This window comes from Lissotriton vulgaris, chromosome 1_1 (assembly GCF_964263255.1).
Source record: "Lissotriton vulgaris chromosome 1_1, aLisVul1.2, whole genome shotgun sequence".
NCBI lineage: Eukaryota > Metazoa > Chordata > Amphibia > Caudata > Salamandridae > Lissotriton > Lissotriton vulgaris.
Window position 1 is genome coordinate 918,571,748 of NC_141685.1, and position 140,037 is coordinate 918,711,784.

At 46.0% G+C, this 140,037-nt stretch overlaps 1 protein-coding gene across 1 annotated transcript; it reads left to right on the top strand.

Annotated features, from left to right (window-relative positions):
* Positions 1-43,622: 43,622 nt before the first annotated feature.
* On the top strand, positions 43,623-120,710 carry SPC24 (SPC24 component of NDC80 kinetochore complex). The gene is made up of 6 exons (XM_086936388.1): positions 43,623-44,019; positions 104,685-104,876; positions 105,876-106,020; positions 109,613-109,717; positions 116,571-116,647; positions 119,899-120,710. Exons 2-6 carry the CDS (start codon positions 104,717-104,719, stop codon positions 120,003-120,005), a joined length of 594 nt encoding a protein of 197 aa, XP_086792514.1. The 5' UTR covers positions 43,623-44,019; positions 104,685-104,716; the 3' UTR covers positions 120,006-120,710.
* Positions 120,711-140,037: the final 19,327 nt, after the last annotated feature.

Sequence of the window (140,037 nt, forward strand, 5' to 3'; positions counted from 1 at the left end):
TGTGTGGTTGTGGTTGTATGTGTGGTTGTGTGTGTGGTTGTGTGGTTGGGTGTAGTTGGGTGTGGTTGTATGTGTGGTTGGGTGTGGTTGTGTGTAGTTGTGTGTGTTTTTGTGGTTGTGAGTGGTTGTGTGTGTGTGGTTGTGTGTGTGGTTGTATGCATGGTTGTGTGTGTGGTTGTGTGCTTGGTTTTATGTATGTGTGGTTGTGGGTGTGGGTGTGTGTGTGGTTGTGTGTGGTTGTGCTTGTGTGAGTGTGGTTGTGTGTGGTTGTGTGTGTGTGGTTGTGTGTGTGTGGTTTTATGTGTGGTTGTGTGTGTACATGGGGGTTGTGTGTGTGGTTGTGTGTGTGGCTGTGTGTGTGGTTGTGTGTGTGGTTGTGTGTGTGGCTGTGTGTTTGGTTGTGTGTGTGGTTGTGTGTGTGTGTGATTGTGTGTGTGGTTGTGTGTGTGTGGTTGTGTCTGTGGTTGTGTGTGTGTGTGGGGTGTGTGTGGTTGTGTGTGGTTGTGGGTTTGGTTGTGGTTGTGCTGTGGTTGTGTGTGTGTGGCTGTGTGTGTGGTTGTGTGGTTGTGTGTGTGTATGTTTGTGTGTGTGTGTGGTTTTGTGTGTGTGGTTGTCTGTGTGTGTGGTTGTGTGTGGTTGTTTGTGTGTGGTTGTGGTTTTGTGTGTGTGGTTGTGTGTGGGTGTGGTTGTGTGGGTGGTTGTGTGTGTGTGGTTGTGTGTGTGGTTGTGTGTGTGGTTGTGGTTGTGTGTGTGGTTATGTGTGTGGTTGTGCGTGTGGTTGTGTGTGTGGTTGTGTGTTTGTGTGTGTGGTTGTGTGTGTGTAGTTGTGTGTGTGGTTTTGTGTGTGTGGTTGTGTGTGTGGTTGTCTGTGTGTGTGGTTGTGTGTGTGTGGTTGTGGTTTTGTGTGTGTGGTTGTGGTTGTATGTGTGGTTATGTGTGTGGTTGTGCGTGTGGTTGTATGTGTGGTTGTGTGTTTGTGTGTGTGGTTGTGTGTGTGGTTGTGGTGTGGTTTTGTGGGTGTGTGGTTTTGTGTGTGTGTGGTTTTGTGTGGTTGTGTGTGTGTGTGGTTGTGTGTGTGTGCGTACTGTAATCCATGCAAGTTGCGTGTTGAGAGCAATTAAATTAGGCCCAATACCAATTTGTATAGTTGGTAGGCATTGACGAGCAGAGTAAATACATGGTCGTGCACGGAAGAGACTACAAAGTTTGAGACCAATACGTTTACTCATAAGACTAATAATAATAAGACAAGTGTTTCCTTCAATGCTGATGATTATATTTGGGACACAGATAAAAATTTCAGGTCTGGCCAGTGCGGGTATTCCACCTTTAAAGAAGCATGGAACATCGCCACCGAACAAGTCAATCCTGTAAAAGTAGGTCCTCAATTTTTCCTGAATGAAGGGTTGCTATATCGTAAGGGCTTGAAAGCTGATCCTCCCCAGCTATTGGTACCAACTCCTTTACGGGAAATAAAGGTGTTATTCTTGGCCCACAATCACCTACTAGAGGGCCACTATAGTACAGGAAAAACAGAAAAGTCCATATTAGAGCAATTCTATTAGCCCGGGATCTACCCGCAGGTAAAGGGAGACTGTAGGAATGTCCTAACTGCCGGAAAAACAGTAAGTATCGGCCTGTCAAAGTTCCCTTAACGTCTTTACCTATAATCAAGGAACCCTTCACCTGGGTGGGTATGAATATCATATCGCACCTTCTTCCCTCCCGTACGGGGTGTTGCTGCGTACTGGTCCTTGTAAATTATGCCACGGGATTTCCAGAGGCTGTGGCCTTATGGCATCGTGATACATCCAACATAGCCAAAGCAATGATTAACATATTCACGACTGTGGGATTTTCCAAAGAAATTTTGACGGACCAAGGGACTCCCTTTGTTTCCAAGCTTATGCAACAGGTATGTTTGCAATTGGGGATTAAGCAAATCCGCACCGCAATTTACCACCCGCAAACTGGTGGTATGGTAGAAAGGTAGAATGTCACCCTAACAACTGCACAGCAGGAATTGCTTGACCTAGAGACGCGAATTGGGAAGATAGGTTACCCCTTTCCTTATTCGCTATCTGATGCATGGTACCAAGAAGCAAAGGGTGTTTCCCCTTTGAAATTCTTTACGGAAGACAACCCAGTTTCCTCTTAGACATGGCGAGGGAAGGATGGGAACAGGAAAAGGATGGAGCCAAACCTTGGTTGGACAATCTGACAAATCTAAATACCCATCTAGGGCAGAACAGGGAGATAGTTGAGAACAATCTGGAACAGGCACAGATGATGCAGAAAATCTGGTACGATAAAAAGGTGTAAGAGAGGCCCTTCCAAATAGGAGACTATGTACTCTTACTGATGGCTTCATCAGACCATAAACTCCTGGGGCAGTGGCAGGGACCCTATCTAGTACTAGAGAAGGTCACACCAGTTACCTATCGTATTGAATTGGACTCAGACAAAAAAACAAATCAGATATACCATAACAATGTCCTAAAGAAATGGGAAGGCCCGGTGCCTGTCCTAGTGGGAACCCCTAGAGAGGAGACTCCTCTGTGCCTACAAAGTATATATCCTGATCTCCCAGACAACTTAAAACAGGGATTGATACAACATCTCCTCTCCTGTCAGGAGGTGTTCTTTCTTTTACCAGGTAGAACAGTTTGATAGAACATCCCAACAATACAATATCAGGACAGAAAGTATGATTGCAACCTTCTTTTATACCCAAAGCCAGGAGAGACATTATAGCCACAGCAGTGAACCAAATGCAACAAATGGGCATTATTAAGCCATCTTGCAGCGAATGGAGCTCCCCGATCTTGTTGGTGCCAGAACCAGACGGATCCGTCTGGTTCTGTATCAATTTCCGGGAGGTTAACATTATATCACAGTTTAATGCCTACCACCTCCGTGAGTGGATGAAATGGCGGGACAATTAGGCGAGGCCCAGTTTATTAGTACCCTCGATCTATGCAAGGGGTACTGACATGTACCCCTCCAAGAACGAGACTGGGGGGAAAAAGGCCTTCTCAACCAAGAGAGAATTATATCAGTTTACAGTCCTACTTTTTGGGATTCATGTGGCACTTGCTACTTTCTAGCGCATGATGAACACAACACTCCAACCCCATTAAAAGTATGCAGTGGCGTACATAGACATCATCATCTTTAGATCCTCATGTACAAAATATTCACAACATTTACAAGTAGTCATACAGGCCTTATGCGAGTGTGGACTGAAGATCATCCTTCAAAGAGACATTTAGCGGCACAACAAGTGAAATACTTAGGATTCCTCTTGGGAGCAGGGTACATCAGACCCCAAGTTGAGAAAATGGCCGCTATTTCCCGACTACCTGTACCTAAAACAAGAAAGAGCTCCGGGCCTTCCTAGGACTCCTAGGTTATTACCGACGTTTTATACCTCGGTTTTCTCAGAAGAGGTCCTACAAAACATTGCCCCAGAAATCCTAAAAGTATTTTATCAATGAAAAGAGTTCTGTATCTCTGAGCCTTTTCTAAGCAGCCCTGATTACATAAAGCCCTTCATTGTTCAGAAGGATGCATCAGATGTAAGGCTAGGGGCCATTCTATCAAAAATGAACAATGAGGGTGCAGCAGAACAACCTATTGTGTTCATTAGCAGGAAGCTATTCCCTTGAGAGAAAAATCATGTAGTTGTTGAAAAGGAGTCCCTAGCCATCAAATGGGCCATCAACTCCCTTCGTTATTATCTGGGAAGGAGGGAATTTGCCCTTTTTACTGATCACACTCCCTTAGAGTGAATGACCCGTAACAAGGGCAACAATGAACGCATGCTAAGGTGGTTTCTGGCTTTGCAACGTTTTCGGTTTTGGACCCTGCACCACAAAGGTATAGAACAAGGAAATGCAGATTATTTGTCTAGGTATCCCCAAAACGGTATTCTTACTGGTAAGAATGTAAGGGAAGAGGGATGCGAGGATTCCCGGGGACGGCCTGGCACTTCCTTGATATCCACTCCTGTGACCGCCACCCCAGACGATGATACACCTGTAAAAAGGGAGTAATGCAAACCCAGAAGAACAAATCACCTATGAAACTAAAGTCCTGTTTCTTTAAACAGGAAGGTGGAACAACTATGGAAAAAGACCAATCTTAGATGCTGGTGGGAGGAGAAAAGGACCCTTCAGCAGAGTGGAAGGGTGCCCACCAGTAACCGAGACGCCTGAAGAGGAGAGAAGCCAGTCTTGCTTGGAGGAGCGTGGTGAGACCAAGGACGCCAGTGAGGATGCCACGGGCCAGGAGGACAGTGCGGTGGTCTGGAGTGAGGGGTGGTGGTTACCCCTGGAGGACGCTGGTAGTCCGCCACAACTCAGGAGAGTTGCAGCGTAGCGGGTTAGTCCTGGTAACGGGGGTAGGGTGTTTTAGAGTGGGCGAAGGGAGGAGATTACTCGGGGAGGTCTGTGCATCTATTTGAGGACTGGACTCTTCTCTGTCTACTTTTTGTTTTTTTCTCTACACTCCACCCCCGTGACACGAAGGGAGGGCTTCCAGTACAATAACATGTGACCGCTTCCTAAACAAAGTAAGAGTGCAGCCCTAGCAAGGGGAATTTCAAACCATATTTGTAAAGATAAAAACATAGGGATACAACTCCTAAACAATTGGTATTGTTGTGTTTTTTTGTCTAACCACAAACCCCCCTTGTTTGTTTATAAATGGACCATCCTTAACCAGGGAGGGAATGAAAATGACCTACTGTCAGGGTAAGTCATCCCTGCGTTTGCAGGGGTACGCATTATAAAATTGAGACATACTTTTTGCATTTTTTTGATACATTTGTGCACACTTGAGCACGGTGACTGGGCAAATTAGTAAGAGTCGGACTTGTTGGTATTCTCATGATTATAAAGAAACTCTACCAACTTTAAAGACATATCCCGGTGGTTCGTATTTAACAACAGCAAAGATTAATGGCCTTGATGGTTATCAAACACACGGAAAGCAGTCTCTAGGAAGGGTATAGTCTGTGTGTACAGATAATCCATTTTCTCATTTGATACAGCTAGAGTCCACCACCGAACTCTTATTCCCCCTTCTGCTACAATTAGATTTGGTGGAGGTTGTGTTGGTAGACCCTGATCAAACTTAAGTTGGGAATAAACTATCTCAAGTATCAATGGATTGTGGGCGCTTTCGCATCGAGATTGGACCACAAAATCCAAAATCCTAAACCAATTCTCTAAGTCTACCAGAAAATAATCAATTGTGGTGGCCTGTCCCAATTTATTAAAAGTCAGGTTTCCCGGGCTATCTGAAGGGAATCGAACGTTACAAGCTCTAAGCGAATGGGTGAGTGTAAGTGAGGTCATCTGAAGGACAAGGGGGGACCACCCCCTGGTAGGGTAAATATTACAATCCGAAATTGACCAAACAGAATCTTCCTCGCTTGTAATGTTAGAGCTAATACCATTGAGGGGTTCATAGTGACAGTTGAAATCCCCCCCAACAATTACATGGGCAGACTCTTGTAGAGTAGGAAGGAAAGAAGCCAAAAAATCTAGGGTCTGTGAAGTTTGCCCCAACTTCACTGGGCGGGAATATACATTTATAACAACCATCTTAAATTTATCATCAAATAAGAGGAGAATACCCAGCATGTCCAGAGATCCAGTATCTAGCACTTTGATTGTACAACCCAAATGGGTAGCAACCCAAGTGCAGAGCCCCCCACCCCCAAAGGTCTTCCCCTGGGCTCCTGCAGTGCTGGAATTGAATATACTGCATATCCTGATCTAAACAATGGTACAGTGGACCACGTCTCTTGAAAGAGACAAAACTCGTGTGTGTCAATGTATGCACCCCAGTCAGGATGATCCAGCTTGGAGGCAAGACCTGCAAAATTCCATGACTGGACCCTTGTATTGTACGAGTCTTTAATCTTAAATCCTTGGGGTGCAAGCTCTGAGGTGATAATGTTGCAAAGCACAAACATGATGTCTCCGCAGTGATGTTATCAAGGAAGATATACGAGTTAAGATTTTGGATTAATATTAATAACCAGGTTACAAAGAATTGATTATCAAGGAAGATTTTCACTAAGGAATGATTTCCCCAATCGCAGTGCGACAGACGGGCGCAGGAGTAAAGGGCCCTATTTGACTCATTTCTAACTTAGCCGTGATGAGGTTTGACACGGCTTCTGCTCGCACGCACCTCATCGTATAAGTTGGAACACAAGATCAATTGTTTAAGGGAAGGAGTGCAGCCGCTCAATCTTGAAATTTGAGTCAAATAGAAAGTCAGGATATCAGTTTCACATGTGGTTGGGTGCTCCGAGCAGGGGTACACACCCGTTTACCGTGTAGGACGCATTTCTGTCCCAAAAAACTTCAAACTGATTTTCTTTCAGATGTTTGATTTGATGAAATAAGAGTTTAAGCCCTGGTTAGAGGTGTTTCTATTGCTCCTCGCGATTGCAAAAACCACAGTTGATGGACAGAATGCAGAACAATGTCATACATTCACCCCAGTACAGAGATCTGGGTCTAAATCCATCGTTTTTTGCACCCCACACCACCCCAGTTCAGACATGGCCATATGCAAATCAGTCTGACCCTTGCCTCATGGGAACAGTCCAGCCCGAACTGCCAAGCCATGCCTTCCCTGGACCGGAAACAAGCTTCCGAGGACCGGTTTCTGGCATTCCAACCGTCTTCAGCCCGGCTTGCTTGAATCCAGTGGTGTGGAGAGCATGGGACTCACGTCTGAGCATACCCATCCCACTCAAGGTGACAATTGCAAAAACCACAGTTGATGGACAGAATGCAGAACAATGTCATACATTCACACCAGTACAGAGATCTGGGCCTAAATCCATCGTTTTTTTGCACTCCACACCACCCCAGTTCAGACATGGCCATATGCAAATCAGTCTGACCCTGTGCCTCATGGGAACAGTCCAGCCCGAACTGCCAAGCCATGCCTTCCCCGGACCGGAAACAAGCTTCCGAGGACCGGTTTCTGGCATTCCAGCCGTCTTCAGCCATATTGCTCCTCAGCACAATTTCCTTTTCAAATATTGAAACACTGATGCATCCCAAACTCCAGTGCCTTCTACATGCCATTGAGAGAACCTTCTTGGTCCTGAACCTGAAAAAAAGATGCACCAAAAAATGTATTGTGAAAAAATGCTCTTGCTCTTTTAGGCCTCATCATTCTAAGCCTGCAAAATACTTGAAAGGATCATCTTTTTAGCAGCTATCTAGAAGGCAACAACCTTCGGAGTACTTCAGTAAAAATTCATATGAACAGTTTATCTGGCAAATTCACTTGTAATCAGAAGCAAAGTTCTCCAGGAAAGAATCCTCATTTCTGACTATGCCAGGCTTCCAATAGAAATTGGCTCCATGTTTCCACTAAGCAGATGCATTCAACACTCCTGGAAGAATGGGATCTACTTCAGATGCCTGGATGATGAAAGCTGTAAAAAGAGGCTACTATATTGAGTTTTCCTCCCCATTTCCAGATTTGATAACCATATCTACGCCGAGGCCGAAATGTTACATCAAGAAAGAGGCCATTCAAAAGGGTTTATCTGCTCCGGTTGAGAAACAAACAGTGATTCAATTTTTTTGTTGGAAGAGGGTTAAAAGATTTTATTCAAATATCTTCCTTGTTCCAAACTAACAGGAGTAATTTGTGCTGTCATAAATCTAAAAAACAAATCTATAAATGGATAAAGAATATTCCCTTCAAAATGAAGAAGTCACAAAGGATCATTCCTATGGTCTCAGCAGGTCACTCCCCAGCAACAATAGACATGATGGACACATATTTTTATATTCCCTAGACAGGCCTCTACTTGTGGCAGACAAAGAGACTTATCATCTCGACAAATCTCAGACTCCAGAGACAAAAGGACCCTGGTGCTAATTGCAGGTGGCATATCTGTCAGGAAGCAGGCATGGAGTGTGACTTCTTTAGGTCTCTGCCTGCCAATGCGCTTGCGCATTGCTGGCGAGACATATAGCGGGCCACCAGCAAATCCTACCAAGAGGGTTTTGGAGTGCGGATTACGCCCAGTGCATGTGAGGCATTCAAGCGCGAAGCTTCACCAGCGCGCGCTCGGCCTCACTTCCTGCTCCCCCTCTTACTTTCGTTATCGTTCACACCCCATATGCTCGTTCCCTCCCCGACTCCAAAGGAATGCCGCTCCCCTGCTCCCCTGCCCCCGCAACGCATCCCTTCCTGCTCCCCTCTTTCTTTCGTTATTGCTCACCCCCCATATGCTCGTTCCCTCCCACCCTTCTGACTTCAAAGGAACGCCGCTCCCCTGCTCCCCGTCCCCCGCCACGCAATGCAGAGATGCTCGCGCTTCTCTCATACTTCTTGTTTTATTTCTCTCTGGCCACACAAACCACCCACCTCTCTCGCTTTGCACTTTCTATTCCGGCCTTCCTTTTCGCATTCGTTTCTTCATCTAATTAAATTTGCTTCTTTTTCCAATCACCTATCTCTCTCTCTCTGTCTTTTTCTTTCTCTCTCATGCACACTATCTGTGCTACCTCCCCTAGCTCGTTCCTCGCTAACGCTCTCTGTTTCCACCTGCTTGCCTCTCTTCTTCCTCGTTCACCTCTTTCTCGCTTTCTCCTCGCCCTTCTCTCACGCTCCCTGTCTGTTCTCTTTTCACTCCACACTCTTCTTTTCTCTCTCGCTTAGCCGCTCCCCTGTCGCTCTCTGTCGCCCTCTTTCAGGTCTCTTAGTTTCAGCCCCTCACTCACTCTTTCTCCCCTCACGCTCCTGTTTACCCCTCATACGCCATCATGTCCCTTCACCTTCTACCTCCTTCCTTGTCCCGACAACCTCTCACTTGAAAGACCTTTATGGAAGTGCATTTGATTGAGAAGCCCCATCGCCCCCCTCCCCTCGGTTCTCGCTGGGTCTCAATCTGGAGCGTAGGGAGTGCGAGGAGGCCAGGCAGTCTCTAAGAGTGGGACTCTCTGCCAGTCTCTTTAACCCTTGACTAGCGGGACACTTTCTCCCCTGCACCTCTCACAACTGAACATGTCCTTGTCTAGAAGGCAGGCGCTGGCCTCAGAAACAGTATCACTCAAAACACAATTAAAAGTGTTTCTTATTATCATAATATTCAGAAATTGGCGTGTTTTTGAATGAACTTCTGCTCTTCCACCTTGCTGGCGTCTCTGTTTCTTTCTTACAGTCTCTTTTGCTGGTTATCTATCTATCTCTCTCTCTATCTATCTATCTATCTATATATCTATCTCTCTATCTATCTCTCTATCTATCTATCTATCTATCTATCTATCTATCTATCTATCTATCTATCTATCTGCCTGGTTGTCTAACATACACTACTCCCTTAGTCTCTGTCTTTCCTCTCCCACACACCTAAATATCTGTATTTCTTCGCTGTCTCTCTCACCCCGCTATCCATTTGTATCTCTGGGTTTGTCTCAACCCTCTCCATGAACACGCCAGTCCCAGCCCCCAATCCCTGTCTCCGTGTTCTCTCTCCTCTCAAGAAAATCTTTCTTTCTCTTTCCATAGTTTACCTTTCCCTCCCCATTTCTGACCCATCACCTCTCGGACCTTTGTCTCTATATCTGTTCCCCCACACACATCTCACTCTTTCTGTCCACTTTCTTCTCCCCCACTCCTCAATGTCCTTCTCTCGAACTCCATCTATCGGACTATCTTTCAATTCCGGTCTCACTTCCACCATCTTCACTGACTCCCTGTTTCGACTCTGAACGCGCTGTCTCTCCCCCTCGCTCTCTGTCTCTCCCCACACGCCTCCCACTCCTGCTGTTCTGTTTCTCATCCCGACTCTTCTCTCTTCCTTATTTCTCTATTCTCCTCACTCTGTCTACCACGCTCTCTCCCACCTTCTTCTCCTGTCGTCATCTCTCTCCTGCTCTCTCACGCTCTCTCTCTCTCTCTCTCTCTCTCCATCTCCCAGTGGTGTAACGAAACTTGAGGGGGCCCCTCTGCAAGGTTCGTGGAGGGGGCCCCTCCGAACTCAATCAGGAGCTCTCCGGCCGGGGTACTGTGCTGAGGGAGGGCCTCTCACAGTGAGGGCTGCGGGGTCCTATGTTACGCCACTGGACGGGCCCTTCAAGGGTTTGGGGCCACCCATGCCGCAGGGGCCTGCATTAAGTCCTATTTTGGGGGTCGTGAATTCCACTGCTTTATAATCTTGATTCCAACCCCATGCCTCTTTCATTCACCCCCAGAAACTCCCTACCCATGTATCTCACTCTTTCAGGTTCTTTGTCCGTATCAGCTTTCTTTTTTGTCACTTTTTTTTTGTCTTTTTCCTTTCTCCTTCTTTCCCCCTTTTGTGGTTTTCTCTCTTTTGCTCTGGATCAAAGACTGATGGAGAAAAATAAGTGCTGGTCCCCAAAAATTAATACCTGTGGGCCCCATTGGTGCACATTAAGAACTAGAAATATACTTCTATTTTTCTATCCCTTTTAGGTGACATTTAGGCACCAATATGTCTCATATTTGTACCTAAAATTAGCATTTAGCACGTGTACACTTGCATTTAATTTTTTTATGTATCTTGTAAAATCCTTTCATAGGTTTTTGTTCTCCGGGGTTGATTTTTATCTCAGCCTACGAGAATATAGCAAAGCTGCTATCCAGAATAAGTACCTCTTTCAAATAAGATTTTGTTTTTAATATAATTTGGAGAGATCTGATAATTTGTATCAAGAGATAATATTACATTTATCTTAAAATGTACCTGATGGCTTTATGGACATTTTATTGTTAATATCCAAAATAAAACTTTCTGAACAAACCTTTGTTGCCTTTCAGCTAGGTTAGTACTATGAAAACAGCAAATACATACATATATACTAGGCCATCCATAAGGGGGCTGTAGGGATCCTCATCCATTAGGCCACAATTTAGGGCCCCATGATCTTTTGCAACAATTAATTATAAAGTTTAAAGCTAGCCTGCCCTATTTAATGTTGAGGGCGCTAACATGTCTAACACCACAGGATGGCTCCATGTCTATCATTACAGGATGGCGCCATGTGTAACACCATAGGATGGCGCCATGTCTATCACCACAGGATGGCGCCATGTCTATCACCACAGGATGGCGCCATGTCTATCACCACAGGATGGCACCATGTGTAACACCACGGGATGGCGCCATGTGTAACACCACAGGATGGCACCCAGTGCTGGATCTGTTGTGCTTTATCTTTCCCTGCAGAACATTTTGTTTTAAAGATTGAAACAGATCTTCATGCCGCTAGGGCCCCAATCCAGGGAGAGGTGTGGCGCAGCGACAAGAGTGGCGGACTCCGGAGCAAGGGGATCACCGGCGCAACCTCAGCATCATGTGACTCTGGGCAATAGCTCACTTAGGGCCAGATGTAGGTAATTCTGTTTTACCGATTCATAAATACCGAATTTTACCGATTCGGTATTTATGAATCGGTAAAATAGAAGGGGGGAGAATTAGGTAGAATCGGTAATTGAATTTACTGAATCGGTAAATACCGATTCGGTAATGCCCATTGATTCCTATGGGCATTGAAGCCCATAGGAATCAATGGGCATTACCGAATCGGTATTTACTGATTCGGTAAATACCGAATGTTGCAAGGGTGCAGGGGGTGTCACTTTGACACCCTCTAGCACCCCGAAATCAGGCACGTGTGCCATGTGGCACACAGACATGCCCTAAGGGCATGTCTGTCTGTCACATGGCATAGGTGTGCATGCACACATGTGCATGCACACCTGGTTTCGGTATTTTACCACCCAATTGGATTGGGTGGTAAAATACTGATTCTGTAAGGCCTGTGGGACTCAGAAGAGTCCCACCTACATCTGCAAGTTACCGAATCGGTAAAAATACCGATTCGGTAAATTTACCGAATCGGTAAAATAGGGCCCCTACATCACAAATGACCATTTACCGGTCGGTAACGGCCGAAATCGGCCGTTACCGGTCGGTAAATGCCACCTACATCTGGCCCTTAATCTCCCCGGTGCCCCCCAGTACCTTGAAACCCTTAAGGAGGCGATATGTTTGCGCTTTACAAATATGGATTATCTTCATTGTCCCAGGTCCCGCAGTAACTCCTGACATGCCTGATTATATACATGCAAGACATTTTCCATTAAAGCGCACTGTGCCAGAAAGGTACTATTAAGATAAATTGCATGTGATGTCATGAGGAGTATTTTATTTACATGTGTCCATAACAGGCCAACATTCTGCCAAGATCCACCTGAGTGAAAGGGAGGAACCGGCCCCAACAGAACCTAGGCAAGTTTCAATATTCCCCTCTCCAGTTTTAGAACCCTTTCACATTATTTCTGTGATGCGACCAGGCAGGCAGGCACACATTACAGCCAAAGCTTTGGGAGGAGGGTACAGGGTAGCCTACCCAACAGGTCTTCACTAGATCATTGACAGGAGGGAGACTATCTGCTTGAGCTATCTGCTAGTGCTGGTGGAATAAATTGCCTTTTCGAGCGGTCAGGTAAAACCTTCCATTTTTAATCTCGCCTGGTTCAGCCAATTGTGGTGAGACGCACATGGAAGGTTAGTTTAGTGCTTTCAGGTGTCAAGGGGTGAAGCTGGTGATCAGGGCCAGCCCAAGGACCTTTGCTGCACTAAATGACGTACTGCTTCCGGTCGTTACCCACAGTGGTGGTCCTTTTAGCTGACAGCTCTTTGGTGAGGGTGACCTGGGTTGTTAACTTGTCATAGTTTATCAGTGGACCAACCCTGGCTTTCAAGTGTCTTGAAACGTACCCGCAGATCGGGGGCTGCAGTCTAGATCACTCACGGTTTGTCACTGAAAAAACGAAAATGCAATCAGTTTTCAATTTTTTAAACTGTTATCAGACCCTTACTGGCCCTATTGGGCACTGGGCATTTTCCAGAGAGGCAGGAAAGGTGGGGGCTCCTGTTGATGCTGGGGAGCAGGACAGCTTCTGCCATGACTACAGCAAGCCCCCCATCCTCTCAGCATCCCCCAGGTGCATGTGTCGACTTGGAACTGGGGTGGCCTGGTGGTGTCCGTCCCCTCCTTACAGAAGCCTGCATGCTTCAGTTAGGCCTGCTGGCTATTGTCAGGGGAAGAGTAGGGCACTCTGAAGCCCGTCAGCACTGCACTACATCACCAGGCAGAGTCCTTGCTGAAGAGGCTTTCGGGTGGTGGCCAGGGTGTGGGACTACCCGTGCTGCAGAGGACGGTGTACCAGTGACCGGCTCCAACTGCAACTACTGCATTTCTTGCCTCCCGTGCAGTTAAACACATGCTTTTAAAGCTTGCACAGTCAGATCGTCAGAACTCTCGCGCTCTCTCTCTCTCTCCATCTCCCTCTCTTCGGTCTTCATGTGATTTTCTGGACTCACTGAAACAATATCGACGGACCAAATATCAAGTACAAAAATTATCAACGTAATTATATCGAATACAAAAATTTCGACTCCCAATACTTAAACATAAAAATACACAAATATTGACTACACAATATCGCAAATAAAAAACACACATAAAGACAAAATCAAAAATATCGAAAACAAAAATATAGACCACTAAATGTCGCTAAATCAAATTATCGACTTCACTATACATAACAAATAAACGAATATATCTGATAAAAAACACAGTAAATCGTAACATAAAACAGCATACTTATATAAAATATAACATACTACAAACAAACAATAAATAAACAACAACATTTATAACATATAAAACATTTTTACAATACAATAGGTTCACATAACATAATCATAAAAAACATTATACAGCTCACATTACAAAAGAATATTGAATAGAAAGAATGAAAAATAAATACATCACAATATAAAACCATTACCGAGCATCTACAAAACGAATCACATAACTATCAAAAAAATTCAAAATATCTCTAACAACCAATAAAAAACACTAAACAATACATAATTCAAACACTATATAAAGAAAGAAAACACACAATTAGATACCACTTGGTGCTATAAAATGTGAAGAAGGGGAAACTCTGCCAAATTTTCACCAGAACAGAATGCTGCTACCATCAAACAAACGATAAAGAAAACAAAAGTAAGTACCTAACATTAACTACTAGGCTTTGCACTACAAGCTACAAATAATAAATTAAACAATAAACTAATCATTTTCTTTCAATTTTACCATTTTTTGCAGATATACCACATTTAAAGAAAAAAAGGCCAACATTTACAAACCTATCAACTCTAAAAACAAAGTAAGTATACAAACTAAAATAACAGAGACAACTTATAAAACGACACTTAGAAAGAAAACTTCCAAATGAAAAGGAATCCAATAATTGTAACAAAACATATACAATAAATGATTTTACTTTTACCAACAGAGCCATCAACAAAAGAAACAGAGAATAAAACCATCAAAAAACAAAGCACAGCCCTCCAAACAACTGAAAAACTGGTAAATATACTGTGAAACTGTGATAAATGTAATGATAAACGTAAAACAAATCTAAATTTCTCTATGTAACATTTATTTACTGTAGAAAGAAACCAGAACAATGACAGAAGAGGCTAAATTTGTAACTTCACAGAAAGGCAAAATGCTTCTTTGTTATATGGGCTATACATATACCCAAGAAAAACAACATCAATGGAAAGTGTTTTGGAAATGCAGCAAATATTACAGTAATAAATGTTATGGTCGTGCTATAACTCATGAAACAACTGTAACTAACACGACTGAACATAACCACCCTCCCAACGTGACAGAAATTGAAATTAGACAAATGCTTGACTCACTAAACGAAGCAAGCACTAACACAGACCGCCCATCTACAACTATTCTTAAAGACCATCTAAGAACTCTCCCCAACATGCAGCTAGCCAACTCCCTTCTATAGATCTCTAAAAAGGACAATAGCTAGGCAAAAAAGAACAACTACAGCTACACCACCGACCCCAAAAACATTTGAGCAAGTCCAAATTCCCCCTCAACTAACAATAACCCATAATAACGAACCTTTCATCATATATGACAATGCAGCTAAAGAAAAAAGAATTATAATGTTTGCTACAGCAGACAATATGGTGAAATTACACCAATGTGAAACATGGATGATGGACGGCACATTCTCAGTGTGCCCAAAACCATTCTTCCAATTATACACCATCCATGGACACTATCAAAACTGCAATATCCCCTTCATATATGCCCTACTACCCAACAAACAGCAAACAACCTATACTGAGGTACTAAATAAAATAAAAAACCTAACAAATAATTACTTTCCCCAAAAAAATATCATTGACTTTGAGAAGGCAATGATAAATACAATTCTAAAGACCTACCCTCACACAGCAATCCAAGGTTGCTACTACCACTTTAACAAATGTATATGGAAACACATAAAAAAATCTGCCCTAAGCACCCACTACTGCACTGACAGTAGTTTTGCCTACCAGGTAAAAAAATTAATTGCACTGGCCTACGTTCCAGTTACAGGCGTAGCGGAACATTACAATCTACTAATAGACAGCCCCTATTATAAAAAAAATGAAACAAAACTAAGCCCTCTCTTAGATTATTTCGAAGATACATGGGTAGGGAGACTACACAGATCAGGACACAGAAGGCAACCTAAATTCCAAATCCTACGTACACTAAATAAACAAGCTAAAAGCAACAACGCTGTCGAAGGATGGCACAATGCTTTCCAAGCAGGTACAGGCAGAGGTTCCCTAACCCTACATAAACTCCTTCAAGCATTACAAAAGGAGCAAAGCTACCAAGAACTCAGAATGGAGCAATCTATAACACAAATAGGCCCTAAACTAACTACAGAAACGAAAAAAATGTACAACACCTTACAAAGCCAAGTAACCCTATACCCAACTACCAGAGACCTACCATACCTATCTACCATAGCTAAAACAATTCTTTAAACATAACTCACATACATACACTATTCAAATAGTAAACATGAAATATACATATTAAACACGTTAGAAACTGTAAAAAAAGTATTCAAATATATTTAATATATTTATTTAAATATATCTAAATAATTTTCTTACAATTTCTAACATATACCTTAAAATTACATACAAAATAAAATGACAATCCCACCCAAAAAATAATTGAAAAATACTTACTCACTTTGTTGCTGAAGAGAAACCTTTGTAACAAAATAAATCATTCCTTAGAAGTAATACACCCAAACAATCCAAACGAGATCATCCAAAAATAACACGAAATCCCAAAAACTTCTTCTCCAGCGCAATCCACTCGAAAACCCTTAAAAACCCGAAAATAGTTTACAAAAGCAGAAAAAACGCTCCATGGAAATGTAATGTAAATAAAATTAAAAAAACACATTCATAACGATTCTTCTCCATAATAGATCCAACAATAACCCATTAAAAACCCGAAAAAAGTGTAAAATATAAAAAACGCTCCAGGAAAAACCGAAAATGTTAGAAAGTGTGTCTCTTATATATTACAAAATAATAGAGACCCTTCTTAGGAAACAAAACGCTATCTTCTTACAAAAACGACATCCACATGAAGTACCTGTAAAATAGAAAAAAAACATAACCACCCGCACACAATGCACCCCAACATACAATATAAAACCTTTTTAAACATAATACAAAACATTAAGTTACATTTCTAATCCTAATCCTACCTCATCAACAAAATAACCCAAAACTAGTAAACCGGAACCAAAACGATAACCGTAACTACTGCCTAAAACACACACATCCTACATCTACCAAACAATAAAAAACCTACACACACTCCACAAACACTCAAACTAAACATATAACTTAAATAAAGTACTTAAAACTAAACTTACCCTTCCACACGTGAAGCAGCCTCCAACCGCGAGCTCTTCCAAGTCGAAATGATCCAAAATAACATGGCGCGGTTACAAAATAGTTCCAAACAAACAAATAGTTCCATTTATATTAACATTAAATAACATTCTAAAATTATTTTACACATGTTACAATATACATTATGTAACTATTGTATTTTTTGTAATGAAACAAATATGTTACATTGTTATAAAAATTATTCAAATGTACTATATGTTATTTTCAATGACTGTACATTAAATAAACAAACATTTACCTTATAAAAAATTACTTACCTAACTGTATGAATATACAATACTGTTATTAAAAGTACTATTAAGTAGTGTTTGTATAAACCTATATTTTACCTAAAAACATTAGCAATGTATCTGTAAAAATTATTATTAATATATATATTATTTTTTTTGTCCTCATTTGCCATAACCTCCATCCACAAAGGCACGCCAACCACCGAACGTGTCTGCCTTAAGGTACTTTAGCGCTCTATCCTCCTTTATGACCTTTTCCAGGCACGATTTTTGTAGTAGGCGGGAGACCAGCCTCTTAGGTGGAAAACGGAGAGACTCCAACCAACGGTGTTCAACCTGACAGACCCAGGATTTACGTACGAGAGATGCCACTTCCCAAGGTCTCTGGAGACTAGTCGGCATAATCATAGGACCCGTGGGAAAAAAAAACCCGGTACTCCTATCTCCAGTTTATTAGCAAATCCCAAAAGGACAGATTTCTTTTGCTACATGATCTAGCCAAGTCAGTCTTTGAGGTTTCCTACAATGACATTAACCAAGCTGCATGTGATGGAGCTTTATCTTCTACTCAAAATTTACATATTTGTCTCCTTGCCAGAATAATAGAATAGAAAAGAAAGGACTTTGCCTGGCCGGTTAAATTTTCCTCCAATCCAAAAATTATTAGCGGAAGAGTAATACTCAATGATATACTTAAAATTGATTCCAAGGTAACCTTTACTTCTTCCCAGAACAACATGATGGCAGGACAATCCATGAACATGTGTGTGTCTGAAGCTGCAACCAGATTGCACTTGTTAAATTTCTTCCCTGGGAGAAACTTGGAAAGCCTTAGGGGTGAGAGGTAAACCCGATGGAGAGTGCACAAATGGTTACGTCTTAACCAGGCTGGCTTCACTATTTTATAGAGGAAAATAAAAGATCTCATCCTTAGGTCCTCACACTGGAGGGCCAACTCATTTCCCCATAGCTTATCTGGCAAGACGAAATCCCCATCGGCCTCCTCCACCATGTACCGATACCACATTGCCACCTCTTTACCCCCTTCTCGCTTTTCTACCAATTGTTGTTCAAGCTGGCTGTGTTTCCCCAGTTGTGGGCCCCTCCTGCTTACTGCTCGTGCAGTAAGCAGGAGTGGCAGCTCAGGAGAATCCCACACCAGGGCAAAATTGGAGTAATAGTGTAACCCAACTTTCTTTTTAATCTGGACCCAATTTGTTATGGCGGACTGTAGAGTCTTTAATCTGACTTTTTTAAAGTATTTCATGTCTCCAAACTTAAATAGAAATCCATTCAGTGGGATATCTACTCCCCCTAACATAGCCCCCAGAGATGATATTACGGGAGTTTTTAGGAGCATCCTGGAATAGGTCAACTGAAATGCCCATGCGTAATATATCAAATCTGGCAGTGCCATCCCTCACTTTTCCCTCCTCCTTCTCAGCTTCTTCCAATTTAGCCTAGCTGTTTTGTAGTTCCAAATAAACAAATTTATCTCTCGCTGGCTTTTTTCCAATTTTTTTCGCTCAAAGTTCAAGGGGATAGAGTTAAAAATAAAGGTAAACTTTGGGAGAATGGACATTTTAACTAAATTTGTTCTCCCAAAAATGGAGAGTGGCAGAAACGACCAAGATTTCAGGAGTTTCCTGTACTCCGTGGCAACCCGATCTAAGTTGAACTGTGCCAAGTTTCCTATTTCTTGAGTAATACGTATTCCCAAGTATCTCATGGATGTTGCAACTGTTAGTTGTACTTTAGGGACGTTCCAACACATAATCTCTGTTTTGCTGGCGTTGATGTCATAGCCAGAGATTTGCCCAAACTCCCCTGCCTTTTTGATTACTGTCGGGAAAGCTCTCTGCGGATCTGAAGTGTAGATCAAAATATCGTCCGCGTAAAGAGCTATCCACTTCTCCCACTCACCAAATTCAAAAGGGGGGATATCTGCTTCCTCTCTCAAAACTTGAGCAAACGTCTCTATATAAAGATTAAATAAGAGAGGGGAGAGCGGCCAGCCCTGTCTGGTGCCTCTGGTGATTTTTATCGGGTCTGTTAAAGTGCCATTAACTAGCAATCTAGCTGTAGGGGCCCTGTACAGTTTCTCAACAGCCCGACAAAAGACCTCCCCCAACCCAAACCTTCTCATCACCTCCACCAGATAGGGGTAGTTGACCCTATCGAAGGCTTTGGTGGCGTCTAAAGTAAAGGTAGCCAGTGGAAGGGAAAATGTGGTTGCAATATCGATCGCCCCTACCAAATCTCAAGTGTGATCAGCCAGCTGGAACCCCCTTATAAAGCCCTTTTGTTCTGGGTGGATTATTGAACCGATTACCTCCCCCAATCTAGATGCCAAAATGGACGTAAAAACTTTGTAATCATGGTTTAAAAGGAAAATCGGCCTATAGGATCCACACTCCAAAGGGTTTTTACCTGGTTTTGGAATAAGAACGATCGTGGCTTCGTTCCAAGAGTCAGGGGGTTCTCCCCTCTCAAAGAATACCATTAAGAACGGTTGTCAGAACTGGAGCTATGGCAGGACATAGCCCTCGATATAGCTCTCCGGGTAGCCCGTCCGGACCCGACGAGTTCCCCTTCTTCAGATGACCGATCACTTTTCCCACCTCCTCCACTGAAATCTCTCTCTCTAAATAGACCCTTTGTTATGTTTGCAGAGACGGTAAGGCAATGTTGTTTAGCCACCTATCTCTGGCCTCCGGGTCATCCCTGACCTCTTCCTTGTATATTTCTTGAAAAAATTCTTGAAAGGCGGTCCCTTATCTCCCGACCGAGGTCCTAATAATGGTCTCTCCTTCTCGTTTGATCTCTTTGATATACTTTCTTGCCTGTTCTACTTTAACTTTCCATGCAAGAACTTTTCCCGCAGCAGGGGGCGTGGCTAGCCAGCCATCATGGCGGACACACTTGTGTAGAGCTCCGCACTACAGCCCCTGATTATCCTGTAATCGTACCTGCCGGAGGTGTTCCCCAAGCCCGTGCTGGCTGGGACCGGTGCGGGGAAGCGGTGAGGAGCCTCGGTGGCCTGGCAGACCTGGGGCCGGGACCGTGAGACAGCAAGAGGCCGGTGGCCGATGGTGGCGGGGTCTGAGGCGGAGTGGCCCCCTGGACGCTGGTGGCTGGCGTGCGGCGGCCGCGAGTAACTGGACATCGAGCTGGCGCCCCAGCTGACCTGAGGTGTGGGGGTGTCAGCGCTGTGGCCGCGACCTGCAACGATCAGCGAGATGCTCAGGGCGGGCGCGGCGGACCTTGCGGCCGAGGGCAGGAACTGATGCCGTCATTTGCTGCCCAGACCTGGGTGGAGCTTTGTTGCACACGCCCGCTGCGGGAAGGCAGATCCTGGTGATAGCCCGGTGCGGAGCGAGCACTGGAGGCGGAGAGGGACCCTGAGAGAAGCCCTGCTCGGGGGAATAGACGGCCGCCTGCAGGCCCCCCCCGCGAGGGCCTTCGACAAGTGCAACCCGGGCGGAGGAGGCAGCCCCGGAGGTCCGACGTGCTGCGCTGCTGCTGGGAGCTGGGGGAGAGCAGCCCCTGGGACTGGCCTGACGCAGGCTGTGACGGACCCGGGGAGAGGCGGTGAAGAGAGCTGTGGAGTGGGCCCTGAGGTGCCCGTGAGTGCCGAGCCGGCTGGGCTGGACACGGACATTGAGCTGGACTGTGTGCCTGACGACCAGCGCGGTGGGCCCCGGGCGCAATTTTAGAGTGGACGTTGGTGTCATCACTGAAGTCGCCACTGCCACGGCGGCCACCGCTAGATGCGCGCTGGCCTGAGGGCAACGACTGCGGACGGGGCTCCCAGAGGTGAGCCAGGAGGGTCTGGCAGGGGCACCGGGCGTCAGGCATGGGCAAGCTGGGATCGGGGCGACCATTGGGACTGACCCCCTAAGGACAGTGTACTGAAACCTGCGGTGGCGGCCAGGTGACCTGTGGATCCCCTGTGTTGCTGCCCGTTGTGGCGAGAGGGAGCGCCGTCGGAGAATACCCGGGTGGGCCGCCATCGGCGAGGGGATTTTGGCTGCTAGAGGTGCCCGGAGGAAGAAGCTTGACCGCTGGAAGGCCGGACAGGTACCCCCACTGAACTGTGGGGCGAACTGCTGCTCGGTGGACCCGCCTTGCGCCGACCTGAACCAGGAGATCTCTTGGTGGGGGCGAGAGGCGGGGAGCCGGTGAGGCGCATTCCCCACAGAGGTCCTTGTGGGGACAGAGCACCCGGGGATGGAAGATCGTGGGCTGGAGTGAATGCCTTCCACACAGCAGCTGGCGATGGGCAGGTTGCGAGACAGGTCCCAGCAGTGGCAGCAGGTTGCGGCAGGTCTGGGCTCGCCACATGGACCCCAAGGAGGAGGACAAGGGCTGGCGACGGCCCCGGAGGCTAAGATGGACACGGTGCTGGCGGCGGTGGAGCGCATAGGCACCACGCTGGAGCAGACAAAGACCTCCCTCGAGGCCCGCATAGACAAGGTGACGTCTGACTTCACACTGCTCCACGCTGATCATCGAAAGTTGGCAGAGTCGGTAGCCGAGCAGCGCCAGTCGTTCCAGGAGCTACGGCTGGTGGTGCAGCAACACACTGCGGCACTCCAAGACGTTCTTGACAGGGTCCAGGTATTGGAAGACCGCGTGGAGGACGCGGAAGGGCGCTCTCGGCGCAACAACGTTCGCGTCGTTGGACTGCCGGAGGGGGAAGAGGGGAAAGACCCGGAGCGCTACACGGAATCCTGGCTGAGAACTCTCTTGCATCTGGAGGTGCTGTCCCCCCATTTCGTTGTGGAGCGGGCCCATAGCAGAAGCCCCGATCGGGAGCCCTCCCTCACCCGTTCCTCTTCAAGCTGCTCAACTACCGGGACAGGGACATGGTGCTGCGGGAAACCAGGAAATTGGAAAACCTGACGGTAGGGAACATCCGGGTGATGTTCTTCCCTTATTATACGGCCATGGTGCGGCGGAGAAGCACATACCTGGAGGTTAAGAAACACCTGCGGGAGTTGGGCCTGTCGTACTCCTTGCTGTTCTCTGCCCGGCTCCGCGTAATTACAAAGGAAGGAGCTCGCTTCTTTGATGCGGCGTCGGATGTATGGGACTGATTGGAGGACACGGGGCAGTGGAAGGGCACCCGGCCCGACGATGCAGAGGGAGGAGGTGGATGGCACCGGCAACGATTGAGGAAGCGCAGGAGGAGAGGAGCCAAGCGCGGCCCGGCAGCACCCAGCCCGGAGAACATGAGGCGCGAGAGGCAAGAAGCGCTCGAAGCAGTTGTCAACTTGGGGACGTCGCAGGGGTTGGGCCGACCGCACTCACAAACAGGCAGCGAACCTGACATAAGCAACCCGTCGTCACCACTAACTGTGACCTCTGACGATGTGCATCTGCCTGTTGTAACTCCACACTGCTGATCTCCTTATGTAATGTATGTTGCAGCGACCGTCCTAGGGTGGGCGCCGGGGGGAGGGCGCCAGATGAGATGGCACTGACCGTTTTCCCTCCTACACGGGGTGCTGCGACAGGTAGCGTTTCTCCCACACACACCATCCACGCTGCTCGGCGCTAACTGATGGCAGTGCATCTTACGGACTGTGCCTTGCGGGTGCCATGCGATCTCCTCCCTGGCAGGCCCCCTGTGAGTGTCCCGCGCTGGCCCGCGCGGCAGTGGGCTCCGGTCATTGGCATCACCTACCGCGCAGTCAGGACTAACATGCTAAAGGGGCCGGTCTATGACTATTCGGCAGCGCACACACCCAGACAGCGACCACGCTGAGTTAAGCTCACCCTTGTTAGGTGGATCTAGTTGCAGTTTGGATGTATGCCCCAGTTGGGACGCGCCCTTCATGTTCTAATGTTTGTATTAATTCACAGGTTCTCAATGCGGCGGACTGACCTCCTCCTACTCGCTCGCACCCGTGAGGCCCTCCCCTGTGGCCCACCCCTGCCCCCGCGCGTGACCGCATTAGGCTCATGACACACACTGCTATAGTGAAATGGAATATTAGAGGTATGCACACCCCGTCCCGCCGTTACGCAGTCTTCTCCTTCCTCCAGCGGCACGGGGTAAGCATTGCCCTACTCCAGGAGACACACATGACCTTGGCTAAGCTGGACAAACTGCGCAGGCGCTGGAGGGGACAGTTATTCGGGATCACCTTCTCTGCTCACTCGCGCGGTACACTAATCTGGGTACGGGCGGGTGTCCCTTTCCACTGCACGGAAACGCTGGTAGATCCTGCGGGCAGGTACACTCTGGCGCGGGGGCGGTTGAATGGGCAGGAACTATTGCTGGGCTCTCTCTAGGCACCGAACACAGACCAGCCTGCTTACCTGGAGAGCCTCAATCACGTGCTGCACCCATATGCTGGACTCCCCTGGCTAGTTGGTGGGGATTTCAATATGGTGCTGGACCCCCACCTGGACCGGTCCTTCCCCCCCACTCAGAGCTACAACAGTAGCATCCACAGCGCATGCGTTCAGGGATTGGCTCACGCACTGGGGGGTGTGTGACCTATGGCGAGTGCAACATCCAGCTGACAGGATCTATTCCTTCTATTCCCCGGTCCACGCTTTGCATGTCCGCTTAGACCGCATAATAGGTACCCAGTCATTGCTCCCACTCCTGGCGCAGTCGGACTACCTTGGGCGGACACATTCCAACCACAATCCCCTGAGACTTGTGATCAGCTGGGTAGCGGACAGGCCTCCGGTGCACACGTGGAGGCTGCAGCCTGCTGCGCTAGAGGATGTCGAGTTTCGGTCCTCGCTCAGCACAGCCATCCTAGCCTATTTCGAGGCCAATGAAGGTACTGCGAGCAACACACTGGTGCAGTGGGAGGCACACAAGGCACCTATACGGGGACACTGTATGGGGACCACGCGGAGCATACGTAAAACCTTGGCGGCTTCCTTGACAAGGCTAGAATTGGAGCTTCTTTGTCATGAAAAGGAGGGGGAGGGAATGGGGGAGCAAGATAACACACTACATGCCTTGAGGGATAGACATGCTGCGCTCATGGAACAATTGCGATGCCACAATTACGCGGCGCACACGGCCAGAACGCATGCACGGGCAGATAGAGCGGGCCGACTGCTCGCCTGGCTGATACAGAGGGAAGGGCGCAGAACCCCCATAGGAGCGCTGCAGACACTGGAAGGGGTCGTGGTATATGCACAGCGCGAAATCCATTGCGCCCTCACAGACCATTACAGACAACTCTACAGATCTTGCGGTACAGACACAAGGCAAGCGCTCGCTGCGTTCCTAGATGCAGTTACTCTGCCTGTGGTCACTGAGGAACACGCAGGTGCATTGAACGCCCCGCTCACAGTAGACGAGGTAAGGGATGCAATCAGGGACATGGCGGCTGGGAAGACGCCTGGGCCGGATGGTCTGCCCACCGAATACTACAAGGCACACCGAGATATACTGGCTCCCTTTCTTCTCCAGCTGTACAATGCCGCCATCTACGCCGGCTCGTTCCCCCCTTCCTTGCGAGAGGCGTTACTGGTCTCCTTCCCCAAACCAGGCAGAGACCCTACGGCCCTGGGTTCCTACAGGCCGCTAGCAATGCTCAATACAGACTACAAAATCTTTGCGAAAATCCTCGCGGAGCGTCTTGCGGCGGTGGTCCCCCATCTGGTACACTCTGACCAAAATGGGTTTGTGCCGGCAAGATCCACGTCCTTAAACGTTAGGAGTTTCTTTAGAGTGGCGGCTGGAGCGGTAGCGGAGTGGCCCAGGGCGGGATGTCTGATTATAGACCTAGAGAAGGCCTTCGATTGCCTGGAGTGGGGATACTTAGCGGAGGTGCTCTCGCGATACGACCTCGGCGAGGGGTTTCTGCAAATGGTGCAGCTCCTATACACAAACCCCGTGGTCAGGGTACGGCTAGGCCCGTACATTTCTGAGTCGGTGGCGGTGGGCCGGGGCACTCGCCAGGGTTGCCCCTTGTCCCCGTTATTGTTCGCGCTGGCGGCGGCCATGCGGCAGACGCTGGGGACGGGCATACCCCTGGGGGACGCGACACATCAGGTCTCGCCCTACGCGGACAACCTGCTGGTGTTCGTCCGGGACGTGGCGTGCATTCCGGAGCGCCTGGCACAATTGCTGGAGCAATTCGCCGTTGTTTCGGGGCTCCGGGCGAATGCAAGCAAATCCGGCCTCTATGCGTTCAACGTGGCCGTCGACGACCCAGGGTACTGCCTGGGTAAGACGAGGGTCCAATGGCACGCTAACACCTTCAAATACCTGGGCATTCAAATCTACCGACAGCCAGCAGATCTTCTGGATGGCAACTTGGGCAAGGCGGTGACGGCCCTCAGGTCCCAGATACGCTTCTGGACCTCTCTCCCATTGACCACAACAGGTCGTGTGGCCCTCGCCAAAATGATCATGCTTCCCGACTCCTGTACTTCTTTGTTAATCTGCCTCTCTATGTGCCGCCTACATTCTTCTCGCCGTTACACGCGATGCTACGGGACTTCGTCTGGGGTGGGTCCCGGCATCGACTGGCGCTTGCAAAGTTGTACCTGCCGACGGACGGTGGCGGACTGTCCGCCCCATGCTTCGAGCACTATTACCTAGCAGCGCAACTGCAATTGATTGCTTGCTGGTTGGCGGAAAAGGGCAGAGAAGACACCGCCACGGCGGAGCCCCCGTACTCTCTGGAAAGGGTCACTAAGCTCTTTCATCCCCTGGAAGTGCCCGCAAGACCTGCCCCGCTGCTGCTGGCAGTAGCGTACAAATGATATCGCAGGGCCTTGTTCCTCACCCGGCGGGTTCCCACATATGCGCCTGCGGTGCCCCTGGAGGCTTTCATGGGCGGAGACGGAGTCCTCACGCGGCCGATGCTGGAGCGTTGGAAGGAGGCGGATGTCCAGACACTGGGGGGCCTCTTCAGGGATGGGGCACTGGTGTCGTACGAGACACTGGTCACTGGGGATGGACTCCCGCCCGGGGGGTTCCTTCTACACCGCGCCATAGTGGCTAAAATGACAGCCCGATGGGGGGGACGTGTCGTCAGAACCCACACAACACTTAACCATGCAATACCTACACGTCATGGCGAAGGGCAAACACCTGGTACGCTGGTTTGCGGGGTCGTTGAGGGTGCATACAGCGATCAGCCTGGTTCCGTCTCGCGGTAAATGGGAGCACGACCTGGGCAGGCAGTTGTCTGATAAGGAATGGGACAGGGTCCTCCGGAGTCCGGTGCGAATCCCCAGAAATCTGCGTTTCCGACAAATACAACTTTATGTTGTTCACAGGGCCTACCTCACGCCAGCGCTCATCAACAGATATTTCCAGCGCGCAGATGCGTCCTGTCCCAGGTGCGACGAACTGGACGTGGGGGTCCTTCACATGCTGGGGAGTTGCCCCGGGTTAGGCTCCTACTGAAGTGCGATCGGTGAGCGGCTGCGCGGCTGTACCGGGCGCGTCATACCCCTGGATTGGCCGGAGTATATTCTACATTTATTTCGCAGGCTGCCTCGGAATAAAGTGACGTCTAGATTCCTGGACCTGGGGCTGGTGGTGGCCGTTCGCCTGCTCACGAGGTGCTGGAAGGCGCGCGACCTGCCACATATACAGGCATGGACCTCCTTTCTGGCGTGGGCCCGAGCGGAGTGGACGGCCCTACGCCGGGAGGAAACAGTGGGGCTCCGTCTGACACCGATGGCTGACAGTTGGGAAGTCATGCTTAGTGCCTTGCGGCAGGCCGGCGAGGCTGGGGACACGGGAGGGGATGGCAACTAGCCAGTGCCCGAGGAAGGCGGGGTGCGCACAGGAGCATGTTGCTACCTAGTAGTTCTACAGAATGCCATCACACTACAGCAGTGGTACGCAAGTCCACGGAGCGGACCTAGCAATGTCAAGCGGGAGGTTGTGCGCAAGGGGGGGTGGAGCTGAGGGTGGGGGCGGGGAGATATAGGAATGTAACTGTATATTATCATTATAAGTGCTTATGCCGCTACTGTTCTTTACATGTTTCTTTTCCGTTATTGTTGATTTGTAGTTCTTGTATGTCACTGTTGTGCGCAACACAGGTACAGGGAAGATCAACCCTGAACATTTTGGTAACACACATTCGCTTGGCGGGTGGGCGGTCACGGACTTATCTCGTGGCAGATGCCCGGCAACCTCCTGATCAGGCAACAGTATGCGGGATAATCCTCTCCCATTCCGAACAGGGACTTGCATGCCTGCATGGGAAGTGTATGGGACTTATTGACTGATGCCTGGCATACTTGCTTACTGTTTACTTCTTGTTGCCCTGTTTCATGCAATGTATTGTCTTTCTACGAAAAATGCCAATAAACAGATTTGACAAAAAAAAAAGAACTTTCCCCGCAGCTTCCCCAAATTCAAAATGCAAAATTTTGCTCGCCTCCCATCTTTTGGTTAGCTGTTCATGTAGTATGGTTTCAAGCTGACCTCTTAGGTTGGCCTGTTTTTCTACCACACCCGAGGGTGTCATAAGGGAATCCAACTGCAGATCTATTTTAGCCAACTCCTGCTCAATATTTTGGATTTTCTCCCGGTACACTTTCTTTCTGTAAGTAGCTCTGTTGGTTATACAGCCCCTCATAAAGGACTTCATGGCATCCCAGACTATGTTAATGTCTGCTGAATCCAAGTTTGATTCTAAAAAAAACTATACCTCCGATAGTAGAAAATGTATCTCCTCTTCCTCTATTAAAATCGTACGGTCAAAAGACCAGGAGGATTCTTTCTTATAAGTAGCCTTTTGGAGATAAAATGTAATAGCCATATGATCTGACATATGTGAGGGAAGGTAAGCCAACCCCTTGAGGGAATCTTTTAAGGAATAGCTAAAAAGAGCATAACCAATTCTTGATTTGTGTTTATACTTAAGATTTTGGAAAGATACCCCCAGTTTGTTTCCTGCCCTTTCCCTCCATACGTCAGCCAAACCGAGATTTTCCATTATATCCAGCAAAGCAGACCTTGATTTAGATGGGATAACTGCTCTTGACTTGGTAGATTTATCTAACAAAGGGTTAAGCACGATGTTAAAGTCGCCAACCCAGATAACTGGATCCCGAGAAAGTGCGAGATGATTCTGAATTGCTTTCAGATGGGAGGGGTCGTCTTGGTTCGGCCCATAATATCCCACCAGCGCTAAAGGTGTGCCTTCCATTACAATTCTCGAAATTAGCCATCTCCCGCTATGGTCTTCCTTGCAGTCAAAAACTTGAACTTTTACAGTTTTTTAAAAAATTATTAGTATCCCTCTTATATTCGCGATTTGATCCGCACATAGAAATGAATCTACCCATCTTTGTTTCCTTAAAATCTCACAGACCTCTGCTTTGAGTAAATGCGTCTCCTGAATGACGATGGCCTGCGCAGGAGACTCTCTTAAATATTGTAGAATTTTATGCCTTCGACTCTTTACACGCAGGCCATTGACATTCCAGGATAGAAACTTAATAGATGTCATCTATATGAAAAGTTTTTTTTTTTTCCTTTTGACCGTCTTCCTACACTATTTTCCTCTACCACGGGGACAATTTTACCATGAGCTAGAATATACCAATTCTCTGATGATAGAAAACTTATAAGACAGACTAAATTTCTAACCTTTGTAAGGTCTGACTCCTGAGGAATTTTATTGCTTTCCCCCCTCACCCCCTGTGCCCCCCTACTGCTTCCCCCCTCCCCTGGAAAACCCCTCCTTCCTTACTCTTGCCAGGTGTATGACAAGGTTTACGTCTCCCCCCATACCGCTCCCTTCTACCCCACTGCACCCTGCCTTCCTTAGAGTATAAAGAATGGTGAATTGTGAAAAATAATTTATGCCGGTCCGATCTCTTCTCCCTTGGACCCGCCTCTTACTACAGAGACTACAGAAACAAAAATAGGAAGTTAGTAAAGGGATACCCCCACAAAAAGAAAACAATGAACTAATAGCATATAAAATATGCAGATTCTTTTGTGTGTTATAACCTCTATTTAAAGTCTTCTAATTGACCTGTGTCTAAAGACCGTAGTTTTATATATATGTGATTTTATTTTATTTTATTTTTTTTCTTGATTTCTCCCGTTTTATTTATTTATTTATTCCCTTTTTTTCCCTTTCCCTTTCTCTCTTTTCCTCTCTTTCCAGGAAGAAAAAATGTATAAAGATCCAGCTGGCCCGATCTTTTTAGCTCCCCCCCTTGAACTCTCACCCATTTTCCCTAAAAATTCATCCACTTCAAAGGGGGATCGAAAGTTGTACAGCTTATTATAATACATTACCCGCAAAAAAGCGGGAAATCTCATTTGAACCGTGGCCCCAGCTGCCATGAGCATTTCCATTCTCTGCCCCAGCTCCCATTGCCGGTCTAATGTAACTTTAGAGAGATCTGACCTAATTTCACACAAAAAGTCGGGACCCTTGAGTGTCTTTGACTTTAAAGCCAGGTTCAATATTTTTTCTTTTAGAGTATAGGTTTGAAAGTTTACCAAGATCTTTGTTGGTTTGGTTCTTCCGGGGTTGAGGCGAAAGGGGTCATGGTGGATCGGCTGGATGTCTCTATCCAGTAACTCGGCTGTTTCATCTAGATTTAGAGAGTCCTTCAAGAGTGAGACTACAAACGCTTTTAAGTCCTGCCCCTCTCTTCCCTCGGGGACTTTCAGTATCCGCAGGTTGTTCCTGCTTGAAAAGTTCTCGAGCGACTCAACCCTCTCCTTCATGGCTTCTCCTTCCCTTCATAATGTTTGAATCTTACACTCAGCTACCTCCAAATTCGCTTTTATGGCTCCCACCTCTCCCTCCAAACTCTCTGTTCTCTCGAACAATCCATCCACTTTTCTTTCCAGTATTTCGCAAGCCGCTCTTATTTCATTTTGATTTGCCTTAGATATTGCGAAATCCCTCCTTATCTCCTCCCTCATGGCTGACATAGTGATCAAGATAGTTTCAATGGAGTTATTTGACTACCTCCCCCCTCCCCACACCGCCCTCCATGCAGATATCTGGCGAAGAATTAGTAGCCCCCTTGTCCTGAGCATGTGCATAATTTGCATCGATTGTACCGTCGATGACACAGGGAGGGACAGAGGAAAAAGAAGAGGTAGAATTAGAGGTAGGGATGGAGGTAGGATGAGCAGGGAGAGAGGGGCGAGCGGGGAGGGGTGGTGAACCCTCCAAAGCGAGAGCCTGTAAAGGCGAGGGCAGTGCTGGGGTAGGAGGCTTACTTATAAGACCCTCTTTATTTAAACCTACAATTAGATTGGGCTGCTTAGCTTCAGCCATACTTGATCGCTTTATTGGGTTAATAGGTTTTTCTGGGTTGATAGCCAGGACCTGGGGGAGCACTTTGAAGAAAGAGCGAAGTGAAGGGGTAACCCTCACTGCACTGTTCAATATAGTCTTGTCCTTGCCTTTTCTTTTCTTTCCAGTCTCCTTGCTCACATGTCCCCCTTGTCCCTCTTGCTGGAATTATCTGAACCCCACCCTCCTTCAGCCTTATCTTTAAATAAAGTACTTACAATTAAACTTACCCTTCCACACGCGAAGCAGCCTCCAACCGCGAGCTCTTCCAAGTCGAAATGACCCAAAATAACATGGCGCGGTTGCAAAATAGTTCCAAACAAACAAATAGTTCCATTTATATTAACATTAAATAACATTCTAAAATTATTTTACACATGTTACAATATACATTATGTAACTATTGCATTTTTTGTAATGAAACGAAAATGTTACATTGTTATAAAAATTATTCAAATGTACTATATGTTATTTTCAATGACTGTACATTAAATAAACAAACATTTACCTTATAAAAAATTACTTACCTAACTGTATGAATATACAATACTGTTATTAAAAGTACTATTATTTACTGTTTGTATAAACCTATATTTTACCTAAAAACATTAGCAATGTATCTGTAAAACATATTATTATTAATATTTTATATATTAATAATAATAACTTATTTCAAAAATGTAAATATTATATTAATGTTAACAAAACCTACCTTTTTGTGTTAATGTTTATAAATATGTGTACTACAAAAAAAGTTTAAAAATACTACCACAGTGTAAAAAAATTATAAAAATAATTGTTGTATATGACTTTTCTAATTAATCTTTATTTTTACATTAAAAACTGTGAAATAAACAAAAAAATGTACACTTAATACATATTATTTTACTTAAAAATAATTGTACTAAATTATGTTTGCAATAATAATTTTTGGAAACAAATGTACAACTGTGATGAAAATGTCAATATTTTTAATATATTTCATGAAAATAAAAATGTACAGATAACATTTAAAAATTTCAATAAAATTATTTTCTGATTTCTTATTTTATTACCTACTTTTTGAAAATAATAAAATATTTAAAACATGTTGTGACTCTGAATAATTAATTTGTAATTACTAACAATTACAATAATTAATTTATATTATATTAATTTCAGCATACAACATGAGTTAAACATACTCAATATCATTACATATACTCTCACAAAATACTAAACATTCATATATTAAAATTTACTATTCCCACTCCATCAACTATATATTCCACCAAAATGCTGAACAGTCAACTCAAATAATGTATCATTCCCACTCCACAAAGTATAAAGTCAGAGAAGGTGCTAAACCCTTAACCCAAAAAAATTACTATTCCCACTCCACCAAGTATAAACTTAAGGAAGGTGCTGGACACAAAACCCGTATAATTTACTATTCCAACTCCATAAACTATAAACTCAGGGAAGGTGCTGGACAGTCAAACAATATAATTTACTATTCCCACTCCACCAAGTACTAACTCAAGGAAGGCGCTGAACACAAAACCCATATAATGTATTATTCCAACTCCACCAACTATAAACTCAGGGAAGGTGCTGGACACTAAACCCATATAATTTACTATTCCAACTCCACCAAGTAAAAAACTCAGGGAAGGTGCTGGACACTAACCCCATATAATTTACTATTCCCACTCCACCAAGTAAAAAGTCAGGGAAGGTGCGGGACACAAAACCCATATAATTTACTATTCCAACTCCACCAACTATAAACTCATGGAAGGTGCTGGACACTCAAACAATATAATTTACTATTCCCACTCCACCAAGTACTAACTCAGGGAAGGTGCTGGACACAAAACCCATATAATTTACTATTCCCACTCCACCAAGTACAAATTTAGGGAAGGTGCTGGGCACAAAACCCATATAATTTACTATTCCAACTCCACCAACTATAAACTCAGGAAAAGTGTTGGACACTCAAACAATATAATTTACTATTCCCAATTTACCAAGTACTAACTCAGGGAAGGTGCTGGACACAAAGCCCATATAATTTACTATTCCCACTCCACCAAGTACAAATTCAGGGAAAGTGCTGGACACTAAACCCATATAATTTACTATTCCAACTCCACCAAGTACAAACTCATGGAAGGTGCTGAACACTAAACCCATATAATTTACTATTCCGACTCCACCAAGTACTAACTCAGGGTAGGTGCTGGACACAAAACCCATATAATTTGCTATTCCCACTCCACCAAGTACAAAATCAGGGAAGATGCTGGACATAAAGCCCATATAATTTACTATTCCCACTCCACCAAGTACTAACTCAGGGAAGGTGCTGGACAATTAAACAATATACTTAACTAATCCCACTCCACCAACTACAAAGTCAGGGAATGTACTATACCCAAAACCAATATAATTTTCAATTTTTTTAATGTATATATATATATTTTTTATTTTAATTTTTTTTTAATCAAATTTACAAATTCAAGTTTTTTAAAACACTCCCCACCCTATCCCCCTAAAAAGCCACATCCCATTCCTAAATTTAAGTATAAATTATTTAAAATGTAAATTATTTTTTTAAAATTTTAAATTTAGAAAAAAAAAATTAATTTACATTTTTTTCAAAATCACAACCCAATTCCCCTAAAAACCCACATCCCATTTCTAAATTTTAGTAGAAATAATTTTTTTAATAAAAATGTAAAATAAATATTACAAATTTCAAATTTTATAACAATCCGCACCCTATTCCTCTTAAAAACCCACTCCTAAATTTTATTACAAATTTTTAAAAAATTCAAAATCTTTTTTTTTATAAAATACATTTTTTTTTAAAACAAATTTGTAAAACACTCCCCACACATTTCCCTAAAAACACACATACCACTCCTAAATTTCTTTATACATTTATTTAATTTTTTTTTAAATTTGTAAAAAAAATTTGAATTTACATTTTCACTTTTTAAAAACAATCCCCACCCTATTCCCCTAAATACCCACATCCCGCTCATAAATTTTCTTATACTTTTATTGAAATATTTTTAAAATTTTATTTTTTACAAAACAACCCCTCAAATTTCACTTTTTTAAAACACTCCCCACCCTATTCCCCTAAGAACCCACATCCCGCTCCTAAATTTTATTATACTTGTATTTAAATATTTTTTTAAATATTATTTTTTAAAAAAAATCACTTTTTTAAAGCACTCCCCACCATATTTCCCTAAAAACCCACATCCCGCTCCTAATTTTTATTATACTTTTATTTAAATCTTTTTTTAATTTTTTTTTTTATAAAAAATAAAAAAAATCCAAATTACCTTTTTTAAAATACTCCCCACCCTATTCCCCTAAAAACCCACATCCCGCTCCTAAATTTTATTATACATTTTTTAAAATATTTTTTTGATTATTTATTAAAAATGATATAAAAATATATATTTTTTAATAACTTAAATAACATATTTTACTATCTAAAATACTATTATAAATATTCTTACACGCTATATTAATAATTTCGATATTCTAACTTTCTATATTTTTACATTCGATATTCTAACACTATATTTTTACATTCGATATTCTGACACTATATTTTTACATTCGATATTCTGACACTCTATATTTTTCCTTTCGATATTAATTACTTACAAACATAATCGATATTTTACACACTCGATATTAAGAACTCGATATTACTACCTTCGATATTTTTTTTTACTATAAAAATCGATATTACATACCTCGATATTACTTACCTCGATATTATTGCAGACTCCATATTCCTCACTCGATATTATGTCCACTCGATAAAAAAACTCGATATTTAGACTGCATACCGATTTTCTCTCGTTTTCTATTGCTCTATCTCTATATATTTATATCTCTCCATCTCCGTTGCTTTCTCTTCCAGTCTCTCACGCTCTTTCTTTCTATAGCGCTCTCTCTGTGTAGTCTCAGCACTCCTTGTCTCGGTGGTGAATTCATACCATGAACTCATCTGGCTGAGAGACAGGTGGTGCTTGCCTAGAATGATCCAGGCAGGCACGAGTGGCCACTGTCCTGGAGCGGAAATCAACTTCGGCTGCCTTGTGGACTCTCACAACCCGGCGACTCGGAAGCGAGAAGCGGCAGCGCTCACTTTCACCTCCTGACTGTGCCTCATTAAAGTGAACCACCATTTGGTTGGGCGCGGGGGGGGCACCTTCGTTGTTTCCCGAGTATTATCTTGTTTTTTAGGGGACTTGTTTGCATGTTTTGACGTGGCGCTGAGTGAGAAACAAATTGTTTCTCTTATTGCAGAAGCAACCTTTCAAATATGTGTTCCTGCTATCCACGTGAGTTGGAAATTACGTAAAACATGCTATTTCTGTGAGAAGGGCAGTGGTTAGGCTTCGACTCTAAATTTCTTCTCCATGGTTTCTTACAACATTTAACAGTAGCACTCTACCGCCCTCACTCTACCGCCCTCACTCTACCACTCTACTGCCCTCACTCTACCACCCTCACTCTACCGCCCTCACTCTACTGCCTTCACTCTATCGTCCTCACTCTACCACTCTACTGCCCTCACTCTACCGCCCTCACTCTACCACTACCACTCTACCGCCCTCACTCTACCGCCCTTACTCTACCACTCTACCGCCCTCCCTCTACCGCTACCACTCTACCGCTACCACTCTACTGCCCTCACTCTACCACTCTACCGCCCTCACTCTACCACTCTACCACCCTCAATCTACCACTCTACCGCCCTCACTCTACCACTCTACCGCCCTCACTCTACCACTCTACTGCCCTCACTCTACCGGTACCACTCTACCGCCCTCACTCTACCGCCGTCACTCTACCGCTACCAGTATACCGCCCTCACTCTACTGCCCTCACTCTACCACTCTACCGCCCTCACTCTACCGCCCTCACTCTACCACCCACACTCTACCACCCTCACTCTACCGCTAACACTCTACCCCTTCCTCTACCGCCCTCACTCTACCACTCTACCGCCCTCACTCTATCACTCTACCGCCCTCACTCTACCGCCCTTACTCTACCGCCCTCACTCACTCTATCGCCCTCACTCACTCTATCGCCCTCACTCACTCTATCGCCCTCCCTCTCTCTATCTATCAACCTCCCTCACTCTATCTATCCCCCTCCCTCACTTTATCTATCGCCCTCCCTCACTCTATCTATCTTTCGCCCCCCATTCTATCTATCGCCCTCCCTCTATCTATATATCGCACTCACTCTATCGCATCACCACAGCATCACTCAGCACCACCACAGCATCACTCAGGGGCACAACAACATCACTATGCGTTACCACAGCATCACTGAACGCCACAGCATCACTCGTCGCCACCACAACATCACTCAGTGCCACCACAGCATCAATCTGTGCAACCATTCAACAACAACTGGTTCAAATATGTTCTCTCAATGTTTCAAGCTTTAGTACAAATGTCACAAAAAGATGTTAATATTTCACTTCTGTTCTTGGATTTTCGTCACAATAAAATACATTGAACATAATCTTCAAAAACGTTATTTACAAAAGTTTAAGCTATTGCCATTATAAATTATAAAAACTTTTATTTAAGTATTAATTATTTAAAAAAATTAAAAGCCATTGTTATTTGTAATATCAATACATCTAAGTCACGTAAATACAACACATATTGCATTACAAATGTTATAGGTGTCACATTTGCGAAAGTTAAAACTACTGGAATTGTAAATGACAAAGCTATTAATTTAGCTATTTTCAAAACCAACACATACATACAAAATGTGTAATTTACAATACCAATAGCTCAAACTTTCCAAATGCGAGACCTATTGCATTGCAAATGCTTGTTTTAGGTTTGATTCCCGAGCAGAGTGGGTTGAGGGTCCATTTGAAATGTTCACAGGGGATTGACAGGCTTGGAAAGATTTTGGTAAAGTAGTCACCGAGCTCGTATGAAATAGTGTGTGCTGCAGCAGGATGTCACTGCCTTACTCAGTCATATAATATACTGTTTTTTAGGTCGAGCTCGACCTGCATTCAATGCGAAGCATTGATTGCTGTCTGCTCGACAACTATTGTCAGCCGTTTTTGGGAATGTGGACACGAGAGTGGCACGAGCGCAGATTTGACCTCGTGGGCGCGCACGGCGCCGTGCCCATCTCCAGCCTCGGAAGCTCCAACACCACACACGCATGCGCATATACAGAGACACACACACGAACGCCCATGCACGCACGCACCCATATATACAGAGAACCTACCCCCGCCGTCGCATACACACACACACTGCATACACACACACTCCCCCCCTCGGAAGCTCCAACACCACACATGCATGCGCATACACAGAGACACACACACGAGCGCCCTGCACCCACGCACCCATACATACAGAGAACCTAACCCCGCCATCGCATACACACTCACACACTGCATACACACACGCTCCCCCCCCCTCGGAAGCTCCAACCCCACACATGCATGCGCATACAGAGAGACACACACACGAGCGCCCATGCACGCACGCACCCATACATACAGAGAACCCACCCCCGCCGTCGCATACACACACTCGCACACACACGCACACACACACTGCATACACACACGCTCCCCCCCTTACCTCACCGGGCTCTTTTCTTGATGAAATCCCTGTTTTCTTGTGGGCTCCTTTTGCCCGGCTCCCAATGGATGGGCGGGGGCGATGCGGCCAGGGTCTCCAGTGCTGCTACGGCGGGCGGGCGCGACGCGGCCAGGGGCTCTAGTGCTGCTACGGCGGGCAGGCGGGGGCGACGCGGCCAGGGCTCCAGTGCCGTCCATCGCCTCTTGTACGCCATCAGCAAGCGGACCCGGAGAAGCGGCGAAGAACACTCTGCGCCTGCGCGGAAGTGCGTGCGCCCGCCTGACGTCAATTAGAGGCTGAACCTTACGGTAGGCAGGCGGGGGCCGCAGGATCCCTCTGACTCATGTACGGCGCTCCAATACTTTCAGGCCAACTTCGCGCTATATAAAGGTACATAAAAAACTGTTTTTATATTGCTGCTTTTTGTCCTTTTTCTCAGTTCCCCCTCTCCTCGATCGTCTCGCCCCTGTGTGGCTTCGTCCCATGGTTGTAACTCCTCCCTCGCGCCTTGAGGCCTGGCGCTGATCGCTCGGGTTGCTGTTCTTATTTTAATGGAACAGAGGAAAGGGGCAATAGCTCTTCGGTGGTTCCCCGTTTTCTGTCTGTGACTGCTTGTCATGTAGCGACCTCCGCGCTGAGAGTCTCCTCACTCCGGCCGGGGGAAGGTTTCTCGCTGGTACCGCCATTTGTGAGTGGCAAGCAAACACTGGGGAAGGCTTGGGCCCTGTCCCTGACCGGCCTGGGCCACTCTAATACAATAAACAAAACAAGAGCCGGGCAGATACCGTTTTATGAGGTAATGCACAACCTAGTATAAACAATTGCTAGGCTGGACAACGATAAGTGTTGAGTCACTTTTTGTATTTTATAAAAGATTATGAGCAGAATTTTTTAAGCATCAAAAGATACACCACAACATTTGCAAAGATTCACAAATACATTGAATACACCAAAAACGATGAATCAAATCAAATATACAACACATAGACAATTGTGATAAACATTAAGTGTGGATAACTATACAATGCCTCAACTAAATCTATCATTGGGGCACCAATCCTGAATGAAAATTGTACAAGTGGACTAACATGTGAAATACTAGCCTACTTGTTTCAACCACCACAGAATACACAGAGAATTTTGTCGCACGGTGCTGTAAATAGGAGACACACAAAGACTAAACAGCAGTGTAGAAGTGTGTGAAATTTATTCCTATTACGCCCTAGTTATTTGGTATCTTGGTGGTGCTTGACGTCGACGCGTTTCGAACCCAGTGATGATTAACGGGTTCTCCTCAGGACATGGACTGGGGGGTCGTTGTCACTTCTTTCCGGGGGGTTGGGTCACTCCCTCAATGTTGGAAAACACTCGTAAATGATGGGGGTGCCGGCGCACCTAAGTTATACTGTTTGTAAGTTAGACCACCTTCGTTTAGCGGCTTGTGTGTCTTTTACTGCACGCGTAGGGAAAGCGGCAGCCGCCGCGCTGCTTGGACAGTTCTCTAGAGATGAACTGGAGCGCTGCGACCGGCACCCAAACGATTCTAAGAAACAACCGAGTTGTTGCACTTCGAAGCTGGCCAGTCAGTGTCAACAACCCAACTGCCCGCGCGCACTCCCTTCAAACCAACGTCGCGGCCATCGCGCTGACATGTGAATGACACTACGTGCGTTCCGAGCTTGGCGAGCCGACATCAACCTAACAACCACTCGCACGCACATTTTGGCAATTGAACTTTGGGACATCGTCCACTCTTGTGAATATTTCCCTTTGAGGATAATACTGGAGAAGTAAAAAGCACCGTCAGATGCCAGGACGAAGCTATATTCTTCGTTACTCTGCGGTGATATCGATACATGAACACTTGCAGTAATAGACGAGTCCGTGCATGAGAACAGTATCAACACTGTTGAATTACACAACCGAATTTCTGTGTTGACGGTCTACAACCAATAGATTGGAGTGTGATTGTGGCCATTCCCTTCACGTCCTTCGAGAAACATGAGGATTGTGAACTTCCCATTAAAGCAAATTGGGCAGACAGCGTTTTAGCTACGGTACGAAGGCTTTGCCTTTTACGTCCTGAGGAAGACCCGCAGGTCGAGGTTCCCAGTTACCCTTGCACCCCAAGACGGGTCGAAACGTCGACGCCCCCCTTCCAATAACCAGGACCACTACTCCCCTGAACATTATACATGCTAGTCAAGACTGTATGATTGTTTAAAAATTTGAACAATACCAATAGTGGCCTGTTTACCTAATACGTTGGATAAATACCAGCTTTTGCCTTAAGTTAACTAAAATCCTATGTCACTTTTTCGTTGAGGCTTACACCCCCTTTTTCTTTAAACCACTACTTTCTTCTTTTTCCGGCACCCTTATAGAAGCACTAGCTCTTTCCTTTACCGTTCGCTGTGAATACTGTACAAATGTATATAAATAAATGTTTCGCTGTGTTTGGAGTTCTCGATTAAAACTCCTTATTGTAAATAAATGAGTTGTGATAGGTGGTTGTTTTTCTAATGGAATGAATATTCTATGATTTAATCATTTTAGAGGTAAATAGCTTTAATCCTCGTTTAATCTCAGAAGTGATCAACTGTGAGCATATGATTGATTGATCCAGCCAATAACCACGGGTTGGGCCATTGTTTTTGATAATATGCTCCTTAATCGAGAGCGCTTAATTTACCTCAGATTTTTCTCTCACTTGCCCTTTCTCTCTCTCTGTCCCTCTTCAAAGCCCTCTCATTAATCTTCTGCTGTCTCTGTCTTGTTAATAAGACATGCTGCTGTTTCCTTTCTTTCTACCCTCCTTTTCTAGTCTCTCATTTTCTTCTCCCCTTCTATGTTTTCTCTCCCTCGCTAGTCGCTACACCCTTCACCACCTTTCTTTTTTCTTTCATCTCATCTTTCATTCTCTGTCTCGTTATCTTTCCCTCGTCTCTCTTTCCTTCCCCTTCCCTTTGTGTAATTTCCCCCGGTTTCTTTTGGTCTTCTTTGTGTTTGTTTTTTAGACATTTGAAAAATGAAGTGATTTGCCCAGAATCACAGGGTGCTGCTCAGTTTCAAAATCCGCGGCTCTGGCGTAAGACATCCTACGCTTTTATGCAAAAGAGCAGAATCTACTACAGATTAGACAGGCACTCTTTCCACTTGGCTATGATTTCTGTCGCTCGCTTTCCATTTTTTTCTCTCATGCAATTCAATTTGAGAATGCTGTATTGACAATGCCAGAGCGTTTAAAATTCACAAATAAGGGTATACTTCGCATCCGATTTTAACAGCCCTTTGATGGTGCTTCAAACTGGAAGGTATTTCACCTCTTCCTGCCTCCCTTGAGTTATTATCAAGAAGTAGACTGCTTTGGATTTACGAAAGTGAAGGCTGGTGTCCCCGTTCTGCTTGTACTCGGACAGGATGTTGAGACGCCTTCCGGGCTGCCTGGCTTCTTGTTATTCACCCCCTCTCTCTCTCTCTCACACACACACACACACTCTCTCTCACACACACACACTCTCTCTCTCAAACACACTCTCTCACACACACACTCTCTCTCACACACACACACACACTCTCTCTCTCACACACACACACACACACACTCTCTCTCTCTCACACACACTCATTCTCACACACAACTCTCTCTCACACACACACTCTCTCTCACACACACACTCTCTCACACACAACTCTCTCACACACACACTCTCTCACACACACACACACACACTCTCTCTCACACACACTCTCTCTCTCACACACAGTACAGCCTTCTACCGCCACCACTACCACTCTCTCCATCAACACTCTACCACTCTATGCGCCACCACTCTATGCGCCACCACCCTATCTACCACCACCCTATCCACCACTCTAGCGCCCACACTCTAGCACCACCACTCTACCCGCCCACCACTCCACCCTCCAACTCCACCCTCAAAATCCACCATCCAAGCACTACTACACCCTCCAAATACACCCTCCGACTACACCATCCAACTCCACCATCCAACTCCACCATCCAACTCCACCATCCAACTCCACCATCCAACTCCACCCTCCAACTACACCCTCCAACTACACCCTCCAACTCAACACTCCAAATCCATACTCCAACTCCTTCCTCCAACTACAAATCCACCCTCCAAAAACACCATTCAAATCCACCCTTCAACTCCAACATCCAAATACACCCTACAAATCCACCCTCCAACTACAACTCCATCCTCCAAATCCACCTGTAAACTACAACTATGGACTCCAACTCCACCCTCAAAATTCAACTCCACCATCCAACTCCACCCTCCAATTCCACCATCAAACTACACCATCCTAATGAAAATCCACCCTCCAACTCCAACCTCCAACTCCACCCTCCAACACAACCACTTAATGCCACAGCACCACTCAATGCCACAGCACCACTCAATGCCACAGCATCACTCAACGCCACAGCATCACTCAACGCCACAGCATCACTCAACGCCACAGCATCACTCAACGCCACAGCACCCCTCAACGCCACAGCACCACTCAGCCCCACAGAATCACTCAGCACCACTGAATGCCACAGCACCACCCAACGCCTCAGCACCCCACAACGCCACAGAACCACTCCACGCCACAGCATCCTTCCACGCCACACATCACTCAACGCCACAGCATCAATCAACACCACGGCATCACTCAACGCCACAGCATCTCTCAGCACCACTCAACGCCACAGCACCACTGAATGCCGCAGCATCACTCAGCACCACTGAATGCTACAGCATCACTCAGCACCACTGAATGCCACAGCATCTCTCAGCACCACTGAATGCAACAGTATTTCTCAGCACCACTGAATGCCACAGCATCACTGAATGCACATCATCACTGAATGCCACAGCATCACTCTGGACCACTGAATGCCACATCATCACTCGGCACCACTGAAGGCCACAGCATCACTCGGCAAAACTGAAGGCCACAGCATCACTCAGCACCACTGAAGGCCACAGCATCACTCAGCACCACTGAACGCCACAGCATCACTCTGTGCAACCATTCAACAACAACTGGTTCTAATATGTTGTAAAAAAAAATAAAAGCCATTGTTATTTGTAATATTAATACATCTAAGTCATGTAAATACAACACATATTGCATTACAAATGCTATAGGTGTTACGTTTGCGAAAGTTAAAACTATTGGCATTGTAAATGACAAAGCTATTAATTTCGCTATTTTCAAAACCAACACATAAATAAAAAATTTGTCATTTACAATACCAATACCTTAAACTTTCCTAATGCGAGACCTATTGCATTGCAAATGCTTGTCACTTACTGCTGGCAGGAGCACGGACAGTGCTGTGACAAAGAGTAGTCACAGTGCACTGGAATGCAGCAGTTAAGTCAGTAGGCTACAGCAGCAGGACACTGTGATGCATTAGAACAGTACCCATCACCTGAAGCAGTGCATCAGACAGGGTGTGGGCAAACTATGAATGCCTTTCCAGTGGTCGACCCTGGGCCAAGTCAACCCTCATATTTAAGCCTACAGTAGACTTGCATCTGACTTTAGAGCTGTCTCAAAATACAGCTCTGACAACTACTGGGCAAAGACTAACCATACAGTTCTGACAACTACTGGGCAGAGACTAGCCATCATTTTTTAGCTTCCTTCCCTGTCACCAGCAGAATCGTAGACATCGGAATTTGGCATGCATTAATCAGGAGGCGGGAAATAAGGACTGAAATTTGTAGTCGTACACTTAAATCAGAGATGCAATTCATTGCCCCTCCACCCCCCCCCCCTCCTCCACATCTACTGCCATCCCTGTTACATCCATAGAACATCTGTATGGATTGCAGTAACCAACTTAGTTTTCCCACCAGCGAAATGCATTTCGAACCGATCAGTTTAACTTGCATTTTTTTTTATATATATGTGTGCTTTACATTTAAATAAAAATCCAACTAAGTTGTTAAGACTACTTTGTTCTTTGCAGCCACTTCTCTCACCTGACCCCATACACATTGACGCAACACCTATTGTTGTAACAGTCACAATTCTCAAACTTTTTCAAGTTGTATGCAGCAGGAGCTTTGCCCGGTGGCATTAGATGTAGAGATCTATTCTATTATTCCTTTTGACCAATCAAATGACGTCAATGAAGTGAAACTACAGAATAGCCGAAGCTGATGACTTTGGACCTGTTGAACTAGGTGCGAGTCACAGCGTCAGCTCAACATCCTGTTATTTTCAGCAAATCGTTTAATTTCCCCGTGCTTTACATGAGCACCAGTTACGTTTCACAAGGACACATTCATTTTTGGAAGGCACGGGAAGATTACATGATTTGTCCAGAATCACAGGATGTTGAGTCGACGCCGAGACTCGAGCCTGGTTCCGTGGCTTCAAATTAGGCAACTCTAGCCGTAAGGGCGGCAAGGCTGCATCCTCGGCCAAGTTTGCCTTTTTTACAATTTAAAAAAAGTCCCCAAACCCATCTCACCAACCCACAATAATCTGAACCGTTGCACTATAGCTCGTCTGCAGCTGCTCCCAAAAATTGACAACCACGTCGAACAAGGGGATTTTGAAGTACGAACTACGAAACTCTATGGTCACAGACTCATTACGCCTGCGCCGAGTCCAATCATAGCGAGATTTGTGATTGGACGATGAGGAATACGGCTCTTTGGAAGGCCGCCTTACTACTGGCTGCGCTTTTGAACGTGGTAGAAGCGCGAGCGGGAAGCCGGAAGCCACTGTTTTGATCTCGCACCCTGGGTGCGTTATTGGGCTCTCGTCCCCCAAGGGTCATAGTTAGCGGCTCAATGCAAGTACCATGGGAAGACCTAAAAAATAAAGGATACACACGGCGAGAACTAGCCAGGGGTCCTGTTTACCCCCCACGATTCTAAGCTTTTGAAGCTGTTGCTGCAACTTTCTGCCAGGTGAGAGAGCGTTGTAACAAAGCAAACCTGACCTCCATCTCACTCTGTGAAAGCACTTTTTTGCCATAATCCGGACACATTTAGTTTGCGATTTGCAAGTTAGTGGAGGGGTTGTTTGTATCCTGGAATGAGGGGAGAGTTCAGGTTCGCAAGGAAGCCGATTTTGAGTTAAAACCGGTGCTGGAAGTGGGGATTATTTATTAAAGGATGCTATAGAATAGGGTTCCAAGCGTGGTAGCAAAAAAGGCGGAGGAGCATGATACTCATCTTATTTTTTAAAACATGGCCGCCAAAAAACATTAGAAACGAGGACATATGTGGCATTAAATCTGGTATGTCTTACTTAATTGGTTACAAACTGGCCACATTTTATATATTGCCCAGTTAAGGCATCTTTTGCAGAGAATTGTGCGTGCTCAGCAATTTTCAGGGGATGATAAAGTAGGATCTCTATGGAGGCAGGGCTTTTAAAAGGGATGAAAAAAGTGGATGGGGTTCCAAATGGGATGTGGCCTATTTAATTAGACTGTGGCTTAAACTTGTATTCTAAATTTCTGTGATTTCCATAGAGTGCCAAGGGACTGGAATTTGGTTCCCCTGAGCTTTCTGTTACTCTATACTGATATATAACACAATAACTGACAGTCATGAAACCAGCCAGTTATATATTGAATTTGTCAATGGTTGTTAGCTGTTTTAAGATGAACGAGTAACCACCGTGATTTGTTGCTAGTAATTAATATTGAAAATGTTTCAATTCTGAAATCCTAAGACTGAATTAAAACATTACTGAGGCCTGTGGAAGGGGCAGAGGTCTTCAGTATCTCAATCACTCCCTCCCTTTATATTCATATTATGTAGACATGTTTACCCTTTTTTAGGTCGAGCCTAGGTGCATTCGCTGTCTCTCAAAACATGCTGTAATTTCTCTGTTCTTTCAGCAGGCTCATCTCTTTTGATTGGTTCCTTCCTCTGTCTTTCGAAGTTCCTTTGGTTTCTTTGGTAGAGATCTTACGTTTGTCCAGCCTTTTGGCTGTTTTGTTCCGAACTGAAGACTGGCCCTGGTTACATAGATCAGTTTACTTCTGGCCATTTATACTAGTTCGGGCAAACAACTTTTTTTTTTCCTTGCTTCTGCTCCTGTTTTAGAATGGTTGGTTGTGTTTATTAGCTTTCCAAATGCGATCACCCACTTCTCTTTCCGCTCTCCCCTTGCCTCAGCACCATTTACTTGTGACAGCTGTTCCAGTGAAATTGATATCTGCTGCTGCGCGATCGTTTTATCATCCCTTTAAAAAACAGGGTTACAAAACCTGCCGGCGGGCTTTTTTAAGTAAAAAGTGCTAAACAGGTGATATCCAAGATAGAGTCAGGACAAGCCAGAAAGTTGTTGTTTCGCACAGAGAAAAATTCCGATACAGGTATGCAGGGTAGTGATATTTATTTTTAGTGTTTATGACTCGCTTCACGGATTCCGAGTCAAGTTGGAAGCGAGGAGTAACAGCCAACACGTTTCGCCCTCTTTACAAGGCCATCCGACCTGGGGATTTTTCCTCAGGGCTGTACGCATCAACATTACAGTGGACCAAATGGCCCACAAAAACAAACAATAAACGGACCATACAAAGAAAGCAAAAACGTGCAGTTTGTGGTGTGCTGAGTGGTCCACAAACACTTGTACACCATTTATAAAATGATATGGCATAAACAATCATTTGAGAACGATCAAGAAACAGATATGCAATGCTAAAAGGACAACCAATTAGGAAAACACAGAGTGAGAAAAAGGAGAGGGTAGGGTAGGTAATGGTGGAGCCAAGACATTGCAAAGATATCAACAGACACGGATGTAGAGTTACGGTAAGATTGGTCATTTGCAGTCATATTAAAGATTTGCATGTATTGTATTTGTAGTATAGCGAAAAACAATGAAGTATAATATGGAAATATGGCTTTGATATACAATCGTAGACCTAAAGAATTCTGCAAATAATTCATACAGGTTTTGATAGTCAGAAGGTGCACACAAAGTGTTATTTGAATGTTCCGATAAAAGAAGAGTGGTAGGGAGGAAAACGGGAGGGAGAGGTAAATACAAGAAACAAAAAAGGAGAAGTCAAAAGAGGGGGGAATGGACGTCATAGGTTAGTGTAGAGAGCACGGAGTATATATAAAAGAAAACATTTGTGGGAGACATAATTTGTTTCAAAATAAGTCATTTGTCAAGACACATGTTCAGTCAGTTAATATAAAAAATTGTTGGTATGTAGGTAGAGTCAAAAATATCTTTACATGGAAAGGTGGATAATCTGGTCCCATGCTCAAGTTCCAAGAACACGGTGGGGAGAAAGCAAAGAGGCACTGGGATTAATTTAAGAATTGACGTTCAAAATAATAATCTAACAGTGAACTCTTGTGAACTGTGAAATCAGTCTGGGTCTATTGGTCCCGTGAACTTGGTGGGTTTGCGAACCTTACGTTTCTAAGGCTATGCGTGGTGCCTTGATGAGTTTTCTAAGGAAAAAACATGTGTGTGTGTATTTAATGTGGGTGGGTTGTGCGGTATTATTTCGTGAGGGTAGGGGAAGTGCCATGGAAAAGTTTGCATGCGTTTTAATTATGTGTTCGTAATCTAACTCAAAGCCTGGTGGCGTGCAGCATTGCCACGCTTACCGTAAAATATTCTGAACAGGACTGGCGTAGACCTGGGACATCGGCTCAATATATGTTTTTCTGTGGGGGGAAAACACAGGTAAAGGTTAGCGGTTGCAGGCATCGGAAACGGGGTCGGGACACGTAGGACTCGTTTTTTTACACCGGGTCCATTGTCCTGCCTCTCTCTTGGAACTCTTTTGGCTAGGGGGTGAGGGATCTCCCTCTGTCTAGGATAAGCACCCTCTCCAGATTTTGATTAACTAAATACGGGCAGTAAGGGTTCGGGACCTAATACTCCTACTTGCTAAACAGGAGAAATGACTCCAGATGCCACTGGCACAACTCCTTACATGTAATGGGGTGACCCTGTAACCCTCAGAACCTGGGTGGGTAATAGACAAAATAATAATGGTTCTGTCGGACAAAAATACACACTGCTTTAGTATTTCAATGTTTCCTTTTACAATTCTCGTTCCTAACCAGGATATCAAGACAGGTGTACTAATACATTCACAAACAAACACACTGACCACAAAGTAAAAAATGAAAGCAAATTTTTACTCATATACTTTCACATGTGAAAACAAATTACTTCAATCGCTGTCCCTAACCAATATTTAAAACATAAACGGCACGAAAACTTTGTGCTAAAGCACCCTCTCCAGATTTTGCTCAAATAAATACGGGCAGTAAGGGTTTGGGACCTAATACTCCTACTTGCTAAACAGGAGAAATAACTCCAGATGCCACTGGCACAACTCCAGCCACCCACGTCTTAACATTTCAAGCTTGCGGGAATCTGGAAAAAAACACCACAGAATGAAATGGGAATGCAAATCTGTGGTGCTCCGGAGGAAATCAACAACATGACTAGCATTGCATCTTTAACGGGTCCCTAAAACGGAACCTAGCTGGAAGCCGTGAAGTTTGCTTGGGGCGTGGTCTCATTTCTTTCAGCGAATGTATGTAGGGGGAGGAGGAAGAGCAGACGCTTTGAAAGAGTTTTCTACTCAGCCCAAGAGTTTCCCTTAATGCCACCCCCTCCCATCAGTGCTGTAACTGCTCACGACCATCAGTCTCTAGTTTTCTGCACCATATGGAAAATGTTTGCTGGTTGTGGTACGCTTTCCTCCCCTTCTTGCTGTTGATAACTTCAAATTCCTTTTTTCCTGCCTGGGCGACCTTCCGATCGCACTAATCCGAACAAGCTTTTCGGTGTTGTCGCAGGCAACTTATTATCAAAAGTCAAGGGCTCAGTTGGACACTTAATAAAGTAATCTCAATGTATATGAGCACAATGGCAATATATTGGGTTATAGTGATATTGGAAAGAAAAGGAAGCAAATGCACCTCTGATTGGTTTTTTAATCAAATGTTTATATAATCCTTGAAATGAAATACTGTTACAAAGTAATACATTTGAACATATTTCCTTTGTGCGGAAAGCTGCTTTGGCATGGAATGCTCTTCCCTTAGTGCTGCGTGGCATCCAAGACTATAGACCTTTCTCTTCTAGTAGTCCTGGTTTATGTCTCCTTTTTTTATTTTTTTCAAGTACAGGCCGGGACACTTTGTTTGAGTATCCGCACGCGATATACATTTATTTAACATAACATAACAGTTCTGAGTGAAAGGCGTCCCTGTGAAAAACGGAACCTAGAAAATTAGTGACATATATGTGAAATATATGCAAGGTTTCCAATGCTTCATATAAACGACCATTTACATATATATGTACAGTATACAGTGATCAGTGCTGGTGAACAATGGTTTGTTTATGCAACTTGTCGACGGCGTTTCGACCCTTTGTGCAGTGTAGGGTCTCTTCAGGACCTATGATCATAGGGACACCTGTGAGAAGATGAGGGACAATGTCAGTGTGTGGCTCATTTTAAGCAACTGGTATTATGTGGTGGAACTAAGGTTTCGTTTGTATAGTACCTGAAGGGTAAGGGACCGGCTCGTGTGGAGGGTGTGGCAACGTGCAAAGGATAAGAAAGGGATACTCACATGGGTCCCAGCTGGGAGCTACACACGTGAGAAAACCGAGCAATTAGCATTCAAAAAGTGGAGGTTGGTGGCATGACATTGTATTGCATCTTGGAACAGACCTGGAACTTACCCCAAGTGGGTGGTGAACAGGCTTTTATGTGAATGCGCACAATGTAAGGATCAACGTGTGTGGAAGATTGCATGATCAAAGCGCTGTCAAGACGGGTCTGTAGAGAGGGGGACTGAGCATGTGCATTGGTAATAGTATGGGGACACTTGTAATGGGGTGAACATATATTTAGTAAAGGCTCAACACTTACCGAGTTCTGATTCTGAGCACATGCATGGAAGCAGGCTACACTTCCTTCTGTCGTCAATCACGACAAAGCCATTCTTTTTTCATATGGAGGGTAAGAATATTCTCAAGTCTAAAGTTAGGAAACTGCAACACACCAAAGGTGGTTTCAGGCTATTGAAAGACTGCTGGCAAAATCAAGCTACGTTTGGAGAATGCCACCCCACATCAATATGTAATTCCAAAACTAACGCATGCCATTCGGAAGTTATGAATTCTTTAAAACAAACTGAAAAGTCGTATGGTAGTAAAGCTACCTGTAGTGTTTTTGTTGGTAATTGTATTATATTGGAATTATATACCGCTTACTACCCTGACAAGGTGTTGACACGCTGTCTTTCTTGCTCCCTAGCAATGGTGAACACAAGCATTGCCTCATCGCTGCCAATGCCTAGATGGTTGTGAAATTGCTCTTCAATCCCTGGCAGCACAGCACCCTGGATAATGTGCTGCATGGCTAAACACTTATAAGGTCACAAAAGCAAGACTTGCTGGCTGTGTCAATGCTTATTTCTCTTCTTATCTTGCCCATCTGTCTATTTCACACCACATCTTTCCTCGTGAGCACCCTCTTTTCACTTTCACCTGAATGTACTTCCTTGCATCTCCTTCACTTTACAGCACCCAAAAATGCAATGCACTCACTCAGCCATAAGCACTGCATTTTCTTTTACTTTTGTCTTGTCTGTATCCTGACAGATGTACGCCTCCTTCATCCACATTTACACAGTCACAATTGCAAGTGGAATATGTGACCTCTGTGCTCTGAAGAGAGCCCAAGGATTAGATGGTTGTGTACTCTGAACACATTTTTGACCCAGTGACGGGCACCGAGAGAAACTCGCACTACCTTAAGCCTCAACTCCAGAACTCTCAATTGTGGTCTGTGTTAAACACCTGGAGATTACTCCGTTCAGAGTATACGCTATACAAGAGTTATGTGCTACGCAAAAAAATATATGCAAAAACAACATTCTGAAAAGAGTTAACACTCTTAAGGTATGCAAGATTAAGTAACGCATGTGAAGCATAAACAAGAGATAAATTGCTATAATGGGTTACCTTAACATGTCGTACATTCATTGTTCAGAAATCGTTCGGTGTTTATCCCTCTAAAGTTCAGGACATAAATATAGGGACCCGTTTCGATGTCCGTTTGCATTTACTTTCAGATCTGAGACCCAGAGGGACCCAGTCCTCTTAAAGCCCTTTATGGCGGTTAACATACTTGCTGGAGAAATGTTTTGTCTAGTCATCATTTTGACTTCTCATAAAGTAGCATAGAGGGTAATAGTGTCTTCTGCAAAGCACAACAGATTATATGCAGATCACAAATTCATTTTTTAGGTCTTGCACATGGCAACGCAGTCGCCATCGAGAGCTATTGTTACCGTCTTGCCTGCCAAGTGATACAGACCGGGGCACACGCCGATTTGGGGTCTGTGTACGCGCCCGTGAACACGCGCATGTGCACATCTCCCTTCCGTCATCGCAAGCTCCACTTTCTTTTTTGTAATGCGCACGTGCGCTCCTAGCGCAGCACGCTCGGTCTTGTTTCTATAGCACATACACATCTCCGGTGTATCCTGCTTGCATCATACACACATTCTCAGCGCTCACATCAGACAGCAGCAGCACAGGAGCACACGCAGCGGCAGACAGTTCAAATAGCGCAGCGGCCCCGGTAGAGCACAGTGTACTCGCCGTGAGTTGTACCTGCCTGGGCGAGCACTTCCTCTTACTGCCACATAACGTCCTGCGTATCTCACCAGGTCGCTCCTCTCCAATCCCCAGCTGTCCCTGCACTATCTCCATGTCAGTCAGCCCTGCGCCATCTGCCGACCCCCACCATATTCTTCCACAACTACAGACTACGTTTCCTTCCACCGCCAGCAAGAGGATTTTCCAGCAGAACCTTTCAGCCCCTAACGCCCCCTCTATACAGCTACTCTTGCATTCCTTACCGTTACGCCATACTTCCACGCGATGCCCGGCAGTGTGTCCTCAGCGCTCACAGGGTGCTCAGTGTACATCTCTACCTAGGTGGCCGCTCAAGGACAGTTCGGCCTCAGACTCGGAGCCTCGGCACGGATCGACAGCCAGGGGTGTGGAAATTTTCAAATCTACTTGTCCATGGGACAAAATGCAAAATAAATCTACATGTCCTGTAAGACAGTCCACTTGTCCCACCTATTCGCAAATCAATATTGTGGGATGACATAAAGCCATTGATGACATTTTGTTTTAATAAAACTGAACAGTGAAAACCTGACTATTGCTGAGAAGTGAAATTCTCCTTACGTACTGAAACGCAACATATCTTCAATAAATAAATCAAATGACACTTGTTAAAGCGCACAGCTGCTTCGAAGGTAGCGTCCCATCACTCTAGCAGACAGTAAAGGCAGGCCAAAGTAACAAGAAACTAAACTGAGTCAAATAGCCAGGTTTTAAGTTGTCTTATGAAGGCTGACCGTGTCAATTAACCGTAACAGAAAAGGAAGACTGTCCATAATTTTGCAGAGCGCACAGTAAAGGGGTTGCCACCACGACGAGACTTCAGAAATTTTGGAATCCGTAGAAGATGACTATTGTTGGATCTAAGTGCCCTTTTTGGATTATACCAAGACAGTCTATTCAGCAGATAACAGTGGACCTCACCATGATAAGCTCTGAAAGACCACGTTAGAGCTTTGAAGTTGATATGCTATTCTATAGGAAGCAAGTGCTGATGTCTCAAATGTGAAGAGATATGATGCCGCCTCGGAACGCTCCTGATTAGTTGTGCCACTGCATTTTGAATTAGCTAAAGTCTGTATCAAATATGCAGGAAGACCAAGGTAGAGACTGTTAAAGTAGTCCCGATGGGACGTAATTAAAGAATGAGCTGTTTTCCTAGTCTCTTCAGGAACCAGATCAAGAAACTTCTTTATCAGTTTCATCTTCAAAAGACAGACGGACGAAATCTGTTTAATTTGCGATGTAAAAGAGGGGGTAGAGTAGAAGATCATGCACAAATTTCTAGCATCCCTGGTATGATTAGGATAGGCTCTGCATGCCACCACATAGAAGTTGGTGGGGGGCATTTTGGTAAAAACCAAAATTCTGTTCATGTCAGAATTTAGTTTTAATCAATTTTTACCCATCCAAGTTACGACTGCTCTAAAACATTCTTTAAAATTGTGAAAAGCTGCACGGACTTCAGGTATGCCAGTTTGGATGTACTGGCCCAAAACGCAAGCTGAACCATATTTGCATATCCATCCATGTTGGTTGTATGTGGAAATATCTACTGCAGAAACATCAGGCTGCCAAAATATTGAGGACCAAAATATAGTGTCGTGAGTTAAGAATAGTAATCTTTACTTACCAATTATCTTCTCAATTTTGACCCTCAATATTTGGTATATAATAATCTGGTAGCACGATATTCTGAAGTCAAAATTAAGGTGGAATACCTCAGTGTTGCTGTAAAAAAGAAATTGATGAGAAATTCTGTGCAGTTGGGGAGGTGTTGTCTGTCACGAGACGTCTGGCCTGTTTCCAGTCTAATTGGTTTATCCTCTTTCATCTTGCCTCACTGACATTCTCACTGCACATACACACAACCCAACTGCTGAGACACACACTTCTGGACAGACAAACACACCCACTGCACAGAAACATAGCTACACTACAGATGCATAGGCTCATACGTCACTTAAAGTATAGACTTGCAATCCCATGCAGGACCACACCCCGAAGACCTACCCCTGCGAAGACAAAGACGCCCACTATAGAAAGACCCAAGCACTTCCTATTGACAAGCAGTTCCCAACAAGAAAGGTTTGCATAACGTGTCTAACTTGATCCTGACTGTAGCAGAGATACTGCCTGCAAAGATATCCACGGATTTCCAAAAAGGTTAGAAGAAGCCACTCCTTTTCTATTCTAAGGAAGGACATTCTACAAATGTACATGAAATACAAATGTGTGTTGCAGAAGGAGAAGGATTCTAAGGAAGTTTTGGATAGGGGCAATGATGTCCAGCACAGGTCAGTGAGGGGAGGCCAGAATCCATGGTCAGACTCAACATTTCCACTGACTATTCAAATTAGTTCCCAGGAGAGTAAATTAATATTTGGTTATTTTATGATAATTCTGAAAATCTAGCATGGGTTTGGTCCTCCTTGGTACACGGTGGGCACCCCTAGTCTCTGGCTGTTTAGGATCTCTAGTTTGCCAATGCTTATTTTAACTGTGCTTTACAAATAGCACAGCTTTTCAGTTTGTTAGGCCCAAAGTGTAGATGTGCACTTGTAAAAAGATTCACTTACACCTACCTTTTCTTATGAATGAATATTTTCTGAGAAGTGGGTGTTTTAGGGTCGGAATGCCCTCGGAAGTTTGTGTACACGCACAAAATAATGCATTTAAGAGTATTCACAAATTTTTCCACAGCCCATTCTCATCATGGACTTAGCCAAATATTTGCTAATATCAAAGATCGGACAAAAACTGTGTCCAGGGTGAAAGTGGAAAGAAAACACCACCTAATTTTAGGTGGGATTGTAGGAAAAGGTCTTACTGCTTCCTTTGTAACTCATTTCCCAGAGAGCATGGAGAAAAATGGAGCGCAAACCTTGTGATCATAACAAAACCAAAAAGAAAAGTTTTCTCCAAAATTTTATAATAGTTTTTGTACTTAGTTTTATAATTATTTTACTATAAAATGTGAAATATAAATGAGGGAAAAATAATATGTAAATATTTATTATAAAAAAGAAAAATTTGTATAAAAAAGAAATGTAATAATTAATACATTTAAAAATTATATTTTACAAAACCTTTGAAAATCACTTAAAAAACCATAGGTTTTAAATGTTATAGTGAGGTATTAGCATTTAAAAAACCGTACAAATTCACTAAAAAACCATAGGTTTCCCACACGTTATAGTTGGGAATTAGCATTTAAAAAACATTGCAAATTCACTGAAAAAACCAGAGGTTTCACACACGTTATAGTTAGGAATTAGCATTTAAAAAACATTGCAAATTAACTGAAAAAACCATAGGTTTCACACACGTCATAGTTAGCTGGACATTTCACTCATACAAAACCATTGAAATTCCCCCGTTATAGTTAGTTCAGCTAACTATAACTCGCGTGACCGCAATGCACTGCTGATGACGTCACATATTGCATCACTCATGACATGGTCAGTGACATCACTACCCTGTACACCCTAAAAAAAATCCCACTCTGGTCCCTTTAAATACACCTGCACCCCATAATCGTAACCCACCCTTACTCCGTAAAATACCCCAGCACCCTTAAACAGTAACCCATCCTGACCCTAAAAATGCACCCTGCACCCCAAACCCCAAACCTATCCCTGAACCCTAAAAATACCCCTGTACTCAAATCCCAAACCTAGCCCTGGGCCCTAAAATTACCCCTGTACCCCAAAACCCAGACCTAGCCATGAACCCTAAAAATATCCCTGTACCCCAAAACCCATACCTAGCCCTGAACCCTAAAAATACCCCATACCCCAAACATAGCCCTTGACCCTAAAAAATATCCCTGTACCCCTGTACCCCAAAACCCAAACATAGCCCTGAACCCTAAAAATACCCCTGTACCCCAAAACCCAAACCTAGCCCTGAACCCTAAAAGTACCCCAAATCCCAAACCTAGCTCTGAGCCCTAAACATACCCCTGTACCCCAAAACCCATACCTAGCCCTGAACCCTAAAAATACCCCTATGCCCCTGAACCCAAAAAATATCCCTGTACCCCAAAACCCATACCTAGCCCTGAACCCTAAAAATACCCCTATGCCCCTGAACCCTAAAAATACCCCTGTACCCCTAACATAGCCCTTCACCCTAAAAAATACCCCTGTACCCCAAACCCATACCTAGCCCTGAACCCTAAAAATACCCCTGCACCCCAAAACCCAAACCTAGCCCTGAACCCTAAAAGTATCCTAAACCTAGCCCTGGCCCTAAAAATACACCTGTAACCCAAACCTAGCCCTGAACCCTAAAAATACCCCTGTACCCCAAAACCCATACCTAGCCCTGAACCCTAAAAATACCCCTAAGCCCCTGAACCCAAAAAAAACCCTGTACCCCAAAACCCATACCTAGCCCTGAACCCTAAAAATACCTCTGTACCCCAAAACCCATACCTAGCCCTGAACCCTAAAAATACCCCTATGCCCCTGAACCCCAAAAAAACCCTGTACCCCAAAACCCATACCTAGCCCTGAACCCTAAAAATACCCCTGTACCCCAAAACCCATACCTAGCCCTGAACCCTAAAAATACCCCTATACCCCTGAACCCTAAATAGATCCCTGTACCCCAAATCCCATACCTAGCCCTGAACCCTAAAAATACCCCTGTATCCCAAAACCCAAACCTAGCCCTGAACCCTAAAAATACTCCTGTACCCCAAACCTAGCCCTAAAGCCTAAAAATACCCCTGTACCCCAAAACCCACCCTTAACCCTAAAAAAATAATCTAAGAAATAATGAGAAAATAAAAATAAAATACCTCTGAACCCCTAAAACATATACCCCACCCTTAAAATACCCCATAACCCCTAAAACATATACACCAACACCCCCAAACTAAAACCATACACTTACCTTAAACTTAAATATTAAAAACATATGCTATTACCATTCATGCTTTTACAACGAATTTCGTTGTAAAAGCAAGTGAGGTAAAAGTATATAAGATATGCCATGCGTTATAATTGCATTGCGGAGTGATGGTAGGTTTGTTGTAAAAGTATGCGGAGTGATAGTATGCGGGATGAAAGATTCGTTGTAAAGGTGTTTTACCAGTGTTTTGAGGCCATAATTTCGATTCGGGGCCTCCAACTCAATAATTTTGCTAATGCGACTCCTAGATAACTAAATGTGTCTGTCTATTTTCAAGGACTCGCCTTCGAGTTTAATAGTGCCCCTGATTGAGCAATGCTGATTAAAAGCCATACATTTTGTTTTAGCAGTATTGATTACTAGCCCTTGTGTGCCGCATAAGTCCTCGATTCAAGAAAGTGCATGTTGCAAACCCAGACTCATTTAAAGAAAATAATTCTGAGAGCCATGACACACCCCTGGTGTACCCTCTTTGCCACTGTGAATCGATCGGTGACATTACCAGGGGCACCTGACAGACTTGTGCAAAGTTGTCCTCATGAAGCCGGATGATTAAAGACAACAGATCTGTGGGCATTCCCAGATCCTGTAGTACCATCCATAGCTTTTTGCGTGAAACTTAAGTCAAAAGCTGACTTAAGGTCTGGTCAACAAAGGCAGCATACATGCTGCCCTTTCCTATTACAACTGTCCGCCAGTATATTAGCAAGAAATAGAATACTTGATCAATGGTGCTGACATGCGATTTGAAACCTGTCTGTAGAGGGGACAGACTGTCATTGGCAGTTATCCATTCCTGTACCTTTGCCAGTACTGAACGAGACATCACCTTTTGAATTCAATCTATTACGCTTATTTACCTGTAGTTTCCTGGCGAGGATCTATCACTTTTTTTGAAGATGGCTATTATCTCAGCATCCCATCCCACCAGGAATCTGTTATGGGGGCACCACGGGCTATAGCATTAGCTAATAATATATACCTTACAAGACGGGTCTTCGTCTCGCTCTCCCCACCCCCCCCACCCACCCAAATTTAAGGTCCTGCCATTAATTTTCATCCCAATCTTTTTTTGGCTGTGCGCTGGGCAGACTTATACGATTTCCTCGCTTGTTGGATACAAATTGGGTGTTAAGTTTTATAACCTCGACAAGGAGCTTCTGTGCTTTTCTGCATTCTTTATGGCAGGTTTCCCTTTTAAGATAAAAAGGTCTGAGGACATAGGTTCCCAATTTGTTTAATAGTTTATTATGGACACCTGTTGTGGCTCCATATGTCGCTGCATTAGACAGGTACACCTCTAGCTCCACTGACGCGGATTACGTCTCTACTTATGGAGGACAATATATCTGGCTTTTCTACAACCTTAGTTCACATGACACATCTCATGTTTAGAAATCAGCAAGTCTCTGGTTGAAGTCTAAGTAGGAGGGGTTGTTAGCTTACTGGTTTTTAAAGATTCAATTGCAAAACTCAGTGGGTTGTGGTCACTTTCCACTCTCTCAATTATTACTATATCGATGAGAGCAGACCACGGTTTCAAATCAATGAAAAGATAGTCAATACGACTAGCATGATGACCATTATTATAGGTGGTGGACACCTGCCTATCGGATTTAGATTGGATCTCCCATTTGCTGCCCCTTTCTAGGCAGAAAGCTTTGAATTGTAGGGCTGCTTCTGTCCATCTTTTGATGGGTGCTAGTTCTAAGCTTGGGATACCCCAAAGCGCATCTTCCTCTTCATTTACATTGTAGTCATCTGAGTCAAGAGGCTCGAAGATAGTTTTAAAATCCCCGGCTATTACTAAAGAAGATGTATCAAGAGAATGTCCTAATAGTTTGAGAGCCCATCACAGTTCTGGACGTCTGTCCCACTCTTAATCCTCTTGTATATGCATTGTAGATGTCAATGTTAACACGTGGGCTGATCTGCAGGAAAATGCCAAGAATATCGATGAGCATACAACATGAGAATTGCCTCAACCACTCTTACTTGAACAAAAAAATGTTTTCAGGTTAATAAATATTTTTCTACATCCCAACCAGGCATGCTTATTCAATGCCAATTATTTTTAAATCTTAGAAATATATTTTAACATCAATAGACAGAAATAAGGAGTGTACATTCAATTTATATACAAATGGTTTGATACACATAGAAACAAACAGTGTCACAATGATATTTAAACATCCAACATCCTACAAAGAAATTAATACATAACAGAAAACAAATATCACATACATATAGAATCAATGAATGAAAAAAATCAATGAATTAAAAAATAAAAGAATGGGGAATAAAGAACAACTGAATGACTCAAAACTGATAATATCTGGACTGGCCAAGCCTAATGTTGTTTGTTGATAATGCTCTATTCCACCAAAGCTGCCGACGCGTTTCGAGACCAGGACAAGTGTCCCTGGGTTCTCATCAGGGCTTTTATTCTTTGTGTCTGAAAGATGCAAAGAAAAAAAGCGTTTCACCATTTTGTTCAAATGAAAGCCTCAACGTAAAAATGCATTCACTAGTAGTATGTACATAAGGAGAGTCTACATACCAGGCTCTTTTATAGGCAGGAGAAGGCTTGTGGGACTTGTAGTCAGGGAAAAAGGGGGACCAAGGGAATCATTTGTTTTCAATGGGCAGACAATTCAATCTGAAAAATCAGGGCATGATTTATTAAGGTAAACTGAGCGTTTGTATTAATGCCATATCAATATATAAATCGACTACGTCGACTGCATAGCTCTCACCTAGCTCTAACCTTATATGTGCCGCCAAATTGCGAGATGGCTTGTAAAATATGACCATCCGTGTATTTTCCTGCCAGAGATAAAGTAAGCGCGCATAAATCGATTTGGAAAAATCAGAAAGGACTGGGCTATGCCGTTCTCTACATATTTAAAGGGCGCTGTGATGTAACAACAAGAGCCTACCTTGTGCAGGCTTCGTTATTCTTAAATTGAAAATAGTCCAAACGCCTGTGTTCCTGTCAAGTAAAAGGAACACTTGTAAATGATTCAAATAAAAATAAGTTCTTAGCTCAGAGGAATAGCCCTGGGATTAAAAAGTTACCTTCTCCAAAAGTGCTTCTGCAGCAACTGGGTTCCTCGAGGTATGATTCAAAATGGCCAGGTTGTTTGTGGGCTGGATTTATATGAATGGGGCCCAAGTGCATTATGGGTCTAGTAGTTTCAACGAGTCGAAATTCAAAAATAAACAAGTAGAATGAGTGTGGAAGGCCACGTTTTGCTAAATTATGATGTGGGCGCTGCATTATTTAAAAAGTTAATCTCAAGGTGAGAGCATATGCTTAATAGATTACAAGGAATATGCATTCTAATGCAGTTCCCTTTAAGAGCAACATGTTTACAAGCTGTGAATAAATCAATGCTGGTGGAGTATGAGGGTCCCCTTGGACTCCATGGAAGTTATGTTTATGCAAAGAATAAAAGAGTTGGGCCCACTGGCCAAGCCCGGCAAGTCAAGCCTGACGGAAAAGTCACTCACGAAAAAACTAATACACTTGCATATCTGGACTAGCACAGGGGGCGCAGAGGAAGCCGTGAACAAGCACTACCTCGCACCATTTCCGTCAACCCCAGACACCTTAATCCTGCTAGGCACTGGGGAGAATGCGTCATTAGCCCCGAAATATAAATAATGCGAAGTTTAAAACGCTCGCATACCCGAAGGAGTAACGTAGAAGAGGCCCCGGGGCGCGAACGCTGATCTCCCGCGCCGAAGTCGGCAGACCCCTCCCTATACTTGGGGCCAGCGCAGGGTACCAATCTAATCGTGCGCCAGGAATGTCAAGTATACCTGCGTGCAGGCAATCACTGGACAGATCGGGTGACGCTTCACCCGGTTCGATACTTCCCGGGAACCGTGTGTGATGCAGACGCTCGGATCCCAACGATGCCCCCCTGCTGGTGCTCGACTTATACCTCGGAGAGGCCCGTGACACCAAAGGCCGAAGCCCTTGCCTTTGAGCCACAACTCAGGTATGCAGGGAGATTCGAGGGCATGGCGGGCCACTACTGCCGTGGGGAAGAGGCTGTAAGGCCCTGCGTAAGCCGTTTATTTCTCAAAGGTGCTCCGCCCATAAACTGCCCAAAAAAGAAGCTTCGTAGCATTGAAAGGCGAGGTTGAGTGTCGGTGGAAAGAGCGGCACAGCAATGGGAGACAGCCTCTGTCTTAACTGTGTGATTACAGTGGGCTGAGATCCCCCACCTACCCACCCATAGCCACGAGCTGAAATTGTTTAACCGGTGAAAAGCATCCGCGGGCAGGGTTGCTTGGAGCAACACGCACTTGGGCTCCACCCAGTACCTCACACCCTATTGTTGTGGAATCTGCATGGAGGGGGTTGTGAGGCAGTTGGCTGCCCTGAAGAGACCGGGATCGTAGTGTGTGCACAGAATAAAAGCCTAAAAAAAGCAAGATGCTTAAGGCGTCCTGCATTGCAAATATATATATGTATATATGTATGTGTGTGTGTGTGTGTGTGTGTGTGTGTGTGTGTGTGTGTGTGTATATGTATGTATGTGTATATATGTATGTATGTATGTGTATATGTATGTATGTGTATATATGTATGTATGTGTATATATGTATGTATGTGTATATATGTATGTATGTGTATATATATGTATGTATGTGTGTATATATGTATGTATGTATGTGTATATATATATATATGTATGTATGTGTATATATGTATGTATGTATGTGTATATATATGTATGTATGTGTATATATATATATATATATATATATGTATATGTATGTATGTGTATATATATATATGTATGTATGTGTATATATATATATGTATGTATGTGTATATGTATGTATGTATGTGTGTATATATATGTATGTATGTATGTGTGTATATATATGTATGTATGTATGTGTGTATATATATATGTATGTGTATGGGTGCCTGCTTCTCCCCCAGCTACGCGTGTTTACACGTGGGCTGGTGGGAGGAGCAGGTACTCAATGTCACCTACAGTGACATTATGGTCAACAATGTATTGCATTGGATGCGTTTCATTGATGATGTTTTTGTAATTTGGAGGGGGGACCAGATAAGTGCAGAAAATTTTATACAATCACTCAATGTCAATAATGAGAATCTGCATTTCACATCACATATTAATAAATTGGAGGCAGATTTTCTTGATAAGATTTTTGTGAAAAATTCCAAGTTATGCACCAAACTGCACCGCAAGAGTACTGCTGGAAACAGCACACTCCATGCCAGCAGTTCCCACCCCCGTCACATCATTGACAATATCCCCTTTGGGGAGCTATTGAGACTTAAACGTATTTGCAGCACCGATGAGGACTATGAACTCTGTGCTGCTGAAGCCCTCAATAGATTCAGAGAGAGGGGATATAAGGAATCTGTTTTGAAGCAATCCGTTGCTAAAGCCAAGAGCAGACCCAGGGAGTCTCTTTTATCTAGCTCAGATTCTAGCTCTGAGGTAACCACAGAATCAAGTAGCAGTCCACCCAGATTGATTCTGACTTTCAATAGACAGGAACGCAAAATACGGTCTATCATTAACCAAAGATGGCCAGCCTTAAAAACTGATTTGGTGCTGGCCCCTAGAATAGCAGATAGACCGAACATCACCTATAGGAAAGGCTTGAGCATGAGAACCCAACTTAGCCGAGATTTTCCAGAATTGATCAAACAAGATAATTGGATGGCTAGGCCGGGCTTTACTCGTTGTTGTAGAGCTTGTAAATACCACCAAATACTCCACACCCTTCAAACCCGATCTTGTGGAAATTAGGGGGAAACATAACTGCAAAACTGAATTTGCAGTTTATGTTCTGACATGCACCTGTGGCCTAAGATATGTGGGCAGTACCGGCAAACAGGTGCATGTCAGAATTCTACAACATCTGCGAGCCATCGTGAACAACGACAGCACATATCCTGTGGCTCGTCATTTCAAAGCCATCCATCAGAATAATCTTGAATGCTTAACATACTTTGTCATAGCCTCCGTACCCAAACCCATCAGGGGGGGAGACAGGGATCTCATGCTTAGGAGATTGGAATCTCAGTTCATCCTAGAATTGGACAGTCGTTTCCCGAACGGTCTTAATACTACTGAAGACCTTCATGTATTCCTGTAATGACCCTTTGTTGACTAGCATATATTTACTTAAAGTATCCCTGCCAGTGCCTGCCTCTCTTGCTCTTTTCAAAGTCTCGTTTTGAATTATATTCACTGAATCAATCTTTTACATTTTGGCACATATGTTTGATAGTGGTAAGGAGTTTTTCTCCCATCGACTATCTACATTGTAAGATAGAAAAAAAGAAAACAAAACTTTCTTTCTTTTTCCCTTTTTTTCCCTTTTTTTGGGGGCACGCACACATTTTAAAACCTACAAAGCACTTTTATTCTGACACAGACAAAGGGGGCATGATAATAGGCAGTTATTAAACTCTTTCGTACTGCACGATCTATTCCAGTGACCATATTAAAATATATCATAATCATAATGATTACACTAAGCATTTATGCTGATATCATATTGGATAAGTTTCTTATCTAATAAATCTGAGACAGTACATTGTCATATATTTATATCAGGTTCTAGTTAATCAATATAAATAACTTTTTGTACATAGTGTGCTGTTTATTTATTAGTGACTATTTATTATCACTACAAATTGCGATATTTGCACATTGTCTCAGTTACATGTTTTTTATAAAAATGTATATATATTTTTATAAACTACAATATATTTATTTTTTTAATTATAAAATAAATTGTATTATTGTGATTTTAACAACGCATTTATGCTGTTATAACTATACAACTATTTTTTATGGCACTGGCTCAGACGAAAGACTGCTTTAGCCTAAGTTATGTAGTGTGTCTTCTATGTTCATTGACACATGGTTGTGAAAAAAATGCCCGGGAAAAACTATTTGTATTTAAGCCATTGTGAGTTTACTGACTAACGATCTGTGAACAAGGGCGGACGCCCGAAACGCGTAAGATCTGGTGGCTTGAACGCTAAATAAATTGTTTTAGCCCATGACGAACGTTGGAGTGGCGTGGTTTCTTTCCAACATTGCTGTGGCGGCGGCTGCGATAAATTGGAGAAAGAGCCTCACTTTGTGCATATATATATATATGTATATGTATATGTATATGTATATGTATGTATATGTGTATATATATGTGTATATGTGTATATGTATATATATGTATATGTATGTATGTATATATATGTGTATATATGTATATGTATGTATATGTGTATATATATATATATATATATGTATATGTATGTATATGTATATATATATATATATGTATGTATGTATGTGTTAATTTAACCCGCATTTTAGTATTAAATCTGTTTGACAAATAAAGGTACTCTCTAGCACAGCACATTGCAATAAGGGTCCAGAACAGTAGAATGCCAGAAGCCAACATAGGGAATAATTGACTATGATGTACGTTAGACATAACATGACGGTAATGCCACTGCCGTGGCTGAAGAACCTGCCTGGATAAGCAGACTAGTACAAAAACACGAAAGCAACTTCCAAACACCCACTCCCCGACACCCGCCTCCCCCCAACTACCCGCCCACCACCCACGTTTCAGTTCCAATATCCCCTTGCCCAACCATTACCATCCAACGAAATGTTCCCTAACCCTCTCCCTGCGACAGCCTCAGTAAACGCATATATCTGGGACAAGTCACTTCCCTAAATTCAGTTGCAAGCATCGACAAGAAGGGCTGCCACAGGTCCGAATACTTGTCACCCTCCCCCTTCACAATGAGGGACAGCTTTTCCATACCCAATACATGCCAGAGGTGGTGTAACTAACCTTGAAATGTGGGGATGTGTGTGGTACGCCAATAGGATCAAATGTTCTGTAACTCTGAACCCAGTGCTATGGCAATTAGTCGGCCCGGTGCGAGTGCAGCGGGTAGGTAATAGGATTGGGCAGCCCTAGCAGAACATAGGCGGGGAATCGTTGGATGGACGTATCAAAGTGTGAGTCCACCTCGTCTAGGACCAGCCTCCAATCCTGCAGCTGGCCACAATCCCACAGTAGGTGGACCAGAGTGCCCCTCTCTCCACACACGCACCAGCAAGATGCCTCCCGTCTGTGGTCGATCTCATAGAGCTTCTCAGGGGTGTAATACCAATACTAAGTGATCTTGGTGAGGGTGTCAGTCAGGCCCATATGGTAGGCGGAATGTCGTGCACGATAATAAACGCCCTCCCAGTCCTTCTCGCTAAGCGTACGCCCCAAATCTTTTGCCCAGCGTGCTTTCCCCCGAGTTGTAGATGTGTGTATAGCAGCCAAGGAGCATGCGGTATAGATCTGATATGAGCTTTTTGTCCGTCTTTCTTGTGATCAGCCAGTACTCATACGGACTGAGTCGCCGGTCTGCCCCTTCCCTGATCTGACCATTGAGCGCCCAGTGCCGCTCCTTGAAGTACCTGTGCCGTTCCAGTTCCGGCAGGCCATACTCTTGCCGAAAGGCGTCAAATGGAAGGACCCCCTCTGCTGAGTACATATGGGATGAAACCCTGCAGCCCGCCGGGCGCCATCGCGCAAAGGCAAGTGTATCTTGGCCGGTCCCGAAGTCGGGGTTATCTAACAGGGGCGTGAGCAGAGACGGGAAGGTCGTGAGATCATGCTTAGTATTGACAAGATCCCACACCTCTAGCGGGACCTGAGTGATGTATGAGGCGTAGAGATTAGGGGGGGCGGTACTGTTTTCGAAGGAAGGGAACCTCCTCGTGCGGGTGACCCGCTACCGCCTGGTCCTGAAAGATTACGATTCAGAAAAGGGGGTGGTGATGAACAGAGTGTCTGAATTAAGCAGACCACTCTTACCCAGTCCAAAGATCAGGGCTTGATCCATCACCGTTATTTAGCTCACTGCACCATCCCAGCTCAGAACCTGGCTATGTGCAAATTAGTCTGTCCCTGGCCCAGTGCATCATGGGAACAGGGCAGACCAAACTACCAAGCCAATTCTTCACCAGAAAGGTGACAAGCTACCGGCTCCTGAAAGAGCCAGTGCTTCTCGGATTCCCACCTGCTCCATTCCACTAGTGTCCGCAGCTGGGCTGCCTGATAGTATAGCAGCAAGTCTGGGAGCCCCAGTCCACCCCTCCTAGGGGGCAGTGTCGCTAACAGAGTTTCATTCTCGGCCGTTTGCCGTTCCAGATAAACTGAGCAAGCTCAGATTGAGTCCGGCGAATCCAACCCTCCGGAGGCCGCAAAGGTATGGCGCGAAACAGGTAGAGGATTTGAGGGAGGATCGTCATTTTAATGGCCGCCACTTTGCCTAACAAGCATGGAGGAAGGTGTCTCCATCTACCCAGCTCCATTCGAACAGTTTGGCGAATTCGAGCATAGTTAAGACGGACTGTGTCCTGCAGCGTGGCCGCCAACTGAATCCCCAGATAGGGTATAGCATTGGGCGCCCAGCGAAAGGGGAAGAGGTCCTGCAAATGGGCCAGAGTATGGCCCTCCAACGAGAGGTCCAACGCCACCGATTTACTCATGTAAACTTTAAAGCCCGCTGCTGTCTGGAACGAGTCCAGAATATCGAGGCCGGCAGTGACTCTCTCGGAGAAGACCTGGATAAAAGGACATCATCAGCATATAAGCTAATTGTATGCACGTATGCCCCAAACTTAATCCCCTGGACTGTCGGGGCGCATCTCATTGCCTGAGCCAATGGCTCCATGTAGAGTGCGGAGAGCAGGGGCGACAGGGGGCACCCCTGTCTTGTTCCCCGTTCTCTGGGAAAGCGCGGCGAAGAGCAACCATTAACCGAACCGTCGCTGTGGTCCACATATAAAAATTTAGTTTGAGCCTTGAGATGGCCGCAATAACTTCCTCCGGCCTAATGCTACGCTCCAGAAGCTCAACCTGCTCCTGAGTGAGGGCAGGGAGAGAAACAGAGGCCAAGAAGGATTCACAGTCAGCTAGATCAAGCGAGGATCCGGTGTACAGAGATGTATAGAAGTCAAAAAACGCCGCTGCAATCTCTGCATCCTCCGTCCTACGTTCTAATCTCCTTCACCATGTGGGCTGCCGGGTTTCTCGGAGTGCGCGACCCAATAGCCGCCCGCATCTATCCCCCCAGTATAGTACATGTGTCGTACCCTTAAGGCCGCGTATTCCGCCCTATCTTGATCGAGCGCACTTAACTGTTGCTGCACTAATTTTAGTTGCTTCCAAACCCTGGGCGCGCCCGTCCTTTGATGCATGTGCTCTAACTCCTTCACCTTCTGCGTAAGCTCGTCCCTTTTGCCCGCCCTCTCTACATTCTCGGCCTCGGAAACGGCTATGAACTCGCCACGCAGTACTGCCTTAAGCACTGCCCAATGTGTGGCCGGTGAGGTATCAGAAGTGTTATTATGGAGTAAGTAGTCTGTAATAACCCCTTTAATTTTCTCTACTATGTCTTTGCGGTGCAGAAGCGTATCACGCAGTATCCAGCAGCGCGTGGGTCGCGACACCGGAGGGAAAGAAAACACCACTGTTATTGGTGCGTGATCTGATAGTGACGCGGTGTCAATGTCCACTGCGGAAGTCAATGCCTGGAGGGAGGTGGAGGCTAAAAAATAGTCTAATTGCGCTTATATGTGTGATGTGCATTCGAGTAGTATGAGTATTCCCTAGTGCCAGGGTGAAAGCTGCGCCAGAGGTTCACCATTCCCAACTCCTCCAACCTAGCCAACCCCCCGCTAGAAAGGGTCCCCGCCTGTGTGGAGCGCTGAGCCGACCTGTCAAGGAGATTATCAAGCACTAGATTAAGGTCCCCACCCACCAAAACGTGTTGGTCGGTAGAAGTAGCCACTTAGCTAAGCGCCAGATGAAAAAACCTTTCCTGACCCTCGTTAGGAGCGTAAACAGAGCAAACGGTGAACTCGGACCCACCCAGGGAGAATCGGTAGGAAAGCAGCCTCCCTTGTATCTCCGCCCCCTTCTGTAACACTTTCCCCTTGAGGCGCTGGGGGATATCGCAACCCCTGCTGTTTTAGTAGAAGCAGATGAGAAGAACTGATATGGGAAACAACGCGCCTTCATTCTTGGGCAATCCTTTTGCAATAGGTGTGTCTCTTGCAGGAGGCATATATCTGCCTTCGAGTGTTCTAAACAGGAGAGAACTGCATTACGTTTGACTGGGTTGTTTAGACCCCGGACATTCAGGGAAAGAATTCTCAATTCAGTAGCAGGCATGACTCACCGCCAACCCTAACCGCACAATGCTCAGGAGATCTGCCATGTTCGCTGCAGGCCCCCACCTGAGGCGCCAATCATCTTGCCCATGGTACAGCCTACTGTGCCTCCCGATAGCTATCCAGGCACCCATTCCATAGACCATCAAAGGAGAGCCATGGACCTGAACCCCCCCCCCCCGCATCCCCCTCCCCAAAAGTCCTACCCCAACCAAACCTCAAACAGGAAAAAAAAAATGTCAAACAGTACATTATGTCCTTCATCCATAGATGAATGGTAGAGGGTAACATCGGGAACACAAATCAGCGCATAAGGATACTCCCTCCTGCCGACAGCGTAAGCAGGAGCAAACGCACGGGCAACACCATGCCGTGAGTCAGTGCAAAGTTCAGCCAGGATGGGATGTGCTTGACCCAGACGAGACAGCCTCTACTGCGGCGAGCTGACCCTCCTTAATCTCTGCCACTGGGGGCTTGCGGGCACGACGCCGTCTGCTCTGCTGTCGCCATCTCAGTCTACCATCTTCCGGGTCTCCAGTGGGACCGCCATCATCTATCTCGGACGGCAGCTCCAGGCCCAGTAGGTTGCAAGCTTCCTTCAGAGACCGGAGTTGGTATAGTACATTGTCCCTTTTAAAGATCTGGCGGAACGGGTTGCCCCAACTAGAAGAGATATTATGCTGCTGAAGGAAAGCCGTGACCGGACAAACTCCTTCATTTCTGTAGTGTTAGCGCGGAGAGGTCTTGATATAGGACTGGGGACTGGTCCCTAAAGGACAGAGGGTGCATCTAACGTGCCTTCTGCAGGATCTCTTCATTCGTGAGGAAGTCCTGCACACAAGTCAGTATATGTGGAGGAGGGGCGGTGGACCAACTCTGTGAACTCTATCAATTCAGAGCTCCGACTCCGCTGGACGACCCAGGATGTGATTAAAGAGGTCTCTGGTGAAACTGAACAAATCCTTGGTATCCTCGGACATCGCTACTCCCCTAATATGGACGTTATGTCTACTGGAGCGATTTTCTAGGTCTTCCACGTGTGACTGGAGATCCACCTGCTGCTCATGAATCCTCAATGTTTCCTGTTGCAGTGCTTCCACTTAAGTTTTGCGATTGTCGCTCGTGGACTCCAGGGAGGACGCCCGCTCCCCAATCCCATTGACATCCCCGTGCAATTCCCTGATCTCCTTGGTAAACTCCTTTTTCAGAGTGTGGATGTCCTCTCTTAGGGTAGTGAAAAGCGCTTCAAGAAATGCTTTGGTGATAGGTTTGGCACCCCCTGCCTGCTCCGCTACCGCTCCAGGCGCCATATCTTTAGGTGGATTGGGCCCTGACAAATAAATCTGTGACTGTTCTGTCTTTGCGAACCCTCGCCGTGGACATAACTGCCCAGAAGGCCTATGGGGGTCAGGCACCAGGCTCACCAGGGCCCCCTGCCTCCAACCAGTTCCCGCTGACAGCCTCCAGAAAGCAAATGGCCGTACCCGGCAGCCAGTAGTTCCCAGCCAGGCGCCAGAAAGTCTCAGCAAGGGAATCGCAATGGGCCAGCCCCTCCCGACTGCCAAGCCGCCAACTCTGCTAACGTGTAGGTCCCCACAGCTCAGTCTGCACCTAGGTCAATCGCCAACCTATGCTGTCCAATGGCCCACCCTGGACCAAGGGTGCCCCCCCAACTCCACCACTGGAATCCAGGCCTCCGCCGCTCCCCACCTTACCTCCTGCTCCTTCTCTCCGCCTCTGCGCAAGGCCACCGCTTCTTCGTACCACGCCTCCAGGCCCAAGTTCCGAAGGGGCAAGAGGCTCTCCAGCCACAACTCTAGGGCCAGCTCCAGATGTTAGTGCTTCGGCTCCGACCAGGGCGTAGGCCCAGCGCCAGCTGCTAGCCCAAGTCCCCGGCAGCGCAGGAGGGCCAATTGGGCCGTCCGCCCCCCCTCCTGAAGACACGATGCCGCCGCTCACCCCCAATAGCCGCCGAGTCCACACACCACTGCTCGAGGGACAGCGGGGGGACACCACGCAGTCCAGAAGCGTAACACTATCCACCAGGTCCAGGTCCTGAGCTCCGCTCCAGTCAAGTAGGCTGCCGCTCGATAGGTCGTAGCTCTGGGGCCTGTGCACCAGACTGCAAGATGGTGGCCCGTCCCCTCCTCCGCCGGGATAGCTACCCAGCCTGGCACCAACTCGATGGCCTGGGTCCTCAGCGCTGTCCATGCTCTGCCGCGCTGTCTCTGCCAGCCCCTGGTGCCGCACCTTTCCGGCCACTACCACCGGGCGCCAAGAGACTCCGGGCTGCAGTTCTCCCGGTCCGATCCGCTCCCCTATGCTTTCGGGAGCTCGGCCCACCGACGGTATATGCCGACTGTGGCTATTTCGGCTCAGTGGCCCTTGCTGTAGAGTGCTGCCGGCGGGGGCTCCGGAGCCAGACGTCCGATCACGCCGCCATCTTGGCCATGCCCCATTAACCCACATTTTAAAAAGATGCGCTGGCGCTATTACGGATGTGCCGCGCTATAACATAATAAACACATACAATGTTAAAAGAAACAGTACGTTGTGCGATCTAAACACATATGTTTTGCTAACTTAACCCGCATTTAAAGCACATCGTGCTTCTGGAGCTTAACAAGCAAGAAACCTGGTAGGAAAGAAGGAGTGAGGGAGAAGGCAAAGATTGACGGTGAAAGTCCAGAGGGAAAGAAGTAGAGAGAAACAAAAGTAACGGGGTTAATCTTATAAAAGACGCTCTCGGCATTGCTGGGGGGGGGAGCAGCAGCCTTTGATGTCTGGTGGTGTGAGAGACAAATGTTGGTGTGCGAGGCTTCCTTTCAAGTCGGGTGGGGGGGGCGGGGGAGCAGGGGAGCAAGCGAGTGCTAGGGAAAGAGCTTATGGGGTGTGAGTGAGGCCAAGCGCGCGCCTGGCGAAGCGTCACCCTTCAGTAGACAATATGCGTTGGGAGGAATCTGCTTGTTCAAGAGCGTTTCCCCTACAATAGTTCAGAACTATAAATAGCTCGACCTAAAAACAATTGCTTACTGTTAGACCTGGCATCCTTGGCGTGGTTTCCCCAGTCTTTTTGCTTCTACATCCTGTATTTTCGACTGTTATTCTGGACTTCATTTTTGCTGGTTTAGATACTCTGAGTAACTTTACCACTGCTGATCAATGCTAAAGTGCAAGTATCCCTGAGTAAATTGAAATTCTGATTGGTTATTCAGGATTGGCATATTTGATTTACGGATAAGTCCCTAGTAAAGTGCACTTGGTGTGCCCAGGGCCTGTAATTCAAATGCTACCAGTGGGCCTACAGCACTGGTTGTGCCACCCACAAGAGTTGTCCTGTTAACGTATCTCAGGCTTCCCATTGCAGTGTCTGAGAGTGCAGTTTTAAACTGCCATATCGGCCTGGCAAGTGCACACACTTCCCAGGCCATAACTTTCCCTGTTGCTACATGTAAGCCCCCCCTAATGTAGGCTGAAGGTATCCCCATGAGCAGGGTGCTGTGTATTTGAAAGGAACCGCATGTACTGGTGTGTTTTACATGTCCTGATAGTGAAATACTGCCAAATTCGATTTTCACTACTGTAAGGACTAGCTCTCCCATAGGTTATCATCGGAGCTTCCTTGTAACATTTTAGAAGTGTAACTTTCTATTGGAAAGCGATGGAAATTGTGCATTTTCTTGTTTACCCATTCTGTGCCTCTCCCTGCCTGTGGAATCAACGTCTGGGTTGGCTGACATTTGTGCTCTTGTGCATTCGCTCTAGACAGTCGCACACAGGGAGCTGAGGTGTGCCTTGAATATTCAGGTGGCCCACCACAAGGCTGATGGAAGGGTAGAGTGGTGATACCTTAATAGGGCTGCAACTCTCCTCTCTAAGTGCTGTCTCCACCCCCTGTAGTTTGTCTGAAGCCAGGTCAGAGCAAAGCAAGATCAGTGCTCTACAAAGACTGTCCTTTGAAGTATGCCTAAATCAAAGGCAAAAAGAGGTATACATATTGGACCTAAAATCCCAGACTTTTAGAACACTTCTGGATCAAGAGGACCCTGCTAAGAAGAGCTGTCAGGGGTACTGCCCCTTTGCTGTGTGTTGCTTTGGTGGGTTGGCCTGAAGTTTCTGCTTTCGTATTGGGCTGTGAAAATGAATGGATTTTTCACTTTGCTGTATTCTGCTTGATAAGACTCTGCAAGGACTTGAAGTACAGCTTGCCTCCTGTTAAGAAGTCTCAGGGATACAAAGACTTTACCTCCAGCATCCCTGAACTCCACTGCTGGGAGTTCTTGCGTGCCTTGTGGTGCCAATTCCAGTTCTGGGCCCTTGGAGAGTGCTCCTGCTGCAAAAAGCATCAAGAAGACATCAAAGCGACGTATCGCCCTTCCAGCGCCTGGTTTCTCGATGCAGCAGAAATGTCCACACACTACCGCCGTGTGGCTGAAGAAATCGATGCAGCGCTGGTCAGCGGCCGGAGAAACTGCCACAGCTTGAGTTCAGAACACCTATTCTCCGAGGTTTGAGACCCCTGCACTGACTCAGACGCAGGCCCTGCTGTGCAGCTGAAAGACTCGTCACATTGTGGGACCGGGGTTGAAGAAATCACTGCAGCGCCTGTTTATCTCCGACGCATCACCGCAGACCAGAACCGTCTTAGATTTTGACGCATCGTCTGCCCGTGGACTCCTGGACCGACTCATCTTTGTGTTTTGTCGTAAATATTTAATTTACCATCTTAATTTCTATGCAGGTAAGTACTTAATCAATAATAACTCAATCGGAAAGAAAAAACAGAGTCCGTGGTGTTAGAGTTCTTAGGGGTTTTATTCCTTAAAAAGGAATGGTCATGACTGGATATCGGATTCTTACCACCACAGGGGTGTAAGAAGGGATAGAGCAATATTTTATTGACATTACATTACTTTTATACTTAATATACACAATAGAAGTCAATGCAGAAGGCGTAACAGCTGAGAGAAACAAGATAAAACACACACGTGGTCATGATACGTAATTAGGAGGCGTGAACTAGGCGTGAACATAGAAGTGTGTGCGAGAAACGTCACAGGTAGGTGTCATAAGTGGGTGGCAACAAGAGCAGAATCTTGCAATGTCAGCAGAAATCTGAGGCCTGGATGCACGCGCAGCTGCATGACGTGTGATTGACGTGAAGCTGGGGGGTGCTGGGGACTTGACATTTAAACTGACGGAAAGAGACAGAAGTCTGGCATGTCAGATCAACTTGTGCTTCTATCATATCTGATATCTGATGTTTAGGAACTGAACTATCTGGGCGGAAAGGTCTCTGGGGCAGAAGCTATTCTATACTGACTGTGAGTGCGTGTATAAGCGCCTAAGTGTCTGCATGAGAAGCGTGGGGGCATGGGCCTTCCATGGTAGCGTGGTAACAGAGGCTATGAATTACTTGCACAGAAACAGTAAGGCCAGGCCCTTTTGCTCTGCAGCTGGGGGAATGTTTACTTAAACTAGTAGGCAGGAATGCATCTTCGGAGAGGGAAACAGATAACTCGAAGGTTGGGTTCATTCTTGGCAGGCAGCAGGCTGAGCTGAGCGCGGTGGGCCGCGCTGGAAGTAAGGCAGAGTTCACAGGTATGGGGGCAGCCTGGGCAGCCTGGGCTGAGGCTTTCAGAGTCAGAAGGCAGACAAAAGGCTCGATGGCAGAATTCCGGGCCTACTTTGCCAGAGCTGAAAAACGTGTAAAGTACACTACAAAAAGACGTTGGCATAGCATACTTAGGAACGGACTATTCAACCCATTCAGGGTGGGTCTGAAAGAGGACATGTTAACGTTGGACGCAAATGTATTTGCGTCTTCATAGCTGGCACAGGAGGGAAGTTACATGCACTTTAAACTCGTACATGGAGAAGGTGGGGTACACGATAGGGAACATAACTTGACCAAAAATTTTTATTTCCTCATTCCCTCCTTGTTCCCTACGGACCCTTCATGATATCTCGATCATCATGAATCGATCAGTCTGTTCTTGTAACATAATTTGCTCGTCTCTCTTCCGTTGTCGGTTTGAGAGAAAACTGGAATGTTCAATGCACGATGTGGCGCACAGTCCACATATCGCCGGCCCACACTGTAGGCACAGGCAGCAACTGAATACTATGACAAGGCCAATGCCTAGGAAGGATAGGATCTTCCATCCCCAAGCGGTCAACGTTGTCCAGAACCAACCGGACCAAGACCAGGTGCCTGGATTCTGATGTATTAAACTTGCAATTTTGTGAAGACGTGTAATAGCTTTGTATACAGATGGCGCGTTTTCTGGAATGAAAACACAGCAACTTGACCCGATGACCTTACAAGCTCCACCTCTATCTGCCAAGATGACGTCAATAACGAGACGATTTTGAAGGACAACAATCCGCATAGCAGACTGCTCCTCTGTTAAGTTACCTAGGGCGGAGGCAGTTTCATGTACTACTGCTTCAAGTGTTCTAGTTAATCTACGTATTAATTTGCTGTTTTGGACGGGACCTGTGAAGAAAAAGAATCCTTTATTAAAATCTGTGTATTGCTCCCATGCCGTTTCAGTATAGTCGACAATCGGGAGATCTCTTCGGAATCTATCTTTTACTAGATTTGTATTTCTATGATAATCAGGAGGAGCTAGGAAAACAGGGGGCAGAAGGAAAGCAATGTAACAGGTACCATCCCAATCTGGAGGTAAACGTATGTATGCGGTATGGCCACAAACAAAGTAGGAATGACGTGTAGCTCGAAATGAGGACCTACCCTCATCAGTGAATTCGACCACAGTAGTACATTTACTATGACCTAAGTGTACTGAACCTTTCTTTCTAACACAAAGATGACCTGTGACTGGTAATACTGACATAGCGGGGAGAATGGGTGTAGCTTCGGACTCAATAGTAAGGATCATAAGGTTAACTGTGTAATTACCTAATCCATATACTTCGTTTTCTAGATCAGTTCCTATTCTAACGGATCGTCCACTTTTATCAGGGTAACAGACGTCGAACAGAACTGAATTCAGGTTTCCCCAAACCCAGCCCCCTTCGCGGGTAACAGCAATATCAGAATCTAAAGAATTAATCAATCTACTCCATGCACCACAGGAGCCGTTGTGAGTGAAGGGATACGGAAAGAGGGGCAGAACTCCCTTGTATTTCTGGTGGGGAGGGAGTCGGCCACATATCCAACAGTTTGTAGCATTGCTCGTCTGATGGGAGTGATGTAACATGCTAATGAATGTGTTGTTGCGCAGCGCAAGTCTGTAAGATAATTCGTGAGGGGGTAATGTACTAAAAGAATGTTCAGCAGAAACATTGTAAGCAGATTGTTCACGCTTGAAAATAGGGTAATAGATGGGAAGCAGTATACTTGCAACAATAATCAGAAGACTTAGAAAAAACATAATTAATAATGTCACTATACAGTGACTACGCAGTGATTTGCAATAGGTACGTTTCTTGAATTGTCTCTCTCTCTCTATCTCGATCTAGGGGATACATGTCAGAAACTATTTAACCGATTCACCTAGGGGAGGACTTAAACAATTAAACTGTCGGACTTGCTAGATCGGAGTTTTTGTTTATACTCCTCTTGGGGAGTTTTCTCGTTCGGGTACTTTAAAGTCACTAGGTTTAATACAGTCTTTGGTGGGGGTGGACGAGTCTGGGTCTGGTTTCAGTTCGTTGCATTGTTTAATATGACTCGTATGGACCCACCCCTTTCTGCCCTCCACCTTCACTGCGGTCCTCGTAGTAAGAAGGACGGTCTTCGGCGCTTTCCAGCGGGGCTCCAACGGACTTTTCCTGTCGAAGTTCCTAATTAAGACCAGATCGCCAGGACGGACATCATGCAGCTTTACATCAGTGTTGTCAGGAAAGGCTGCGGCAACCTGTGAACGACATGATTGGAGTGCAGACATCAAGGAGGCAAGGTAATCTGTCAACATGTTACAATCAACATCAGTAATTTTCTTAGGAATGGGCGTCCCCCACATATTCGGTGGTCTACCAAAGACCACTTCGTACGGGGATAGTCCTGATCTCGAGTGGGCAACCATTCTAATATAGAACAGTGCAACTGGCAGGGCGACTATCCAGTCGACCCCTTTCTCCTGGCATATTTTGGCAAGGCGGGTCTTAAGTGTCTGGTTATGCCTCTCTACAAGGCCTGCGGCTTCGGGATGTCGGACACAATGGAATCTCCACTGATATCCTAGCAAAAGGGAGACATGCTTCATGAGTTCGGATGAGAACGGCTGTCCGTTATCTGAGTACACGACACGAGGCAGGCCGTATCGTGGGAAGAATTCTCGAACCAGCTGCCTGGCAGTGGTCGGAGCAGTATAGTCTGGGACTGGATATGCTTCGGTCCAACGAGAAAGTGCACAAACAACTACAAGGACATATTTGAATCCTCGACAACGGTCCATCTGGATATAATCCATCTGGAGGACTTCAAAAGGGTGATCGGGAGGATGAAATCCACCTTGCTCTACAGGGACGCTTTTACCTGGATTGAACTGACAACAGATCATGCAAGTACGCACTTTCTGTTTTGCTGCTGCTCGTAAGTGTCTGTTGTACCAGAGATTCTGTAAACTGTCTAACATAGCTTTCTCTCCTAGATGTGCCGGACTATGTGCTGTATTTATCATGCTTTGGACCATTGAGTCGGGGAGGAACCATGTAGATTTTCCCTTTGTGACCCATCCTTGATCTGTCTGGATCCCTCCTAGTTCAGTCCATTTCTTTATTTCATCTGCAGTAGCATGTGTCTGAATATCGATTACATCTAGGGTGGGATCCCTGACTGACATACACTGAGTTGGTACTATTGTCTTTGTCACATCAGTAGTCTGGGTGTGAGTCAATGCTGTATGTTTTGCTGTCTGGTCTGCCAGGTCGTTACCCTGGGAAACAGAATCTGTAACTTTAGTATGTGCTTTACACTTCATAACGGATATGCCTGAAGGCAGATGTATTGCTTCTAACAGTGCTTGAATGAGGGGACCGTGTTGGATCTTGGCACCATGAGAGGTCAAGAAACCTCTTTCTTGCCATAACATTCCGAAGTCGTGTACGACTCCGAACGCATAGCGGGAATCAGTGTATATGTTAACATTTCTGTTCTTGGCTAGAATACAAGCTCGGGTCAGAGCGATGAGCTCCGCTGCTTGAGCAGACAGTGTGTCAATACGATGTGTTTCTTTAACTTCAGTTTCAGTGGTCACTGCATACGCGGCCACTAATTCTCCTGTACTTGTTCTCATGCATGAACCGTCCACATAAAGTGTCAGGTCTGGATTTTCCAGTGGAACATCTGTTAGGTCTCGTCGAGGTTTTGTTACTGTATTAATGATCTCTATGCAATCATGCGGGGTTGGATCTGTCATAATTGTAGGTAACAATGTTGCGGGGTTCAGAATGCTACAGCGTCTGATTTCTATGTGTGGCTGGAATAGTGTTAATTCATAACCTGTCAGTCGTGCTATAGTCAAGTGCTGAGTCTGGGTTCTGTTTAAAAGAACCTCTACAGAATGTGGAACTTGAACTGTTAATGGATGTCCTAAAACAATTGAGTCACTCTGTCTGATTGCTAATGCTGTTGCTGCTACTGACTTCAAGCACGCAGGGAGTGCCTGAGCTACTGAATCCAATGTACTTGAAAAATAAGCGCAAGGCTTATGTGAACCTGCTTGATCTTGAGTGAGAACAGACAATGCTGTACCCTCACGTTCTGTAACAAAAAGTGTAAAAGGTTTGCTGTAACATGGTGTCGCTAGAACTGGTGCTTGGCATAAAGCTTTCTTTAATTCTTCAAAAGCCTGTGTATGTTCCTGAGTCCAAGGGAGGACAGTCGAAGTCGCTGCCTCCTGTGTTGTTAACTGAATGAGTGGTTTGGCTAGAAATGCATACTGGGGAATCCATTGTCTGCAGTACGAGGTGAGGCCTATAAAGGCCCGCACTTCCTTTTGTGTCTGTGGTTGTGGCATATTTACGATTAACTGAATGCGATCGGGAGTGAGCTGTCTCCCCACTTTGGACAGCAAGTGACCCAAGTACACAACTTGCTGAACACAGAATTGTAGCTTCGACGGAGACACCTTGTGTCCCTTGTCAGCCAGAAAATGTAAAACTGTCAGTGATGCTTGTTCACATTCGGGCTCACTTCGTGCGGTGATCAGCAGATCATCGACGTATTGCAGTAAAGCGGTGTTAACTGGCATTGTGATACAATCAAGTTGTCTTTTCAGTGCTTGGCTATAGATGCTGGGGCTTTCTGTGAATCCTTGAGGGGCGCGTGAAAATTTGAAACTTCGTCCATTTAAACTGAATCCGAAGAGATATTGGCTCTCTGGATCAATAGGTACACTGAAGAAGGCGTTCTTGAGGTCAATTACAGTAAAGAACGTTGCTTCTGAATCAATAGCAGTCAATAGAGATGATATGTCGGGAACCACAGGGTACTGTGGAATAATGCATTTATTCAGTTCTCTTAAATCAATCACCAGCCGATATACTGGCGGTGCATTGGGATCAGTACGTTTAAGGATCGGAATGATGGGTGAATTACAGATATTGGAGTCGGTTTCTACAACCACTCCTTGGGCAATGAGCTCTTCAATGATTTCCAGTAAAGCCACTACAGCATCGGGTGGTAACTTGTATTGTCTGATTCTGGGTAAAACTACACCTTGTTTGAGTGTAACACGGTATGGTGTAATGTGCATACAACCTACATCAGTTGGGCCTTTTGCCCACAGGTGATCTGGTACATTTTTCAATCTGACATCAAACTCACGTAACACATAATGACCCTTGAAATCCCGCAGAAAGAGTCTAACTCCCTCCGGGGAGCAACAGATCACGGCTCCTAGAGCCTTCAATGTTTTTATTCCTAACAGATTTTCTGGACATGATTTCGTGAGTAACAGGTCTGTAACACGTGATAATGGACCCACAGCCAGGGGAACTGGTTTCGATACCTCATTTACAATAGGCTGTCCTGAAAAACCAAGGGAAACATTCTGTGAGCCTGAGAGGGGTGCCCCTGGAACTTCATCATGACTGATTGTGGTACGACTTGCCCCTGTGTCAATTAAAAACTTTCTGTCTTTTCCCAATACTTGACTATGTACATAAGGACCCTCTTGATCTACAGGAATCTCAATAAGAGGCAAGCCACCTTCCCTCTCTAGGCTGTTTCATGTATATCGTGGATAATCGGGATAAGCGGACTGGGCATACTGGTACATCTGTTGTGAAACTTGCTGAGTTGCGGCAATGGGCTGTGGCGGTGATACCGCTACTGTCTGTGCTGTATGCGATGGAGCATGCGTAGGCTGTGTATTCTGCATGGGCTGTATATTCTGTGAAGACTGATGCTGGTTATGGTCTTGTCTAGGCGGATGCGGTCTTTCTTTAGTTTTACCTGTCGCTATATTATGTTTCAGAACTGGGCATTCGTGTACGTAGTGACCTGGCTGCTTGCAATAATTGCATGTCCCTTTAACGGGAGCTGCGGAATGACCTGTCTGGGTCGCACCCTTTCTCTGACCGTCGGCTGGAACCGACTGGGCTACTAACATTTTCATTTTTGTATCTTTCATGCGTTTCTGTTCCTGATCTTGTTCTTCTCTAATTCTGTTCTGATGGTATTGTAACATCTGTAACATCTAGGATGGCGTATTTGCCTGCCAAGTACTTTCAACTTTGTACACGCGGTTCTTGACTAATGGCAGGGAATTCTCGACTAATTTTGATACAAAAAGATGCGGGTATGACTCACTACTTGGTTTAAGGCCACTATTAATAATGAAACATTTCTCGAATCTTGAATAGAAGTCACTAGTATCTTCATCGTGTTTCTGTTTACAGGACGAGATGGCGTCCCAATCTTCCTTTCTAGTTGTCAATAATCTTGGCAGAACCTGTACTATCAAACCTGGTAATGCTTTAGTTTTCTCCCCAAGGCCTACCCCTGGGACACGTTTGTTCTCTTCGTCTTCTATTTCTGCCCATACAATCTTTTTCTCTCCCACCTCCCATTCTTTCTCCTTGAGTTTCTCGTAGATGCCCGTGGGCAACAGTACCTTTAACATTTTCATGATATCTTCATATGTGTAATCCCCCATCAGTAACATGTCTTTAAGTTCTCTGTGAAAACCTGCAGGGTCTTTATCATGACACGGTACTAGTTTCTGCATTTCTAACAGTTCTAACTTAGTCAGAGGCGTGTGTACATATACACGTTTCAAGTTATGATCCTCACCCATAACTGGATGCACTTCTCGTAAGGGGTTCTGACTTTCAATGCCATGCAGACGTTCCATATGGTACATTTTTCTTTCTGGGGGCGGAGCGGGAACATATTCGGAGCTTATGAAAGTGTTATATCTGTGGCGTTGTTCTAGAATTATTTGAATTAATTTGGTGCTTAAACCTCTCCATCTATCCATGAGTAGTTCTTCTAATGTATTGTGTAAGGGACCTGGATCAGAATGTTGGTTTCTGTATAACGTGAGGAGGTGCTGAATCATGTAAACACCTGCTAATTTCTGTTCGTCTGGGGAAAGGTTCAGGAATGTCTGCGCTACTGTGTCATCATTATATATATATCCGGGTTGTTAGCCCATAATACTGCTGACCGAGCTAGTTCTTGTTCATCCATAGAATTGAGTACATGGTACCCCATTCGGTCTCGAAGCCTTTTATCGGTCTCCTGGAACTGATGTTCAGTAGAATTCGGATTGGTTAAGCCAGAGAGAAAAACTCTCTTGCTTTTTGGACGAATGCCTTTCCTAAGGTAAGCTCCCTTACCTACATATGCTATCGTATCTGTAGTCTTTTCTGGTTCTTCATGTTCTTCCTCCTCCCCGGAGGAGGCATTCTCTTTTTCTTTTTCCTTTTTGTGTATCTCTATTACTTCTTTTCTTATTTTCTTGTACATACTGGCTATGCAACCCCCTTTATCATGTTTTCCTTCAGATATATTTTGACCCCACTTGTTGAGTCCATCTAATTCATCCTGGTCTGTCTCAGGCCTGTCTCGTTCTCTTATTAAGCAATTTATGAAAAAACGTAGTAGAGACGCTTGAGTGTCGACTTTCTGATATGCCATGGCTTCCTTAATACTGTCAGGGTCTTCCCAGTCCGGACAAAATTGTATATTCTATCTAGGTACTCTTTCATTCCTGGGAAGTACAGTAGGTAATCGGTAGCTTGTCGTAAGCGTAGTGATGCTAAAAACATCCTATCATCTTTACCAGGTACTGGGTCGTATCTGCAAACTTGAAGCGGTTCTTTGAGTATGTCGAGACGGGGCGATTGGAGCATAAAAGGATTCTTTATATCCTTAAGGTGTAATCTACGTGTTGGCGGCGGGGTCTGGGGACCCCCGGACGCGCCTCCTGAGGCTGAAGCTTGAGCGTTATCTCTTTGTGGAGTCTGTATCGGTACTTGAATTTGTCTTTTAGTAGGATCAGGTAGAAGCTGTTTCGGTAGATTAATTTTAGGTGCGGGAAGTGGCGGAGGTGGTGGAACAGGGGGAATCTGTCGGGCGGGGGAACCTTGTTGGGGTACTGGCGGAATATGATCTTGGGGCGGGTTACCACCCCCGTCACCGTCGTTAGGCAGGGCGCGGACAGGCAGATTGGTGTAAGCGGGAGCTACATCCTCTAGATAGGAATTCAGGAATATGTCTTTAGTGGTCCTGTGAGTTACTTTAGTTGGAACTAATGGTGGCGGCAGATTTTTCGGTATTTCTGAAGTGGCTTCAGGCAAACCTTCGGCCACAAGATACATACCATTTATGAGATTGTTTCGTGCGCGGTCTATTTGCTCTGATTTTACTCGAATCCCTTCAGTAACTAATTCGTTTTCTTGAGCTTTATCTGATTCTTTAAGTCTGTCTTCTCTACGGAGTGCTTTTTCTGTACGCTTATGTGATTCCTTACGCCAAAATTCTATGGCGTCTTTCTGGGATTGTCTGGCTTTCTTTTTCCATAATGCTTCTTCTACCTTCAAGATGCACTCGGCATCCCATGTTCCGGTAACGGGCCACCTGTGTCTTTCATCTAGATGCTTAGTATAATCGGCCCATAAATCTAGATACAATATGGCATCTATGCCATGCTTCTGATACATGAAATTTCCAGGCGTGTCCCTAGGGGGGATAGGAATTTCTTCCTCTAGCATCCCTTTCCTAGTTCCTATTTGCTTTAGCTTGTTAAAAAACGGCATCTTGTTCACTTAATACTGAATGCTCAATCCTTGCTATTTAATACTGAATACAGCTAGTTACACAAGAACACAATAATGTACATAAAAACAGTCACTCATACAACGACATTGATCACATAGAAAAAGACATTAAAAAAACTTATTACTACCCCCTATACCGGATGTACTGCTAAACAGCACAGATACACTGCTGAGAACAGTGCAAAAACTTGAATCATCGGATATACTGCTAAACAGTACAGATACACTGTCTAAAACAGTGCAGACCGGACTTGTGTACCCAAACCCGTCTAGATACGTCCCAGCAATGGTACTCACCGGGAAGCACGGAAACAGAAGGCCTCGGAAAACTCGACTGGACAGGACCGGACTCGACTCGGCACGTGGATACTTCGGAAAACTGGTGGGCCTCTTGACACCTCGGACCTTGCTTCTTTCGGCTAGGCTCTGGTCGGGATCCTCCGCGCTCCTCACCGCCTCGTCTGGGTGCTAATTGCAGTCTTCGTCACCTCCGTGGGCCAGAGGGAGATACAGGAAATCCTGACGGTACGCGTAGGTTCCGTCTAACTGATGGCAGGGGACAGAGTTTGCAACGCACCAACTGGCGCGTGAGGTGGGGGAGGGGTCCCTATTCGAGCGCCAAAATGTCGTAAATATTTAATTTACCATCTTAATTTCTATGCAGGTAAGTACTTAATCAATAATAACTCAATCGGAAAGAAAAAACAGAGTCCGTGGTGTTAGAGTTCTTAGGGGTTTTATTCCTTAAAAAGGAATGGTCATGACTGGATATCGGATTCTTACCACCACAGGGGTGTAAGAAGGGATAGAGCAATATTTTATTGACATTACATTACTTTTATACTTAATATACACAATAGAAGTCAATGCAGAAGGCGTAACAGCTGAGAGAAACAAGATAAAACACACACGTGGTCATGATACGTAATTAGGAGGCGTGAACTAGGCGTGAACATAGAAGTGTGTGCGAGAAACGTCACAGGTAGGTGTCATAAGTGGGTGGCAACAAGAGCAGAATCTTGCAATGTCAGCAGAAATCTGAGGCCTGGATGCGCGCGCAGCTGCATGACGTGTGATTGACGTGAAGCTGGGGGGTGCTGGGGACTTGACATTTAAACTGACGGAAAGAGACAGAAGTCTGGCATGTCAGATCAACTTGTGCTTCTATCATATCTGATATCTGATGTTTAGGAACTGAACTATCTGGGCGGAAAGGTCTCTGGGGCAGAAGCTATTCTATACTGACTGTGAGTGCGTGTATAAGCGCCTAAGTGTCTGCATGAGAAGCGTGGGGGCATGGGCCTTCCATGGTAGCGTGGTAACAGAGGCTATGAATTACTTGCACAGAAACAGTAAGGCCAGGCCCTTTTGCTCTGCAGCTGGGGGAATGTTTACTTAAACTAGTAGGCAGGAATGCATCTTCGGAGAGGGAAACAGATAACTCGAAGGTTGGGTTCATTCTTGGCAGGCAGCAGGCTGAGCTGAGCGCGGTGGGCCGCGCTGGAAGTAAGGCAGAGTTCACAGGTACGGGGGCAGCCTGGGCAGCCTGGGCTGAGGCTTTCAGAGTCAGAAGGCAGACAAAAGGCTCGATGGCAGAATTCCGGGCCTACTTTGCCAGAGCTGAAAAACGTGTAAAGTACACTACAAAAAGACGTTGGCATAGCATACTTAGGAACGGACTATTCAACCCATTCAGGGTGGGTCTGAAAGAGGACATGTTAACGTTGGACGCAAATGTATTTGCGTCTTCATAGCTGGCACAGGAGGGAAGTTACATGCACTTTAAACTCGTACATGGAGAAGGTGGGGTACACGATAGGGAACATAACTTGACCAAAAATGTTTATTTCCTCAGTTTTATGACGCTTCCCTCTTCTGCTGCTGTTTTGCCTTGTGGATTTTTGATAACTTTGAGGTACAGTGTGTAAAATCACAGCATCCATAGAATTCTATGGACCGAATTGCTTGAAACTTTTTAAGTCATTTTGCGTTTTGTATGTTGGATTTTTGTCATTTTTGATCTTGTTTTGTTTAGATAAAGATTAGTTATATTTTTAACCTAGTGTGGTCTCCATTTGTAATGTTTTTACTGGGTGTGTGTTATGTACAAATACTTTACCCATTGCCTCGCTGCCAAGGGGATAAGCAGGGGTTATCGGAGTGTGTAACTCCCGTATCCTGACTAGGAGGAAGAGTTGTAATACCACTGCCAAATAGAGACCCCCATTTCTAACCCTATTCTAGATGTAGCATTACCTGCCCCTTTGTTGTTTTTGTGGACCTAAGCGGTTGGTAGACCTTTTTATCACCAAACTCCAATCCCCACAAGTAGCGATGAAAATGATTAATGCCCCACCAACACGCCAAAGATTCATGCTCCACCACCAAATATGAAGATTAGAAGGCTCTGGGTCTACAACTAGCAAAAGCCACATCTTCCTCTTTGTTATTCCTTCTTTGTAACAACATTGCACTTAAACGGTATTGATTCGCATCCTTCACTACAATACAATCTCTGGTATCAAAAGGCTTAAGGTATTTAGCCTTAAAAATTGGCAGTGCAATTTTTTAATTGTACTGAACTCCTGCATACATTGTTCACGGCAAACTAATGTTACCCCCTTTTTGAGTAAACCTTGCATTAAATGAGTTTTTCCGCACACATGGGAATGGACCTGAAACAAAATTCCATTACTCATGAATTACCGGAAATGATCCTTATTCGCCAGAACTGGTGCATCCACAATAGCCATCCCCAAGTTTTCTTTCGGTTCAACAAAGCGTTCAGACAGTTTGTGACCCAAATATTTTACACTTGACACTACAAATTCACACACTTCTTTACCTTCTACGTAATGCCTTTCTTCTCAAATATCATAAAAACCTTTGCCTTCCGCATAAACCAATCATCTTGAAAACAAATAACTCCTGCGTCTCTGAACATCATATTCATCAATTGCAGAACACCGCAGAAGACTGAAGTTAAGACCAAAAGACATTCTTTTGTAACAAAAAGCTCCTTCAGGAGTAACAAACTATGTCAAGTATCATCATGTAAAACAAGCTGACACCATATTTTGAGTTCGGATTCTTCTTAAGTTACTATTTAACATATGCCGCCCAGCCCTTTCATTAGGATCTAGTGTAGTTTTCTTAGGAGTGGAAGGGGCTTGTCTGTCTTGAGAGCATCCCTAGAGAGAGCTTTGATGTAAGATGATGGTAAGGCATCATCTTTGCAAGAAGTGGCTTTAAGGGAGTTGAGTATGTTAGCCAGATTGATGCGATGTAGGGCTTTGAAGACTGACCGTTGTGGAGTTCTGCAGGAAAGGGGTGGGTGTAAAAAAACATTTTTTAATGATCCAAGCTTGACAGTCGGATCTTCTGGCTTTTTTTTTAAACTAAAGAAGAGGTTAACGGCATAGCCCATTTGTGTACAGTGAGCGAATCCAGCAGGATGCCTGATTCAGTGCTTGATTGTCTTGAACAGCATTCAGCTTCTGTTGGTGGTGTCATTGATGGTATAGTACTTTGCTTTGGTTGATATGATGAGGTGTCTGCGTGTTGCAAGGAGGGACTTCAGTATGCTACAGGCTCTTGAAGACTCTAGCATGGTACTGGAAAATAAAATGTATACCGGAGGCCGCATATTAGGATTTTTTTTTTAGAGCAGACAAAGGTAAATGAAGGAGCCCTTACAAATATACAATTGTGTATTCAGTTCTTATGAACTGCAGTTGTAAAATTGACGTTGTGGCTTGGATTTCTAAAGTATGGAGTGGAGGGTTGTTGTATGGGAAACTACTGAATAATGGTTGTCTCCCTGAGAGAGTTGAAGGCTAGTTGATGAAATTGTTTCTAGAGGACTGGTTGTGGAAAGTGGCTGCTCGAAAGGCTGCTCCATTTTCATCTCAGTTGAGTGAGCACACAGGATGCCTGAGCACCCCCAGGGCCCACCTTCCCTCCTCGGCCATTACTGACGCACGTTCTTAACTGTAGGGACTGCAACATGCTTCTGAGGCAGGCTGAGTAGTCCTTTTGATGTGGAAATTTGCAAGGTGCTTCTATTGCCTGATTACACAGGCACTCAGACAAAAATGTAACTCTTTCAAGAGGTTGGTATATGGCTCTGTAAATTCAGCCTCCGAAACATGTTTCTATTTCTGGCTTGATGAAAAATGTTGGATGGCATACCGTTGCATTGAGCCTATGGATGCATGGGAAGGGCCAGGTCAGTGGGTAGCAAACACCGAAAGAATAGATTTGGGGCTTTCAGACTGTGCACACAACAGCCCCCTTGCCATTCTTTATAGCGAAAGACCCGAACAGTACAGGAACTAAGAACTAGCTTATTTACTTTTATTTGTTTGGACTTAGGCATTTTACCATTGCCGTGGGGAAAGATTGTTGGAAGGGAGTCTTCTAAATCTGGTTATAAAACACAAAAATAGTTGAAAACATACGAGTGAATTGACCAACAGTATATCCTGAGCTCATTTCACCATCAATCAAAGTCCTTACCAAATCAAACACGAAAGGATCTTCTTTTTCTTCCACAACACTTCTCCAAAGCAAAAGGTTCTAGCCGCCAACACGTGTTTCGTCTTTGAGTGGTGTAAGCCACAGACTTTCTCAGGGCTAATAAAATAGAAACTTTTTGATTGACCAGCAACGTTCTAAGAGTAGCAATTAAATAGATTGCACATTTCCAAGAGTTTGTCAATAGCTTATATCGAGAGAGCAGTTGTGTAGCCTCTCCAAAAGTTGTCTTCTATTTATTGAAGTTAATCAGTAACCCAATATAAACAGCATGGCACGATGCAGAGTTGCGGCGAAGTGGCATCTAGTGAATTGCATTTAAATTACCAGAATAAACTAGTTGGATGTACAAAACGTTCTGTGTGGAATGTGCAAGAACCCTGACTAGAATACTTAAAATGACAGACAATAGTGGTTCAATCCACATATTTCGGTGGGAAAAGAACTAGACCTGATGCTAGACCGGAAACAGTAGAATAATATCCTCAGAAGAACGAACTACTTTGCGATTCCCTTGGGAAGAAGGAAGGCTATGCTGAAATACTTTACATGGATGGGAGCCATGCGCCACCCGAAGGTTACAGAGACCTGCAAGTGGTGTAGAGAAACGGGTACCATGATGCACATTCTCTGGTCCTGCCCCAGGTACAGCCTTTTTGGCAGAGGGTGTTGAAAACCTCTGAAGAGATCACAGGGTCCTTATTGGAAGAGTGACCGGAAGTGATAATTCCTGGTAGGCCATCTGTACAAATGCATCCAAGCCGTACAACTGAATGCAAGGCTGGAATTTCCATGACCTATGGAGAAAGATTAACCAAATGGATAAGGAGGATTCCTATATGAACACTCATGACCTGCATACCAGGCTAAATATGTGCTTATGCACAACACAGGTGTGTGTTAACATTGCAGGCATAGACTACCTAAGGAAAACAAGCTCTCCTCATTATCCGTTATAAAACGGCCTTGGACTGGAGCAGGCATCATACATGCATCCCCATTTGTCACAGATCGGCTGCAACTACATAAAGCTGCATTCAAGGGGATGATAAGGGAACCCATCTTGCATACTCCACAGATGATGAGAAACTGATGGAAGCGGAGCATGTGGACTATTGGACATTTAAGGTTGTGATTACAGTGATTTGCATAAGCACTGGATGTAGTTTCTGCATGATTTTACACAGACCTAGAGGCATTAGAGCTTGTGATGCATCAAGAGGAACAGGTGATATTGGCCCCACACAAAGTGGTCATCTAGATGATGAATAGAAAAGGCACACTGCTCTCTTAGAGAGGCTGACGTATTCAGTGACTAAGAATGTCACCAGGCAACATACTGAAGGTGACAAGACTGGCCAACAATTGACGAGACTGGTTGGATCCGGTGCATACCATTTCACTGTTCGTCTTCTGTGCTTGTCAATGGAGCTGCGGTATGCTCACAGGCAGAAATTCATACTAGCTCTGCCAGTTATGCTGCATTAGCAACCCCACAAAACGTACTGTGAATTGCTACAGGATAATATTTGAAAAACGCCTTACCCCAAGATATAAGGTAATCACTCGAAGCACCCTTAACTCCTTTATGGCTCCCCTTAACACTAGTAAGGTACGCATTGGGCAAACCATTGGGATGCAATGCCTTTGTTACAGAATTTCAATGAACTTACATGGACACTAGCACAGAGGATATTCAATATGTACATGTAGGAGAAAAGATAAGGGGGCAGGGGTTTTACCCTGAACCACAAGAGGCTATCATAGTTTCCTTGGCTAAACCCCATTGTGTCTCCACGAACACAATATAATTTTGCCCATTAACAATGCTTAACTTAGTAAAATATTGGGTAGGCTTTTAGGTACAAGACTGAGTAATATCCTGCCTACACTTGTTCACTCGAATCAAAGCTGGTTTATGCCAGCTACATGCACTTCCACCAACATCTGCAGATTATTTCAAATTTTGGATGAGCTATTTTATCCTTACTCTATCTAGGGAAGGCCTTCGACACGCTTGGGTGTGATTTTTGTGACCCAGGTGCTCAATGCATGGGATTTGATGGTAACATTCCTTCTTGGATTCAGCTGTACTATGAGCCCTCGGTGATGGTTCATAAGGTTGCATGAACAATTGCAGGAATTCAAATTGTAGGAGATCCGATTGTTAAAAATAATTGACTTCACGGATATTCACTATAACCAAAACATATTTTTAGTTTCTTTTTTTTTTACAAAACATATTGTTGGGTCAATTTGAAACGTGCTACACTGGTGAGAGGGGTGCCACTAATTTGATGGCGTGAAACCTACTATCCATCTATCCATTAAGTACTTCAAGCATTCTTAAAGTTGGGTGGTGCAAAGAAACTGGTCACTCCATTTTATAAATGAGCAAGGGCAATGATCCGGTTGGTCTGCTGAAAACAGAATGGGAGGTAGACCCGGAAGGCAGTTATCAGAGTGGGATAGGAAAATATTATTGAAACATAGCTAAGGTCTCCGGGTGCTAACATTTAATTGCTAAAATTAATTTATTTGCACCAGACATACGACACCCAGCGCTTAGGATTAGCCTTCCCTCAAAACCTATTGGAATGGAGTGTTTTACAAACTAGCCGCTCAAACATAACCTGTGCCTAAGAGACCTATTTATTAGGATTATGACACCCAAGAGTGATGTCAGCAAGAAAGTTCATAGTCTTGGCACTGCTGTTTTGCTGAGTGATTTTATTACAGTGAACTGGTGTTCCTCTAGAGCCCCAAAAGGTTTGTCTGGTAAAAGGATTGATCACATGGGCAACAGCTGAAATATGAGTTTGCAGTAATATATAGGGAAGGCAGAGGTGCAACAAAGGTTTTGAAGTGGAATATATTCTTGGTGGAATGACTCACGAATCAAATAGCATCCTGAATATCCATGTTTCACAATTTGAAGTGATTAATTATGTATATATTGGTATGCCATATACCTTCCATATACCTACATTCTCCTAAACGTACCTAACCATATTGATATTGTTGGGGACCTATAATACATGAATTGTACGCCACAGATTGTTATCCTTAGTTTGCTCTCCTCTTCATCAGCAAACGCTGGGGATTCACCCAGTAAAGCATAAACACCAGCATGACACAGCTTAAAAAAAATATTTATCTGAAAGAAACAGGTTAGTATTAGATTCCTTACCTTAGAACAGTGGTTCCCAAACTTTTGACTCCTGAGGACCCCCATTGAGTCGCCACTGGAAGCCGGGGACCCCCAAGCAACTTTTTTTCGTTTCATTTCGTTCCCCAGGGGACCCCTTCCCATTTGCAAATGCTTTACCATCTACTTAAAGCAGGTGAGAATTTTGAATGTTTTGCGACCGCAAAACATTTGTACATGGTTTTGAGACTCGCTATTTGGAAGGAAATGCCCCTTCCAAATACCAAGTTGCAAAACGTATTTAGCGAGTCGCAAACCAATTGCGACTCGCGAAATAGGCAATGTACATGGCCCAATAGATTTTTGCATGCGCAAACGGTTCACGAACCGGTTCGCATATGTAAAAACTGATCATACATCTGGTCCTTAGTATTTTATATTGAAGTAATAAGCCCCTCTGTCACATGCATTTCATTTGTTTTATAGCATCTATCATACCATTGTAGGATGCCAGAGCACTTTACATCACACACATAAGGAGACATTTAATCATACATGTAAATCAGTGTGTATATAAAATGTTTAAAGAGTGCTTGGTCTGGAAAAGCACAAACTCAGGATTCAGAACATAACACGGTGGCTAGCACTGACTTTAACATTAAAAATGTATTTCCACCCAAATAAACTTTAGCAGCATCAGGGTAATGAATAACTGGGGAAAAGCTTAAGTTACTTACTAACTGGCACCATGCAGTTTACAAGCAGCTCTTTGACGACAGTTTACAGGTCCCACTGCTACATTACAATTGTCACTTGTGAAGTGCACAGTAACGAAAGAATCTGTGACAAAAGCAGTAACCACAAACCTATGCACATAAAATACTGCGTTTCAAAATGCATGTTACACGTTCTCTGCAGTAGGCACATTAACCCTCTGTGCTACATTAGTTAAGTCAAAGCTGCCACTGAACAAAACTCTCCTCACGCTCCAGCAGGCACATTAATCACTGGCATGATCTTGACACTTTTATTGTTGCTGGAAAGCTGCTAATTATACAAGAAACGTTTCTGTGCTTTTAAAACTGTTGCCTACGGACCCCCAGAGAACGTGTCGCGGACCCCTGGGGGTCCGCGGACCCCAGTTTAGGAAACACTGCCTTAGAATATCCCCAGGAGTCAGACTGGATCCAGAAACTTTTGCGTAGCAGTACCCTTGCGCGTCGTCTGCGGCTCCACGTCCGTCGTCGGCGCCGGGATGACGTCGCCGGAGTACTTAGACGCAGCCCTCGCGCGCTGACGACAGTTCTTTTTTCCGCACGCCGATCCGGAAAAAGTGGTACCCTTAGTCAATTTTTGACGAAACATTTTTGATAATTTTTTAACCTTTTATTTTATTTAGTCCGAGGGTGCAGGTAGGGATGCCCGGGTTCAAACCCTGCGCCGACTGATGTCGGTTACTGACACCCATCGCCGGTGTCTTCACTGTCTGGGCCTCGACCACGACGACAAGGCCTGCTCCGACTGCCAGGCCCTGACGCCCAAAGCTAGACGGGAGTGGTCCCGCAAGGGACTCGAGCTCCGGCAGTCGGCCCGCGCCACACGAGGTCCCGGTCCGCAAGGAGGTCCAGCGACCAGTTGCGGGGTCAGAGCCACCATAGCTCCGGGAGTCTTCTTCGGGCTCGAAGTCCTCAGGTAAAGGACACAAGAAGTCGAAGAGACGTCATCGCTCTTCTGACTCCCCCCGACGCTCGCGTGACGCGGCCGGGAGTTCGGGCGACACGCCCGCGCGGCTCCTCCGGAGCCGTCGCGGCCTGCTTCATACCAGTCGGTCCCTGGGAAGAACGCGACGCCAGAGGAGATCGAGGCCTTCCTCACGGCCATGAGGTCGCTCACTCCTCCGTCTGGCTCCGCAGCCCCGACTGGGGGCCCCAGCGGGTCGGGTCCTTCGGCCCGACGCCGTCGGGTGCTTCGGTCCCGACGCCGCCGGCGACTTCGGTCCGGACGCCACAGGCACCTGTAGGATCCGGATCGTCGCCGGTCGACCTTACGACCTCGCTGACGCCGGTCCCCAGGGTGTCGCCTCTGGCGGCACCGTCCCCGATCCCTCCATCGATTCTGGTCCGGCGCCGCTCTTGACGCCGATGGGAGATTACTACTTCTATGACCCGGCCCCATCCTTTGGCCCTGAGTTTCAGGAGATGGGTGGCGAGGGGTATTGGGAGGGGTCTGAGGACCCTCTGGCACAGGAGTGCCAGTCATATCAGGACTGGACATGTGAGCTAGGGGAGGCCAGTGGTCTGGACACCTCGCCAGACACTGGTTTTGTCTCTCCTCCTACCGTGGCTACGGAGGAGGGGGTCTGCCTATAGTGTGGTGCTGACGCGGGCGGCCAAGGCCTTGGGCCTGGAGATCCCTGTCGCGGCCGTGAGGACTAACCTCTTCACAGAGGTCCTTAAACCGCAGGCAAGCTTGGCCGAGCCTCTGCTGCCGTTTAATGAGGCCTTGTCTGACGTTCTTCTGGGCACTTGGTCCAAGCCCGCTACAGGTCAGCCTGTAGATAGGAACGTGGCCGGACGCCACTGCCCGGCTCCGGGCGACCCTGGCTTCCTGTCCACCCACCTAACCCCCGAGAGCCTGGTCATCCAGGCCTCTAACTCCCAGACCGCATTCCTGACGGCTCCCCCCGATCGGGAATCCAAGAGTTATGAGCAATACGGGAAAAAGGTATTCTCCCCCCTGAGTTTGGGGTTGCGGTCAGTCAACAACACGTGCCTCTTGGGCCGTTACACCCAATCTCTGTGGGACACGGTCGCGGATGTGCTGTCGTGAGGGGGTCCGGACTAAACTCGCCCAAGCCCTTGCGGAGGGTCGAGATGCAGCACGGTATTCCATGAGGTGTGGGCTGGATACCACGGACTCACTGGGCAGAGCGATGGCAATGCCGGTGGCGATTCGTCGCCACGCCTGGTTGAGGTCCGCCAACTTTTCGGCTGATGTCCAAAACACCCTTATGGACATGCCGTTTGATGGCCGTCTCCTCTTTGGCGACAAGGCAGTCGACGCGCTTGAGCGCTTTAAGGACTCCAGGGCTACGGCCAAGTCCTTGGGCCTCTCGGCCCGTGCCAGCAAACAGCGGCTTTTCGCTCCTTTCGTGGCCAAGGAAGGGGCGCCCCCACACGTCCTGCCAGCCACGGGCCGCAGACTACCATCCAGCGCGGTGGCGAACGTGGAAACCGCTGTGGCAGCGGTCAGGGACAACGGCGAGGCCAGTCCACACCTGCCCCTGCAGCATCTGCCTCAAAACCCTTCTAGTCCGAGCTTTCAGGCCCATGTGACGCTAGTGGGGGGGGCCGGGTTCGTCATCACCACCTCCACTGGCGCACTGTCACATCGGACAAGTGGGTGCTGCATATTGTCCGAAGGGGCTTCTCCCTCCCCTTCGAGGCAACCCCTCCAGCCATGCCACCCAGTACCACTGCGTGTCGGGATTTCACTTGAAACTTCTACAAGAGGAAGTTATGGCCCTCTTGGCCAAGGGGGCCATCAAGCGTGTTCCTGGGCCAGATGTAGGGTGTGGTTGTTACTCTCACTACTTTCTGGTACCCAAGAAGGGCAAAGGGGGCCTACGCCCTATCTTGGACCTGTGGAACATCAACGGCTTCCTCCAGAAGGAGAAGTTCAAGATGCTGACACTGGCTCAGGTCTTAGCTGCCCTGGACCCAGGAGACTGGATGGTAGCGTTGGACTTGCAGGACGCTTATTTTCATATCCCCGTCCTGCCGGCTCACCGGCGTTACCTGTGGTTCACGGTGGGCCATGAGCACTTTCAGTTTACCGTGCTCCTCTTCGGCCTTACCAGCGCACCACGGGTGTTCACGAAAGTGATGGCGGTGATTGCAGCTCATCTGCGCAGGTGAGGGATTTCAGTCTTCCCCCTACCTCGACGACTGGTTGTTGAAGGCGGGCTCGCCCCAGAGAGTAGTCAGCCACCTCTAGACTACGGCCGACCTCCTGCACCTGCTGGGGTTCACCATCAATTTGCCGAAGTCACACCTGTGACCCTCTCAGAAGCTCCTCTTCATCGGAGCGGTCCTAGACTCTGCGCAGTTTCGGGTTTATCCTCCCGAACAGCAGGTTCGGGATATTCAGGCTCTGATTCCGATCTTTCAGCCGTTATCCCGGGTCTAGGTCAGGTTGACGCTGCGGCTACTGGGGCTGATGGCCTCCTGCATCCTTCTGGTGCATCACGCCAGGTGGCGGATGCGGGCTCTGCAGTGGGACCTGAAGTTTCAGTGGGCCCAACATCAGGGCAACTTGTCCGACCATGTCTTGATCTCGGAGGGCACTGCAAGACAGTTGCAGTGGTGGCTCACGGACCGCGACTGGGTCAGCGGCAGATCCCTCTCCCTACCCCAACCGGAGCACGTAGTTGTGACTGACGCGTCCCTCCAGGGCGGGGGGGGGGGCCACATGGGAGAGGCGGAGATCAGAGGCCTCTGGTCTACGGCGGAGTCCCGGCTCCACATCAACCTTCTGGAGCTGCGGGTGATCCGGCTTGCACTGAAGGCATACTCCAACAAACCGAGCGGGATGGGGTTGTGGACCCTATGCCAGGAGGCTCTGCGCCTCTGGCAGTGGCTGGACCATCAGGGCGTGACCCTGGTGGTTCAACACCTGGCAGTTCTCTGAACGCCAGGTCGGACTAACTCAGCCGACGGTGCATGATGGATCACGAAGTGGCGCAAGGCCTCTTTCAGAGATGGGGAGAGCCTTGGTTAGATCTATTTGCCGCCGAAGAGAGCGCGCAATGTCATCAGTTCTGCGTGTTGGAATTTCCAAGGCGGCACTCGCTCGGAGACTCTTTTCATTGCGAGTGGAGTTGCGGTCTGTTGTACGCCTTTCCGCCTATACCACTTCTGCCCAGAGTGCTGAAGAAGATCAAGCGCGACCGGGCCCAAGTTATCTTTGTGGCTCCGGACTGGGTACGAAGATACTGGTATCCCGAGCTACTCAGCATGTCAGTCGATCCCCCGATTCGTCTGCCTCTTCAGGAGGATCTTCTGTCGCAGCAACAGGGGACGGTCCTCCACCCGAACCTGTCCAGTCTCCACCTCCATGCTTGGAGATTGAGCGGCGACAGTTGAGGCCATTTGACTTGCCTCCTGAAGTTTGTAATGTGATTCTGGCAGCCAGGCGGCCCTCCACAAAGTCTGTATACGCCTGCAGGTGGAACAAATTTGTGGCATGGTGCACAGCAAAGGCTGTGGATCCCCTTTCTGCCCCTCTTTCTGAGGTTCTCCTCTTCGTTCTTTCTCTTGCCCAGCAGGGCTCAGCTATGGGCACTATCAAGGGCTATCTTTCTGCCTTCTTAAGGCTACCTGATCAGCCGCCTTTGTTCAAGTCCCTGGTTGTTAATAGGTTCTTAAAGGGCATCACTCATATATTCCCCCCTGTTCCTTTCGTAATGCCTCAGTGGGACTTGAACCTTGTACTAACTTTTCTGATGTGTGCTCCCTTAGAGCCACTTCATAACTGTCATCTCCGTCTTCTTACCCTTAAGACTGCTTTCCTGGTTGCCATCACCTCTGCCAGGAGAGTGAGTGAGCTCCAGGCTCTTTCATCCAAGCCTCCCTTCCAAGCCTCCCTTCCTTTCTGTCCATCCGGACAAGGTTGTGTTCCGGACAAGACCCTCTTTCCTGCCCAAGGTAGTCACAGCATTACACATTGGGCAGTCCCATCACCTTGCCCACCTTCTTTCCCCCTCCGCATCCCTCTAAAGAGGATGAGCGGCTCCACCGTCTGAACCCAAAACGTGCGCTCTCTTTCTATTTGGATCGCACATGCCAGTCCAGGTGGATGACCAACTCTTTGTTGGTTACGTGGGCGCTATGAAGGGACGGGCGGTGCACAAACGGACCATTTCTCGGTGGGTCGTCTTGTGTATCAAGGCATGCTACTCTTTAGCTAAGAAGGAGCCTCCTGTTGGGCTGAGGGCCCATTCCACTCTGGCCACGGCGGCTACTACTGCCCTGGGCCGGGGAGTCCCCTTGCAGGACATCTGTCAGGCAGCTACGTGGGCCTCGCTGCAGACATTCACAAGACACTACTGCCTGGACAGCCAAGTCCGGAGGGATGGCTTTTTTGGCCGTTCCGTCCTCCAGGACTTTCTGGTGTGATCATTGGTTCGCAGACCCAACACCGGGGTTGGTATTGCTGGGGAATCTATTCTAAGGTAAGGAATCTAATACTAACCTGTTTCTTTCAGATGCAGAAGTTACTTGCCTTCGGTACCTGTGAACAGATAACTAGGTTTAAGGTCATCCCCTTTCAGGGCCCTAGTTTCATGGCACCAGTGTTGGTTTTTATCATGGCTCTGCGTTTCTGGTGCGGAAAAGCTGTGTATAAGAACTGACGTTGGCGTGCGAGGGCGGCGTCTAAGTTCTCCAGTGTTGGGGGTGTCTTTCATAGATTCACATGCTTGAATATTTCCCGTCGTCGAAGTGGGAGTCCCACGGTACATAAAAATAGCAATAAATGCTAAAAAAATTATGAATGTGAGAACATAACATAAAAAAACTAGAAGTAAAAACATAACTGAAACCTCTAAAACAATTCCTCCATAGGAATGCATGATAGAGAGAGAAAACACTTGTAACATATCACTGTCATTTTGTTAGTCCAAACTACAGCCAATCAGGTGCCAGCACCCTCTAGAACCTTCTCCTCAGAAGCTCAAGCCCTCAGATTTTCTACCGCACGTCGTGTGAATGGAGGCTCCCTAAGCTCTGCTCAGTTTTTTCAGTTTTTTTCATCAACTGCTTCTTGTTTCCTGAACTTTCATCATGTCAAGTAAGAAGTCTTTATCCCGACCTTGCTCTTGTGGGAAGTTGCGTCTTTCTAAAGAGGACCCCCACAAGAAATGTATTTATTGTCTTTACCCTGAGCATGAAGTTGCCAGCTGCAAGTTTTGTAGAACCTTTTCTAACAAGACTCTAAAGGACAGAGAAGGCCGTCTCCTCCTTTGGCTCCAACGTCTTAAAGACAAGGATTCAGCTCTGTCTGATGCTGAGAGTTTTCAATCTGGACCCTCCTCTGCAGCCTCTAAGCGTGGTAGTGTGCAGGATATGCTTTCTCCTTTTCTAAAAAAGAAGAAACTGGCCCTGCCTTTGGCCTCTGTGGTGTCCCCACCAGCTCCTACTAGTGCTGCGCCCACGAGACCTGGCTCTCAGGCGGCTTCTGCTGCCTCACAGCGTGTTTCCACATCTAAACATGCTTAGTTGTCGACTGGAGCGTCTACGAGCGTTCCGATGACGATATCTGCAGTGTCTACATCGTCGACGACACTGACTACGACGTCAGCTTTTATCTCGTCGACAGCCTCTACGTCGACGAGAGTTTCATTGGCCTTTCAGACTGTCTCGTCGACGATTCCTATCACCTTGTCGACTAAGAAACCAGCATCGTCGACGAAAGCCATCAAAAAGTCTTTGTCATCGACGAAGACTTCGTCAACTAAAGCCTCATTGACGAGGGCTCCGTCTACAGGGGTGTCTACTGCGTTGACGACTTCGTCGGCGGCTTTGCCATCTAGAATACTTCTGTCGACGACGGCTCTGTTGACGATGGATTAATCGAAGTCATTTTCATTGACGGCCATTTCAGCACCGTCAACGATAACGTCGACGGTGGCACCGTCTTCCTTTGCCTAGTTGCCTCTAGTTTCTTCACCTTCAGTTTCTGCATCTGTCGGCACCGATCTTTCACACCATCGCCGTCAAACCCCATGCCACCAGTTGTCTGCTCCTGGTCCGCAGCCTCCTTCACCTATGTTTGCTACTACCTCTGAGCCTGACTCGGACTCTGGTAATGATGTGGATGACACTTTCGGGGCGGCCCACAGTCCGTCTGATCTAATCATCAAATGTCAAGATTCCGGCAGTGACGACTAAGGCGGCGACCAGGAGTCTCATGCTGAGGAACAGTTCATCCAAGTTACAATGGCTACTTTGCCTTTCTCTTTGATTTCAAATCTCCAGCATATGCTGGACGACTGCAACCGGCGTTTTCCACCAACGCCACAAGGTACTCCTAGACCATCACCTGCTGCAACAGCAACAGCTCTGCCATCTGTTCCGCCAACTTTGCCACCGACGCCTTCACCCCAGGTTCAAACGTCGGTCAAGATTCACACAACTGTGTATCCACAGGATGCGGATGATGAGGCGATTCCAGAACGGGAGGGCGGAGAGGTCCACGATGATACGGATAATGATGCCGCAACCGGCATGGCAAAGTGGGGCGACTACCAAATACAGACGCTCTCCCCTCCGCCAGGAGAATCTGGGGATTCCCCTCCAGTAGATATTGCCAGTTTTCATCTGTTGATGGGTAGAGCAGCTCAGCGCTTTAAATTACCAAGGAAACAGAGAGAGGAGGACTGTTTCCTCTACGATTTCAAGAATCAGCCTTTCAAACAAGTCCACACGATTCCAATAATCGATTTTATATGGAAGGAGGGAGTTAAGCTCATGCAGGCTCGGAATTCGTTACCTGCCCAAGTGCCGCGCCTTGAGGAAATATAAGGCCCCGACTGGTTCACCAGCATGCCTGGTCTCTCACCCTAAGCAGGATTCGGTTGTAACTCGGGCAGCACAGCGTCGGGCCCGTAATCCAGCGTCTCCAATCACCGCACCTCCAGATAGAGAAGGTCGGTGCCTAGACGCCATTCGACGGAAATTGTCCACCATGGCTTCCACTACAGTACGGGCGGCGAATGCCTTAGCCATCTTGGGCCGCTACGACCGGCAGATGTGGTCGGACATATCTGCCCTAGTCGACCTCATCCCTGACGCTTCCAAAGCGGACCCTCTGCAAATCCTCCAGGACGGACAAAGAGCATCTGAAGAGATGATTGACTGCGCAGTCGATATTGCGCGCACTGGTTTCCGCCAGCTTGCTAGTGTAGCTGCCTTACGACGCCAGGGTTGGTTGAAGGCCACCTCCTTCCGACAGGAAGTTAAATCCAGGATCCTTGATATGCCATATGATGAATCGCTGTTTGGGTCACACATAGACGAAGCTCTAGAGTTCATTAAGAAGGACACTGATGCGGCTAAATCACTGGGCACTTTGCAATTTCGGAAGTAGCCATTTCGGGGAGCACGCGAACGCGGCACTTCTTCCACTTTTCCAGGAGGACAATCTCAATATCGCTCCTACAATCGGAGCAACCAACGTTACTCTTCCAATCAACAGCTATCAAATCGACAACAGTCCTCAAAGCCCTATAGGGGAAAGTCATCCTATCGGGGATCCACTCCCAAACGCCAATGACTTTTGTCATCCCCAAAGTGTTGGAGGTCGAATCTCTGTTTTATTCTCAGTGGTCTTCCATCACCTCGGACCGCTGGGTTTTGGACATTGTGCTGAAAGGTCATACCTTAGAGTTCGTCAAGATTCCTCCTCATACTCAACCGTCTGGCCCGCCTCCTCCCCATCTCAAGGAGCTTTAGCATCAAGTCAGTCTTCTTGTTCAGAAAGGTGCAGTCTAAGTGGTTCCAGTGTCTCAGAGAGGAGAGGGGTTTTACTCTCGTTTCTTCCTCATACTCAAGAAGATGGGAGATTGGCGACCAATTCTGGATTTGAGGGCTCTCAACAGATACCTAAAGAGCCAATCTTTCCGCATGCTGACACTACTGGAGATCCTGCGTCTTCTGGCCAGCGGGGATTTCATGACCACCATAGACCTTCAGGACGCATACTTTCATGTCCCAATTCTCCAACAGCATCGAAAGTACCTGCGCTTCAGGGTGGGGCAGACACATTATCAGTTCAAGGTGTTGCCTTTCGGACTCCGCTCTGCCCCTCGTGTGTTCACGAAGTTGTTGGCTCCTGTGGTGGCTCACCTACGCCTCCGAGGCGTCCAAATTTTTCCATACTTGGACGATTGTCTCCTCAAGTCTCAATCACGCCATCAACTGAGCCAAGACACTTGTCTTTGTCAAAATGTGTTTCAATCCCTCGGCTTGGCCATCAATGTCCACAAGTCACTGTTTGCACCAGCGCAAACCAGGAATTTCTTGGGAGCGATCTTAGACACAATGCTTTCAAAGGCGTTCGTTTCACACGAACGACAACAGAAATTCCTCCACCTGGTGTGTCTCATTCGATCAAGGCAGTCCGTTTCTGTCCGGCCATTAAAGTCATTTCTGGGGATGGCAAAGAAATAAATCATCCAGGCAAAAACAGTGTAAATAGCTGGCAAAAATAATCTAACAAATATAAACACATTTCTGGGGATGGCATCATCTTGTATTGCACTGATCCCACATTGCAGACTGCGGAGCCGTCCCATTCAAGAGGAACTGGACGTACAGTGGCGTCAGGCCTCCGGATCTTTCAACGGCCTGGTGGCCGTTACAGCACGCATGAGAGAGGGTAGGTGCTGGTGGGTACAGCCGACCAACCTGGTGACTGGAACATCCTTCCTCGTCAACGCGCCAGATCTCACGCTCACAACGGACGCCTCTGGACGGCTGGGGTGCTCTTCTTCAAGGCCTCCATCAAGGGCAAACGGTCTCCACCCCAACACTCTTGGCATATCAACAGGCTAGAGTTGATGGCGATCTTTCTGGCACTCAAGTCATTTCTTCCTGTAATTCAAGGGGAGTCAGTGCTTATTCAAACGGACAATACCACCAGCATGCACTATGTGAACAAACAGGGAGGGACCAGGTCTCCACGCTTGTCTCGACTGGCTCAGTCGATTTGGGATTGGGCTCTCTGTCATCAGATAACCTTGACGGCGGTGCATCTGCCGGGCGTTTCAAACATCCTGGCAGACTCCCTCAGCAGGTCCACATCGTCGACACACGAATGGGAGCTGCATCAACCGACTCTGGATCTTGTGTTTCACCGATGGGGTCGCCCAGCTCTAGACCTCTTTGCGACACCAGAGAATCGGAAATGCCCGTCCTATGCAAGTTGGCATCCCCACCCCGGATTGTGCGGGAATGTCCTTTTGATCGATTGGTACCATCTATTCGCTTACGCCTTTCCGCAGATCCCGTTAGTGCCACGGGTGCTGTGGAAGATGCGGAGGCAGCCCTGCCACGTTCTATTGATCGCCCCTCGATGGCCCAGACAGGCATAGGTCTCGGAGTTGCTCCTCCTGTCCCAGTGCGAGCCCATTCCTCTTCATTCTCGTCCAGACCTCCTGACGATGGACTGCGGCCAGGTTTGCCATCCGGATCCATCCACTCTACAATTGTCGGCATGGAACCTGAGCACCTTCAGTTCGCAAACTTAAATATCTCGCAAGACTGCAGAGAGATCCTCGCTCATGCTAGGGCTCCCTCTACCATCAAAACTTACAAACTCAAGTGGAAGAGATTTTGTCATTGGTGCATGCCAGCAAATGTCCATCCAATCCATTCTACTCCGGAGCAGCTTCTTCCGTTCTTTTTTAGTCTAGCTCAATCTGGACTCTCGCATGCTACCTTGAGAGTTTTCCTGGCTGCAATCTCTCGCTTCCGGCAAGATGGCTCTTCCTCATTCTGCTCGTCCAGAATTATCCACCAGTTTTTCAAAGGGCTTTTTCAGAAGTTCCCACCTATTTGGCGCCCTCCTCCACCTTGGCATCTCAATGTTGTTCTGTCGCAACTTATGAAATCACCATTTGAGCCCATCCAGAGGGCGGACATTAAGTTCCTCACCTGGAAGGTTGTTCTTCTTCTTGCTCTGACCTCATCTCGTCGTGTGAGTGACCTCCAGGCCTTTACTATCAAACCGCCTTATCTTCAATTCAAACCTGACTGCGTGGTGATTCGCACCAACCCATCTTTCCTACCTAAGGTGCCTACGGACTTCCATCTAAATGAACCTGTGTTCTTGAAAACTTTCTTTGCTGAGCCAAAGTCTCCGGCTGAGCAGCGATTGCATTCCTTGGACATCGAACGATGCCTTAAATTTTACATTAGCAGAACTGCCTCCTTCCGCAGGTCCGACAAACTTTTCATTGCTTATGGACGACTGCGTCATGGGTATCCAGTTACCAAACCAACGATTGCCCGTTGGATTTCTTCGGCCTTTACCTTCTGCCATCAACAGGCTGGCAAGCCTTTGCAGTCTTCGGTGAGGGCTCATTCTACAAGGGCTATGTCTTCATCCACCGCCCTGTTTGCTGGTGTGCCACTTCATCAGATCTGCCGTGCAGCGACATGGTCCAGCAGGCACACCTTCACCAAGCATTACTGCTTGGACGCCATCAATGAGGCAGATACCGCAGTGGGACAGGCAGTACTTCGTCATCTTTTGAAATAAGGTGAGCCTCTGTTCCCTCCTCCTTTATATATTTTTTCAATTATTGCTATTTAAGCTTCCATGACTGTATTACTACTGTCTTCGAGCTTTTCCATGCTGTGCTTAGCAATCTCATTGGAGGTTACTGCTCTCTACTCTATTCAGGCATGTGAATCTATGAAAGACACCCCTTATACTGGAGAAGAACAATTGTTACCTGTAAACAGGTGGTTCTCCAGTATTGGTGTCTTTCATAGATTCACATGCGACCCACCCTCCTCCCCTCAGAGGCTCTCTTCTCCTCATGCACTCTGGATCATTTTGGTGCTACGAAAATCTGAGGGCTTGAGCTTCTGACGAGAAGGTTCTAGAGCAGTGGTCTTCAAACTTTGTGATGCGCAGACCCCCCAATCAAAATGTTTTAGGTGTAAGGACCCCCTCCCGACAAAAATTTCCAGAACCTGGATGCACCTCATAAGTACCGGTTTAACACCTAAATATTGAAATAAGCTACAAAAAGGTGACCAGTACAGCTTCACAAAAGGCCTACAGAGCGGCAACACCTTTTGCTCCTTTTAGTAACTTTTGAGTAAATATATATATTTTTTAATTTATCAGATTATGCAGCAGATGATGGATTATGTGGCAAATGCGGCAAACCTAAAATAATGCTAAAATTGCTGCGGCTGCACAATCACATAATTCCAGTGGCCCTTGGTATAACAGCTGTAATGACATTTGAGTAAAACTATACTATATTTCATGGGATGCTGACAGCTTGGCATTTACAGCTGCATGTAACTGGAGGTAGCTAAACATAATTTATCATAATTAAAACATATGTATATTTTTTAGGTCTTTCACCATGAGGTAACAACATATATAATACTGGGCAGCTTCAATGAATAATAAATACATTTTAAGAAGTTGTTACTCAGTGGGAAATGCACTATAATAAATTATGAAACCTCTATTAGTTAATGCACGTCAAAAGTCTGTTTGAAACCAGAGAGCCACATAATTAAATCGTGGTTGGTGCAGTGGAGAATTGTGTCCTGTGTATTTTAGTGCAATGAGGTCACAACCCGTGACAGAAAGAGCCTTGAATATGTAAGACTTTATTTTATACTTCCATTACACACAGAACGAGATAGACCACTACACTATGTGCAAAATGTTTCACTATAAAATAGTGCTTTCAAAATATATGGGCTGCTTGCAGAATATAGGGGCTTATTTATAAGCCCCTTGCGCTGCAGGTGCGTCATTTTCTATGACACTCTGGTTGCGCAGAATGCAGATCCATATCTATGAGGCCATGCAAAGTCAGGGCCTCCTAGATATGGTGTAAGGCAACGCAGCGCAAGTCGATGCGTTGCCTTACACTGCATCAGGGCATTGCAGTGGGTTTTCCCCTGGGTTTTAACACATTCCCAGATTTACAAGGATCTGTAAACATAAGGATGCGTCAAGACTGTAAGCTGCCCCTGGGGATGCATAACGAGGAGAAATATCTTTATTTCACCTCAATTGTTTTGTCTTTCTATGTGTAGCACACATAGAAAGAGGAAAAGGCCTCCATGTGTTTTTGCACAGGAAGGTGTGCCTTCTTGCACAAAAACAATCCTGCCAACAATGCAGATGCCCTTGTACCATGGTGCAAAGGTGCCTGCGTTGGCGCTAGGCACCAAATTGTGCGCCGGCAGAAAGGACAGGAGTGCACCTCATCTTATAAATATAGTCCATTCCTGCTCTTTTGAATTGGCGTGGGTCAGCGCAGCAAAAATATTTGCTGAGCTGCCTTACACCATTTCATTGTAAATAACGCCCATAGATTTTTAGTAACATCCACACCATATGTAATGCATTTTTTTTTACATAAGTGTCCCTTCAACACATTCTCAGGGATAGAAAGCACTATGTAATTCCAAAAACAATTAAACACAAGCACTTCGCAGCTCTACCACTCAAAAAGTTTCAAGTGATTTGATCAATTTACTGCAATAGCACTCTCCTGTCCTGAGAAATCAAGCCAGGCAGACAACTAAACACACCTTTCTGCCAGTGCGCTGATGGCCTGAAAGAAATGCAAATGTGCACAACCAGTTAATCTGAAAATTCTTTACATTTGCAGATTAACTCATTGTGCACATTTGCATTCCTTTCAGGCCAGCAAAACACTGGTAGAAATGCATGATTAACACCTTGGCTGCTAGGTGTTTTCCCCTCCTATGCTGACTTATCGTTGGGTCCATTGATCATGACGAGCTCAGCTCGTCATCAGCACAGCTCAACCGTGCATCATGACGAGCTGAGCTCGTCATGAGCATGGAAATGGTTAACGGTCTGCCTGGCCACGATTTCCCAGCACAGGAAAGCATTTTAACTAATTGTTTGGGCCATTTTCTTTTTACAAATGAAGTGCGCGACCCCCTTTCCATGCCTCCACGGCCCCCCTGGGGGTCGCGCCCCACAGATTTAAGACCTCTGTTCTAGAGGGTGCTGGCGCCTGATTGGCTGTAGTTTGGACTAACATAATGACAGTGATATGTTACAAGTGTTTTCTCTCTCTATCATGCATTCCTGTGGAGGAATTGTTTGAGGTTTCAGTTATGTATTTACTTCTAGTTTTTTCTTATGTTATGTTCTCACATTCATATATTTTTTAGCATTTATTGCTATTTTTTATGTACCGTGGGACTCCCACTTCAGGGAATATTCAAGCATGTGAATCTATGAAAGACACCAATACTGGAGAACCACCTGTTTACAGGTAAGTAACCATTGTTCTACTCCGGCGACGTCATCCCAGCGCCGACGACTGACGCGGAGCCGTAGACCACGCCTACCGACGTGCAAGGGTAATGCTACATAAGTTTCCGGATCCAGTCTGACGCCTGGGGATATTCTAAGGTAAGGAATCTAATACTAACTACTGTTTCTTACAGATCTATCGTTACCGAACGTAAATAACTTGTAGTAACATTTTTGTTCTGGTTACTTAATCTATTTGGACAACGAAAGAATCCTTCGTTTGGTTCTTTACCTTTGTAAAACCAGTAAAGATAGATATATATAGATATATATATATATATATATATATATATATATATATATATATATATATATATATATATATATATATATATATATATATATATATATATATATATATATATATATATATATATATATATATATATATATATATATATATATATATATATATATATATATATATATATATTCCAGTACTCTATCTTTAAGAATCCACTCAGCAACAGCCACAGGACTCGGATAGACAAGCGCGGACCCAGTATTTTGTGCTTTCTTGAAAGTTTTATTCAAAGAAAAATTTCGCCTGCATCAGTCTGCCGCCATGACGCGTTTCGGTCCGACCTGGACCTTGATCACATATATATATATTTTTTTTTTTTAATTCAAAAGCAGATCCATTAATGTTTGCAAATGGTAATAGTTTCTCTTTTCTTCCCAGTTCTCATTTGGGGAACTATTTTGAAAGCAAACATGTTTGCTGAACAGATGAAAGAAATGCTGGAGGTCAGCCATGAGATCACTAAGATGCTCTACGTTGAAAATAATACTATAAAGAAAACCTTTGATATGCAGGCTATGACCTTGGACAAGCTATTGGAGACTGAAGCATCCGCAGCCGATATTGTGAAAGGTACCTATTGTTTGCTCTTCATTTACGCCTTCTGGGGAACATGGACCATTGTGGAGGGTGAATTTGGGGCACTAGGCATAACATGGGCCATTGTGGAGGGTGAAATTTGGGGCATTAGGCATAATATGGGCCATTGTGGAGGGTGAATTTGGGGCATTAGGCATAATATGGGCCATTGTGGATGGTGAATATGGGGCATTAGGCATTTTTCTGTTTGTCCCGCTTCAATGATAGAGATGAGTGTTTCCTATGACCTCTTTACCAATACTTCTGAACATGGATGTTATTTTGGTGTCTGCTCAAGCAGCTAACCTAGTTTTCCAAAGCAGTTGGATAACCTCACTGGTGAAGGAATAACCTCCTACACTAGTATAGGCACCAGATTCTGGAGTAGTCGAAGCAGATGGGCATCTTCACTGGTGAAGGGTCAACCTCTTGCACCAGTATACCCAACATATCATGGAGCAGTCCGCCGAAGGAAAGTGACGGCTCGCTGCCATCCATAGATCGCTTAGATCAGGGGTTGATGTGTTGAGCCTTCTGGGTCCTCAGCATATCTGCTTCAGGAGCTACCAAGGGGCTTCTCTTGTGGTCTTTCCTGCCACACCCCTCATTTTTCTGATTCTCTGTAGCTAGTTGAAGTGTTGAAAGCAAGCATCTTTAGCGTTGTCCAGAGTGTAGCCAATGCTGGGTGCTAAAATGACATAAGCAGTGGGCCAGGTTATGCTCGGAAACGCACATAATTACCCTCTCCATGCCTTTCACATAGACCTCTGGCATGTCTATTCTGTAGAACTAGAAAAAATCAGTTAAGCGAGACGAACTTCCCAGTAACAGAACTTGAATCGTTCAATAATAACAAAATTTGCAGTGCCCTAGAGCTTGTGAAACCATGAAGTGCCACATTGGAAGCTTCGTGTGGATTCACCCCCCTCTTCTTGTGTACAGAGCGTCAAACCTTGATTTTCAAGTTGCTATCTTACATGCCTTTTCTTTCAGACTTGTTACGTTTGGAGGAGGACGCTGCCCAAAAACTACTGGACTCTGTTGACGAGAAGGGGCGGTGCATGGCGCAGATACGCAAAATCGAAGAAGAATTGAAAAGGGCAGGAGAGCAGAATGCCAATCTTCAGACCGAAATTAAATATCCTTTGCAAAGCACAGGCGCATAGTGTGAAAAGTACTGTGACCTGATACATCTTCTATCTCTGAAGTGTTTTTCTTTTGTTGTAGCGTCACGTGTGGAAAAGGTCTCACTTTCTTGAATAGGAACTGTTAAGTAATGTTTTTAATGCACATTGTCGATCAAAGAAGCCTGTTGCATCCTGACTGATTTGCCCAGGGGTGGCATAGCACTGCTCTCCCAAGAAAGCAGAAGTGATTTTTTTCTTGCGTGGGTGCAAATCGTTATGTATTTATCTAAAAGCAGCAATAACTGAATTTCTCTTTTTTTCTGATAATTTTTTTAAAGGAAATGGGTCATTATCAACAGTAGCCTTTAAATAGCTGAAATGAAGTAACGCCACTTTATGGGTGGCAGTGTCTTTGCTTTCACTTAGTACATTGCTGTGGCAGTTGGAAGTTGATTCAGTTTTCTCCTCCTGTGATTAGGATCTCTGAACACTGTCCTGTCCTCATCGCTTGTTTTCCAAACCGGAAAGTTCTTTGTTTGTATGCTTTTGTTTGAACTGCACTTGATATTTTTAGGCATTGAGGTAGTTCTGCAGTCCATGTATCAATATTTAGCTCTATTTTTAGTTTTGTCTTCCTAACTGTAGAAAGGTGTACAAATTCTGAAGGCCAGCATGCAGGAACTCTTTGTAAATGCCCTTCTCATTCACATGGGAGGAAAAACTGATTAAAACCGTATCTACATGTGTATTGTCTGACTAACTCGCATATAGTATATGAATTTATTTTCTGCCAGAGAAGTAAAAATAAAATAAAACCCTTAATAGACATTAGACACAAAGTGGGTATGCTACATCAGAGCCCCAAATGGGGTCTTAGCTCAGTAATTTTCGTGGGAGAGGTACTCTTGCCACCTCAGAATATGTCTTCTGTAATGGTTATTGGAGAAATGGAGCTTCCCACAACTTTGTTTTCAACATTGATGAGCTTGTGATCGAGTGTGAAGATTGTGAATGCCTCCAGATGAGATCCAGCTACTTGCTTGGTGTCCATTTGCCCTTTTGACTTCAAGGACTTTCTTCACATTATATTAATTGTTGTTCAATTGCATTGATGTTCAAGGACTTGCTATCACTCCAAACTTTAGTTGGAACTAGAGGATGAAGAGTATATTATTCCGCTTGATGCGATTCCCTACCTCATGCTTGTTGTGTACAGAGACCAAACACCAAGGCATGCACTAGACTCTCCAAAACACCTGAAGAATCCCATCCCTTTGAGGCTCAAATACAGAAAGGCAACTCACTCTCTGATAAAGGAGCAATTTCGCTAAGGAATGAAGCATTGCAGAACCCTAGAGATGACACTGAAGAAGCATTCAGATTTGCTCCATCACCGTCCACGACTTCCAGACATAGACGTATATTTAGACCTTGTTTAATGAAACCTTGTTTTGCACGTCAAAAGCTGCTTAATGTGGTATACACAACTGTTATGACCTCATTCCACGTAAGTCTCACCAGATTGAATATTTCAGGGTCTACATCTCAGATCAGAATATCTGTTATTTTAAAACTCTTCAGCACTGAGCACCATGGAAACCATTGTAATTGTTGGTTGAATTTACTAAAACTAAGTGATAACTCGATGACTGATTTTAAAAAGTAAAAACCTACAGAACAGGACCTGCTTATCTCATTCAGATTCCCTTAATGCCTCTGCAGTAATTTAAAGTACCCCTTCTCTGCTTATTTGTCTGTTGCCCCCAGACCCCCATGCTTTACAGCCACTCTGCTGAATGGCTTGACTGCATCACACTCCTGGTAGGCATGTTTATTTGCTATGTGAGCTCAGTCTTTGATTTGGAGATCTACACAGAGATAACATGAAGAATCTCAAGAAATAGTTCATGAAGGCTTATGGGTGTCTAACCAAGTGGATGTGGGATGTTTTGTGGTTGTCAGAATTGGCTTCTAGTCCTTGCCATGGCTTGCTATTCATGCTTCCTCTTGGTTGAAAGTAACTAGTTTGACACTTGACACACATCTAGGCTATGTATTTGCTTTGTTCAGGAAGTTCTCTGTTTGGTTTTCAAGCTGATTGTAGAATTTGCCACAAAGAAGCTGGAGTGGCTACGCAAAAGGTTTGGAGAAAGGAGACTTCCACAAATCTCTTTGCAAGTTGGCAGGCATGCAATGTTCAGTTTATCTAGCATTTTTAAAGCATGGAACCCGTTTTTTTTTTTTTTTTTTTAGAAGGAAGTTTCTCTCTGTAAAAGTGTTTGGGACCTCACATTGGTGGATGCATCCAGTGTTCACAAATTAATTGAAGATTCTTCCCATGATGGAGAACATGGATTACAAGTAAATAGCGTTTTCTTCTCTCATTCTCTTTTAAATCTTATTTTTATTTCATTTTAATCAAAATTGCAAATTATTGCGAGGGTTAACGGACCACATAAAGTCACACTTTTCAAACACACTGGTCCAGCACCATTTGCAGTACCGGGTAAGTATGGGTGGTTTGAGAATAATGCAGGGTATTTTTAGCTGTAGCATATCCCCTCTCCTCACTCCCTCCTCCAATTCACTTACCTCAGTGGCCTTCATTTCTCAACTTTGTAGAAGAGTATCTCTCCCTCCAATTACTTCAGCCCAATTCTAGATACTCCTTTAATTGTCTCGAGATCCCCCCCCCCCACCTTCCCTAGGGTACCCGCGGGCAAGCCGTCTCAATTCTGGGCCTGCCCAACCTTATTACTGTGTTTGACATGAGAGGTGGCTTGTGAATGGTGCACAAGTGTCTGACATTAGACAAGGCAGAAGTTGTTGGATCCAAGAGCCATCCAAGGTTGATGCAGTGTGTGCTTCAGCTTCTCTGATAAATGTTGTGTACTTGTATGTGAAGTCTGTTTTCACAAGTCTCCATATTTTATGTGTGGTGGTTATTGCTATCTATTGTTGTACCATTACCAAAAAATCAGTAATGGACTGGTTTTGTTGTAGATCCAGAATTGTGGAATTATACTCAGCGTAACTCTTCTTCCATATGATGTGAATGCACAATCTAATGCAGAGTGCAATATTGAACACCTTGTGACAAGGTGCCTGCTACAATCCTCGTGTTCTGCAGGTTTGGATGGGTTTCCCTATTTAGCTCACGCAGTTTTATGACCTCTTGTGCTCTAGGTGGGAAAGGGTTCAGTTACTTTCGGATGCCTGACTTGTTTCACGAGTAGTACATACAGCCTCCACGCCTCCTGGTTTTGAAAGTTTTTTGTTGTTAGTATGTTCTGCACAACGCAGAGCAGCTAGGCCGCATTAGGCTGTATCCCTGGAAATCCATTCAACAGGACTTGTTGGGTGCACTCATCACTGTTGTACTTAATGGGCTTGTCAATTTGCTTTTTTTCTGACTACTCCATTTCAGAATTTATTTTGATGTACCGGCTTTTAATCTGCCCTTGGAATGTTTTGTCCAGAATTGCAAGAATCCATAATGTGAGGGAAGTATTTCTATTAACGAAATGATTGAAATGCAAAACAGAATGTCTGCATCCTCTGTATAATCCCAAATAAGATTTTTCCTTACATCATTTGAATTACATTTCTGACAAAAGAGCTGGAAGAACTTAAGGAAATGGAAACTGAAATGCAACAGATGCAGCAAGAAGTGAATGAGGACACCACTGAAGTGATTCCCTCTGCACGGTCAGTCCTGAAGGGTGACTTTGCCTTTATCGAGCCTTAGTGCTCACTTTTAGTGGGTGCAGTGTCCTCGGGAACTGTATATAATTACCGTGATAACTAGCAATTATTTTATCTTTATCGGATAATGTCTTTAGAATTTGTTGCCCCGTTTGCCTATTTAAGAGAGCGAGTTACTGTAGAAATGTGTAATATTCTTGTCAAACTTTTTTCCAAAGACTGCCTCCTTAAACCCGGATAAAGCCTAGATGGAGTATAGTTTATTTAGTCAAGGAAAGGAAGGTTGGGTATTTGTTTATCTCTAAAGAGATTTATTAACATCTAGTCATGTACAACATGAAAGGTACAACTACAACAAGTGATACACAATACTATTCAGAAGTTAATGAAAACAAGCATTTGCAATGCAATAGGTCTCGCATTAGGAAAGTTTGAGCTATTGGTATTGTAAATGACACGTTTTTTATTTGTTTTGTTTTGGAAAATAGCGAAATTAATAGCTTTGTCATTTACAATGCTAATAGGTATAACTTTCGCAAATATGACACCTATAGCATTTGTAATGCAATGTGTTGTATTTACGTGACTTACATGTGCTGATATTACAAATAACAATGGCTTTTAATTTTTTTTAATAATTAATACTTAAATAAAAGTTATTGTAATTTATGATGGCAATAGCTTAAACTTTTGTAAATAACTTTTGTGAAGATTATGTTCAGTGTATTTTATTGTGATGAAAATCCAAGAACAGAAGTGAAATATTAACATATTTTTGTTACATTTGTAATAAAGCTTGAAACATTGAGAGAACATATTTGAACCAGGTGTTGAATGGTTGCACAGATTGATGCTGTGGTGGCGCTGAGTGATGTTGTGATGGCGAACGAGTGATGCTGTGGCGTTCAGTGAGGCTGTGGTGGCGCATAGTGATGTTGTGGTGCCCCTGAGTGATGCTGTGGTGGTGCTGAGTGATGCTGTATGCTATGCTATGTTTTGTTTTGCTATCCTATGCTTTGTTATGCTATGCTGTTGTGTTATGCTTTGTTATGCTCTGCTTTGTTATGCTCTGCTTTGTTATGCTCTGCTTTGTTATGCTCTGCTTTGTTATGCTCTGCTTTGTTATGCTCTGCTGTGTTATGCTCTGCTGTGTTATGCTCTGCTGTGTTATGCTCTGCTGTGTTATGCTCTGCTGTGTTATGCTCTGCTGTGTTATGCTCTGCTGTGTTATGCTCTGCTGTGTTATGCTCTGCTGTGTTATGCTCTGCTGTGTTATGCTCTGCTGTGTTATGCTCTGCTGTGTTATGCTGTGCTATGCTGTGCTGTGTTATGCTGTGCTGTGTTGTGCTGTGCTGTGCTGTGCTGTGCTGTGCTGTGTTGTGCTGTGCTGTGCTGTGTTGTGCTGTGCCGTGCCGTGTTGTGCCGTGCCGTGCCGTGTTGTGCCGTGCCGTGTTGTGCCGTGCCGTGTTGTGCCGTGCTGTGCCGTTATGCTGTGCCGTTATGCTGTGCCGTTATGCTGTGCCGTTATGCTGTGCTGTTATGCTGTGCTGTGTTATGCTGTGCTGTGTTATGCTGTGCTGTGTTATGCTGTGCTGTGTTATGCTGTGCTGTGTTATGCTGTGCTGTGTTATGCTGTGCTGTGTTATGCTGTGCTGTGTTGTGCTGTGCTGTGTTGTGCTATGCTGTGTTATGCTGTGCTGTGCTGTGTTGTGCTATGCTATGCTGTGTTATGCTGTGTTATGCTATGCTGTGTTATGCTATGCTGTGTTATGCTATGCTGTGTTATGCTATGCTGTGTTATGCTGTGCTGTGTTATGCTGTGCTGTGTTATGCTGTGCTGTGTTATGCTGTGCTGTGTTATGCTGTGCTGTGTTGTGCTGTGCTGTGTTATGCTGTGCTGTGTTGTGCTATGCTGTGTTATGCTGTGCTGTGTTGTGCTATGCTGTGTTATGCTGTGCTGTGCTGTGTTGTGCTATGCTATGCTGTGTTATGCTGTGTTATGCTATGCTGTGTTATGCTGTGCTGTGTTATGCTATGCTGTGTTATGCTATGCTGTGTTATGCTATGCTGTGTTATGCTATGCTGTGTTATGCTATGCTGTGTTATGCTATGCTGTGTTATGCTATGTTATGCTATGGTTTGATTTGCTATGTTTTGTTATGCTATCCTATGCTATGTTTTGTTGTGTTTTGTTATGCCATGTGCTCTGTTTTGTTGTGTTTTGTTATGCCATGTGCTCTGTTTTGTTGTGTTTTGTTATGCCATGTGCTCTGTTTTGTTGTGTTTTGTTATGCCATGTGCTCTGTTTTGTTGTGTTTTGTTATGCCATGTGCTCTGTTTTGTTGTGTTTTGTTATGCCATGTGCTCTGTTTTGTTGTGTTTTGTTATGCCATGTGCTCTGTTTTGTTGTGTTTTGTTATGCCATGTGCTCTGTTTTGTTATGCTATGGTTTGTTATGTTATGCTATGGTTTGTTATGTTATGCTTTGTTATGCTATGGTTTGTTTTGTTATGCTATGTTTTGTTTTGCTATCCTATGTTTTGTTTCGCTATCCCATGCTTAGTTTTGTTATGCCATCCTATGTTTTGTTTCGCTATCCCATGCTTAGTTTTGTTATGCCATGTTTAGTTTTGCTTTCCTATGCTTTGTTTTGTTATGCTATGGTTTGCTGTGTTTTGCTATGGTTTGCTGTTTTTTGCTATGCTTTGTTGTGTTTTGCTATGCTTTGTTTTGTTATGCTTTGTTTTGTTATGCTTTGTTTTGCTATGCTTTGTTACGTTATACTCTGCTTTGTTTTGTTATGCTATGCTGTTTTGTTGTGTTTTGTTATGCCATGCTTTGTTGTGTTTTGTATGCTATGTTTTGCTATCCTATGCTTTTTTTGTTATGCTATGCTGTTTTGTTATGCTATGCTGGTGAGGGTGAAGGGGGTGTGAGGGTGAGGGTGCGTGAATGTGAGGGGGGGTGAGGGTGAGGGGGGGTGAGGGTGAGGGGGTTGTGAGGGGGTTGTGAGGGTGAGAGAGGGTGTGAGGGTGAGTGAGGAGTTGTGTGAGGAGGGTGAGTGAGGGGGTGTGTGAGGAGGGTGAGGGGTTGTGAGGGTGAGGGGTTGTGAGGGTGAGGGTGAGGGGTTGTGGGGGTGTGTGAGGGGGTCTAAGGGTGTGTGTGAGGGTGTGGGTGAGGGGGGTGTGAGGGGGAGGGTGTGGGGTTGTGAGGGGGTGTGAGGGTGACGGGTGTGAGGGTGACGGGTGTGAGGGTGACGGGGGTGAGGGTGACGGGGGTGAGGGTGAGGGGGTGTGGGTGACGGGGGTGTGGTAGAGGGTGTGTGAGTGGTAGAGGGCGTGTGAGTGGTAGAGGGCGTGTGAGTGGTAGAGGGCGTGTGAGTGGTAGAGGGCGTGTGAGTGGTAGAGTGAGGGCGGTAGAGTGGTAGAGTGAGGGCGGTAGAGTGGTAGAGTGAGGGCGGTAGAGTGGTAGAGAGGGCGGTAGAGTGGTAGAGTGAGGGCGGTAGAGTGGTAGAGTGAGGGCGGTAGAGTGAGGTTTTTTTTAAACAGTAAAAAGTTATGTGGGCTAATAATACCTATAGACCCTTAACTCATGACATTATTACCTCGGGTAAATAGTGCACTCTGAATTCTGAATATACTCTCCTATTGTCACTTGTCTTATCGGGGCACAGCGCGTGCAGTTCTGGGTGGTAGGGAGGGTGCTGCGTGAGGCAGTACTAGGCATGTACAACATCCACAAACACCATGTCCGAACTCAAACATCTGCCAGGGGTGACGTCATGAGAGCAGGGGGCGAGGATAGATTGCATCCCTGCAGGCTGGGCTCGGTTACCTCCCAGGGTAGTGCGCGAGGGTGATATCTGTTTCCTGTCCCCCACTCGGCCATCCTGGAATCCCCGCCCCACTGCTGCCACAAATTATTTGGAAAGAGTTTGTTTAGCGAGGTGATGTCGTGTGTTTGTCTATGTGTATAACACAAGGGTGGCGCGCGGCATGTGATGTAGAAGAGGGGCGTCGACAGATGGAAGAGTGTGGAGGGCGGAGTACAACAAAGATAAAAGAAAGAGGCTGTGGGGCAGATACGACGCGAAAACAAAAGAAAGAGCGAAGAGGTCACAGAGGAGGTATACTGAGGGAAAGAAAGAAAGAAAGAAAACTGTGAAAACTGAGTGAAAGGAAAGAATAGGTAAGGAAGAACTAAGACAACCCAGAAAGGGAGCACGGGACAAAACAACAGTGAGTTACAATGGAGAACTAAGGAGAGAGTGAGAGAGGGAACACCGGTGATGGACACTGAGGGAAACAAAAGAAACAGGTAGAGAGAATGGAGAAGTTAGGGACAAAAGGGAATATAACCGGATGATGGAAGAAGAAGATGCAATAGAGAATGGACAGGTAAAGGAGGAGGGGGACATGAGCTGGGGGGAGGCATAACTGGGGGAGAGAAAAGATATGAAAACGGAAATAAACAAAAGAGCGCAAGAAAACAAGCTCTCGGCATTGCGTGGCGTGGGAGCAGCTTCCTTTGAAGTCTGATGGGGGGGCGGGGGACCGTCTTCCTTTGAAGTCTGATGCCGAGGCTCAGACAAATGGTGTGGGATGTGGCTGGCAATGGTGTGGGTGTGCGATGTGCACGTGCCTGACTCACATGAACTGTACGCGATACGCAGCTAGGTAGACTTTTCGGATCGCTTACTATAATCTCGCCTATCCATCCCTACGGGATAGAATAGGCGAGACCTACAAAATAAACAGATTGGCACTAGTCCCACGTGTTAAGTAAATTAATACTGTTACCAAACCCTCAAAATCTCCTCTTAACCTAGGTTGAATTTGTTTCAATATATATGTGCTATTGCTTACTTTTCATTGTGAAGTCATGCTGGGGTGGAGTGACAGATGTATGAAGGTGCAGAGGTTGTGACTTATCCTTTCATATAGAAGTCTGATTCATGACCCACTCTGTCCTGGCAGTTCAGTCCTCCTATGGTGAGCCAGACATGTGACTGACGGTCCAGCATTGTGCATCTTTCAGCCATTTGGTATGACACAACGGAACCAGATCTAGCCTTTCAGATGCTAACCTGTCATGTGAATGTCCTTACCTGATCATACTAGTCTTCAAGGGTTGATCCTGGCGAGTGACTGACAATTGATTAGTCATACCAGTGATACTGACATGGGATAACCTCTTCTGCCAGTCTGTGTTTCAGAGTTGGTTCTTAGAGGTCACCACAATAATTTCAAGTTGACGCTAGTCTTTTTACACCTTGAGACATTTGGGACCTTTTAGTCTATAGCATCATGCTTTCTGTACTTGCAGTTTAGTTTTTTCCTCATTAGAAACGTGGGCTGCAAAGTCTCCTATATGTAAGGTTACTCAATCAAACTCCATTTTAGGTACTCCTTCACTAATTTACTGTCTCTTGAAATTTGTTGTCCGCTGTGCTGCCAGGGTGACTACGGGAAGCAGCTATTTTGATTGTATTGCACCCATCTTATAGAATCTTTATTGAAAGCCTACATAGCATAATCAATAGCTTATTTCCTGGTCCATTATGAAGCCATTGATAGCCCTTCATGCTCCTTAATTGGCAGAAAATTACAAACCTCAGGTTGTGAAAAGGGGGATAGAAGCTAGTAAATCTTGTATCTAAAAATTCCAATACTGAAGAAATGAACACCATTTCAGTCTTCAACAACGGACACGAGACCAGCAAGATAAGTCCATTTTATTTGAAGTTTTGTTTGATTTTTATTTCTTACAATTTTTTTCAATTCTATTTGCTTTTAGAGCAGCTTCAATCCAGGCTTTAGAAATTAAATGATCTATGTGGATGTAATCATTATCATTCGAAAAATAGAGCCTTGTCTTGGCTGCATGAACATGTCCAAGAATGGCATTCCCTTTTGAGTCAGGCTCTTCCGATGACTAATCTAGGCGGTCCATTAACGGTATTGCAAGACACACTCATTCCCTATCTTGGCAACGAACGCAGTGCTAGCAATGCTTGACTACTGAGAAACTCCGTATCAATAAAAAAAAACCTTTGCAGAACCATGGCCATGGAAACTGGCCGCCATTTTACAACAAGTTGCCACAAATGCATCAATGACAACATTGGGTTTTTCTTGGACGACCAGGATTCTAATTTTCGGAACATGGTATCTAGGCGGTGCCCTTAAAACTAGGATATGATTGTCTTATGTCCTTTTATAGGCATTGTTCCATTTGATGGCTGCCCTGCTTCTATGTGATGTTCAGCTTCCAGGAGTAACAAATCCCCCTTCATGGCAGTTTGACAGTAGAAAGACTCCGAAGCAAATAAAAAAAAATGTATGCCTTAAAGGGACAAAAATATATTTCTGCAAAATTGAAAGAACTTACAATGACAGATAAGTGGGTTAGGTGCCTTCTGCCTAGACCCAAGAATAATCTGCTGGATATAAGTTTATAACCTAACTAGTCTGATTTCAGGGTTTCAACTAAATGAAAATTGAAGAAAGGCTACGATTAGTTGGATATTATTAAACCATTTTATTTTGAAGCACTCCAGTCGATAAACTTGTTTTGTGTGTCATTCAATCAAATCGGTGTGAATTTTTCTAGTGAGAACATGCTACTGGTAAAACCTCTCACTGAGCATTCTGGAAAGAATACCAGAATAGCTTCCCGTAAGGTATTTTTAAAAGAACTGTAAGCTGTATTAACAATGGTCTGTCCTTTAGACCTGATATAGGGATTGCAAGTTTATTCCCATATTTTAATAAAAACTTATTTTTACAACCACAACCGCTCAGAGGAAAGTACGTTTGTGTTCCTGTGTCATCAAGGCTTTTTTTTTCTTTTCCAGGTACTTAGCCCAGCTGTACCATAAGGTCACCAAGATAGACTGGGATTACAGTGCGGAGCCCACTCTGATTAAGGGCAGTATCCTTGAACTGGTCCATATTATTGTATATATACATTTGTCACTGTTCTCTGTGGTACCAGTTACCTGTGTTGACTCATTGCATGTGATCTTTTTCCTTGGTGGTCAAACTCTGCTTTCATTTGGTCACTCTGTTTTCTGACTTGCTCCTTGCTAACTTTCTTTTTTCTCCAGATCACTCTTAATTATCTTTCTACAAGTGTTGCTTGATCTTTGCTCAACCTTCAAAACCCTAGGTCATCCAAACCTACCTCCGTTGCATTGCTTTCTCCACATTTGTGTCTCTTCACTTTGGCTCTGTTTTGGTCTTTATTTTTGTACTTCACTGTACTATTACCAGCCTCAATGCCCCTTTAGTCACGCCTGACTCTCTTTATTTTTGTCAGTCTTAATCTCAGTTCCTTGCAGTCGTATTCTATCCAATCTAGGGTACATGTGACCTCTACACTTTAGGGATTTGCATTACTGTGAACCGTAGACCTCTACTTGCCTTCAATCTCAGTGAATTGGGAAGCCAGTGAACTACCAACTCTATTCCTTCTTCCTAGGCAGGAATATCCAAAATATGTCCAACCGGGCAGGGTCTCTGTCATTTTTCCTTCGTTACATTCTGATGGTTATTCTTAAACCATAGAATATCTCTACACCTGTATTGGATCCTGGGCGTTGTTTTAATGTTTAAAACTCCATTTTATGACCGAACTTGGAGCAGAACATCAGCCTGTAGGAAGCAAGCTTATATGCTATGTTCCTCTTTTTATATTCTATACATAAAAACAATTGAAGCTGACCATTACAAAATTTACATTAGGCTGAAATTGCTAAAATGTCAAAAACACGACCGAAGAAAACACATTAAGTAATTTGTGCTCCCTGCCAACTATGTTTTTTTTACGAGCATTGTCGAAGCCAATAGGTTATGCCATTGAGACATAAAAGCTCTGCTAAGGATTTTTATCCATGCTGAACAGCATGGCTAAAGAATAAAGAATTAAAAAATAAATTCGATTTGCCCGGCTGTGCCATTTTGTAAATGCATTTGCACTTTTTTCTGTTTACTTAAAGATCCTTTTTTAATTGTATTTTCTTTAAATTTGTCTGGTGTGAAGTGAAGCATCACAGAAGTTGTGGGGGTCGGGGGTCGCACAACTGGTGAGACCACAATGTGGAGTAGATGGGGAGAAGCACACTGTTGAGAAAGCAACATCAGAACGTACATGATCCCGAGCGCAACATGGGGTGGCTAGACACATATGGTTGACATTGAATAATACAGACTGCAGGGTGGGAGAACTACACTGTGGAGACCACTGGCAAAAGCATGCGCTCTCATGGAGTGCTTAACCCCCAAAAAATAAGTTGTGCTTGAAAGGCAAGCAATGAAAGCAGAGAAGCTAGCCAATCGGAAGTGTTATCACAGAGGCAATGTTTCATAGGGAAATTAACTCAAGATTGATAAGTTGGGACATGAATAACAAGTAGGCAAATGTGACAGGAAAGCTAACCAGTGGTAAGCAATGGCCAACTCCAAGCTCCTGTATGCTCTTTTACTGCCACAGTATGTCTTGCAACAGACAAGGCATGCACTGTCTAGTAGGCAGGATCCAAAAACTACTGTATGTGCATCCACAGTATGCATTGGAGTCCCATCTCTAAGTAGAGAAAGGGCAATCTAATGAGTGTGGGATATCGTGCCTAGAATGAATGCCTTCTTAAGAGTTGATCGAATTTTTGGGAATCTAGGATTTTTACAAAATGGTCTCATCTAGGGCCATTTGTTTTCATTAATGACCCTTCTGCTGCGTTAGATTTTGGTCTGTCGGATCATTTCTCTTCAGGTATGCGACTCTTGTGGGCCCATTCTTTTTTTTTAATTCATTTTTTTTAGCCCTGTGGGATTTTTGACAAATCCAACTTTCTTATACAACCTAACATCTAGGGAATTCTCTTGGATGGGAAATAATATCTTTCTTTTTTCCTGGGAGTAATCCTCATATGTGCCCCTAGGTAAACCAACTGTTCACATTACAGGACATATTGGTGTGTGTGTTGTCATCAAACAATAAAGCCGGACAGACAAAACATAATGTTAAAGCTGGATTGGTCAAGGAGATGGTTTTCACCCTAAGGATGAGTGAAAATACAGCTAAAACGATGGTTTGGAATTGAGCTTCTTGGTCAGAAGTGAAGGGGCATAAGGAGAGAGCAAGACCTGGTTATTTTAGAAAAAAGCTTCATGGGTCTTTGAATAATGGTTGGCTAAAAGGTACATATTCATTATGTGCATAGTGGATTCTAAGTATAATGAGCTGTGTCAAAAGCATATAAATCTATAAAAGAAGCAGGTGTTGGAGGACTGCTTCGTGTGTAGTGGATACCAAGAATAATGAGCTTTCACAAAAGCAATTAAATCTGTAAAAGATAGTAGTGTTGGAGAACTGCTTTTATAGGTAAGTAACTTTTATACACAGGTCTACAACCTTGGCTTTCTTAGATACAGTAAAAACACAAAAGAGCGCTATGGGGTAATATGCATGCTTCTGGGAGAGGTTCCTTCTTCCAAGAGGGCTGAGATCCTATGACTATTCTTAAAAGAGAAATGCAGCTGGTGGAGCCCTCATGGCATAAGGACCCTACAACACATTTTCATTCACATTGAGGGTGGCATTGATCACTTCCTCTGTGTAGCGTGACCCTGGTCTACCATACTCTGTTGACCTTTACTTCATCAGCATCAAGTGACGGTCTGCTTCTTTCTTTTAACTTGTATTTTCTTGATGCTGAGGGGTGCTGATATTAGTGAAACTCTGCTCATTGGGCAAGGGAGCATCGAATAAGTCAGATCACATTTATGGGCCTGGCAGAGGCAACAACAGTTCACAGTGGTAGGTATTGTCCCTATACAGGAAACTTTACATAAATGTTACTTTTTATCTAAATCGTTCAAGAAGATTGTTAGTTGGGTTGCAGAGCTCAGGGCTATGGGTGAATCCACAGTATTGTAATTTCTTGTCTTACACTGTGTGAATGAGGGTAAGTTGTCATATTGGATGAAGATTTTATGGCTTGTAGGAGGAGGGTGGGCAGAATGTTTCTTCCAGGTGCTAGGAGCAAGGCCTTGTCACACTTCAAAATATATTAAACTTCTATATTTTTCTTTTGTAAAGGGCAAGTTGCTCTCGTTAACTGCCCCTATGTACAGCTTATTCAGTTAACACAACACCAATTTTCCTTCACACCATTTCTTCAGTACATTACGGCGGGGACATAGCGAAGCCCATCAACATAGACAGCACAAAGCACAGCAAGGGCTTCATCTGTGACTACCTGTGGAGCCTGCTTCCCACAGACTGGTAGTGACTTCAATCAGGAGACACCTGACATTCAATGCCTACTATGACTGTGTCCCTTTGAATGCCAAATACAGCTCTACAGTATGGTCCAGAAGATGATCTAAGTTAATGTGTCCGAGGATTAGCAAACTCTCCCTGTGTTTTCGAGCATTCTCTGTGATTGTCACCTGAAGATGCTGGGCTCGGAGCACAAACATTGCAGGCGCTAAGGTTACGAATTGAAAAGAAAACATTGAAAACGCAGAGCTATAAATGCGACTTGGCTTGACACTTGACCCCTAATAAACCTATCTTCATCCGAGAGAAATGGGTCAAATATTGGAATGTCTGAAGACGTCAGTTCATGGGCAGTATGGCTGCATCTTTCCTGGACTACACAACTGTAATGCGATCACCAGTCTTGCTCCCTGTTCATCAAATGTCTTTCATATTTTTATCTGTAGCTGTCAAAAATAATATGTAGATTTTGAACGTTTCGATTGAATTGGGCTGTTCAAGTTCATGAAGAGAACAAGCTGTCATTTTTCATAAACCGTTTTTTGTTGCTGCCTTTTTCTTCTTGATTGAGTATGTAGGTTTGACTGAAACAATTTAACTGCGGCTCTTTTGCTAGAACAGCGTGTATATATATATATATATATTATCCTTGATTATGACACCACATATTAAAATAGCTTTTGTATAAACAATAAATTATTCTTAACAAGTGCTCCCAAAGTTCTCCTTGGCTTTTCGTGTCTGCTTCCCAGTGGATTTGCAAGGTGAACAAGAGTGAATTACTATGTGCTTCTAGTTGTATTTTATTTCGGTGAAGGTGGGTTCAGATATTGAAGGAGGGGGAGGGGGGGCGGGGCATTTCCAAAATCATTACTATTCCTCACTCCCCACCTACCCTGATCCCTTAATTAGGTCTTGCCTATCATATTGGTTTTAGCTGTTGGTGTAAGACTAGTGAATGAAGGCAAAAAATGCACGATGGGGTTGGAGCCTGCCCTTTGCATACCATCGATTGGCTTTCTTGTCACTCATTGCTTTTTTCTTATTCACTGGCTTTCATTCCTTTTCGGTTATCCATTCCTTGGAACATACCGTGTTTGCCACTAAGCATGGGTGAATTTTGAGAATCTCGCGTTCGCGAATTTTGCGGATTTGCAAACTCTCAATCCGCAAAATTCGCGAATTTGCAGATTTTTTTTGTGTTCGCGCGGGTTTCTGCCAGTTCGCGAGGGTTTTTGTACAATTTCGCAAACGCAAACTTGTCGGGTCGCAAGTTTTGCGAACTTGTTGTTTCTACGTGTCCAGCCTGTTTGGGACACTTCTTCATCACTGCCACCCTCTGTCACCACTGCCACTCTCTGACTACTCATGCCACCCTCTGGCCCACCCATGCCACCCTCTGTTTCATCACAGCACCCTCTGGTTGTCCAGTGTACATTATTGTGGCAAAGCAAAGCACACCTTCCCTGCCTCAAGTGACCTGAATTAATTTGGGGCTGATTAATGTGTCACAGAATATTTTTTTAGCTGGCACCTGCTTCCTTAGTGCTTCCTGATTAGTGATCTTTTGCACTTGCTAAGTGCTTTCATTGTTGCAAAATTAGTTACAACACCTGCCCTGCCCCAACTGACAATAATGAATTAGGGGCTGATTAATGTGTCACTGGATTTGAACTTCCAGCCTGGCTCCTGCTTGTCTCCCTTAGCTGTAATTCAGGACCTTTGTGGCATATGTGTAACTATTCTGAGGGTCAGAGCAGGGTCACATAATAGTTGCAAGTAGGCAACTGAACTCTGGAGGGGCCCCTCAGGAAGCACTACAGGAAATGGCTACTAATGATGAGCTTGAACTTTTGAACCTGGTAAGTAGTTTCAGTTTTGCTAAGATCGTATTTCTGCAATTTAGCGCTTATTCGCGGGGCGCGAAGTTGAACTGGGAAGCCGCGAACTCACGCGAACAGTGCGAGCAAGCCATAAAATCCGCTGCTCGTGGATTTTGCGGGAAATTCGCGAATCTCGCGGATTGCGAATTTACCGAAAATCCGCGAGCGGAACGGATTTTCCGCCCATACTTATTTGCCACCCTTTTGATGACTGTCTGACTGGCTTCATTCAACTGATCTCATTCTGTAAGGTTTTTTTTCTTTCGGCACTCCATGAGTGCACGTGTTTTAGCGTTCTTCCTTCTATACAACACCCCTCCCACCTCGCCATTGCTCACTCTCCCATCCTCCCTGACTATGCAGTATTTTCCAAACCCCTCCATGGCTTTTTTTTAACGTTTCGTAAGCCCAGCCTCAAGCATTTCCGTTCCTCTTCTGACCCCCACTCACAGTTCGGTCCCAGCCACACCCTCCACGCTCATTCACAGCTTTCTTATGGCTACTTCTAACCACAGATTCTACACCTTGTGAATAATCCCCAGAGTCAGAATGCATCGGGAAACTTTTAGAGCAGTTCTCCTGTCCGACGCTGAATGGCTGTAACAAATTGAGTTATTAGTTGATGGGAGGTAAGTACCCGCCATATAATAACTCGGTCCATGTCAGGGCTAACCCTTAAAGTCACTAAATTAACCTGAGCTCAAGCCCCTGGTAGCTATGGCATAAAGCAGAGCTGCTCATTTTAGAGGCAATGTGTAGAGTATTGAATCTGTGCTAAAACAGTAATAAAGTCGAAATGCAAAACAATAAAAATCCTAAAATTAACCGCTTCCATGCGACGCACATTATCCCAGCTAATTGCAATGGAGTTCGGGTCTAATACACTTACCAGATTTGTCCTGGTCAAAGATTTTTCCTTCTGATTAGTTCTTTAAGTTCCAATCTTCCACACAAGTACACTTTTAAAGCCCTCACAACCTCAAGGAAGGCTTTTGGAGGCTTATAGGGTGACAGACAGAAGCCAACAGGAAGGTCCAGTTGCCACTATTCAGGTGGGCAGTTGCAGGAACAATCCTCTTGTAGATTCTCTGGCTTTAACAGGACATCTGAAAGAGACACGTTAGTGATAGATTCCTTACCTTAGAATATCCCCAGGCGTCAGACAAGATCCGGAAATGTTTGCGTAGCAGTACTCTTGCGCTTCGGAAGGCGTCGTCTGCGGCTCCGCGTCCGTCGTGGGCACCGTGATGACATCGGCAGAGTACTTAGACGCCGCCTCCGCGTGCTAACGTCCGTTCCTCTTTTTTCCGCGCCAGCAAGCGCAGATCTGGAAAAAGCAGTACTTTAGTCTTGCGACTCCGGACGGTGCCAAGTGCAGATCTGGAAAAAGCAGTACTTTAGTCTTGCGACTCCGGACGGTGCCTAGGGATGCCTCGTTTCAAGCCTTGTGAGGATTGCAGCCGACTGATGTCGGTCACTGACCCTCACCGTCGGTGCCTCCACTGTCTCGGCGTCGACCACGACGACAAGACCTGCCCCGACTGCCGGGCCCTGACTTCGAAAGCTAGGCGGGAGTGGTCCCGCAAGCGTCTCGAACTCCGGCAGTCGGCCCCGTGCCGCGAGAGGTCCGGGTCCCACATGAGGTCGAGGGACAGGTCGCGGGGTCAGAGCCATCATAGCTCCGAGAGTCGGCATCACTCCTCCGGGTCGAAGTCGTCGTCAGGTAAGCACAAGAAGTCGAAGAGACATCATCGCTCTTCTGACTCACCCAGACGCTGGTGCGACGCAGCCGGGGGTTCGGGTGACACCGCCCACACGGCTCCTTCGAAGTCGCGGGCGTCGCGGCCTGCTCCACACCCTCCGGTCCCTGGGCAGGTCGCGACGCCGGGGAAGATAGAGCGCTTCCTCATGGCCATGAGGAACCTCTCTTCCCCGACGGGCTCCGTGGCGCCTTCGGGCCCAGCGGACCCGTCTGGGGCCCCTGGTGGGTCGGGTGCTTCGGCCCGACGCCGATGGCGCCTTCGGGCCTGGCGCCGCAGGGCCCCACTGAATCCGCTTCGGGATCCGGGTCGTCGCCGGTTGACCTAACGACCTCACCGTTGCCGGTCCCTCAAGTGTCACCTCCGGCGCTGTCCTCTGGCGGCGCCGTCCCCGATGCCTCCCTCGCTCCGGTTCCGGCGTCTGAACGGCGCCGCTGGGCGCCGCTTTCGACGCTGCTTGGGGAGTTTAGCTTCTATGAACCGGCCTAATCGTTTGACAACCCTGATTATCAGGGGATGGGTGAAGGAGTATTGGGAGGGGTCTGATGACCCTCTGACCCGAGAGTGTCGGTCTCAAGAGGACTGGACAGGTGGACTTGGAGATGCCAGTGGTCTGGACACATCACCAGACACTGGCTTTGTCTCACCTCCTACCGTGGCTACGGAGGAGGGGGCAACCTACAGTGTGGTGTTGATGAGGGCATTAGTCAGAAAGAAATTCCCTTTGGGTAAAGTAGCAACAGTACATAAGTACTCACAAGCATACGGACGACAATTTAAGACACCCACATATCATAAGGAAGCAATGCAGATAAATAAAATATGCCAATATATGTGAAAACACTCTCAGAACATTTCAAATTATAAAAACAATTTATTAAAGATACATTACATTAGATAAAAACAGAAATTTGGGAAACATATAAGGACGGTGCAATAATCAATAAAAACAACATTCAGATAAAAAGGAGTGTACAGGGAAAAAGGATAGAACCCAATCATAAGACAACAATTTTGGTTTCCTCCTTAGTGTATATTCCCAGATTTACTCCTTAGGCGTCGACGCGTTTCGGCGGTGTAAGCATTTTAATCCGCCTTCATCAGGACAGTAGGACAATACAGTTTCCCAAATAGATTCTCAGACATACGATAGGTCTGACCGATATTGTAAGGGGTTTTCAGCCTCCTAAGCGTCAGAGCAAGGAATTCGTCCAGCGAATTCTTTTGGCTATGTGTTCAGATACTATTTGAGTTGTAGTGATAGAAGGCGTAAGTACGTCTTTCAGAGTCATATACTTCTCCAGCTAAATGACTGGACGAAATAATTAAAACGCTAGTACGTAAGCACGCAGTAGTGATGTTTTCACCTTTAACTTCAGTCCTGCTAAGGCGCGATTAAGATGCAGCGTGGGTTCTGGGATTTATCCAAAGATACCCGCTGTCCAAGGGAAGTCCTCTCTATAATCCCTTAGGCTTTAAATCGTTGGACGTCCTGCGTGCTCCTATTCGTGTCCCCGCTAGGAGCACGCAGGACGTCCAACGATTTAAAGCCTAAGGGATTATAGAGAGGACTTCCCTTGGACAGCGGGTATCTTTGGATAAATCCCAGAACCGACGCTGCATCTTAATCGCGCCTTAGCAGGACTGAAGTTAAAGGTGAAAACATCACTACTGCGTGCTTACGTACTAGCGTTTTAATTATTTCGTCCAGTCATTTAGCTGGAGAAGTATATGACTCTGAAAGACGTACTTACGCCTTCTATCACTACAACTCAAATAGTATCTGAACACATAGCCAAAAGAATTCGCTGGACAAATTCCTTGCTCTGACGCTTAGGAGGCTGAAAACCCCTTACAATATCGGTCAGACCTATCGTATGTCTGAGAATCTATTTGGGAAACTGTATTGTCCTACTGTCCTGATGAAGGCGGATTAAAATGCTTACACCGCCGAAACGCGTCGACGCCTAAGGAGTAAATCTGGGAATATACACTAAGGAGGAAACCAAAATTGTTGTCTTATGATTGGGTTCTATCCTTTTTCCCTGTACACTCCTTTTTATCTGAATGTTGTTTTTATTGTTTGTTGTTGTTTTTATTGATTATTGCACCGTCCTTATGTTTCCCAAATTTCTGTTTTTATCTAATGTAATGTATCTTTAATAAATTGTTTTTATAATTTGAAATGTTCTGAGAGTGTTTTCACATATATTGGCATATTTTATTTATCTGCATTGCTTCCTTATGATATGTGGGTGTCTTAAATTGTCGTCCGTATGCTTGTGAGTACTTATGTACTGTTGCTACTTTACCCAAAGGGAATTTCTTTCTGACTAACGTCAATTGTGGAACCCTATCCCTTTGGTTTTGGGGTCCCTCTCTCTTTTATTAGAGGTTGATGAGGGCAGCCAAGGCCTTGGGCCTTGAGCTCCCCGTCGCGGCCGTGAGGACTAACCTCCTCAGTGAGGTACTTAAACCGCAGTCAAGCTCGGCCGAGCCTCTGCTGCCGTTTAATGAGGCCTTGTCCGACGTTCTTTTGGGCACTTGGTCCAGGCCCGCTACGGGTTCGCCCGTAGATAGTAACGTGGCCAGACGCCACCGCCCGGCCCCGGGCGACCCATGTTTCCTGTCCACCCATCCCACCCCCCCATCATCCAGGCTTCAAATTCCCAGACCGCATTCCTGTCTGCTCTGCCGGACAGGGAATCCAAGAAGTATGAGCAGTACGGCAAAAATGTATTCTCCTCCCTTAGTCTAGGACTGCGGTCTTCCAACACCACATACCTCTTGGGCCACTACACCCACTATCTGTGGGATACGGTCGTGAAATAGCTGCCAGAGTGCCCGTTGGAGGTACGGGCCAAACTCGGCCAAGCCCTTGTGGAAGGCCGGTATGCAGCAAAATATTCTATCCGATGTGGGCTGGATACCACCGACTCACTAGGTAGAGCGATGGCAACGACAGTGGCGATTCGTCGCCACGCCTGGTTGAGGTCCGCCAACTTTTCGGCCGATGTCCAGAATACACTGATGGACATGCCGTTTGATGGCCGTTGCCTTTTTGGCGACAAGGCAGACCATGCACCTGAGCGCTTTAAGGACTCCAGGGCTACGGCCAAGTGCTTGGGCCTCTCGGCCCGCCCAGCAAACGTGTGCCTTTCGCTCCTTTCGTGGCCAAGGAAGGGGCGCCCCCACACGTGCTGCCAGCCACGCACCGCAGATTAACATCCAGCGCGGTGGCGGCCGTGGAAATCGCCGTGGAGGCGGTCGGGGACAACGGCAAGGCCAGTCCACACCCTCCCCCGCTGCATCCGCCTCAAAACCCTCCTAGTCCGTGCTTTTCGGCCCATGTGACGCCAGTGGGGGACGGTGTTCGCCATCACCACTCCCACTGGCGCACTGTCACGTCGGACAGGTGGGTGCTGCAAATCGTCCGAAGGGGCTACTCACTCCCCTTCGAGACGACCCCTCAAGCCATGCCACCGCAACACCACCGCGTATCGAGGGATCATTTGCGGCAGCTGCAGGAGGAAGTTATGGCCCTCTTGGCCAAGGGGGCCATCGAGCATGTTCCTGGGCCAGAAGTAGGATGTGGTTGCTACTCCCACTACTTTCTGGTACCCAAGAAGGGCAAAGGAGGCCTACGCCCTATCTTGGACCTATAGAACGTCAACGGCTTCCTCCTGAAGGAGAAGTTCAAAATGCTGACTCTGGCTCAGGTCTTAGCTGCCCTGGACCCAGGAGACTGGATGGTAGCGTTGGACTTGCAGGAAGCTTATTTTCCACATCCCAGTCCTGCCGGCCCACCGGCGCTACCTGCGGTTCACGGTAGGCCACAAGCACTTTCAGTTTACTGTGCTCCCCTTCTACCTTACCAGCTCCCCACGGGTGTTCACGAAAGTGATGGCGGTGGTCGTAGCTCATCTGTGCAGGTTAGGGGTTTCAGTCTTCCCCCTACCTCGACGACTGGTTGTTGAAGGCCGACTCGCCCCAGACAGTCGTCCACCACCTCCAGACGACAGCAGACCTCTTGCACCAGCTGGGGTTCTCCATCAATGTGCCGAAGTCACACCTGTGTCCCTCTCAGAAGCTCCTTTCCATCGGCGCAGTTTCGGGTTTACCCACCCGAACAGCGGTTTCGGGATAAACAGGCTCTGATTCCAATCTTTCAGCCTTTATCCCGAGTCTCAGTCAGGTTGACGCTGCGGCTTCTGGGGCTGATTGCTTCCTGCATCCTTCTGGGGCATCACGCCCGTAGGCGGATGCGGGCTCTGCAGTAAGATCTGAAGTTTCAGTGGGCCCAGCATCAGGGCAACCTGTCTGACCATGTCCTGATCTCGGAGGGCACTGCGAGACAGCTGCACTGGTGGCTCACGGACCGCGATTGGGTCAGTGGCAGATCCCTCTCCCTCTCCCTTCCCCAACCGGAGCACGTAGTTGTGACGGACGCGTCCCTCCAGGGCTGGGGAGGCCACATGGGAGAGGCGGAGATCAGAGGCCTCTGGTCTCCGGCGGAGTCCCGGCTCCATATCAACCTTTTGGAGCTGCGGGCGATTCATCTAGCACTGAAGGCATTCCTCCCTCCTGTCCGGGGGGGTGTAGTGCAGGTGTTCAAGGACAACACTACCGCTATGTGGTACTGCAACAAACAGGGCGGGGTGGGGTCATGGACCCTCTGCCAGGAGGCTCTGCGCCTTTGGCAGTGGCTGGAACATCAGGGTGTGACCCTGGTGGTTCAACACCTGGCAGGTTCTCTGAACGCCAGGGAGGACGAACTCAGCTTCCGTTGCATGATGGATCACGAATGGCGTCTGAACTCAGACGTGGCGCAAGGCCTCTTTCAGCAGTGGGGAGAGCCTTGGTTAGATCTATTCGCCACCGAAGAGAACTCGCAATGTCATCAGTTCTGCGCGTTGGAATTTCCAAGGCGGCCCTGCTCGGAAACGCTTTTCGTCGCGAGTGGAGTTGCGGTCTGTTGTACGCCTTTCCGCCTATACCACTTCTGCCCAGAGTGCTGAAGATCTAGCGCGTCCGGGCATACGTCATCCTTGTGGCTCCGGACTGGGCACCAATGTACTGGTATCCCGAGCTACTTAGTATGTCAGTCGATCCCTCGGTTCGTCTGCCTCTTCAGGAGGACCTTCTGTCGCGGCAGCAGGGGACGGTTCTCCACCCGAGCCTGTCCAGTCTCCACCGCCATGCTTGGAGATTGAGCGGCGACAGTTGAGGCCATTTAACTTGCCTCCTGAAGTCTCTAACATTCTGGCAGCCAGGCGTCCCTCTACAAAGTCGGCATACGCCTGCAGGTGGAACAGATTTGTGGCATGGTGCACAGCAAAGGCTGTGGATCCTCTCTCTGTCCCTTTTTCTGGGGTTTATCTCTTCCTTCTATCTCTTGCCCAGCAGGGCTCTGCTCTGGGCACTATCAAGGGCTACCTTTCTGCTCTTTCAGCCTTTTTAAGGCTGCCTGATCAACCTTCTTTGTTCAAGTCCCCTATTGTTAATCGATTCCTAAAAGGCATCACACATACATTTCCACCTGTTCCCTTCGTGATGCCTCAGTGGGACTTGAAACTGGTTCTTAAATTTCTGATGTGCGCTCCCTTTGAGCCACTTCACAACTGTCCTATCCGCCTTCTTACTCTGAAGACTGCCTTCCTGGTTGCCATCACCTCTGCCAGGAGAGTGAGTGAGCTCCAGGCTCTTTCTTCTAAACCTCCTTTCCTTTCTGGCCATCCGGACAAGGTTGTGTTGCAGACAAAACCCTCTTTCCTGCCCAAGGTAGTCGCAGCCTTCCACATCGGGCAGTCCATCACCTTGCCCACCTTCTTTCCGCCTCCGCATCCCTCAAAGGAGGAAGAGCGGCTCCACCGTCTGGACCCAAAACGTACGCTTTCATTCTATTTGGATCGCACACGCCAGTTCCGGGTGGATGACCAACTCTTTGTTGGTTACGTGGGTGCTAAGAAGGGAAGGGCGGTGCACAAACGGACCATTTCTCGGTGGATCGTGTTGTGCATCCAAGCGTGCTACTCCTTGGCTAAAAAGGAACCTCCAGCTGGGCTGAGGGCCCATTCCACCCGGGCCACGGCGACTACTACTGCCCTGGGCCGGGGAGTCCCCTTTCAGGACATATGTCAGGCAGCTTACTGGGCCTCGCTGCACACGTTCGCAAGACACTACTGCCTGGACAGCCAAGTCTGGAGAGATGGCTTCTTTGGCCGTTCCGTCCTCCAGGACTTTCTGGTGTGATTATTGGTTCGCAGACCCACCACCGGGGTTGGTATTGCTGGGGTATCTATTCTAAGATAAGGAATCTATCACTAACGTGTCTCTTTCAGATGCACAAGTTACTACTTGTGGAACGATATATCTGTAAGAGACATTAGTTAGTGATAGATTCCTTACAGACCCACCCATCCTCCCTGTTCTGCGAACCGATATCTAGGGTTAAGATCATCCCCTTTCAGGGCCCTAGTTTCAATGGCACCAGTGTTGGTTTTTAGCATAGCTCTGCGTTTCTGGCGTGGAAAAGCTGTGTCTGAACTGACGTCAGCTTGCGAGGCGGCGTCTAAGTACTCCGACGACATCATCACGGCGCCCACGACGCCGACGACTGACGCGGAGCCGCAGACCTCTTCTATTTGCCTCAGGTTAAGGAATGTTCTGTGGAGGGTATTGGGGGTGGCACATTTATGCCTGGCATCTGCCTATGGTTGGGGGCATCTGCTGGCCATTTCCTAACCAATTAGATGAAAGATCCCAGTGGTGACCCTACCCACTTTTGCAGCAGTTATTTTGGGTTTTAATGTAAACTATCTCACAGTCCCCTCCCCCATCCACCCTCTCCCTAAATTCGACATGGCAGCACCTTTTTCTTCCTGGTCGGAGCATCATCTGCCCACCCAGAGGTGTCTGTATGGAAATGGTCACTCTAAATCAGTTCTGGGTCAGCTCCCCACCCCACAGGGATTGGTGCCTATCTGACTTAGAAGGACAATAGAGGGGCAGGCCCAGGTAGGAGCAGCAGAGTAGACCTCCTTTGAACTTAATCAAGTACCTGGGCACAACCCCAGTCCATCCTGCCACGGGAAGGACAACATCTCCCCACACTCAGATGTGTATCCCTGTTCTGTGAGCAATCCACATCTCACTACAGCGGAGTAATCAGCTGACAGTTGGAATGCTTATAAAAAGACCTTGTACGCTTTAGGAAGTAGAAACCAATTGTTTCTAAAAATACCTTTTCCATACTAGTTAGACAAAAATTCAATTTAATGGTAGTCCAACTATTAAAGAGTCTTTGAAATATTTCTCTAGCTGTTTCCAACCCCAAATTAGCATAATTAGGTTTAATAATTTAATCCAGTGTTTCTCTATGGAAGCAGCCTGCCTAGCCAAGTACATTTTACTTTTTCCATGCAAGGACACGCTCTCCCAGTCTATAATGGTAAGCTAGGGTTGGGTTTCCTGTGTCTCACTGGTGACGTTTATAGGCCCTGAATACACTTAGTACCGTATACTTGGGACCTTTGGGTAAGTAAATGAGCTAATCAGGTGTGTACGAACTTCATGTTTAGAGGGGGAGCACATGCACTTTTCTACTGGTTAGCAGGGGTAAGGTGTACATAGTTCAAGGTCAGAGAAAGCAGTCAAAGCAAAAATCTGGGAGGAATACTGTGAAATAAATTGTAATTTCCAACACGGGTCCCTGCCAGCTAAAGGCGGGGACAACTACCCACCCTCAGGGGAGTGCTCACCGCTAAGGCAGAAAAACCTGGAAAGACTATCGGCACTGGTGTAGCTGGCTCGGTGGTGCTCCACCATGTAGTCCATACCCTGTATGGAAAGGGACAACCTCAACAGTTTAGGTTTCTCTCACTGCATTTGCATCAGCCATCTGAAGGGTCTGCAGTCTGTCGGTCAGCCCAGAAATATGTCTTAAACAGAGATGATCTCTGCTTCTTCAGTGCCTAGACCACTGCAAATTCCTCCCTCTTAATTCACGCCACCTTTGTTCCCGGGCAGTAACCGCCTGCTGATGAAGGCTACAAGCTGTTCCAGGCTCCCATGATTCAGCTGTGAGAGAACAGCCCTGCCCAATGCCCTGACTCATCTGTCTGATTGAGGAACTCTTATGAGAAGTCCGATACATTGAAAACTAGTGCTGAACACATGGTTTCTTCTGGGTGTCAAAGGCTTTTTGGCATGCCTCTGTCCTGACTACCTTTTTAGGCTGGTTCTTTGGAAGTATGCTCTGTTAACGTGCCATTCCTCTGGACAACATGTTTTGTAATATCCAGTGAAGCCTAAGACTACTCTCACTTCAGTCTGTCTTGGGAGGCTCCCAAGCCAGAATTGTCTGAATCTTAGGATGTAAAGGTTGTACATGGCCCCGCCAGCTTGGTGGCCTAAGTTCATCACAGAGCCCTTCCCTATCTGGCACTTACTGGCCTTGATAGTCCTGCCTGTTTTAGGGCCTGAAGCACAAGTTACTTACCCTCGGTAACGATATAATCTGTAAGAAACATTAGTTAGTTTAGATTTCTTACCTTCGAATAACCTCCAGGTGTCAGACTGGATCCGGAAAGTTTTAGCCAGCAGTACCCCTGCAGGTCAGTAGGCGTCGTCTGCGGCTCCGTGTCCGTCGTCGTGATTGCCGGGATGACGTAGTCAGAGTACTTAGACGCCGCCCTCGCGCACTGTTGTCAGTTCTGTACATAGCTTTCCGTGCCAGGAATGCAGAGCCATGCAAGAAACAGACACTGGTGCCATGAAACTAGCGCCCTGAAAGGGATGACCTTAACCCTAGATATCGGTTCGCAGAACGGGGAAGATGGCTGGGGCGGTAAGGAATCTAACTAATGTTTCTTACAGATATATTGTTACCGAAGGTAAGTAATTTGTGCATCTGGAAGAAACACGTTAGCTAGATGCCCTACCTTAGACTAGATGCCCTACCTTAGACTAGATGCCCTACCTTAGACTAGATGCCCTAGCAATACCAGCCCCTGTGGTGGGTCTGGGAACCAAAATCACACCGGGAAGTCCTGGAGAACCGAACAGCCAAAGAAGCCATCCCTTTGGACTTGGCTGTCGAAGGCAGTAGTGCTTGGCAAACGGGTTCAGCGAGGCCCACGCAGCTGCCTGACAAATGTCCTGCAAAGGAACTCCCCATCCCAGGGCAGTAGTAGCTGCCATGGCCCGAGTGGAATGGGCGCGCAGCCCCTCAGGAGGAACCTTTTTAGCCAAGGAATAACAGACCTTGATGCACAAAACGACTCACCTAGAGATGGTCAGTTTGTGCACCGCCCGTCCCTTCTTAGCGCCCACGTGGCCAACAAAAAGTTGGCCGTCCACCTGGAAATGTTGTGTGTAGTTCAGATAAAAAAAGCGCACATTTTGGGTCCAGACGGTGGAGCCTCTCTTCTTTCGAAGGATGCGGAGGCGGAAAGGTGGGCAAGGTAATCGATTGGCCGATGTGAAAGGCTGTAACCACCTTGGGTAGAAAAGGACGAGGCCTCAGAACAACTTTGTCCGGATGGACAGAGAGGAAAGAGCCTGGAGCTCACTCACTCTTCTGGCAGAGGTAATGGCAACCAGGAAAGCAGTTTTGAGAGTCAGAAGACAAAGAGGACAGTTGTGGAGTGGCTTGAACGGAGCACACATCAGATAAGTTAATACCAGATTCAAGACCCACAGAGGCATTACGAAAGGAACAGGAGGAAACTTGTGAGTAATGCCTTTCAAGAACCTATTTACAACAGGGGACTTAAAGAGAGAAGGCTGATCAGGAAGCCTCAAGAAGACAAACAGCTGAAAGATATCCCTTGATGGTGCCCAGAGCAGAGCCCTGCTGGGCCAGGGAAAGAAGAAAGAGGAGAACCTCAGAAAGAGGGGCGGAAAGGGGATCCACAGACTTTTCCGTGCACCATGCCACAAATGTGTTCCACCTGCAGGCGTATACCGTTTTTGTAGAGGGACGGCTGGCTGCCAGAATGACATCACAGACTTCAGGAGGCAAGTTAAATGGTATCAACTGCTGCCGCTCAATCTCCACACATGGAGGTGGAGGCTGGACAGGTTCAGATGGAGGACCGTCCTCTGCTGCTGCGACAGAAGGTCCTCCTGAAGAGGAGTCTAATCGGGGGATCGATTAACAGACTGAGTAGCTCGTGAAACCAGTATCATCGTGCCCAATCCGGAGCCACAAGGATGACTGGGCCTGGTCGCGCCTGATCTTCTTCAGCACTCTGGGCAGAAGTGGTATAGGCATATAACAGACCGCAACTCCACTTGCGACGAAAAGCGTCTCCGAGCGAGTGGCGCCTTGGAAACTCCAACTGATGACATAGCCAGTTCTCTTTGGTGGCGAATAGATCTAACCAAGGCTCTCCCCACTGCTGAAAGAGACCTTGCGCCACGTCCGAGTTCAGACGCTACTTGTGATCCATCATGCATCGACGGCTGAGTTTGTCCGCCCTGGGGTTCAGAGAACCTGCCAGGTGTTGAACCACCAGGGTGAAACCCAGATGTTCCAGCCATGTCCAGAGACGGAGAGCCTCCAGACAAAGGGTCCACGACCCCACCTTGCCCTGTTTGTTACAGTACCACATGGCGGTAGTGTTGTCCGTGAACACCTGCACTACACTTTCCCGGACAGAGGGAAGGAATGCCTTCAGTGCAAGTCGGATCCCCCGCAGCTCCAGAAGGTTGATATGGAGCCGGGACTCCGCCGGAGACCAGAGGCCTCTGATCTCTGCCTCTCTCATGTGGCCCCCCCCATCCCAGGAGGGAAGCATCCGTCACCACTGTGTGCTCCGGTTGGGGGAGGGAGAGGGATCTGCCACTGACCCAATTACGGTCCGTGAGCCACCACTGCAACTGTCTTGCAGTGCCCTCTGAGATCAGGACGTGGTCGGACAGGTTGCCCTGATGTTGTGCCCACTGGAACTTCAGGTCCCACTGCAGAGCCCGCATCCGCCACCTGGCGTGATATACTAGAAGGAAGCAGCGTCGCTTGCGAGGAACTGGTGTATCGGCACCTCGTCCGTCCTGTGAGCGGATCGTGCAACTTTCCGACCGCCGCTACGGACAAAGCTTCCTGTAAACACGGTGAGAAAGCCAATACCAAGGCGCTCACTCCACCCAACACAGCGGATCATCGAATCAATCTGACCGCTTTTAAGGGTTAACTCATCTTCTACCAAGATCGTACTTCCAACGAAGACTCCACCAGATGGAGTTCCAATACTGGGCGACCTTAGAATCCATAGAATCACTCGGCAACTATTTTTGATTATACAGTGTTTCCTGAAGTTCCTCACCCAACGTACTGAGTGGCCAACGTACTGAGTGGCCCCTGCCAATTAAATTGAACGCGCAATCCTCCAGCCTTTGGGCATATTGTTCTATGATACTCCAGGCATAAATTAAGTCCTGATGATGATCCCATTATTTTGAGCGCGGGATCGAAACGCCGTCGACTTTGTTATGTAGACATACAGTTGTTTTCATTGTTATTCATATATGTATGTTCTACTCTAGGGAATACTGCCAATTTAAATTCTAAAGCAGTACCAGGCTTAGCTCAAACCTTCCTTTTGCCTGATGTAAACTGTTCTTTCTTCTGCACCCTTTCTCACAACCTTTTCTCTATTGCTCAGTACGGCACAGGCTTGTGCCTTACTTCAAACACTAAATGTTTGATGTTATAATGTAATGTATAAATTGACTTTTTGTCATATATTCCTTAAATAAATTCTTTGCCCGGCTGGGTATAAGAAAAGTGTACATATTGTCCGATGGTGGTCTTTATGACATTGCTTTCATATACTGTTCTAGGCTTAGGACCTTTGTTTTTTGAAGTACTAGCAGGATGCAGGCGGCCATCAGACCCAGCAGCCGTAGTGTCAACCGAACCGAAACTCTGGATAAAGGCTGAAAGATTGGAATCGGAAGCAGTTCTCAGCGGAGGTGTGCTGCCTGCCTGTGAGTACTGCCTGGACTGCCAGTGACTGCTGCCGGAACCCCCGGGGTCCTAACCTACGCTAGACCGGGAGCTGTGTGCCCTGTCCCGTCCGTCTGGCGGTGCGCTCTGGGTCTGGTTGCCTGCACGGCGGCACCGGAGGAGGTGGGTGCCTGATATTAGTGAGGCGGAGGAGGTGGAAGACAGGGCAGACTGGCCGAGCGCGGCCGAACAAGGGCTCCCACGTCCGGTTGGGCACTTCATCTGGTGGATCGCTACGGGCCAAGTCCCATGCTTTACACGCCGGGAGCTGTGCGCCCTGTCCTGACCGTGGAGCGCGGAGTCTTGCTGTGCGCTCCGAGGATGGTCTCTGCGCACTAGCGAGATACCGTTGGATTTGTCACCCTGCAGCCAAGGGAACCCGACCTCACCCGGCGTACCCCCGGCTTACCCCCTGCCCGTCCTACCCCACCCATCGTGATACTGGGAAGCGGGGAGGCAAAGGTGTGGCATAGCGGACAGCGGGCTGATCATGCATGGTGCTGTGTCTACATAAACTAGCGGACAGCGGGCTGAATATGCATGGTGTTGTGTTCACATAAACCATCGTGTCATCTCTACACATCGGAGCTTGAGGGCGACCCTACATACGCGGAGTATCAGGAGAGAACAGCAGCGCTACCAGCCTTTTCCAGGAGTGCTTAAGTGCTTACGAAAGGCCGCCTGATTCCCCCCATCTCTAGACCAGAAAAAGGCGTCACTTGGCACCACTCCGCTGGCGACATCGTGGGTCTTTATGGACAGAACTGTAAGAAGGTATTTGTTGACCCTGCACACATTTCCCCTCCTTCCTTTGTGCCTTTTTCAAAATGGCAGTGGCCATAAAAGGGCAGCAATAAATCGACTAATGTAGCGAAGAGGCCCACGAGGCTCCCAGGTCTGACTCTGACTCCCCCACACATACCTTATTACAGATAAGACTCCCTCCCAGCAAGAGAGGATCTGGTCTGGCTCAAACAGAGTCTAGAATCTGACTCCACCCCCCTTGTGCCTAAAGCATCAGAAACTAACAGAGGACTGCCGTAGCTATCTCCTCTACTTCGGCGGCCATTGTGGAGTGGTCCGACCCTATCTCTCCTCTCTCCTAATCTCAAGTACCGAGTGTCTACAGTTTATTGCAGGATTATACCTCTACATGTACTTAATGCACTGACGTATACCTCATATATTTCTGGCTGCTCACTAGGGGCACCGCTGACTCCTGCTGCTTTTCTTTTGCACATGTATTTTGTATATAGACCCTGACCTGGTATATCATTAATATTATACTCTGTTAGGTATATCTCACCCCTCGCACTCTCAATATAGTATTACACCGTTAACTACCTCATATTCAAAAAACTGCATATCTCTTCACTATGTATACCTGTACCTTGTTCTAGTGTATCACTAATATTACACCTCTAGACTATCCACTGTTGTAGCTGTACCCTCCTCCTTATCCCAGTACTGCACCGACTGCTACCTCATACTCTTACCATTACTACTATTATGCTACCTCATACTTGTACGTTTACTATTAGTGTGTTTATATCTATGCTACGTCGTCACCCTTCACATATTATTACCACTATTAGTGTGTTTATATCTATCATACATCGTCTCCCTTCGCATATTTCTGTCTCCATCCTGTGCGGTAAGGTGAACCCACTCCACTCCGCTCCTTGGACTACACCAATTAACACCTCCTACTTCCTGTTTTCGTTATATTTTGAGTCTGATTGTGTTTATTGTACTTAGATTTTGATTTTGACCATGTTTATAACGACTGCTGAATCTGATAGTGATTATTGTATTTAGTGATTTATATAGTGACTCATTGTATTTTGAGTCTGATTGTGTTTATTATATTTAGATTCTGTTTTTGACCATGTTTACAACGACTGCTCAATCGGATAGTGATTATTGTATTTAGATACAGTGATTTAGACTTAGATACATGCTACCTCATGTCTTTTCTTAGACGCTACCTCATTTCCCTTTTGGGTGCTCTCTAGTGTCGCTTATAACGCCCTAGCTCCTACACCCAACACTACAGCCTCTAAAATGGAGCGCAGCGGCAAGCACACTTTTAGAATTAACTACCCCTCCACCCTCACCAAAAAAGCCATTAAACGTTTTAAACATAACTTCATGAGGTCGCACCCTGAAACACCCTTTGCCGACACCTACTTTTCACCGGCCAATGGAGCCATGAAAACTGATATCATTTTCCACACCTCTCGCAGAGCCCAATGGAAAAAAGCGTTCCTAACCCTACTTACCGTCTCCTCCACCAGGAAAACAACTCATGGCCTAACTCTCTCTATCGCACCTTCCCACCTCTTCCCTGGCAGGACTACCATCACTATCTATAACACCGGGATTGTCCTTATTCAATCCACGGACAAGAACCTGGAACTACTAGACAACCTATTCCCCAAGTTCAAAGAGCACCTCTCCAATCCGCGGACCCACACCCTGATCTCCACCAGCACCATCACCCCTGACATCGCAGCCCCCACCTACAACACCTCTACCCCCAGCACCCCAGTAAATAGCCCATCCGCTGTTAACACCCCACATTCCCCAAGGACAGACTTCCCCAGCACCCCAGTAAATGGCCCACCTGCTGTGTCTAACACAAACGCCGCCACCTCTTATACTAACCGCCCCTCTAACGTGATCACTTTTACCCCCACTCACATCCCCTCTATCCCTCTCCTCCCTGACACAACAACCCACACCTGCAACACGCCTCCTGCACACACCACCGCTCGGAGTCTATCCACCCTCCCCTCCCATCCCCCCCACGACAGACGCCCCCCCCTCCACAGCACCCTCCCCACTCTCACCCGCAACACTCCCACACCTGACAAAATAACTCTCACCCACAACACGCCACCATCTGATAACATCACCACTCAAAGCCTATTCACCCCCCCCTCCCATACCCCATACGGCAAACACCTTTCGCCCCCCAGCCCCCTCCCTACTCCCACCCACGACACTCACACCCTCCCAACGACACACACAGAACATACCACCTCTCCTACCTTAGCATCCCCCTCTCTCCCACCGCCTACTCTCAGCCCTCACTTCCCTCCGGTCTCCCCCACTGTCTTCGGCCTTCACTCACTCTTCCACTCACCGGCTCCCTCTCCCACAGGCAGCACTACCTATGCCTCCCACCCACCGCCATCACCGCCTGCTTCACTCACACCCCCCGCCAATAACGCCATTATATCCCCCCCTTCGATTCCCTGCTCGCTTTCTAGCTCACTACACACCGCCTTCACCATCCCCAATGCTCCCCCTGACCAGACTTTACCCACCCTCCAACAAGTCAAAGAGGATATTCTACAAATCAAAAACGATGTCCGCGCAATCAAAGACCTGCTCTCATCACAGCCCAGTCCTCCTCCCATCATCCCTCTACCCTACAAAGGACGCACCCGCCCTACATACCCTCGCCTCCAACGTCACCCGCGTTGGCCGACTATCCCCGTTCGCAACAACTCCCACCGCCCCCGCCGTGTCCCCAACCCACTGTCGGACCGCGAACTATGCTCACTACTACGCTCTTATGGCTCGGGTCCGGTAAAACACATACCCAGCACACACATCCCCATACCCACTATTCTTACAAACCCTCTGAGGCTCCCAACACTCAACAACAGAGGCTCCGTCCCTAACAACCTCAGAAAAGTTCCCCTCACTCTAGAAAGCTCGACCACCCCTCTCTCTCCCAAACTCAAATGCATCCTACTCAACTGCAGATCGGCCCAGAGACACTCCTCCGACATCGCAGATCTCGTCTCAGATAGGGATCTGGACCTAGCCATTCTAACAGAAACTTGGCTCACTGAAGCCTCTACTCCGATTATGGACATACTAGTCCCCCCCAACTATCACATCATCAGGTTAGATAGGTCCTCAGACAAGACGGGCGGGGGAATTGCATGCATCTTTAAAAGCAACCTCTCCGTTACTAAAGTCACCTCCCCCTCCCTCTCCTCCTGTGAACTCCTCTGCCTCGACATTACCAGCGAGGCCAAACAAGTTTGTGCTCTACATCTCATCTATCACCCGCCTGGTGACAATCTCATATTCACCCAACAACTCATGGACATGATCACTTCCAATGCCGGTCGGCAGACCACCCAAGTCTACCTGGGTGACTTCAATCTCCACTGGAACGACCAGAAAGACACAGTGGTAAACAGTCTCAAAACTTTCCTTAATGCACTTGACCTCACCCAAATATGCGATAGACCAACACACGACAAAGGCGCGATACTTGATCTCATCATTGCCAAAGAGAATTCTACACAACTGGAGACGATTCTACCCTGCGACTGGTCAGATCACCACATTATCACCTTCTAT

Excerpts from the sequence above, each read along its gene's own strand:
- SPC24 (XM_086936388.1), top strand. The coding sequence starts at position 104,717 with ATGTTTGCTGAACAGATGAAAGAAATGCTGGAGGTCAGCCATGAGATC. Across the intron at positions 109,718-116,570 it reads GAAGTGATTCCCTCTGCACG|GTACTTAGCCCAGCTGTACC; the intron begins GTCAGTCCTGAA and ends TTTCTTTTCCAG. Across the intron at positions 116,648-119,898 it reads GCCCACTCTGATTAAGGGCA|TACATTACGGCGGGGACATA; the intron begins GTATCCTTGAAC and ends CCATTTCTTCAG.